This window comes from Pseudonaja textilis, chromosome 7 (genome assembly GCF_049901715.1).
Source record: "Pseudonaja textilis isolate UNSWEBS1 chromosome 7, rPseTex1.2, whole genome shotgun sequence".
Lineage (NCBI taxonomy): Eukaryota > Metazoa > Chordata > Lepidosauria > Squamata > Elapidae > Pseudonaja > Pseudonaja textilis.
In genome coordinates, this window is record NC_141996.1 from 35,707,728 (window position 1) to 35,851,906 (window position 144,179).

A 144,179-nucleotide genomic window follows, 5' to 3' on the forward strand; every position below is an offset into this window, starting at 1 on the left:
TGAGTTTCAAGAAAAGTTGAAAACTTTTAATTTCTTTGAGCTGTGATTTTGGATAAAAAGATGCCAGCAGCAAATCAGGACTGTCAAGCAGGCAAAATATAAACTTCACATATAATTTTTGAGCAATTAATCTGATTACTCTGATAAGAAAATGTTACGATTAAGCATAACATTCTATCTGAATGTTCTTGTTTCTTTTTTGCATCTAATTCTTTGTTTTCCTGTTTATAATAGTCATAGAAATGTCAGGTTTCTGCTGCCACAAAGATATTTATAGGAATAGTTTAATTGTTAAATTAGTATGGCCTTGTGCTGTCCCTGTGCAAAGATGTTTAGGAATATGTCTAACCAACTGATTTTATCTCTGGTTCATCAGCAGATTAGATATAAATGAAGTTGCTCTTATAGGGCAATCCCATTCTTCTATCCATAACATTAGTCATTAGATGGCACTAGCATGTTTAATGCCCTAACATTAACCAGGCTGGCAAGCCAGAATTGACAACAGGAAAAGATTTCTATTTTTTTCTAATTCTTCTAGATATTCTCTACCTCCATTTTCTTTCTGAATGATTTCCCCATCTATTTCAAGTTTTTATTGTATACATTGAAACACAGAGAGATACGTACATTTGTCATCTCAAATGATACTGATTTGGGTATGATGCAAATTTTGTGAATACAAACTTACATATTGAATGTTTCATGCTGACTATGCTAATCAGAAATACAGGGTAGTAATATCCCAGAGAAGTAAATGCACTTCAGGGGAAAAAATCAGATTGAACAATTTTTACACATTTTTTATCAGACATACTGATTCTTACATATGTATTGTTAACAACTGGGATAAAGACGGGGAAGTGTTTTTGATGGCGTTGGCTGAAACATTCTGAGTCTCATGGAAAATTCAGTTTATATATTTTTCTTACCACCTTCAATAAATTGTATGGCATTTAATCACTCTCCTCAGTTTATAGAAACCAACTGTATCACAGTGTGTGTGTGTGTGGGGGGGGTATTGAATTCAACATTCCATTTTGAAGCAGGCATCAATATCTTGAAAGAGAACTATAAAAGAGAACTACATATTCAGCAAAATATGATGCAAGGGATTTCTCTACAAAAGAAATCCCACTGGCTTCAGTTTGTACTACAAAATTTAGTTTGTTTTATTCTAACTTATAGATTTTAGCTGAAAATGTTCTTCAAAATACATAGAATGGAATGGCATTTCCAGGTACTTGAAAAAATAACAATAATAAAGTTAGTCTTGTGTGTGATTGCATTTAATGTAAGCTTTCAATTTTTAAAATATTACTGGTAGAAATAATTGACTGAGGACATAGTTTTGTAACTGTAATTTGTATAAAATAGTTACTTATCACGTCTTATTACAAATAATCTCAAAACAGTTTGCAAAAAATAACTAAGTTTAATCAGTCTATACTACCTGAAGTCTCTGTCAGCACACACACACACACACACACACACACACACACACACACACCAATGTTTATAAAGGGAAAACCTCAGAAATGAGTTATAGATGTCTGCTGCCTTAAAGAATAACACTTAGACCAAAGGTTCATCTTCACAACCTCTTTGGCATATAGTGAACATGACGTACTGCTTCTGAAATACACAACATAGTTCTGAATTCTCATTCCACCATGAAGGCAATGTCCACTTATCTATGTGAAGAATGCAGTTGTACATCTTCATGAATAGTGCTGTGTGATATGCACAGTCCTTGGACTCGTCTCTCTAGAGGCATTTCACTCTGGGAAGTTGAAGTGTCTGTCTTTCTGTATAGACCTTTCTATGGTGAACAGGGGGGAATTATTCTATTAATGCTCATATTAATATTTCCACATACCTGGGACAGCCCACCCAGGGTGCTCTGTAAGCACCCCTCACAGGTTCCTGCTTGCACATGCTAATAGTATGCCAATAATTAGGGCAATTATAAATGGTCAGAAGACAAGTGAACCACTTGACACAACTCTCCTTTTCCAGCCTTCCACTCAGAGATGGTATTCAGCAGGTTCTGACCAGTTCTGGAAAACTGGTAGTGGAAATTTTGAGTAATTTGGAGAACTGGCAAATAACACGTCTGACTGGCCCCACCCCCATCTATTCTCTGCCTCCCGAGTCACAGCTGATCAGCTGGGTCTTCTTTTGTTGCCCTGCACAGGAGAATGGAGCTGGAAAGGAGGTTAGTAGGGTGGGGAGGGAATGGGATTTTGCAGTATCCTTCCCCTGCAACACCACCAAGCCACGCCCACCAAGCAATGCCACTCCCGCCAAGCCATGCCCACAGAACCAATAGTAAAAAAATTTGAATCCCACCACTGTTCCATTGGTAGATCAGTGAAAGATCAGAGATTAGCTTTCTTTTACTAAATTCATTCTAGACTTTTTCCCCGTTTAATCTAGATGAAATTGACAAGAGTTCTACAAATTTCCGCTACTAATGAAAGTGATAGGAAGAAAGCTACATTTGTGGGATTTTTTTTAGGTAGAGAGAAGAATAGAAAACTGGAATCTAATGAAGGCCCATTGTAATTGTCATGCAGAAACTACATAGAAGCAGCATTGTTATCAACATGGGAGAGTATATTGAAAACTGAACAGTAGTCTCTTAAACTGGTTTCATTCCCAAACAGTTTAGTATGAGAATTAAGTACTAGAAGATTACCATGTGGAAAAACCCCAAGAAAACATTCAATTGGACTTATATTTTTAAATGCAAATACTTTATAGAAATAAAGTAGGAAGGAAATAAAGTAGGTAGAAAACAAAGTATAACAAAGTAATTGGATGACAGTTATTTCCCTCCCACTCCTTGAAAAATTCATAAGAAATAGAATCTATTCCATTGTATTGTGAACAATAGCAGTATTAGCACAATAAGCAACAATTATGCAGGTATATGAATTATTAAAATAGTGTCACAGAGATATAGTTGCTTCAAACAATGCTCTACTAATGAACTTAATGGTATGAATCCCAAAATGTTATAGAGAAATAAGTTTGTTGTTTTTCTCTTTTGCTTACAGATATGTACATTTTGAATTGTTCCCTTCCCAAAACTGCTCTGTAGTTCTTCCATTGCTGCTGATCCTGCCAACCATTATTTCCACCCTCCCACCAGCAAATACTTCCTTCCTTCCACAGATTCTGCCTCCTTTGTTTGCATTACCTAATCAGAATTCCTTAAGCCCTTGCATTCTTGGATTGCTGCTTCTATTATTATTATTTTTTCCTTTGAACAAATCATTATCAAGAGGATAGTCCTCTGTTCCATCCCTTTCTATTCTCACACGACATCTTTACTTTACCTTTTCTTTATAGAAGCACTGATGTACTGGAGAGCACTCAACTGTTAATATAAAATGGCTGCAATACTTCCTACAATCCATTGTTCTATATCATCTTGTATAAGCCAAAATTATTTTTGATAGCATTAAATCACCATTAAAATAATAGAAAATATAATGGCAGGATCAATATTGAGGTGTCATAGCTGTATAGTATGTCCAGTGTATCTATGGAGATTCTCAGTCATCCAGGTCATGGTAGTCTCTTTTTCAAGAGGCAACTGGACTTTCTTATTTTTCTTTGAAGACGTTTCCTTCTCATCCAAGAAGCTTCTTCAGCTTCCTGCTAGAAGGTCAAGAAGCTCCTCTGAAGAAGCTTCTAGGATGAGAAGTGAAACATCTTCAAAGAAAAATAAGAAAATCCTGTTGCCTCTTGAAAAAGCATCTTTGGGATATATCCAGTGTGGTTGTTGGTTGCATTGCTTCATCCCATGAGATTACCAGGGTTATCTTATAGATCTTTAAGGCAACTGGTGTTATCTGGGTACCTGGGAGCATGTTGTGAAATGCTAATTATATTTTATATAAATATAATTCAGCCCCATGGTTTTAATTAATAATTTGATGTTTCTTTGGGGCATTTTTAATGAAGGGATGATATTGGTTGGAGAACACATATTATGTTTATTAAAAATACATGTTGGGGTGAAATGGTCTTGTGGAATATACACAGGATACTAACCTTATTTGACCTTGATTGCTTATTTTTAATGCAATCAAAAATAACGTTTCCTGTACACATTAAGCAAATGGCAAAGAATTAGTGATACTGAATATGATTTATCTTCCCATTTGCAATGCTTAATGGTTTTATAAATTGTAATTGGTATGGGATAATTTGTTTCAACATCAATTCACATTAATTTTGAGAAAAGCCAGAGTACTGTCATTTAGCAAATTAATAATCTAAAATTCACAGACACACATATTAATCATGGACTTGTTATGAGGACAATGACTTACTAGCATACATGGAGGATAAAGTAAATACTAATTACTTCAGTACTACAGTTATAAAATGGTTATCTACACGGCAACAATAAGTGCAGCTTCTATGGAACCCTGTGTTTATTTAGCTGATAACATTCAGTGAAAGATCAGTCTTCATTAGAGTTTCCAGAGACCTCCCTCTGGTTAGTGAGAAGAAAAGAAAAGAAGCTTCACTACTTTTAAAATAAAGCACCCTCAAACATGTTTTTTTGCTTCTTTTGATGAAACTTTGACTCATCCATTTTGGGGGGGATTGAATTCATTTCATTTTTATCACATGTTGAATCATAGAATGCTATGGACTACAACAGTAAAAGCTTTCAAGCTACAGTTTTTCAAATGTGTTGATGCTGTTTCTTTTTACTTCTACTTTAACATGTTTATGAATGAAAACAAAGATAAGCATATGTCAAAAATATAAATAACAAAAACAAATAAATAAATAAATAAGCTCTTCGTCACTTACATCAGCTAATATTTGGGAAGATCATTTTGCTACCTTATGTGCTCAAGTAGAGAATTCTCAGGCAGATTTGGTACTGGATGTGACCTCTCTTCCTAATTAGGCCATGGTTCTGAAACAGAATTAAACAGTACAAACCAATGTGCAGTTCCTGGGTTTTTTTATTTTTTATTTTTTAAATAAATAACTATTTTAGTAGAAAAATGATTTTTTTCCAGCTGGAGTCATATAAACTGATCTTTAGTTTGACATAGAACAGTATTCATAGACCTACATTTGTAATTTCAAGCATTGTTTCATTAGTTGGGAAGTTTGTGCACAACCTTATCAAATAATCATTTGGGTGAATTACACAATTGGAAGGGAACTTGATGTCTTCTAATCCAAGCATCTTATCTCTGCTTAAAAACTTCCAGGGATGGAGCATCCACAACTTCTAAAGGCAAGCCTGTCTGTACTGGTTAAATAGTATATGGTTAGTTGGGAATTGGGAGCTGTCCCCTTAAGGAAATGCCTCATGGGAGATGTAGTTCATGTCATGTGGTCACATCTGTAATCCTGATTGGTCACTGAATTGACCTCTAGTTGGGTTGGGAGTAATTTTTGTTCATTCTTGCCTGGACCCAGCATAATGTTGGGGCTTATTTTGCTCTATTGTTATGAAATGAATATAACCATATTTTCATACTATGAAGACAACTATGCAATGATTGGACATTAGATGAATCTCAACATAACTGTGAGTTTTACCTTGAGGATGCCTATTACAATCCAATAAATGAACTTTGTATGGAAGCCTTTGTAGTGTTTAACTCCTTACCTCAAGTACTTTGAGAAGATAATTCTTGCTTGGGACAAGACAGTGAAAATATGGTTTAAATTGATATCCTATGGAAAGTGAAAATATGTTTAATCTGATATCCTAAAAAAGTGAAAAGATGAGTCCTATTTCCTCTTAAATTAGTGAAAAACAAGCTTAATTCTGACTTCCTCTTAACCAAGAATGAAGCTGAGTGAAATTCTTCTGTCAAACTAATGCAGCAAAGGATTTAGCCCCTGAATCCCCTCTCTCTCTGAGCAAGAAAGTTATTAAGCCCATTTGAATTACTGGGAGGGGCCAGAAATCCAGCCATTTGCAAGAGTCTTTTCTGTCTCTCCTTATGAGCCATCCAGTTATTGACTTCAGACTCTTTACAAAATGCAGTTGAAAGGACTGAGTAATCCTTTCTTGCATCTTAAAACAAAGAGAAGAGGAGTCAAAGTTTGGGGCCATAAAGATTCCTTTGCCAGAAACGGTTGAGTTTTATTGCAGTATATCTCCATGGAGATGAGCCCTGTCCAATGAAATGAGCCATAAATACCTTTGGTCACTCTGCATCTGTAAAGATGTGACTACTCTTCAAAGCATGAGTGTTTGCAATCAAGTTACCTGTTGCAGCACCATCCAGTGGCCAACCCGGGTACTGCACCAGTGTCTTCCAGACCTTGCAATGCAACCTAGTGGCCAACCCATGTCCTGCACCAGCATCTTCCAGAGCTTGTAATGCACCCTAATGGCCAACCTGTTTACTACACCAGCATCTTCCAGAGCTTGCAACGCACTCTAGCAGCCAACGCACTCTAGCACTCTAGTATTGTATCAGCATCTAACACAGCTTGCAACGCACTCTAGCAGCCAACCCATATAGTGTACCAGCATCTTTCAGAACTTGCAACACACTCTAATGACCAAACAGTGAATTTCAATGGAGTCTCCTAAATTCAACTACCCACTTGCAACGCAATCCAGTGGTCAAGTAGTGAATTTCATCAGCATCTCCTAAATTCAGCTAACCGCTTGCAGTGCACCCTAGTGGAAAAAAGGGGAATTGCACAGAAAACTGCTAAATTTTCCAAAAGTTACCTTTTGCCAATCTAAAGCACGGCAGCGTCTTCAGTCATGACAGATGTCTCTGATGTACCAGAGGACTTAAACTGTCCAACCACCCTTGATGTAAATGTGGAGCACCCTTGATGTAAATGTGGAGACAGCAAAGAAAGCCTACCAAGGCCATGGAATCACACTTGAGGGAGGATTGGGACAGGCAGTATCGATGCTATGCAGACTCATGGTTGGAGCTGCTAAATATCTGCAATACCCCCAAATGTAAGTTTTCTCTTGAGAGCATCTGCTCATTGGAGAAGGAAATAGATGAGCTTCTCACACGGTGGAGAGACAGCGAAAGTAACTTCAAATCCATCCAGTTGAGGCTCAGTGACTCAAAGCTCCAAGAGCACATATAATGCTTCAAGGAGTTAAACAAGGAATGTGAGGACTACATTCAGAGAGGAAAAGACTCCCTCCAGGCAGCACTCCATGCTACAGCCGGAGGAAATGTCAAGGGAGAGGGCCACATTTGACTTAGCCCCTTGATCACACATGGCTTCTTCCCACTAAATCCTCCTCCCTCTGTCCCAAGCCAACTAGATCTCAAGTAGGTTCCAGAATCTCATGGCAATTCTCTGCCACTAGCTCTTTCAGAGCATCCTCCCATCGCAATGATGCATCTAAGGCCTCAAAAGCAGTGAGTTATGCCGAATGAGGTGTAGAAGCTGAAATTGAAGCTGCAGTAGTGAAGACAAATCTACATGCAACGACGGAGCTGACATGGCAGAAGGAGCAGCAGCTCAAGCAGCAAAAATGGCCAGCCAACAGGCAGAAATGGCCAAAGTTCAGGCCCAATTGTAGTTGCTTGAATGACAAAGGGTGATGGCAGTAAAGACAGCACAGGCCCTGCATTGCAGAAGGCAGCCAATGACGCCTCCCTCAACTTCAACCTTGGAGAGTTGGAAAGAGAGAGCCCAGATAAACGTATCAAGGCCTATGTGGATGAGCAATACTTGCTATGGCATGAGCAGGTGGAACTGGCACAGTTAGTTAGCAGTCTCCCAAAACCAGGAGATTGAGGGGGAGAATCTCAACTATAGGATCTAAACACCAGTCAAAAAATTGACATCGTAAGACCTAAAACTCAAGATTCCATTCCCCAAAAAGCAAACCTACCTCAATGTCACATGACCTGCTGGGCAAGCAAATGAGCCCACCAGTAACAACAATGGTTTCTCAACAGGTAGGCATGCATACAGCCACAATCGGCACACTCAATCCAAAGGCAAAAGAGTTCCTGCCAGACCCTCAAGGCATCTCTAACGCAGATGTAGGGCAAGACGAATGTGGTGCCCATACCCGGAAGCAAGAGGGACAGCCCTCATTTGTGTCAAGGGATCATGACCTCTTCATGAAGTACTCTGAGAAGAACCATGAACTGTCTACGACACATGCCCTCAAGCCAGAGTGCCACGCCTACGAGAATGCTGCACCAAGGGATGATCCACCATCATAGAGAGAATGGTCACCACAATGGGGAAAGCTGGACTTAGCAGCTAATGGTGTGTATAAGTTCACAGACAAGCTGGGCAGAGAATACCTACTGTGAAAGTGTGTTTTCACAGGTACCATTCAAGTAGAAAGGCTGCATCCTGGTGAAGAACTCAGATTTATGTTGGCATGGCTGGGACCACAGTCTGTTGAAGTAGTGAAAAACTTTTACTCATCCCTGTTAAACAACCCAGGCACCACCCTGAAATGAGTATGGGATGCACTTGACCAGAAGTATGGTGATTTCACATTGATAGACTACTCACTCTTGGATTGACTTGACAGTTTCCTGCGTATCAGCCTTAATAAACCACAAAGGCTGGAGGAATTTTCTGCCATTCTTATGCAGCTGCGGACAGCCAAAACATGTTCTGACTTACCAGGACTTCCTTGCCTTGACCAGTTCATAATGTAAGAAGCAATTATTACCAAACTACCAAGAGAGGTACTGGAATAATGGATTGTTTCATCTGATGCTTTCCTGGCTGTGAACCAAGAGAGAGAACCACCCTTTGCCCTTCTCGAAGAATTTGTTGCCTGCTAAACAAAGTCCTGCAACAGCTATCAAAACCTCCGCCTCAGAAACAGCTATCTCCCAACTGATAAAGAACACAACCAAAACTCTACACCTTTCAAGAATATAGTGCAAATTGCAAAAGAAAAAACCCTCACAGCTATACATAAAATGAAGATCACCACCTCACCTGTTCAGAATATGGGAGAAGACCCATCGGAGACAACCCAAGATAGACTTCCGAGGACAAAATAATACCAGATTTGTCCACTCCACAAGTCCCCACACCCACTGAACAGGTGCCAGGCATTTTCAAAGAAACCCCTGCACCAAAGGGAGGCTTTGTTAAGGGAGTACAAACTCTGCTATAGGTGTTGCGAGTCTAAGCAAGACATGGCCAAAGACTGTACAGCTAAGGTGCAATGTTACTTATGCAACAGCAACAAGCACCCAGCCATTCTGCATCCAGACTCTGACCAACCACAGCAGACAACTCCTAACCCTCCCTCAGCCAAGGAGCCTAAGCGTGCTACAGAGGCACACCTAGAGCCAGTGGTGAGTGTCAAGTGCACAGCAATGTGCGATAACACACTATCCCCTCGCTCATGTCATCAGATCTGTTTAGCCAACGTCTACCCCAATGGATGCCCAGAAGAAGGCATGAAGATGTAATACTGGATCCTCAGAGTAATCACTCACTGGCCAGGTCAGAAGGAAGAAGTGCACTTCACAATATCAATGTGCACTATACCACAACACATGGCAGGGAGAGCCACTGGACTCTTTGGAAGTTTACGGTTCCCACTGCCACCTCTGTTAGAATGGAATGGGATACCACTTGACCACAGCCAAATTGCAACACTAGAGGTAGCAAGTTACATACCTCACCTGAAGCACATGGCTCATCATCTTCCCGCTCTAGATCCTGCAGCTGAGATTCTACTCTTGCTGGGAATAGATGCTCTGATGCTTTAGCTTGCATTGAAGTAGTCAGAGGCCCGAGAGTTTCCCCATTTGCCTTCAAAACAGAACTAGGATGGGGAAACTCAGGAATAGTCTGTGTCGATTGGCTGCAGGTCCCAACCCAGGCAAATGTCTTCACAACATCCATTCCAATGGATTTCCGACACCCTTCGGAACCATTGGAAGCAAGGATACCTGTCCACCCTACAAGACTGCCATAATGGAACACCAAAGAACTGAACCTCGAAGGAGGGGACCTTGTCTTGCTAAAAGACAGGGATGTGCATCGGAACTCACGGCCCATGGGATTTGTGCATCAAGTCCTAACCAGCTCTGATGGACTAGTCCGCCATGGTCCAGATAGTGAGGTCACAAGATTCTTCCTGTGACCCGCAGACTTTCACCAAGAAGCTATACACCAGACCGGTCACCAACCTAGTTTGCTGCGGAAAAAGGCTGAACTTGAAGATTGAACCTCAAGCTTTGCATGCTTTGTATCTACCTCATTGTTTTATTTTAGTTGATAGTTAGTTGCTAGTGGAATTTATAATTCCAGGCGGGGAGGTTGCTGGTTAAACAGTATATGGTTAGTTGGGAATTGGGAGCTGTCCCCTTAAGGGAATGCTTCATAGGAAATGTAATTAATGCCTCATAGGAGATGTAGTTCATGTCATGTGGTTACATCTATAATCCTGATTGGTCACTGAACTGACCTCTAGTTGGGTTGGGAGTAATTTTTGTTCACTCTTACCTGGACCCAGCATCGTGTTGGGGCTTATTTTGCTGTATCATTATGGGATGAAGATAACCATATTTTCACACTATGAAGATGATTATGCAAAGATTGGACATTAGATGAATCTCAACATAATTGTGAGTTTTACCTTGAGGATACCTATTACAATCCAATAAATGAACTTTGTATGGAAGCCTTTGTAGTGTTTAACTCCTTATCTCAAGTATTTTGAGAAGATAATTCTTGCTTGGGACAAGACACTGTCCATTGGTTAATTGTTCTCACTGTCAGGAAATTTGTCCTTAGTTCTAGGTTGGATCTGTCCTTGATTAGTTTCCATCTATTGCTTCTTGTATTGCCTTCTGCTGCTTTGGAAAATATGTTGACCCCTTCTTATTTGTGGCAGCCTTTCAAATATTGGAACATTGCTATCATATTACTTCTAGTCCTTCTTTTCAGTAGACTAAAGATACCCAATTCCTGCAATTGTTCTTCATATGTTTTAATCCCCAGTTCCTGATCAATTTTGTTGCTATTTTTTCCAGAGTCTCAACATCCTTTTTATATTGTGGTAATCAAAACTGAATGTAGTATTCTAAGCATGGTCTTATCAAGACATTATAAAGCTGTAATAACACTTCATGTGATCTTGATTCCATTCCTCTGTTAATACAGCCAAGGATTGCATTGGCTTTTTTGCTGGCTATGGCACATTGCTGGCTCATATAGGGTTGCACTTCATGGTACTGGTCAAGATATGATTGGCACAATTGAGATTAGTTTTTAAGGCTTTACTTATGCATATAGATTAAGAGCCTGTCATAATTATGAAAAACTTACATGTATGGACAAATTCAAATGATTTCATAGATACTGAACCTGATGCATGCTTTTTTTTTTTTTGCAGTATTGCTTTAAAAAATACATCAAAGCAGCCCACCTACGGATCTGGAACTGAGCAGACATATATAAATAGCATGTGCTCATATTGGCATCATTGAGCATCTGAGATCATGTAAATAATGCTCAAGTCTACTCAGTGCCATATTTTTCTTACTGTCAATCACTACTGTAAAAGGTGCCGTCAGGGGCCTTTTTGCTCCATGATGTGCTTTTGTAACATTGTATGTTCGAAGTGTTTAATTTACTCCCTGGGATGTAACCTTCTGAAACCTTCAATACAGAAATGTTTCCATCATTTTATTTGTACACTTTGCATTGCTTTGAAGGAATCCTGCAGTTTTGAGTTCAGCTCCAATTTGAATAAAAGCCATTATACTGCAGATGAATGCTTTTCAAATCCAGTGTCTATTCACTCTGTCAGCCTACTTCCCCCAATCTTAACTTCAACAGATGTTATTTTTTGTCCAATTGGGTGATAATCAAAAAAGTGTTAATTTTTTTCAAGAGCATTTTTACATTCTTTTTGGGGGGATGTGTGTGTATAGGATTTGGCCTAAATAGTGGATAATGAACTGTATTTTCCTGTGGTACAGAAGAAAACATGAAGCTATTTATAAGCATTCTGTTATATTTTTTCCATTGTTACTTGGCTTGCTTGTCACAGTATTTAGATGTATTATATTTCCTGCTTGTATTTGTGAATCTATTACGCCTTTCTGAATTAAGTTTATGAATGTGATTTTTCAGTGTTTTTATACTGTATTGTCTGATAAAAATTTCTTATCAAATTATTCTGCATGTTTCAATATTAATGTTAACTGATATATTACTATGCATTATACTTCCCTCTACTATTTTTCCAACTTCTATAAACTATTTGGGATGCAATGTTTTGTGAAAAAGAAAGAATGAATAAATTGATTAAAAGGTTGACTGACCTAGTAATGGATCTAGGGACTGAATCAAGTAAGTGCCTCAAGTTACTGCTAGACTGAATAAAAAACAGATTTTATAAAAAGTTACAATGTTAATCCAGTAATTTTAATAGAATTTATTAAAAAATTCTCTTCCCCAGGAGTCATTATACTGTTTCTTCAAAATGTTTCTCACTTTATATAATGCTTCTAAGACTGCAGTTAATGTGTAAAGTATTTAAAATTAATCTCTACTTGTTCTCTATCTTTAAAAAGAAAGCATAGTGTGTGGAGAGAGAGAGAAAGAGAGATGTGGTTAGATTAAAGGCTTTGGGGCTAGATTATGATGTGGCTAGATTAAAGGGTTTGGGGCATCTAACTGTTGATGATGCCTTATAGGAAAGGAAAAGCCAAAATTGTAAATATAGAACTATAGTATGAACATGGAATATAAGGAGCATGAACACAGGGTAACTGGGATTGTTTGTTCTGATTCCCAGGAAGAAAGGCAATCCAGAGGAATCAGAAACAGCTGAATTCAGTGAAAAGACAGGCCCTCCCTAACAGCTCTCCAAGTACAGGCTTCTATAGATAGCAGAGTGGTTTAGTTTGGCAAGATTTTGTCTATAGGCATGGAACAGTAAAGACCTCTACTTGGAAGAATAAAATCTTTCTTAGTTTTGGGATCTTGACAACATAGTGAAAAATGATGTTAAAAACCACAAATTGACATCTTAGGCATCATGTCAGCTGCTACTTCATACTTGCCTTATGTGATCACTCAGTGCCAGACTGCCATGAACTCTAGGAGAACTGGATGGGTGGTGATGGTGGAGGATTCAAGGAATATGAATATATTCATTATATCTCTCTGAGATATGGTTTCAAAGTCCACCAGAATGGAATGCATGCCACCCCACACTTGAAGCGACCATTCTGAAAACATATTCTATGAATTTGATTGGACATGGGAGAAGACCAGCATGGGAAGGTACATAAGGGAAGGAACATTAGATTTGGGAATTTTGGAGTGCAATTTTTAGTTCTGGCTTTGCATTACTGTATTTCATGTGAACCTCTAGTAAACTATACCTTTCTCAACAAATGGACTTAAAGATTTTCTTTCTTTGATGCTCAAGCTGAGGCAGGTCTGACATATCAGCAAATTGAGCTGAATTGGGATGGGACAGTCTCTGAAAAGATTGCATTGTTTATTACCCAGGTCATTAAAATCAAAGAAATAGTGTTATTTTTATAGTTTGAAAGGGTCTAAAAATATAAAAGTACACATTTGGAAACTGGAATGACAAAGTTGGAATGACAAAAGAAGAAAAGGTAGCTGGATGTATGGCTTAGCAAACTAAAATGCATTTATTATTTTTGAAAATAACTCTAGGCAGTGAATATATGTAATAATACTCTTGCCTTCTTTTATTTTTCCCACAACAACAACTCTGTGAGGTAAGTTGGGTTCAGACGGAATTATTAGCCCAGTATCTCCCAGATAGCTTACACACCTAAGAACTCACAGGCTCCTGGTTTCTAGTCTTGTGCCTTAATCATTAAACCAAACTAGCCTTTTTCTTCTGTATCATCAATCTTTGATCCAAAACAATATCAGGACTTTTTTATCAACTAAATCAGAAATATTTAGTCTTGTTTGGGTGTTCAGACCTGTTCATGTCATGAGATGAATTTCCAAAAGTGACTTGCCTGGATAAAGGAGAAGAAAAATATTATTAATTAATTGTATTTTAATTGTAATTGTATTTATATATAATGCATTTAATATTAGAGTTATACAAGACCATTAAGTTCAGAGCTCTAAATCAAAGTTCTAAATCCAATATGAACTCTTACATTCTCACATGAGAGAAATTCAAATAACTGTGATATGGGAGAGGCAAGGGAGTGGGCTCCAGCAGATTTTTAAGCAATGTTCTTATAATATAATTTTCTTCTTGCAGTTGTTTCCAACTTTATAATAACATTAGATTGAAAAAGACATTTGTGGAGTAAAGGGTAAAATTAATGATCTATTATGAGTCTTGTGATTGCTTATATGGCTGAAGTAATAGATGTTGACCTAATTCCAAGGATAAATCTGATGGTAGATATTTTGTTAATATATTAAGCTATTTCTTTCCATAACATTTTAAATATATGCATAAATATCTTTACATGCCAGCCATGTCACTGTCATTTCATTTATGATGCTCCTAAGAGGCAGGTTCATACTTTACTTTTGGTCTGCTGAAATGAAATTCTGTTTTAAATTAACTGATACCATATCAGTATATAGAATTTAACTGAATTTAATTCATAGAGGTTTGGAGTTCCTAAAAAGTACTTCTTTTGGATCTGTTGAAAATAATTTTCATAGTATTGAAAAATATGTATTGTAGCTTTTCAACAAAGCTAGACATTAATTAATATTTATTAATTTATATGAACTCTCTCAGATCTACAACTGCTAAAATCTTTTATTAAGCAATGCATAAGAATTGTATTACTAAACTAGAGCACAATCCAGGAATGAATTTTCCAGCACAAGTAATAGAAGTTGTATAATACCAGCTAGGTCCTGTCAGCATCATTGAAGTCAGCCTTTTGGAACATAAGGATGACTGCATTTCCCATGCTTCACTTGACAAAATACATTTTGCATTTAATTTGAAACTCTGTTCCAGTAATATAAAAGGCCCTTAATATTACATTAGTGAGCAAGTAGTGAGCATCAAGTTCAATAAAATGGATTTTTGTCTGCTTTATAAATAAAAGAAAGTAGATAATGTGCCATTTACAACTTTTGTTATGTGAATAGAAAATCTAATCTGGCAAGTATCTGGAATGAAATGGAAAATATCTAGGACTTTCTATTACTCTAATAGCTCTATTTGTATATTTTCACTCAGTTTGTATTTGATACAAATACTCTTAAATATTCTTTTATTTGTACAATGTTCTGGGAAGGAAAGACATGATATATACATGCATAATCCTTTTGATTAAATTACATGTATATTAGGTTTGCTGATTTTTTTATCAGCAAGTTTTTCTTTTGCTGCCTCATCCTATAGCTTGACAAAGAAGGGAAGGCTTTGGATCAGTCCCCCCCTTCTTTTGGTTCACTCCACTACTTACTTAAAATGATTATTGATTAAATTTTAAATAGCTTTTGTAGTTACATATACATATGAAGTATATCAAAAAAAGATTGTATTAGCTTTTTTGGCTGCTGCCACATACTGGTTTTTGGCTGCTGCCAAATCAGAGGCATATAATCAAAATCATGTGAAATATTAATACCACTTTAGAAATCCTTAGTAACACCACACTCCAGGTTTTTAAGAAAAGACTGGACAACCACCTATCTGAAATGGTATAGGGCAGTGATGGCTAACCTTTTCATCATCGCGTGCTGAAAGTGTGTGCATGCATATGTGCCTGCACCCATAATGCAATACGCGCACAACTCCCCGCCCCCTGCACAAGCACGCATGATCCCCGTAAACTGTGCACCTCTGCACATGCATGTGCAACCCCCCACATGTCACGCACCTCTGCTCATGTGTGCATGTCTCCCACGGCCCCCCGCTCCCCACATATGCACGACAGATACTCGACAATCAGCTGGATGGTGGGAAGCCATATGCATGTGCAGTGCATCTGTTCCAGGTGATGGCTTGCATGACGGCAGAAATGGCTCTGCATGCCACTTCTGGCACGCATGTCATAGGTTCACCATCACAGGTATAGGGTCTTCTGCTTGAGCAGGGGGTTGGACTAGAAGGCCTCCAAGGTCCCTTCCAGCTCTGTTCTAATTGATTGATTAAAATCTATCATAGTGTCCTGGGAGGATGAACTGCTTTCATATTACTATGTCCTTGTTTTGAGTCCTGACATCAAATTTAAATCTATTAATTATTTTATGCAGTTTGTCCTGTTTATTCTATATAGCATATAGAGCAGTGTTTGTCAACCATGGCAATTTTAAGATGTATTTCCATTCCCCATCCAGCATGAGAAGCACTGATCTAGGAGAACCCCATATATCACATTAGATAAAATGCATATTAATTTTTGTGTGTTTGTAATTGCTTGGATCTTTAAACATTCTGATAGTGTGGGTTTAGTGGCAAGCTAGACAGCTGGGTTTGTTACATGGGATTTGGTTCCCATGTTAGCAATTATTATCTTATTGTTTCTTGCTGCTTGTGAGACTGCTTCGGGATTTATGGTTGTCTATCATCTTTCAAGCAGCGGTGCTTAGTTGCTTTGTTTCTGTAGCTTGTCTTTTCTCAATTGAAGCAAATTTTATTTTATTTCAGCTATCTACTGAAAGAAGATTTTGAGCTGTTTCTAGGATAACTATGGTGTGGTTCAGAGGTGGTATTCAGCAGGTTCTGGCCAGTTCTGGGGAACTGGTAGCAGAAATTTTGAGTAGTTCAGAGAACCAGCAAATACCACCTTTGAATGGAGATTTTAGAGTATCCTTCCCCTGCTACGCCCACCAAGCCACGCCCACAGAACCAATAGTAAAAAATTTTGAATCCCACCACTGGTGTGGTTATATCATTGGCCAAAGAAATGACTATTTTCTGGAAGTGAGCCTTCATATTTCAGCCCATTATAAATATGCGCGCACACACACACATACACAAACACAGCTAAACTGTGTGTGTTGACCTATAATTTATAACAGTATTGTCAAGACACAAGCATTTTCAGCATAAAGTTTTCAACTGACAATAAACATGTGAAAGATTGTTGTTCTAACTTTGTCCACTTATAACCAATACTTTCCAAATAACCCATTAACTGATATTTTCATGATCAAAATGAATTATTGCTATACATTGAAAGTAGTGTTCCTAAGCAAACTAGCTAAGAAAAAGTTACTTTAGTGGTATAGATTGGATTCTGATGAAATTAATAATATGTTGACTAAGGAATAGTTTAAAACTGAATTAAAAACTCATTATAGATATTAATAAATACACGAAAGTCACTTCAAATTTATTATAAAGTAAGTTACAGTGATTGAATTGCAAGTTTGCCTGCCATGTTTCTGCTCAATGTAGAGTGACCTGTAGGAATTCTATATTTTTATTCAAAATTAGATGTTCAGTTCACAACAACCATGAAGCTTGGCTGAATCCAGAAAGAGAACGCTTGGCTGCTGGATATATGCCAAAGTAATTCTCTTTAACTTTGTTAAATTTAGAATCCCAATCTGTTGACTGAAAACCAGTCTAGCAATATTCATACTAGTGGAATCTTATTAAATTTATTGTTCTATTAGATCACAAGACATGATTTTTGCTTTTTGGAGTAATATGAATAGCAGTATTCCTTCCAATGTGGGCTACAAAGTAAAAACTGAAGGAAATTGAAATGATATTGAGTCACACATTTTACCACCAAGTAAGAGAAAACACATTGGACAAGCACTGCTGATGAGTATAATGGTGACCTGCCATGAAGCCACTTTTACTTGCCCTGAGTATTGGAAGAGTCAGGATATATTATAATGATAGATCAATTGTCCATGGGACAGAAATACCTTTTTCGTTCTCAAAAAATGGATGCATATTTAATATAGATTTTTAATAATTTAAACTTCATTGGCAAAGCTTTAAATATTAAATACTTATTTTGGGGAAGAGAGAGAGAAAGAAAGAAACAGACAGACAGACACAGAGAAAGAAAACTTTAGGTTCCTTATCTCATAAGTGTCTCTAGTTAAATAATGCTAGGAGTTGAAAGACAATTCAGAATGAAATGGCTGGCAGTATTTGGCATTTTAATTAAATAAATGAGTGCGCATAATGTGTATTAATAGGTAAGAGGTTTATTGAATAGTCATAAGACCTTATCAGTAACTAACATAAATATATAACAAGACAAAATACAGATAAGTTAGGTATATAAGAATACAGTAATAAAAACATATGTGAAAAAACAGGGAGTTAAAAATCGGATAATAGATCATCCTTGCAGGATACACCAACTTGTTCAATATATTGGGTTCTTAGGACCGCTGCCTTGATTATAAACTTAGCAGTCCTACGGATGATGTGTACATTAGAGGCCCGGAGGAAATATAACAATCTGTGGTTTGATTCCCAATGGGCTGTTCTTTCCAGCAGAAATGATAAACATTTAAGCCTAATGGGGGCATATATTTGGCAGTTGAACAAGATGTGGGAAATATCTTCAATGGCAGATGAACCACATAAGCAGGTTCTCTCGTGGTATGGTACATGGTGGAAGCGCCCATGTCTGGACATGGAATCCAGTAACTCAAATCTGGCTCTGGTATAGGCTCTTCTCTGTAATTGTGGCATACCCATTGAAAGGTATTTTTCAGGTTGGAAGATGTTTTTATTCTTAGCCAATCATCTTATAGATCTGTTTTTTGCTAATAATTCCATGTCAGTCTGGGCACTAATATCCAAGACTCTCTGTTTAAAAATTTCCCTTGCCTGGGGAACCCTTGTCAATAAATATTGGGTAGAAAACCCATGTCTTAAGATGGCTCTGTAGAGTTGACTGGCCCAGGAATTAAATTGGAACTTATTTAACTGTTCAGTTAGGCATAGTTTGGGAAGTCTATCTGAATCCATTGATTGTATCTTTAGCCAGTATGTAAATGTTTTAATTATTAAGTGGCTATGTAAGGAGTGGATACCCAATTTCGCTCTGCCTGCTGAAGCAGAAGTGTGTTCTTATCAGTCCCCAAATAAGTGTCTTAAAAAGCGGGTCTGTGTTTGTTCAAGTGGGTAGGCTTTATTTAAACCCCACAGTTCTGCACCATATGTCAGCATTGGAACTATTTTTGCCCTAAATACTTTCAACATAGGGGTCAAAGTGCCTGGGTAATTATGGTTAAATAATTTATATAATCTTTTGGTGCTTATCTCAACTCTTAATGTACTACTTTTAAAGTGATTAAACCAAGATCCTGTATTAATAGAGACCACTCCTAAGTAGGTGTAAGAATTTACTTGTTCAATTGACTCCCCATTAATCTGCCAATTATATTTCCTACTTTTTGTGCTGAAAGCTAACATTTTGGATTTGTTTTTATTAATATTTAAGAAATTCAAAGTACAATAGATATTCAGCTTATGCAACAGTCTCCTCAGGCCTATTTGTGAATGAGCCATTAATACCATGTCATTGCCATATAAAAGGGTAGTAATAAATTTATCAAGAATCTTTGGCATATGCAAATCTACTGCATGCAGGAATCCTGCTAAATCATTGACATAGAGATTGAAAAGCATTGGGACTAAAATGCAGCCCTGTCTTAGGCCAATATTGGTAGGTATGCTCTTAGACAGGGCTCCATTTATGCCAGTACGAATTTTCACATGGGTGTTTGAGTAAAAGGCCCTAACCAGAAAAAGGAGTCTGGGCTCCATGTTCAGGTCCGCCAGTTTCCTCCACAAGATATTTCTGTTTAACGAATCAAAAGCCACACTTAGATTAATAAATGCAGTGAATAATTTCTTACCCATTTTTAAATACCTTGTTACCAAATGATATAATGTGAAACAATTATCTATGGTAGATTGCTCTGGTAGCCTGCTTGTTCCTTCACCAAAAGATTATTTTCCATAACACAGATTTCAATTTTGCTCAACAAATGCTTTTCATACATTTTAGCAACAATTCCGATTAGGCTTATTGGTCTGTAATTATTTGGATTGCCTGTGTCTCCTTTTTTATGTAAGGGAACAATAATGGCCACTTCCCAACCCACAGGTATGCAGCCAGTATTGTTTATAAAGGTAAGTAGACCTGCTAACAAAGGCGCCCACCAGTCCATATAAGTCTTAAATAATTTAGGGGGCAAAAAATCTTCACCAGGTGCCTTATTAGCTTTTAATGATCGAATAATGGATTTAATTTCTGAAACAGAAATAGCGGGACGGATAGGGAGATTTTCTAAAGTTAATAAATCATTGTTTTGGGTATTCATAGAGTCCTGATTGGGTTTAAAAAGAAGATTAGAATAAAAATTCTCCCAGGTTGAAGCAGGAATGGGGATATCAAAATAAAATTTACATTCCTTCAATATACCCGAGACAGCATTCCAAAAGAAAGATGAATTTGATCCTTTTGCCCAAATTTCCAAGTCCGACCATAATTTAGTTCTAAAGGAAGCCTTCTTTGATGCTATCAATTTCTTATAATCACGCCTAATTTTCAACATGTTGCAATAGTTTTCTGAGGTGGGACATCGCTGAACTCTATGCATTGCAGCTCTCAAATATTTTCTACTGTACAAACAGTCAGAATCAAACCAGCTAACTCCAACTTGTTGGCGGTTTCTTATCGGAAGTTTGACAGTAAGAAATTTCTTCAATGAATGACATAGATCATCATAATGGGCCATAATATTATCTGAGCCTGAAGATGAATGAGAAATTAAGCTTCTCCAGAGGTTGTGCAGAATCTAAAAAAATAGATAATGCCGTAGTATCAACTTTGGCCCATTTGAGTTTTCTATCCTGTCTCACTTCCAGGTTTGCAAAAACCTTTTGTCACAAGATGAGTTTTTCTGTATATCTGAACTGCTTTGGAATAAAACTGAAATTGGTTGGTGATCACCACCTTCCCTCACGTGGACTTGTATATCTGCAAACCTCTCAAGCTTATCTCTTGAAACACATATATAATCTAGAATGCTACTGGAGTTACTTGAGTGATAAATAAAAGGATATATAAAACCATAGTCCTTACCTCCTATAATATAGAGATTACAGAAACCAATTGTGTACCTGCAATATTTCTTTTGTAATCATTGGAATGCCAGGGAGGAATAGATAGTAAATAATCCTCAGGAATAACACCAGAATAAACAAAATTATGTAAAGATGCCGCTACCCTGGCATTAAAATCACCTGCCAAAACTATAATAATGTTAGGATGTTGGACATTTAATTTTATAACTGTCTCTTCCAAATTTGCCCAGATATTAAGTGTATAATAAGGGGAGGAGCGAGGAGGGGTATATATATTCATCAATATCAATCTGAAAGAACCATAGAAGAATTTGACAATTAAATGAGAAGCAGAAGCATCACCAAAACTCAGCTTCTGGACTTGCCAGCCCAACTCTGCTTTGGCTAAAATTCAGAGGCCCTTCCAGAGGCCCTTCCTTTAGTCTTAGATTTAACTGCAGGAATAGACCATGAATCAAAGCCAGGCAGATGGATCTGTTCTTCATCCGTGGTCAGCCAGGTCTCCTGAAGGGCTATAAGATCAAAGTTTATCAGGAAATCCTCCAAGTCACCATCCATGGCTCTGGCTTTCCAGCCAGCAATATTCCAGGACAATAGGTGAAAATAATCTACTTGCTTGTCATTATAGGGAGAGAATTAATGTGAGCATTGGGAGGGACACTAACATTTTCCAATCATTCCACAGGAGTAATATTATCCAAAATTCCTCAGAGTCAAAAAAGATGTACTGGTTTTTAGGTGTTTGCCTTCACTACTGCCAAATTGGCAAACAGACTCCAAATGCTTCTAAGGGCCAACAACCTGTTGTATCATTGGTATCATTGTAGGTTGGCCCAGTGGGATAGTGTCCAAGACCAAAGGGAGTAGTAACGAGCTGGTGGGAACCTCCTTATGACGTAGTTCAACACCTACTCCAAGGTCATCTTCTATTTGTTGTTCTATTTGTTGTTCCACAGTAATTGAGCAACCACTTCTTTCTTCTCGCCTGTACACCTCTTTTACAGAGTTTTTATTTGCATCATCTATATGAAGATGCTATATGAATTTCATCAGAATTCTCAGAAAGAGCATTAATAACATCTGCAACCGGGATAGCAAATTCTATGGAAGGTTTTGCAGCTTTACGTGTGACTTCTAAAAGATCCTTCAGGTCATCTAATCTTTTAATGATGCCCACTTGTTCTAGCTCTGGCAAAGTACAAAAAGAGTTAATCAGGCTTGACTCCAGTATCTCAGTACGCTGCTGGATAGGAGGTTGATTTTTCAAGTTGCCACTTCTCAAGGGTGCGGGAGAGATAACATCCTTAGAGTTAACAGCTTTAAAATCATGGCAATTAGGCTTGCGGAAAGCAGTGCTCTTCTTGCCAATATGAGTTATTAAAGGACTAATACCCTCCCTAGTAAACACGCGAGTAGGAAAAATTCCAAATTCACCGAGGAAGAAATTCATTTTAAACAGCATATTGGCTATAGTGGGTGGTTTAAAAGTCAACAAAATACGTTTAAACGCCCCTCTGGTGGGAAGCCATTCCACCCTCTGCAAATCCACCAGCTGCCTTTCACAGCTGGCTAAGGGGAAGAATAACCCCTTTTCTAAATCCCCACTTCCCTTTATTCGTTTGGTTATTTAAAATTTGTAAGGTAATCTGATGCCGCTGTAGATAACAGTTAAAACTTGTGTGCTTTTTATCTGAGACTTCTTGGGAGAGAGAACCTTGCTTAGCATGCACCTCTAGGTGAGGGAGTAGATCACATGACAATTTTTTTATACTTTTAGTGAAACCCAAGTTAGCGTCCATCTTTGGATCAGAAAACTTAACAGTTGACTCTTTTAATGAGTCCACTTTATCATTGACCTCAGTTAAAAGCTCAAAAGTAGTCAGCACTGTCTGTGCTGTCAGCATGCATTGCTTAGATATAAAATCAAAAAAGTTTTTATTTTGTAATTCCCCATACTCTTGTTGCAACAAACCCTCAGTGGCAACACCGACAGCTGATGTTTGAAAGAGGGAAGATTCCCCTGATAAAGAAGCAGAAATGTCCGGAAGCTGTGATCTCTCTACCTCAGCTTATAAGTCCCATTCCAATGGATCGTATCTGTTAGAAAGGCTAATAAGTGAGGATGATAATTTATTACTTACGACCATTGACTGAATATCATTGAAAAAGTCATCCATTTTAAGCTGTTTGGTAGGGTTGCATATGGACTGTGTAGGTGAAAGAGGACGCTCCCTCTTCTTCCATTTCCTGTGGCTCATGGTGGGCCCTTTGGCTGAGGAGGGAGAAGCAGAGCAGAGCCAAATCCTCCTGGAAAGCTTTCATTCCTCGGAGTTGGAGGGAGAAGAGAGACGAAGTTGCACACTCAAGCTCAAGCCATAGTTGGAGCGCTCTTGCCCAGCCGTGTATTAATAGGTATCATTACGGCTTTTTATTGGTTTTGATGGAGGGCAGAAATAGGAAATCCTATCATTTTTAGAGATAGATCATGAATAAATGATTTCCATGATTTGATTAGTATTGTCTACTTAAATCAATTCTGTTGTTCTTGGCATCTCACAAAAAATAGTACTGACTGAAGTATATTGCAAACATCTAACAGGCTACTTTTGAATATTTGCTCACTTCTCAGTAAACATGTAGGCATATATTAGATCTTGCCACAACAAACCCAGAAAGATCTAATGTAGTCATAATGTTATTCCTATAAATATCAATCAGATAACTATCAAAATTCACAAGTAGAGCACAAGTTCATATTGTCTCCTGTCTGTGCTTTCTGGCAAAATCAAATGGTACTCCCTCCAATACAGAGTTAGAATATATAATTGCCATAACAAGGAAAAAATGACATTTAAATTCCATTGCTGTATGTAATGCTTCTTTTAAAATCCATTTAATTTGTCATCTACTGAAATATCTAGTGGAATTGAGTTTCACAATTTATGATAACTCAATCAATTCATTTATCGGTTTGGCCACCAGTCATAACTAATAAGATAAAAGCTACATAAAAGTGGCCAAACATTAATAAAATACATTTAAATGGGCAAAAATCAGTAAGAACATTAAAACATTCTCTCCACTTAGCAGCAGCCTGTGCAAGGCTTGCAAATCTCCATAATAGTGTCTCCTTGTCTAAATTTATTAAATGTTTAATTTTATGTGAATCAGGCCACAATGATTTTCTGCCAAGAAGGGCTCCAAAAAAATTCCATGTGCTCAAGAGAAATAGGAAAGTATGATAAATTACGTGAAAAATTTATTATAATTTCCATAGCATATATTCTGTGGGATATTCAAAAATTGAAGCTATCTAGCTGCTAATTCCATTTACTAGAATTGTAGTCTTGTAAGTGCCTGTGGGATGAAGACACTGTAACATAGGGGTGTCAAACTCGATTTTATTGAGAGCTGCATCAGGGTTGTGTTTGATCTCGAAGGGATGGGGGTGGGATTGGAGGAGTGGAAATGGTCATGGTGGGCATGGCCATGGAGGGCATGACACAGGAGTCATATCAGGGACACCTCTGGTGCCAAGTGCTAAGGAAGGACTTCCCTTAAATTGTCCCACTCTCATTATTATATCCTTCTTTCTGTGATGACCTGGGGCGTGGCACAAAGGCAATACAGTCAAATAATAAGTAGGAGTCCCCTTATTAGCTCCAACTTTGCCCCCAATGTCCTGGTTACCTTCTGGTCTGAAGAAAAACTCTCCCAGGAACAGCCTTTGGCTGCAGAGATTCAAGTTAAAAATGTTGTCAACAAAAACTTTACCTATAAGTTCAATCAAGGCAAGATGAGATAATTAATCCAGCAGGACAAGAGAAGGAATTCCAGACATGAAGGAATGGCAATAAATCAACCTAGTTGGGAAGATGTCAGGAACGCAGATAACCAAAGTCAACAAAGATAAACTCACGTTTGTTCCCAGAAGGCACTCAGCTTTCGTCTCTTTTAAACTCTCTTCCCAGGTGTGCCTAATGAAGGGAATTAGGGCCCTTTCCTCCCCCATAAACCACACAACCAATGTTGCTCTCTTTTCCATTCCTCCCTGTGTGCCCTAGGATGAAGAGGGATTGGCTCTGGGTTCTTCCTCTGAATTCTCTCTCTCTTGTTCTACCTCTCCCCTCCTCTGCTCAGCCAGGCTTTGCCCTTCCCCAGTTTCCTCCAAAGGCTTTGCCCTTCCCCAGCCAACAGAGCCAACACTCCCTGTCAGCTGTTTGTCTTCCTCCTCGGATTCAGACTCAGACAGGGGCATAACACCTTCCTTCCTTCCTTCCTTCCTTCCTTCCTTCCTTCCTTCCTTCCTTCCTTCCTTCCTTCCTTCCTTCCTTTTCTTCCTTTCCCTTCCCTCTTCATTCTCTTTTTTCATCTTTCCCCCCTTTCCTTATTTTCTCTTCCTTGCTCTCTACCCATCTTTCCTTCTTTTTTTTGCCTTTCCTCTTTCCCTTTTTCCTTTCCTATCCCTTCTTACATGCACAAATGAAAAAGAGGAAACATTTCTCTTTTTGTTTTATTTTTAGTTTGTTTTGATAGCCCTCTGCTAGCAAAAATGGAGCCCAGGAGCGTGCATGGCCATCCTGTGCCCTGTTTTTGGCCACACCTGCAACCCTCTACCAGTAAAAAGAAGTGTTTTCAGTGGCAGAGATACCGCAGGCTGGTCCTTTTCTATTTCCAGGCTGGCCCACCAAACTAGATCTAAGCACCCTGTGGACCTTGAGTTTGACACGCCTGCTGTAACACATCTCAGATAATGTTCACATCCCATTTTGGTCTTTTTAAGTGCATACCAAGAATAATTTGTATTTTGTGATAGTTAAAAAATTCTTTGGGCAAAGATATCCAACATCTTGTTTTTAAATTGTATTATCTGGATTATTATAACTTAAAAAGAAATATGAAGAAAAAAAGATATAAATAAGATTGGATAAAAATGTAGCCAACTGATGGGAAGATGAGTGGAGAAATTAACTTACTTTAGGAACCACCTCTTTATAACTCATGGAGCAGATGGTTGGAGGAGTTTAACCCAATAATTAAATGCACTAACAATTATTTTAGCTTTAATTGGGTACATACCAGCTTCTCCCTAGAGAAATGAAATAGAAACACAATTGGATGCATCTAAAATAATTCTGAGGAGCTTATTTTGAAATAATTCATACCATAAGGGGTAGAAATTTCCCAGAACTTTATTGTGTGAGAACAGTAAGGGACTAACTCGATTTTGGGAAGAATTAGAATTGGTGGAATTTGTTGGCCACCAGTTGTATGCCATAAATTTATTATTACTGCCAAATCTTTCCAGATATTTTTTAATTGTTCATGATAATGTGAATGGCAATTACTGGCATGAACAAAAGGACACTCAAGTATGTGTAAGAGAGCACACACTATATATTATAGTTCCAAACTCTCCATTTGTACCTTTTCCTTTTCTCCACCCCCTTTTCAAGCATTCATGATTTGAATATTCAAGGAACAATAGCTACACAATTTATGAGTTGAACAAAGTACTTCCTTTTGTTTCTCTTGATTCCTTTATTGTTCAGTTTCATTGACTGATTTCAAGATCTGTTATTATGAGAGAGAAAAGAAACTATGCTTTTATCACATTTGGCATCTTCCCTCCTAGTCACCAACTTCATTAGTATTGCAGGTTTATTTTAAAGGGAAATAGTTCTAACATCTTGATTATTTTCAAAAGTTATTCAATACTATTTTTGAAATATATACAATATTGCAAATATAATTTCACATATTTTAACTGTTATTCTGATAGAAATAATTTTAGCTTAATTTTCTTCCTAATGACTCCAATAGCACTTAGCAATAGCACTTAGAATTATATACTGCTTTATAATGCTTTACAGCCCTCTCTAAGTGGTTTACAGCATATTACTTCCAACAATTTAGGTCCTCATTTTGCCTACCTTGAAAGGATGGAAGGCTAAGTCAACCTTGAACCTGGTTAGATTTGATTTGCCAAATTTCAGGCAGCTGGCTGCAGAAGAAGTAGCTTGCAGTACTGTACTCTAACCACTGCACCACCAAGGCTCTTAACTTCCAACATGGACTTTGTCTTTTTATGCAGCAGCTTACTTTTATAAAACCAAGATCTGTTCCTTGGTCAGCTGCTATCATTATATTAAATTAGAATCTATTTATATTTAATCACTTTTATAACTTGTTAAAATGTCTTCTCAAAGAGAAAAGGCAAAGAGAGCACAAACAGTGCAAAGAAAGAAAAAGAATAAAAAAGAAAAACTTAGGTAATGAAAGAAATACACAAAGAAGTGAGTTTAATCTTCATTAAAACAAGTATAAATAAGTTTGGTAGTTTTTCATCCACTATCAGGTTACAAACAGATATCTCTTCTTCCCATAACCCACCCCTTATCTATAAGCAAATCCATAAGATATCAACTCTTCAATCTTAATGTCAGCAAAAATCCATAAAGGATTGCCAGAATTTCATAAAAACATGTCTTATTTAACTTTTATCAGATAAGCCAACTGAGGTTTCTGACATCTTAATGGGATTCACAGACTTGGACTGAAAGATCATGAAGAATGATCTTGACACCTGAGTATGTGGAATATGAAAATAATGACAAAGGAAACAAACTGTACTTCTGAAAATAAAACTATTATACTTTTTAAACTCCTTAGAAATCTCTCACTTATGTCCTTTTGTTATATATTTTCTGTAACCACAATTGTGCTGTCCCAGCTATTCTACAGGAATTGGATAGTTACTTAGGAATTGTGAGCTGTCCCCTTAAGGGAACGCATCATGGTAAATGTAGTTAAAGGTATCCTGGGAAATGTAGTGCATCTCATGTGGCTACATCTGTAATCCTGATTGGTCACTGAATTAACCCTTGGTGGGTTAAGGGAGTTTTCCTCATTCTTTGTCTGAACTCTCTACCTCATGGCATCTTCCTTCTATCACTATGAGATGGGTTAGGAGATAACCATCTTTCACGTGCAAGGCAGATATACAAAGGATTGGTCATTAAAGAAGAACTTTGTCATAAATGTGAGTTATGAAGATACCTGATGTACCAATAAATGAACTTTGTTATGGAAGCTTTGTTGAGTTATCTATCTGCATCTGCACAGCTATAAATCTAGCTCTGTGCAAGAGACAGAACAACCATCACTCCTCTAACTGGCGGGGGGAAAGGGACACAGGAAATTTATGTCAGGTGTGTTACAATGTCATATCAATAATGCAAATTGTATAGTTCACAGCGTCTATGTAATAGCAAGTATGACAATAACATAGCTTCTACGTGATGCCTTCCTTCAATGCCAAGGAAATAACCATTCATTATATTTCCACCTTTATTTTCTATACCAAAATAGGCAAGGTATGGTTCCCAGATATTTTTTTAATTGTAACTCTCATTATTTCTTAATATTTTGCTACTGGTAGGTGGAGTTCAAGGCCATCTGGAAGCTTCCATTGACAGTACCTACCATTTTAGTTATATATTTTGTAAAAATGTCTGAGCTGCAGTTCAACCATTCTTTATTCCAGGATAGCTTATGAGAACAAATTGTCTCATTATATGTCATTTTCCTAGTCCATAAATAGTGCTGAGAAAATTGAGCTAAACATAGTCTAATTGGAAGAGAGTTTCTTTCTTACCCCTTTAATCTTATGTATCTCCAAATTTATTACTTTAAATGAAGGATATTTATCTATTGCATATGAATAATGTAGTGTCATCCTTGTAGATGTTAGTAATAAACAAATCTCACATGAAGGCCAATGAAAGACTTTGTAATGGTAATGTTATTGTCTCAACAAATTTATGATTCCAGCCACAGCTTCCATTCCATTTTAGACTTTGATTTACGAGTGGGTTGACCTGGGCCTAACCCTGTCAGCTTTAGTTCTGAGACAGTCTTTAGGATTATGGGCCTCTGATCTGGTAAATTCCTGAGAGGAAAAATTTAACTGAGGAACGCTCTCTCTGACAAGTGATAAAGCCCTGTTCTTTTCAGGTTACACCAGAGACTGAGTTGCAGGAAGAATTAATTGAGAGAACCATGGGGACAAAGTATAGAAAAGAAAAAAGAAGGGACTTATGGAGACTTATTGCTCTGAAAAAGAGATAGGTTGGAGGAAAGCAATCAATTCCCATTTATAAGAAAAAGAGTCTAGGACAATAATTAGCATCAGGAAAGAATCAATTTTCTTAGGAAAAGCATTCTATTAGATTGTTACATGACAGGATGCTAATTAAAACTGATTGGCCTAATTAGAATGGCATTAATAACATGGCAGACACTGGCATTGTATTAGTTGTTCACATATTCTCAGAAGACACAAATGTCATTGTGTACGCTGTTTTTGTTACCAACAGACACAGTGGTAATTATCTGAATGTGCATATGATCTTGGCCTATTTTGGAATGGGATAGGAAAGCAAAAAAGAAAAATGTCAGATTAATAGGGACAAAAGGTTTGAAAAGAAATTTAAGCAGGGAAAAGTACTACTATATACAAACATAGTTAACAAGCACATGTGTCTCAGATTTCTTTTCTGTATGTTCCAATTCCAGTTCCAATTTCTGATAGGGTTGTTATATCAAATATATCTCGCAAAACATTTACTCACTTTACTCTATTGAAAGAAAAAGTAGGGAATCAACATAGATTGAAGAATCAAACTATTCATTTACATAATCTGTCCAGAAATGCCATAAAGAAGAAGCCTACATGATTAGGAGCATATACAAGCAGACAGGCAATCAAGAAAGAAGGAAGCTTCAAATATTTTTAAAAGTAATTTCAATCTTTCACTGTCCCTAAAGAAGCAGTGAATTTAGGTCTAATTTTTTTAAGCTGAAACTCCAGAACTATCATTAAGTAAAATAAATCACATTTTACACATCCTACATCTTATTCAGCATTGTCTACAACAATCTTCCCTTATCTAGTCCCTTCATTCCCCAGCCATTTGTATCTCAATGCATTTAGATTATATCTAAGGGAAGAGTGATCTCTTCAAGACAGGGTATTTTTCAGTCCGTTTGGAAGCTGTAATAGATGTGTAGGTTCACTTATGAAAACTTTTATAGTTACTACTAAGGCATGGTCTTTCTAAAACTTTCACTTGAAGTCCTAAAAAAAAAAAAAGGAACTTCCCGAGAAGTTCATAAATTTGTAGTGTAGGAATGAACTTATTAGAATCATCTGGGTTTTTTTCCTCTTCTTCCTTACCAAACAGGCAATTAAAGCTTCATTGTCAAGATAGTTGGCCTTATTTATTTATTTTATTTATTTAGGAGAATTATATTGCCACTTATTCTCACATGGTGACTCATGGCGGCTTACAAGAACATAAAAATTTCATATAAAAAGAATAAAGCTAATAAAAGAGAGAATAACAATATAACAAATTAATAAAATAATACAATAAATGAGTAAAATCATGAGCTCATTATTCTGGAGATGGTTTTTAATTGCTTGGCATCTTTCATGTAGAGATGAAAGAAGATTGTCTTCTATGTATAGGAACTCTCAAGTTTTCTTTTGGGTGTTATTATTGAGGTGGATAAAAATGTTACTACTAGTAATAGTTTATATTTTATTCTCATTCTATCAATCATATTAAGCTGGAATTCAAAATAATCTGAGTAAGAAAAATTGAAAGAAGTCAAATTATATAACTGGAACTCTTAAGATTAAACTTTTAACAGGATTCTAAGGAATTCAAATGGAAAATGGTTAACTATTTAAAATTTCTGGCTTGAAATTTTGTAAAATAAATAAATTGAAGATGAATGGGAGATCCTGGAGAGAAATTATCTATATGAGATGGAATGGAGAAAGATTTATAGTCTGTATAGATAAATGGAATGCAAGCAGAAATTGAGAACCAAAATGAATAAAGTGGAAACTTATAGTCCATTGAAGGAGAAAGTAGAGTTCTAACCATGGTGAACAGGAAAAAAAAAGCAGAATTGTTTAACCACTATACATTTTTTTAATCTAAAAAGAAAGAAAACAACTTTGAGAAAGGTATGGGAATGCTGCTGAAGATTGATTAAATTTCAGTAAGAATTACCTTTGCTACCTTAAGTGAATTCAACTCTCCAGGGTTAGACAAATTAATCTATGGTGTTGAAGAAACTGACAGAATTGATGTCAGAAGTGCTGGCTGCAATTGATGAAAGTTAGGAGAAGAGCAAACATAGCTCCCATATTCAAAAAGAAGATTTAGACCTTCCTATGAAATTATAAGTTGTTCTATTTAATGCCTATATTTACTAGAGATTATCAAGTTGTTGCTTTAGAGTATTTAGGGGGGGGGAAATCTACTTGTATCTTTTTCTATTCATAGCAGATGACAAAATAATAATAATTTGGTGGGAACATATAGTTGAAAATGTAGTAAAAAATTAACAAGTTAAAAGAAGCACCCCCATCCCCAACGGCCAGCCTGTGGCCCAGTGCAGGGCCTTTGGGAACCAGGCAATGCAAGTGGTGGGCCAGTGCACATGCACAAAGCTGCATTTGCAGAAGTGGCATGTGAGTGCATGTGGAATCAGCCCCTCCCCCTCTTCGCCACCACTAGCCCCTAGAACAGGAAATATTGGAGACTGCTAGGTTAAAATATTGTGGGATTTCTAAACAAAAACTGAAAAATTCAGAACATACTAGATTTAACTGTGGCTGAAAAGAAGAAAGTGTGAATAATTGATATGTCTGTACCAGCTGATAACAGAAGACAAATAATTGGAGAAGTATCAAGATCTGCCACTGAAAGATGGCAAACCTTTTCCACATTGCGTGCCAAAAGTGCACATGCATGCCTGTAGCCATGATGCAATGCACATGTGACTCCCCCACCTCCCTGTGTATGTGCACGTGACTCCCCCACACCGCACACCCCTGCACATGTGCATGCAACCCCCTGCACACCGCATGCTCCTGTAGTCCGCAATTTTACCTTTGAGAGAAATTAGAGATACTACAATGAACAAATTCCAGAAACTTATCAATTATTCATTGTTGCTCTGCTGAATACTTCTTTAGAAATGGGCTGTTATATCCAACATGATTTTTCACACTTTTTAAAACTGTAAGTGCGATATATATCTGAGAGTTAAGAAATTCAAAAGTGCCATTTGTATTTTTCAACAAAAATGGAAACATGGAAATCTGAATCTTTTTTTAAAAAAGAAAACTGCATATTAACAAACAAACAAAATAACTCCTGCCTTCTCATTCTTTGAGAATAGTTTACAATGAAACCCCGAAATCTAATTTTCTGCAGTGAAACTTGCAACAAATTTACAGTGGTCAGAGTTAACAAATCATATTATATGTATTGGAGAACAAGTAACATTAGATTAATTTTCAAATTATTTGGCAATGTTTCTGGGCTCAGTCATAGGCAAAAGCTACATTATGAAATCCATCACATTTGAATGTATTACATATAGTGCAGGACTTGTAGCACTTCAATTAAACCTATTCAGTTTAATAGAATTTATTTCTAGCATGTATATACATGAGTTGTTGAGTCTTGAAACATTGTACTGTAAATGTACAGGTACTTACAACAGTTCATTCAGTGACCATGCAAAGTTACAACGATACTAAAAAAAAATGAATTATGACTGTTTTTCACACTTACAACCATTGCAGCATCTCAATGGTTACATGATCAAAATTCAGACTCTTATTTGTGATGGTTACAGTGTCGAGGATTCCTGTGTTCAAATTTTTATGACTTTCTGACAAGCAAAGTCAATAGGAAAGTCAGATTCACTTAACAACCATGATAGTAATTTCTACTAATTAGTAATATATTGCAGTTGATTCACTTAACAAGTGACAAGAAATATTGTAAAATGGGCCAAAACTCACTTAACTGACTTATCTTGCTTAGCAGTAGAAATTTTGGGATGAAAGTTGTCATAAACTGAGGACAACCTGTAAAATATTGGTTTGGGTCTTAGTAATATATTTTTCTATATAGCAACAACAATATTCTTTACTGCCACCTTGAGATGAGAGGAAAGTCATAAATATACAGAATACTGCTTACCTTGCTATGATTAACCAGGAAGCTAGTCCTGCATACAGTTGACTTGTGTAATAATTAGTTACAGGACAGTAAATGGTAGGTTCCTTTCACCTCAATTTTTTTCTACTTCTCACTTGTTCCCTTGAAAGTAGGTAATCCCTGCCATATGAGTCTGATTTGATAATCTGCTTTGAAAAAAATGGTAACAATAGGAAGTTCTATAATTAGAAATATCATTCGATGACTTCAAGACTTCTTGTAGGCTCCTTGGTCCTATTGCAGAGGGCAGAAGATGAGAGTAGAGTGCCTCTGCTTTTCAATCTGAGGAAACTTGGTCCTTGTCCCATTCATCTCACTCCCTCTCACTTTGTTCATTTGAAAAAAGGGTGAGAGAAAGGGAGGTGAAATTGCTTAAGCAATAGCAATGAGGACTCATGGGAGTTGAAGTGATCAAAAACAAAATGATTCATCTTAACTTTTCTGCCTGTTTCCTAGCACTATGTAGTATTATATATACAAATATAGTATTTTTCTTTCTCTCCCAAGTTGCTGTTTAGCAATTTCAGTGTTCCTGGAGTGATATAGTGAATCTCCTCCGAGATTCCCCTGAATATAAACTTTGCTTCAGAAAACTACAAAACAATCAGCTTCAAAATAATCTAGGGGTATCCTACACATGAAGTACTCTCTTTATTTCCAGAATGTTCAATAGCATTTGGTGTGTAACCTCTCCAGCACATTTCTAATCTTTTCATCTAATAATTGCTTTGAAAATATACTTCAAGATGGGAAATTGCCCCATCTGAGTGATCTGCTATCATTAACAGTGCAATACTGCATTTCAGAGTGAGATTCAAGGGTAGAATACCAGGAAACCTAAGTTGTTTTTTTAATAGATTTTTTTCACCATGGAGTTTCATTTTGTTAGCTAGTGGCAGGGGTGGGATTCTACCAGTTCACACCTATTCGCTAGAACCAGTTGCTAACATTCTAAGCAGTTCGGAGAGCTGGTTGTTAGAAGAAATTACTGGCCTAATTGTGTAAGGAAGGCAGGAAGGCAACATTCTGGTGTTGCTTACAGAAACTGCCTCTCCATTAACCCTTATTATATTCTTGGCAGGACTAGACTTCCTGTCTCTGGACTCTTGCAGCATCCCCACAGTCATGAGAGGCCAGGCGAGGAGATGCATGCCTCGATGTGAGTGATATTAAGTTGGCCACGCCCAGCCAATAACATGACCACCAAGCCATGTCCACCCAGTCACATGACCAAGCCACACCCACCAACTAAGCCACGCCCACAGAACCGGTTGTTAAAAATTTTGAATCCCTCCCCTGGCTAGTGGCCAATGTTCAAGTCTGTCAAGATCCTTCTGTATCTTAAGCCTATCTTCTGGAGTGTTGGCTATTCCTGCTAGCTTGGTGTCATCTGCAAATTTGATGAGTTACCCATCTACACTCCCATTCAAACCATTGATGAAGATGTTGAAGAGTACTGGGCCTAAAACAGAGCCTTGGGCCACTCCACTGCATACTTCCCTCCATGTAAATGCAGTTCTATTGAGGACTACATGTTGAGTGTGGTTGGTCAGCCAGTACAAATCCATCTGCTGGCGATGCTGTCTAACCCACATTTCCTATCTTATCAAGTCTTAGGTAATGGTCTACTTTATCAAAAACCTTACTGATGTCCAAGTAAATTATGTTGACAGAATTCCTCTGGTCTACTAATTTGTCACTTTGTCAAAGAATGCAATAAGATTAGTCTGGCATGATCTGTTTTTGACAAAGCCATGTTGGCTTTTGTTTATTACTTTGTTTGCTTCTAGGTGTTTGCTGATTCATTGCTTGCAGTGTTGGTATGCTACAAGTTCAGCTCAGTTTGGCTGAACTGGTAGCAAAAATTACTACTGATTCAGTTGAACCGGTAGTAAAAAAAAGCCTCTAACGATCAGCTGAGATGAAAAAGAAGAGAAAAATGCAGAATCGGCCTTCTCACCTGCCCCTGCACTTTTCTTTTCTTTATCCTCTCAGCTGATTGGCGCTGCAGGCCTCAGCTGGTGTGTGGAAACCTGTGCACATGCGTTAGGTGTGCATGATTACCAAACCAATGGTGGAACAGGTAGGATCACACTGCTGGTTGCTTGATTATCTTTTCCAGAATCTTCCCTGGTAGTGAGATCAGGCTGATAGGTCTGTAGTTTCTGGATCTTCTCCAGTCCTCTGGCAGTTCTCCAGTGCTCCAGGATCTTTGAAAGGTATAATTCAGTGGTTCTGAGATCTTGTCTGCCAGTTTCTTCAAAACCTTGGGGTGTAATCCATCTGATACTGCCAATTTGAACTTGTCTAGGTTGGACAGATACTCACTTACCATTTTCTTCCCTATTTTGACTTGTACTCCTAATCTGTTTTTTGTGGTGCTGTTTTTGTTAGGTTTGACTATTTTTGTCCTTTGAGTTAAGTAGTTTTTCTTTCTCCCTGTTGCTTGTCATTATCTTGCCACTTTCTTCCACCAATGGACCAATTGTTTCCTTGACTTTTTTCTTGTTTTTAATATGTTGGAAGAAGCTTTGTTGTTATTTTTTTTTACTTTTGTCACAAGCCTTTGTTCTTTATCGGCCTCACTTCATCTTGCAGACTTGGGCTATTTGCTCATATTCTGCCTTAATTAAGTGCCCCTTTTCCCACTTTTTATATTTGTCATTTTTGTCTTTCAATTTATCGGAGAGTTCTTTATGCAGCCTTGCTGGTTTCTTTTGAGAGCTGTTATTTTTCTTCTTCATTAGTATTGTGCTAGACTGGGCTTTTATAATCTCATTTTTCAAAATTTCCCAAGCTTCTTGAGTTGTTTCCCCTTATATGTAGATATTTCTTGTTTACATGGAAATTTTAGTCTTATTCATTTGGATTTTTAGTCTACAGTAATCTCCTTTAAAGTTGACAGCTTTTAACAATAGCATCCGCAGGAAAGTCATGTTTCATCAAGTATGTATACACCAGGCATACATCACCAAGATCTGCTGGGGCCAAAAGGGAAGTCCCCTTTCACAGATATACCCCGATATGGGTCTTGGATGTAACATCAGCTGAAATTCTGGAACAGGGATGGAGGTGTTGCAGTTGTCATCTGCAAGTTGTTATCTAAAAAGTTTTTATGGTTTTCAAGGGTGCTGCACCACAGGTTACTGGATGTCAAACCTGTTCATTAAGTTGGGCTCTAGGGATCAGCTGAGATTGTTGCTGCTGCATCAGCTTCTTTACTGTATAGCAACTGTCCTGGTTATGCTTTCAATTCTATCCTAGACCTATGAACTTTGACTTAATCTGCCTTCTCTGGGAGTGGAGTCTGACACAGTCAGAAGTTCATGGCCACCATCATGGCCATGAGCCTATAATAAGACATCCAAAGCCTGACAGGTCACACACTGGATTTGGTTTCTTGTTGGAACAGTGGCTATGTGAACTGAAATTGTGGGAGCTTTAGGTGTCCTTCCTGTCATGGTCTGACCATGTTTTACTTATCATAGGATTCTCTTGCACCACAGTTTCCCAAAACACAGTGGTACCATGAGGCTTGAGGACATTAAGGAATTGGCAAGATATTGAGGTGGTTACATTGTTAACATCTTTTTTTTTTATAACCCAGCATTTCTTCTTTATTTGTTGTTAGTTGTGACCCATTGCGACCCCATGGACAATGTTTCTTTAGGCCTTCCTATCCTCTACCATCCCCCAGAGTCCATTTAAGCTCACACTGACTGCTTCAGTAACTTCATTCAGCCATCTTCTTTCTTAGCCAGTTTTATATTTATTTTTTTTAATGATAATTGTTTAGTATATAGTTTTTGTTTTTTATAATTGTTTGGTCTATAGTTATTGTTTTTTAGCCTTATTGTACACAGCCAGAATTACCTCTTTGTAAGTTGGGAGCCATATAAAATTAACAAATAAATAAATTGAAATACAACCAGCTAAAGGCTATACTAAGACTGTGATTTCTGAATTTTTAAATGGAAGTAACTTAAATAATAGACTGTAATAGGGTATCAACACAAAATATTAAAGGGAAATAATTAACAAATAGAACAGATATATAACATGGGATCACTTTGAGTTAAATGCTTTCAATCTGAAAATCCAAAATTTGCTTTTGTAATGAAGAAGGATCTGGAGGAAGTACACTGCTCAAAAAAATAAAGGGAACACTTAAACAATGCAATGTAACTCCAAGTCAATCACACTTCCGCGAAATCAAACTGTCCACTTAGGTAGCAACACTGATTGACAATCAATTTCACATGCTGTTGTGCAAATGGAATAGACAACAGGTGAAAAGCATAGGCAGTTAGCAAGACATCCCCAATACAGGAGTGGTTCTGCAGGTGGTGACCACAGACCACTTCTCAGGTCCTATGCTTTCTGGCTGATGGTTTGGTCACTTTTGAATGCTGGTGGTGCTTTCACTCTAGTGGTAGCATGAGACGGAGTCTACAACCCACACAAGTGGCTCAGGTAGTGCAGCTCATCCAGGATGACACATCAATGCGAGCTGTGGCAAGAAGGTTTGCTGTGTCTGTCAGCGTAGTGTCCAGAGTATGGAGGTGCTACCAGGAGACAGGCCAGCACACCAGGAGACATGGAGGAGGCCGTAGGAGGGCAACAACCCAGCATCAGGACTGTTACCTCCGCCTTTGTGCAAGGAGGGACAGGAGGAGTACTGCCAGAACCCTGCAAAATGACCTCCAGAGGGCCACAAATGTGCATGTGGCTCCTCAAATGGTCAGAAACAGGCTCCATGAGGGTGGTATGAGGGACCGACGTCCTCAGGTGGGGGTTGTGCTTACAGCCCAACACTGTGCAGGATGTTTGGCATTTGCCAGAGAACAGCAAGATTGGCACACTCGCCACTAGCGCCCTTTGCTCTTCACAGATGAAAGCAGGTTCACACTGAGCACATGTGACAGATGTGACAGGGTCTGGAGATGCCATGGAGAACATTCTGCTGCCTGCAACATCCTCCAGCATGACCGGTTTGGCAGTATGTCAGTAATGGTGTGGGGTGGCATTTCTTTGGGGGGCTGCACAGCCCTCCATGTGCTTGCCAGAGATAGCCTGACTGCCATTAGGTACCGAGGTGAGGTCCTCAGACCCCTTGTGAGACCATATGCTGGTGCGGTTGGCCCTGGGTTCCTCCTAATGCAAGACAATACTAGACCTCATGCGGCTGGAGTGTGTCAGCAGTTTCTGCAAGATGAAGGCATTGATGCTATGGACTGGCCTGCCCATTCCCCAGACCTGAATCCAATTGAGCACATCTGGGACATCATGTCTCACTCCATCCACCAACGCCACGTTGCACCACAGACTGTCCAGGAGTTGGGGGATGCTTTAGTCCAGGTGTGGGAGGAGATCCCTCAGGTGACCATCCGCCACCTCATCAGGAGCATGCCCAGGCCTTGTAGGGAGATCATACAGGCACGTGGAGGCCACACACACACTACTGAGCCTCATTTTGACTTGTTTTAAGGGCATTACATCAAAGTTGGATCAGCCTGTAGTGTTTTTTTCCACTTTAATTTTGAGTGTAACTCCAAATCCAGACCTCCATGGGTTGCTAAATTTGATTTCCATTGATAATTTTTGTGTGATTTTGTTGTCAGCACATTCAACTATGTAATGAACAAAGTATTTAATAAGAATATTGCATTCATTCAGATCTAGGATGTCTTACTTTTGTGTTCCCTTTATTTTTTGGAGCAGTGTTTGTCAATGACTAGCATTCTTCCTTTCACATATTTGTTTATTTAAATGAATTATTTTCCCCTACAGATGAATATTAATAAAAATACATCTTTACTTTCAATTTGCTGTCAGAATCTGGGAAAGAGATTAATATATGAAAAAAAATGTGTATTTCAAGCTGTAAAAGTTGTAAAAACATAATAATTTACATAGTATCACTTCGTTTTAATGCATTACAACTGTAACATTCTACTTAGGATTATATTTGGTTTTCATTTTGAGATAGTATTTTGGCAACACATTTCTTCTTGTATTAGAAGTTGTTAGGGAGGTGTAGGGATTTATTTTATTTTATTTCTTATATGTGTTTGGTTTCTTGTGAATAATGTTGGTGGTTCTGGTTGGTTCTCAAGAACCTAAGCTGGACTTTTTTTCCTGCTGTTGGAAGAAGAAAGGAGAACAGACATAAGGCCCACCACACAGACTACTGGAAGGTTGTGCTGCTGGTGGTGTTGGACAAAAGTCTGTCAATACTATATCTGATGCCAATAAATGAATGGCTACAATATTTAGTGACAACTTAGTTGTGACTAGAAACCCTCTTCTGTAAGAGTATGAATGTCTGTATGTGACAGTGGGTTGCAGGTTGGAGTTTTCTTGCTGTTAGTTTGGGACAATTTTCCTTAAGGACAAGTTCTAGCAATGTTCAGGCTTTTACTGTCTTGATAGGGACTGCAATCCTGTTCCCAGTAATCTCATACCTGGTCTTTCTTGGGCCTCATCTGTGTTTAGGAGCAGGTTCTGATCACTATGGATAAAGAGACATATGTGAATCCTTGTTATGATAAGAAAACTTCCACAAGATGCAAAGATTGATTAGTATGTCAGGGACTGGCCTATAACAATGGAATCTGAGAAAATTAAAATACTAAATGAAATTGGTCAAAATGGGATATTTATCTGCAGATCCCAAGGAATTTTAGGAGATGAAATGGTAAAAACAATGGCTGGAAGATAAATGGAAAAAGACTATAAATGAATTTGGACAAGCATGAACAATATGCTTATTTTTCTAACTTTATTGCAAAAGCTGATTATCATATAGAACCCCTATTAAAATTCTTCTATGTTTGTTAGGGAGATATTTTATTAACATAAATATAACATTGCTGAGAAAGGTTGCCCTTTGTTTCGTTTTTTATCATAACAATGTTAATGTTAATGTTGTGTTATTCCTCTGAATTCTCTAAATCAGAGGTTGAAAAAACAGACCATACAGAGTGAGCAGCCAGCAGGCAATCAGATACTTGAGACAGTTCTGAAAGACAATGTATCTGAACTGGTGGAGATTTAATCAGACAATGAAGGGGCAGATTCTAGCAGAGCATTTACATAGTTATGTAAGGTAAAGCAAAGATAAACAATCTCCTTGACAGAGATACAACATGTCTAATTAAACCATACCAGCACCTGGCAGCATGTAAAAATTGCTTTCTATCCCTTTTCTTTCCTTTGTATTTAGATTTTAGTCTTGATATTTGGACTAGGACATTTCTGAATCTTTGACCATAAAAACCTTAGATTATTTTGGACGTCTCTTCTATCTCTGCATTTCTGCTACTGGCATATCTCCAATTGCAAGCTACTCAAACTCCTTAGTAGTTGAGCAGCCTCTAATTTAAAAGTATGAATCTTTGTACTGTTGGAAGATATATCTTTCTGGGTTCAGTTCCAAGTGGGGAAAAAGACACTGGAAACATGGAGGCTGTTTGGAAATATGGTTTAATGGACAACATGGCTTGGAGCTCCAAAGTGAAAAGGATCACATGCTTCAAGTGTTGGGTGGAGGAAAAGAAGGGCCATGATGCTGAGAGACCCTTAACCCATATCCTCTGTTGGGCCCCACCTTAGTGTTTCCTCTTCCTGTGTAAGAAATGTATCCTATTGGCTGTCAGACTCCCAGAGGTGGGGGGTCTTAGTTAACTTTGTAGGCTTTGTTTGGGCCACATGGCTTCACCTGAGTGCTGGCTGATACAATCTTCCCAGGCCATGTGTTGAGATTGGTAGAGGGCTTTGTTTAGTAGAATACTCTGGCCCAGACCTTAATGGCCCACCTGTAGTGTACTTGTTTGCATACTCGTAATACTGCATTCCTATTGGACAGATACCATCGCTAGCGATTGGTAGATAACAACAGTTCCGATTGGCCGCCTAAGCGGCGGGAAGTTTAAATAAATGCCATTGGTTGCAAGCCGCGAGCAGCCGCTATAAAAAGGGCTACTGCGGCTCGACTTTAGTTGAAGTTACTGTCAGTTAATAAAGAGCTGAATTCAACTCTGGTCTGGAGTCTGCTTTTGTTCTGGTGATAGAACAGCACCCATTAACAAAGGTGGGGGTGAGTTTCTGCTTCTGAGGTGAGTTTCTGCTTCTGAGTTTCTACTTCTCTTTTTAGGGGAAATATTCTGCCTTTTTAGTATATCCTAAAATATTTCATTTTCCTAGGAGAGGGGTAGGTTTTAACTTCCAACAGTACATATGACTCAATCAATCATTAAGTGACAATGAGAGTGGGAAGTGCTGCCTGGCTAATTACCCAATTTCCAGATACTGGAAAGAAGTTAATTACATGGCAATAAATATTTCAACTATTTGGCTAATGTTCTATTGTTGACAACAACTATAACCCCAATTAGATAATTATTCTCTTTTTAAAGAGGTGCCCAGGGCCTGCTAGATACTTAATCCTCATTAATATCTAATGTTCCTTTGCTGATGCCTAAACTGATTAGCTCTGGAGTAGAGGAGGTAAGAGAATTTGCAGGGTGGTTTAAAAATGCCCTGTGAAAGTAAGGCCTTTGTGAGCCATCTTCTTGAAACCCCAAACTATTTGGGCTCATCTGGCTGTTTGCATCCCTCTGATGTTCTAAATATGTTCAGAGACAATTTCTTAATAAAATTTTTGAAGAGTTGTTATTATTCTGGAGTCTCCCTTAGTGTTCTTGTTTTTTGATAAATGTCCTGAAAATGGTAAATTAATAATTGACACAGATTATAGTTTCTGTTTCATTGGCTGGCAAGAGTCAGATACCCAGTTATATATTGCAACTTCATGCCAGGCTAGAAATTTAAATAGAAGTCTTGACTTAGTGATTAGAGGATATTGGAGCATGGATAGAAAGTACAGGTTGAAACTGAACTCTAGAAGGGATGAATTGCTGCTCAACAAGAGACTATCTGGTTCTCTATATGCTGCAGTTTTAGTTTTAGATTGAATACATTGCCCTGCAATGTAGGATCTATGACCGGTGTCTTCCTAGTTTAATAGCTATAGTTGGCTTCACAGGTGGAGACAATAACCAGGGTCTTTTTCTATAATCAGCTTTGGTACTATCGAGAACCAGCCCTGCTGGTGACAATGATTCATCACTAAGATGATGACGACTCTTAACTTTTCTGTGTTCAGAATGCTGCTGCTTTTGAACACTATTCAGAAACTGCAGGGGGTTTCAATTTTATTTTCCAATGTATCTTTGAATGCCTGCACCAATCTCATAGAAGAATTGGGATAAAAATAACTTCAGACCAAATCTCATCCTTATCTAGTGCTATGGATACACACATTAACTTCTGCATTCCCACTTACTTGGAAGGTAATTCAGTCATAGAAGCAGATATGAAAACTGCTCAGAAGCTGCAGTTGCTTTCAATTTTATTTTCCAATGTATCTTTGAATGCCTGCACTAGTCTCATAAAAGAATCAGGATAAAAATAACTTCAGACCCAATCTCATTTTTATCTAGTGCTATAGATACACATGTTAACTTCTGCATTCCCACTTTCTTGGAAGATAATTCAATCATAGAAGCAGATATAAAAACTGGGCAATAAATTGATTATTGAATCTCACTGTGAATAATATTAACCTGGAGAGGTGAGGATCTGCATACAGACCTAACATATCAAATCCCTCGTATTGCTTCCTAAATTCCAATGCTCAATTCTCCATATAAGGAAAGTGTTTGTATAGATTAAATGTAAATTAATAACGATTTGATGATAGGGAAAGTTTTAGAAGATTATATCCTGTAAACAAATCATATGTGAGGCTTAGCAGAAACTGATGGATTGTGTTTGATTCAGAGGGCATGTGGAGGATGAGCCAAAATCATTCAATGGACTTGACACTAATTGGGCACTTGGTACACTGGTGACTATAGTGAAAAATTGATAAAATTCATGACACCGCAGGATTTCCTCTCCAAGTTTAAATACTAATAGAGATTTTTTTGCACAGATGGTATGCATATCAATGACCTTTTACATTTTTCCCATAGGATCATATATTTTTCTCCCATGCCAGGTTAAAAATAAGTTACATTTATTTTGATTAATGCTTAATCACATTAATATTTGTCTGTCTGTCTATCTGTCTATCTATCTATCTATCTATCTATCTATCTATCTATCTATCTATCTATGGAAAATAAAACATTAATACAATTCTAATAAACACTATATATTTATTATAAAAGTATATTAAATTATAGGATTAAAAAGAGAATCAAAATGAAAAAAACATAGAATAATAGGGTTGGAAGAAACTTTGTGGGACTTTGAGTTTAGTCCCCTGCTTAATCAGGAAAACATATACTGTTAAAGAGAAATGGCTATCCAGTCTCTTCTTGAAAAACCTCCATTGATGAATCACCTACAACTTCTGATTAATTGTTCTCATTTTCAGGAAATTTCTCCTTACTTTTAGGTTGAATCTCTCTTATTATCTTCTACCTATTATTTCTTTCCAGCCCTCACATGCTTGGGACAACCCCTGCAACCCCTTCTTTGCTGTGACAGTCCTTCAAGTTTGGAATACTGCTATCATATTACCTCGGGTTACCCTCTTTGTTAGACTAGACACACCTAGTTTCCTTTATTGTTTATCATATGATTTATGCTCCAGACCTTCATTATCTTTGTTGCTCTTTTTTGTAGCGTATCAACATCTTTTTTGTACTGTAGTGACAAATTGTGAAAACAGTGTAGTACACATGGAACAGAGCTGAAAACAGATTTTTTTTTGTATTTTTTATAAGATTTTGTATTAATTTTTTGAAGCTTGTCTTAAACATTCCTTGCAATTTCTCTTATGGGCAAGCTATCTCTTTTCCTGAAGAATGTCCTCAAAATAATGGATCATTCCTATGAATATTGTGGTTTTAAAATATTTTTAGGTTATTCCGTGCAACTGATAAATTTAAGTTGTTTCTAAAAGGGGAAAACATAAGTTAAAGAAAAATGCTCAATTATTAATTATCAGTAATTAGCAACTGTCTGTTCATTCCATTTCTACATCTGGAAATTAATATGTAACTGCAATCTTGAGTATTTCATATTGGCCAAACAATCATTCCATCAGAATTATTGCAAAAGCACTCTGAACTTTTTCAACTTGGCAACACATGCAATGGCATATTTTTCTCTTCAAAATGGTTCTTCTGATATGGCTAGTAAAATGTTAATTAATAATAGATAAACATAAGTAACAGTAAAATATAAAGTAATTACTGTGAAGAAAGTGCTCAGTACAACTTATTGTACTGAGGGCATGCTGGAGCCATGACACCACGCGTTGTGCCATGTCAGACTATGCTATCGAGGGGGGAAGTGCTGTTAACCACCCAACCTGGGGCTTTGACTGTTCCACGGAGATAACGAGCCTTGCTGACATCATGCACTGAGCTGCTACAGCCTGCAGGTGGTTGTAGACAAAGTGATTTGGATGCTGCCTGTTGAACTAATGATCTTGAGAGGGATGGAGGATCATTTCATAGGCGTAAATACAATGTTGGAATATGATATTTGTACAAGTATAGTAAATAGGGGTAAATAATTAGTGGATAAAAGGTATGGTGTTTAGGGTGTTACATGGTGACCAGATGTGATCCAGTAGTGCTCACTGGATGGTGGATAAATTCATTAAGTTTTTTACTGGTGTATAAATACAACTTTGACTGCGAGGTGCGCCAGAGATGACTTTAATTCCTTTTGGTTACTCATTGTTACCTGAATCCGGAACATTGTATGGACGAATAAAGACTCATTTGATCATGAACTCGAGACCTTTGTTTCCCTTCCTGCTGAGAAGAAAGTCAGCTCTCTTCAAATTCTCTTGTGCGCCTGTCATCCACCCCACAATCCCTGTGAACTGTTTGGTGTGCTGCATTGGGGAGCGATGGGGGAAGGCATAAATGTGGATTCAGTTTTGCTGCTTGCATCGGAGGTGGATGAGGAAGAGATTTCTCTGTGGGATGATGGTGTGCGTGAGTCTACAGAGGGGTTTATAAGTGGAGACACACCATCTGCTGGTGATACTGGGGATATTCCTAAAGATGTACAAAGAGTTACTAGACCTAAACTACGTAAGACGAGGGCAGTTCGTAGGAGTGATTTGGAGTTCCAGGAGGAGTGTGGGGGATGAGGCATTCATGGAAAACCCCCTGCTTTTGCACCTCTCAATACTGGAGTGTTTGAGAAGTGGAGAGAAAGGAAAATAGTTGAGGAAGATGCCTGGAGAACCTCCACCTCCAGTTTGGGAGCCAGTACTATAGAGAATAAAGAACTATTAAGAATAAAGTATGGAAATCTGAGTATACAGAATTGCAGCCCAAAAGGAAGATGGGAGGGATCAGGAGCTCATACTGACGATACTTCGTATTTCAGTTCTATCCCTAGGGAGGGGAGGGAATGTAATAGTAAGAGGGCTGGAAGTGACTTGACATCTGATTTCGATGCATCATTAGCTGATGTTACTGGGCCATCAGAACCCAGGACAGAGGGGGACAAGGCCGATGTCCTCTAGTTTTGCTCAAAGGGAGTCACCACTTCGACGGAGGCAACAGGAGAGTTCTTGGGGTCATCAGGGAATGTCTGGACAGTGGCCACAACATATGGTGTGGGGACCACCACCCTTGCAAACTACATTTGAGGGTAACCCATACTGTATCACACTGTTCCTAAGCCAAGTGGTTAATCACCTGGAATTATATGCATCTTGCTATCTGTCCCAGTGGTCCATAGTGGTGGCTATTATGGGAGTTTTAACAGGGGATGCAGCGGACTGGGTTGCGGAGTTACATAGCGAACGGGTATGAGAGTTGGTAGATGTCAGTCTGTTTCTGGATTCACTCCATAATCATTTTGAAGATAGATTCCGCATTCACCAAACTGAGGAAGCTATAATGGCATTGAGGCAAGATGGGAGACCGGCAACTGAATGTGTATGGGATTTTCAATGTTTGGCTAGGAAGTTAAGGTCTTGGCTTGAGCATCTGTTGGTCCGAGAATTTTGTGCCAGAATAGAGCGTGGTTTAAGACAGGCTTGTCTATACAGAGGAGTCCCTCAACATTTGACAGAATGATACAGAACGGAGGTTGAACTAGATGTCGGACTAAAGGAGTTCAGAACCATGCCTTATTCCTTCCGAAAGGTACCTAAAGCAGATCTCAATGTCATGGGAGGTCAGAGCAGATCAGGAAACGGTCCACTGAGTGGCAGGGGTCGCCCAGTTATGCAGTGTTTCAGATGTAATCTAGTAGGGCATAGGGCATTGGAATGCCCCAAACTTGCCAGCGAAGGTATGAAACAAACAGCAAAGGCTCCTCTGGGAGCAGTGACAAAATTTGGTTTTAGGAAACAAGGAAGTAGTACCGAAAGATCACAAGGACTGGTTCAGAAAAAGAAGGGAGAAGCATCACCATCAAGACACCGTCAATAGGATGAACACAGTCAACCCAGAGCAGCATCGGGGTTGGATGATAGTGGTGAGGAAAGCCATGATGATACGATGCTGAGTGTCCCAATTCACCCTTTTATGATACCAGTGATATTGGATGGTGGGAATACAGGACTAAGGGGTAGATATGGGGCCCTGATAGACACGGGATGTACCAGGTGTCTTATTAGCCAACGAGTAGTGCATGAACTGAAGTTACAGGTGGAACAATTGCCCACACCAATGAGTTTTGAACTGGTAGATTGGTCTCTGATTGGGGAGTTCCCAGCTATGACAATGACTACTCCTATTAAACTTGAAATTGGAGCTCATTGGGAACAGCTACGATTTATTTTTGTCCCGCATATAGGCGAGGCACTAATACTAGGCCTTGTGTGGTTGGATAGGTGGGAGCCCGTTATATGGTGGGAGGTTGGTTGTCGTCATTTACAAGTGTTGGTAGGACCAGATCCCTCTCAGGCAAATCCAGGAGAGTTCACGCAGAATTCACGAAAGGAATTAGCAACCACCATAGGTGAACATCAAAAACTCCCCTACCTGGTTGAGTATCTGGATCTTGCAAAAGTGTTCAGTGAGGAGGAATGCGAACACCTAACTCCCCCACCGTAAAACTGACTTGCAATAGAATTGATCCCAGGGGTGCAGTTACCTAAACCTCGTATGTATGCAATGACTCCCAAGGAGATGGAAGAAATGAGGAAAAACTTGGCCTGTGGCTTCATACAGCCTGAAAGATCGCATATAGCTGTGCCAGTATTGTTTAGGGAGAAGGATGAAACCTTGCATTTGTGTGTGGATTTTAGAAGGCTGAACGCTGTATGTGTAGATAATGTATATCCTCTGCCTTTGATCAGTGACTTGTTGGCCACCGGAAAAATCTTCACGAAGTTGGATTTGCCTGAAGCATATTATAGGATATGTATTAAACAAGGAGAAGAGTGGAAAACTACCTTCAATTGTCCTCTTGGTAGTTTTCAACTGCATGAATACTGTGGGGGCACCTTGCAGACCTTTTGGGCTGCAAGGTGCCCCCGCAGTATTCATGCAGTTGATTAATGAGGTGATGCATGAACATTTATATCATGGAATACTAGTGTATTTAGATGACATCTTAATTTACACACAGACCTTGGATGAACATGTAAAATCAGTATGAATTGTATTGAGAAAATTGTTAGATGCTAAATTGTATGTGAAATTGTCAAAATCACTGAAGTAAATTGAACTATTTAGGATATAGAATTTCCCATGATGGTTTGGAAATGGATCCTAAAGTCACCGCTGTTTTGGAATGGAAAACCCCACAAACCCGTAAACAATTGCAGAGTTTCCTTGGTTTTGCAAACTTTTATAGGCAATTTGTACCACAGTTTGCTAGTATTGCATTACCATTAACTGAACTACTAAAAACAAAGAATCAGAAAACAAAGCCAATGCCTGGTCAAAAACTGGAGTGGTCCACTGTATGTCAACAGGCATTTGACAATTTGAAGACATTGTTTTCCCAGGCACAGATTCTAAAACATCCAGACCCCATGAAAAAAATATGTGGTTCAAGTTGATGCCAGCAATATGGCTGTTGGTGCTGTCCTTTTGCAAATAAATGAACAAGAACTGTTACAACCTTGTGCTTATATGTCCCAGAAATTCACCCCAATAGAGGATGGGCGATTTGGGAAAAGGAAGCATTTGTGGTGAAATGCACATTAAATACATGGAGACATTTATTAGAGGGCACCAAAGAAGTTTTTGAAGTCTGGACAGACCACAAGAATTTGGAGGCTTTACAAATGCCCCGCTGTTTATCTCCCAAACAGGTTAGGTAGGCTATGTACTTTAAGCGGTTTAATTTCCAACTGCGCTATGTACCAGGCAGTTGAAATTTTGTGGCAGATGCTCTGTCCCAATGACCTCAATACAACAAACCTCAAGATATAATTGTTCAGCCTCTGATCCCAGAAATCACACCCAGGAATACGGGACAGGCTACATGGTTAAAGGAAATAAAGGAGGATATGTTGTGAGAGGCAACTTGGACAGATACATGGCTTACCAGTAATGCTGACTCAGTTTCCTATGGAGATAATTTGGCTTGGAAAGGAAACAGATTTATGCACCGAATAAATGTAGGAATTACATTTTGGAAAAATGTCACGATGACAAACAAGCTGGGCATTTCGGGTTTTTAAAAACCTTACATTTAGTTTGACACCAATTTTGGTGGCCAAAAATGAGGTCCGAAATAAAACAATATATAAAAAATTGTCAAAAAACTGTGCAATGTCAAAACCAAGACTGGGAAAGCCACTAGGATTTTTACGAACAGTGTCTGAACCTCAATATCCATGGCATGATATTGCCATGGACTTTATAGTGGAACTACCAACCAGTAACGGATATAAAGTTATATGGACAATCATCGACCTATTCTCAAAACAGGCACATTTCGTGCCTTGTAAAGAGTTGCCACCAGCTAAATCTCTAGCCAATATGTTCATACAACATGTGTATAAATTACATGGACTCCCTCAACGAGTAATTTTTGATAGAGTACAGTTTACTGCTCAATTCTGGAAAGCATTCCTGTTTGTTGGAATCGTCTGAGGGATTCAGTTCAGCCTATCTTTCAAGCACTAATGGCACCGCAGAAAAAGCAAACACCATGGTAGAGAGATATTTAAGATCTTACTCATCCTATCAACAACAAGAATGGGCGGAGCTGTTACCATTTGCAGAAGTCACGTACAATAATGCAGTACACAGTAGTACAGGATATAGTCCATTCTACGTAGCTAATGGCATGGAGCTTAGTCCATTACCAGATTTGAATAGCTATCCCAATGACCCAATCAGTGTCCAACAGTGCTATCCCAATGACCCAATCAGTGTCCAACTACAAGCTAGTTGGATACATGTGAGAAAAGCCCTGGATTTAAAACAGCAATGGATTATAAAGTATATGTAGACAAGGAGCGGCAGGATCATAAACCTTTCCAGGTTGGAGATAGAGTATACCTGTCAACAAAATATATTAAGTTGAAATTAAATAGTAATAAACTAGGGCCCAAATATCTGGGTCCATTCCTGATAACAAAAATAATCAATCCTGTCACAGTAGAGTTAAAATTACCATCATTGTTGGGCCACATACACCCAGTGTTTCATATCAGTTTATTAAAACCCACTGACTCCCAGGTCGAAGTACCTGAAATAAAAAAGGGTTATCAGCATGATACGGATTACGTTGAGATAGCTGGGATCCTCGACTCTCAAAAAAGAAGGAATAGTATCCAATATTTAGTACGTTGGAAGGGCTACCCTTTATCAGAAGCATCCTGGGTGAAGGCATCAGATGTATGTGCAGATCGTTTAGTGCATTGTTTCCATAATACATACCCCAACAAACCTGGGCCCATGTTGCAATTAGAGTAACTACCATTAATAATACTGTTAATAATTAATAACACTGTTTTTCCTATATTGCAGGCAGAGGCCTGGTAAGAGGAGCCACTTGTCATGTCTCCAGGGCATGCTGGAGCCATGACACCATGCGTTGTGCCGTGTCAGACTATGCTATCGAGGGGGGAAGTGCTGTTAACCACCCAACCTGGGTATTCGATTGTTCCACGGAGATAATGAGCCTTGCTGACGTCACGCGCTGAGCTGCTACAGCCTATGGGCAGTTGTAGACGAAGTGATTTGGTTGCTGCCTGTTGAACTAATGATCTCGAGTGGGGTGGAGGGTCACTTCATAGGCATAAATACAATGTTGGAATATGATATTTGTACAAGTATAGTAAATAGGGGTAAATTATTAGTGGATTAAAAAGCATGGTGTTTAGGGTGTTACATTGTGACCAGGTGTGATCCAGTAGCGCTCATCGGATGGTGGATAAACACATTAAGTTGTTAACTGGTGTATAAATACAACTGCGAGGTGCGCCAGAGCTGACTTTAATCCCTTTTGGTTACTCATTGTTACCTGAATCTGGAACATTGTATGGATGAATAAAGACTCATTTGATCATTATCTTGAGACCTTTGTTTCCCTTCCTGCCTGGAATTTGGCGAAACAGCTGAGATTATTTATTTTTACTTTAAGCTGTTCTTTTATTATTTTTGTTGTTGCTTCCACAACTTTTGTCCTATTTCCATACTTATATTTTTTTAATCAGTTTGGCCTTTATTTCATCCAAGGAAATTTTTCTTTCCTTATCTAAATTACATGAGTCAGATTGCAATGAAAACTTTGTGGTTTTCTACATAAAGCTATTTTAAAAGCAGCTATAATTGGATAAATGCTTTAATCTTTTAATTCAAATTTAGACGTTACCTTTCTTAATTTAGAAAGAAAATGGAAGTCTATAGAAGAGTTAATGGAAAACATGTCTCTGTTTATAGTTCGCTTTAGGGAAGAATTAATTGTAGATTTTCATGTTGTGTTTTCCCCTATCATACTAGCCTGCAGTTATATTTAAATGTTAATGGTTTAGGCTTATAACTGCCAATTGCCTGTTAAATGACAAATGTCATTGGAAGCACAGGTGGCAATTATTAAGGATATCACATTTATGTGAACATATGCTTTGAATAGTATAATAGATTATGTCTTCATAATAATTATTGGAAAAAGAGATTGTGTTCTATTTTTATATAAAAACAACAGCTTTATCTTAATATTCACTAGACAATCTGGCCTTTTGTTCCTTAATAAGATAGAGCGCTGAACCCAGTTTTATTATCAAAGGCTGAGCATATTTACAATTTGACTGATGGTATAAAGAACATCAATTTGCAGAATCCAAAATGGTAAAACAAAAGTCAGAAAAAGTGATAAATTCACATAAATTCGGATGCATGCTTCTAAAATGTTTTTGGAGACAATAGTATAATTCTAATTATCTATACATGAATTCAGCTAGGCTTCTATCCTCATGCAACCTGAAAAACCAGGTTGGGGATAGATTGTCATGAAAAATCTATCAATGTGATTGCTAAGAATTAAAATTTGACTTAGTGGCACATAATCATCAATCAGTCACTCACTCACTCAATCAATCAATCAAATAGTGTTAATTTGTCTAGTCATTTTCCACTATTAACTTATCACACTCAAATGGTAATAATCGAATGCACCATTTGACTTGTAAGCAAGTTAAGAGGGTTATACAGATAGTACTTGACTTACAACAGTTCATTTAGTGACCATTCAAAGTTACGATAGCACTGAAAAAAGTGACATGATCATTTTTCACAATTATGCCTGTTGCAGCATCCCCATGATCATGTGATCAAATGTCAGACACTTGGCAACAGGCTCATATTTATAACCATTGCAGTGTCCAGGGGTCACATGATCCCCTTTTGGGACCTTCTGATGGGCAAAGTCAATGAGGAAGCCAGATTCACTTAACAACCACGTTATTAACTTAACTACTGCAGTGATTCACTTAACATTTGTGCAAGAAAAGCTGTAAAATAGGACAAAACTGACTTAACAACTGAGTCAGTTAGCTACAAAAATTTTGGGCTCAATTGGTAACCTGTTTTTGCACTTATGACCAGTTGTCAAGCATCCCATGGCCATGTGTTCACTTTTGCAACCCTCCCTTCCTGCTTCCCAGAAAGTCAATGGGGAAAGTTCATAAGTTTCTGGGGATGTCTAACCAACCTATACACTCTCCCCCAGCCCCTCCACAATTACATACTTGGCAAACCTGCACAGCCTCACTAACTCTCACCATGCCTCTCTTGCAACCTCACACACCCTGTCCATTTTACTCAACCTGTGTCATACCTCTGCACATCATCTATGGGTCATAAGAATCTCTGCTGAAGTCTTGCATGTCTTCTTACAACAGAGTTCTCTTGTATCCCCTAGCTTCCCCCTGGCTTTCTCACAACTGTCCCTGATCATTTTCCTTTGTGGGGCCTCTCATGTACCCTACCTTCCCCCCAATCCACGAGTTGACTCTCATGCACCACTCATACTCTTGCAAATCTACCCCAACTCTCTCTCATGTTCTTGGGAACTTTTGAACCTTTCCCATACTGTGCCTCTCACACTCTTGTGTGCCTCTTACCAACACATTTTGTGCTTCTTGCATGCCCTTGTGACATGCAATGTCCCTTTATCCCATCTGCTCACATTCTGATACACCCTCCCTAAGCCAATGTTGTACAGTGTTTCTTGTACATACCTTCCCTATCCTTCCCCACATTCTCACATACCTCACATAACTTTACATACCATGCATTTCACATACTTACCAACCCATTCATCATCTCTTGCACCCTCTCATGCACTTTCCCTGATCTGCGCTCACCCTCATGTACACTCCCTGCACCCTTGTCTTCCTCATGTATCCTCTCCTACATTCCTGCTCAACCCTGCAAACCTATAACTCCTTCCCTTGCTTGACAGTAGCCACTCATCTGCTTGAAGGCTTAGCACTTGGAACTTCCTGCTGGCTTCCCCTATAACTTTGTGGAAACTAATAGGAAGTTGCCTCTCCTAACAACGATGGTATTCAGTTAATATGGCACCTGGGAATCCAGAGAATGCTGTTACTGAGCAATGCACTTATGATTTACAAGCACATTGCTTAGCGATAGAAATTCTCGTCCCAATTGCAGCTTTAAATTGAAGACTACCTGTACTTTCTTGAGAGAGGACATATTGCAATGTGAATTTTTATACATATCTGATTAGTTTTATAAATTGAATTACTGATAATTTGTTGACTGTTAAAAAAATTGTGTATATATGACAGTGGAACTGATTTTTTTTTTACCTCTAATTTCTGTGGAACCCATTCAGTTTTATAGCTGAGCTCAATTTTTATTTTAATTCTTGAACTGTGTTTTTATTTCGGTAATATGCAGAGATCATCCTTGTATTGAGAATCTAAAGTTACTAGAAACCTATTTATGTGATTAAGATATATTAAAGATCCACATAATTATTTTATGGTTGATATCTATGTTTGCACTAATTTTCATTTTCATCACTTTTTAATTATAAAGGTATTATAGCTTTTTCAAAGATGAAAATGTCTTGGTGGCAATCTGGTGCATAATTAGGCTAGTAAAATCCCACTGAAGCTTATGATGTTAAGCAGTCTAGCTATATTCAATACTTCAGCCTTTGCATTTGGTCTCATAATAACTGCCACTCACAAGGAACTGCTGAGTTCAAATTCTCAGTTGATTACATACTTGCCATAATTATGTCAAACTGCAACTTTTTGAAGTTATTATGCTAATGTTCATGAGGCTCTGTCCCCAACCTGTTATTAAATTGCTTCCTTATGTGGATGTGGTTCCCTTCAGGATGACTATACCAGTACTTCTAATTGCACTGTATTTACTTTGTTCCAGAATTATCATTTTGCTTTCATCAGCACTTATGGGTAATCTAATTGTTCCTAAACAAATTACTTCACATCACAACACTAATTAGGTGGCCTTGTCAGACTGTAAGTATTTTCAGCCTTCCAATCTGTTTGTGTTAAACCAATTCTTCAGCTTTTCCCCTGAAATAAAAGAACATTCATCATAGGAATATGATAGATGGGAAAAGAATGTATTTTAATTTATTTGACCATTTCACAATTAAAACCAAAGGATAAGCGGCACCATATTGTACAGGGATATTATGGCTGAAAGTCATATATGTAGATTAAACCAGGTTTTTTTTACAACAAATATATAAAAATATAAGAAAATTGATAACTAGTTAGATAGAACATTGCAGTTTAATACTTCTGGCTTATATTTTATGGCAATTGCTATTTGGTAAAAAAATTATATTTTCTTACTGAAAATGATACACTACAATTTTAAGTGGTTATTTATTGCCATTTGTTTGTCTAACCTCATTCTAAAGCTGTCCATATTGGCAGTCATCTCATCTTTATTGCAGCTATTTCACAGATTAACTTTAGTCTAGTGTGGGGGTCAGCAACCTGCGGCTTAGGAGCCGCATGCGGCTACTTGGGCCCTCTGATGTGGTTCCCTGTCGCGGCAGTGGCATGGCCAGAACCTTAATATGGGAGTGAAGTGACCCTGCACGTGCCTTTGTGCAGCAACAATACTCTGCCTTCATCATGGTACATTTTCTGTTGCTGACAGCAAAGAGGGCTGGGAGAGAATAGTGGGGGAAGATCCTTCCTCCTCCCTTGTCGATGGGTCCAAGAGAAAGAAGGGGACAGCCTGGAGAAGTGTTACTCTCTCCCACCAAGCACCAAGCACAACAGCCCAGCAGGAGGGGGAGATGGCCTGGCAGAAGCACCCCCATTGGCAAGTTGGACATCCGAGATGTCGGACTTTGTTTTCTGACCCTCCAGCACTCACCCACAATTATCCGTGCTCCTCCAGGCCTGGCTTGCTGAGTGGGGGGAGCAGCCCTGACTCAACTGCTGCTTCCCCCATGGTCCCAGCCATCACTGCCCAGGAAGGCACAGGAAAATTAAGCAGAAACAGCTCTCACTGGGGTGAAAGAGCTGAGATCAAGAAAGGCACAGGCAACAGAAAGCTGTGCATTTCAAAGGAGATGCAAGCTGCTGCCTTTGAAAAGTGCCACTTTCTGTTGCCTGGGTTGCTCTGTCCCCTCAGCAAGCCAAGGATGGAGGAATGCGGAGAATTGTGGGCAAGCGCCAGAGAAATGCATGTTGGAAATACCAACATGCATTTCCAGCACGTGCTCCTCTGACCCGAAGTAGGATTGAGTGGGGTAAAGGGAGCAGGGGAAGAGTGGGAGGGAAGGAGAAGCCCAGCTGGCTTTTCTTTGGTGTGGAATGGGAGGGAAGACCCAATATCCCCTCTATGACTTGCCTGCTGCTTTTGCAGTGCCTTGCTCTATCTTTCTTTCTCTCCTTTGCTCTCTCTTTCTCTTGCATTGTGTTGCAATGGGCTCCAGTAGGAGGAGGGATTTAGTCTCCCCAATTGTGAAGCACATATCAAATTGGGGACTGGATCCTCTCATCCTCCTGGAGCCCATTACAGCAACTCTCTCCCCCAGATTTAGAGAGCAGGTCATGCGTCCAGCACCAACAAAGCTGAAAGTAGCTACTCATGATTTCCCACCAGTCAAGCAGCCAGAGAGAGAGACAGAGAGGGGGAGACAGATTTGGCTTGATTTGGCTCTGTCTGTACTCCTCTCTCTGCCTTGCCCGGTTTTGCAAGATTCAGCAGAAGCTGCTTTGGTAATGGTGGTGGGGAGTTTTGTCCCATACTTTTCCTGTCAAGCATCTTCGGGGGTGCCGAGGGACTATATTTTCCAGCCACTTTGTACCAAGTTGCAGGATGTGTGTATGTGTGCCTGTGTGAGTGTGCTGCTGCTTGGGATGATACTTCTCTGAAGTGTGTGTGGTGATTTACAGCCTGACAGTCACTCCTTTTGCAATGCAAGGTTTATTTTTGTATCTTTTCAGAGACAGACAGAACGTGGTCAAATTTCCTTACAGTTATTCCCTGGATTTGTGGGTTGGAAAGTAGAGGTGGTGAGTGGGAGGGAGGAAGGGAAGGAGAGACCGAGGGAAAAAAGAGAGAGAGATAGAGAGAAAGAGAGATAAGGGAGAAAGGGGGGTGAAAAGGAGAGGGAAACAGAGAAAAAAGGAAAAGAGATGAGAGAAAAAAAGAGATAGAGAAGAGACAGCTTCTTTTGGAGATAGCACTAGAAAATAACAATTGGAGCTTATTCATCAGTGGAGGAAAGTCAGATGAGAAAGTACAGTGATGATTACTCAAAAGGGCCCTCCACCCCCCGCATACTGGAAGAGTCCTCCCTTGACTGAACTTACCAGTGACAGCAGAACTTAGGGAAGTTGGACATTTGTTACTTGTCCAGGCATTTGCTCCTTCAAAGTGGGGCCTATTTTGGGTCCCTCTAACTTAGACCATATGACTACTGAGGGCCAGTAATAGGAGCACTAGGAATATTCCGAAAGATTGAAGTAGATGTAGGTTGGATGGCCTGATAGGATGGGAGTAAATTTTCTGTGGGAATCGAGGACTACTACTATTAAACTAATTTTGTCTGCTCACCATGTACAGTTGTACAGAATTAGCTTTCTTCCAGTTCAATTGCTTAAAGAATATCACCTACCAGAAAACAGGGGGCCAGAATTCTCTGTTGTAGTGTCTGTTCTCTGGGAAAGCATTCCATTATAGCAGTGGTGGGATTCAAATTTTTTTACTACTGGTTGTGTGGGCGTAGCTTGGTGGGCCTGGCAGGGGAAGGATACAGTAAAATCTCCAGTCAGAGGTGTTATTTGCCGGTTTGCCGAACTACTCAAAATTTCCACTACCGGTTCTCCAGAACTAGTCAGAACCTGCTGAATACCACCTCTGCCTTACAGATTCATTTGTCCTCCACAATACATTCTCTTAGACAAACTCTACAATATGTCTATTGACCTTGGTGTGGGATGTCTGGCAGACCTCATCTGTTCCAGACATTGTGGGTGCTCCACCACTGAAGAATTTTAAGAAGAGATTGGACAACTACTTGGCTGAAATGGTATAGGGTTTTCTGCCTATAGGGAGTTGGACATGTTCTTTCCAACTGTGTTATTCTGTTTCCTCATGACAGTTGTAGCTAATATTTGAAGATATCTAAAGTCATTTTATGTGTGTTTGTGGCCTATAAATTGTGTGTGTGTGTGTATATATATGTACGTATACATGCATATAAACACATACATATGCAAACTACTTCACTGTGCTCATGGCAGTGGGAGCAGGTAAATGATAAATCTACATCTACCACTGGAATCAGCATAAGCAGGTACCTGACAATGCAATTGTAAGGAGCCCAATGTTCAAGGCCTAGCTGAAATAATACTGGTTCAAGCTAGTCTGTGATTGTAATAAAGATTTGATTTGATAACTGATTCAAATCTAGTTATTCCCCTGTATGTATTAACCAGGAAAGATTAGAATTGAATCCACTATTAAATTCAATGTGCCATAAATTAACACAAGTTCAGTCTGATGTTTTTCTGATAGCAGTGTGATAATTGATAATTAAAGTTGGCCTTTTTGTTATACTTTGATCCATCATGAAGTAGCCTGGTAGAAGGCTTTTTACTTACCACAATGACATCAACCTTAACAATTTTCAGATTGTACTGTCCCCTTGGAGATGACCATAACAGTGAAACGAGTTGCTCAATTACCTGAAAGGAACATATAAATAACTGATTTATAAAATTTAATTTTAATTGTATGAGGTGAATGCACAGGTACTGTATTTGTCAGGCATACTATAGCAATTATTAAAAATGTAAATATTCACTTTGGACATAATAAAATTAATGGATGAATAAACAGTTGATTCTTCATAAATTGAGAATGAATAATAGCTCTTTGGAAAAAAGAATCAGTTTTGAATGCAAAGAACACAATAAGAGAGCTATATTGCCAGGAATGGGGTGGAGGATGGTAGAAGAAAATACAATAAAATAGAAAAGGGGAAACAGCATTTTGTATTCAGATAGCATAGCAGAAGAAAGAAAGAGATTTATAATTGTGTATAAAGAAAACAAAATTAACAAAAATGCAAGCTGCCAGATAAGGAAAACAGCTGCCAAGACAATCATGTAAGATACCCAAATGGCGGTCCACAGAGGCTTTCTTTCCATGAAGCCTGAAAAACATATTATAAGTGGCATGACATAGAAGTCCTTTCAGTGAACACATTAGCATGGTATTTATTGGAAAGGGCATCTGAATGCTATCCACACCTACCAGATGTGTGATGAAGGGAGACTTGCCATCCTTTATATAAGGCTAACCAATGCCTGCTTGCATTCATTTGTTAGCAAAACAGTGCTCTTGTATTATTAAATAAAAAAACCTCTCATCAGCTTGGAAGAAAAATGAATTTGCTTGCAAATGTGAGAATGTTTAACATTTATTTTCAAACTAGTGCACATTGCAGACCTTTCATTCTTTTTGTCTTTGTTGCCTTGCAGACTAATTCTGGGAACTGATATTTGGTAAAGGATAAAAATAAAACTTTCAAAATGCATCTATCTTACCAACTTTGAAAGAGCTTTTCCTGTTGCAAATAGTTTGGGACAAAATAGACACTATTCCTTATTCCAAAGAGAAAATATGCATCATGCATTGTGACACAGTTAAACATGACAGAGATCATTGATGACATAGTTGAAGTCAGCAGTAGAACGAATCAAAAATTCCCATACTGTATATTCTCACCAGCATTTTGATTTTTTTAAAAAAATGTTAGGAAGTACCATATATCTGATCTGAAAACCTAAGAAAATAATGTAGTAGAAAAAGCAGAGAATTTGGGTTTAACTCAATATGACTAAAAAGGACACAAATTGCTTCCAAACATTCTCTACCAAATGAACCAAATTTATGAATCTGAAAATGGAGCGGAAAATGTGTCTGAATTTTTCCAGGATGAAAAAGCTGCTCAGTTTCTAAAGGCAAGATGCCCCTTTAATTGTGATAGTAGCATTCCTATTGATAAAGCCAGTAAGTTTCCACCATAGGGCTTGAAGTATAAGAAATGAACGAGAATGAAGAATATTGGAGATGCTATTGTGCAACAAAACTATAGGATATTTCTCTTTGAGATTCATATCCACTAGCACTGTTTCTTCAGCATCCCATATTTTACTCACCAAAAGAGAGAAGAGAAAGTAAAATATTTGTCATGTACCTGTTTTCTGTTACTCTAATCTCTCTTTAAGAAATTGCTAATTTGATATCGTCTCCTTTTTTTCTTCCCAGAAAAAAGCACATTGAGTCTTCTTCTAGTAGGATACAGTTGGTTGGAAGCTAGAATTTACCAAAATTTATGTATTGGGATTCCTATTCTACAGGAATTCTTACTATTCTAGTAAGTCTAAATGCTTGTTATCCACCAAGGGGACTACATATTCTCCCCACAATAGGTTTACATGTTATTTCATGATTTGATTTTCTGGAGCTTTTAAATGTGAAATGATAGAATAGAAATTACGCAATTAAAATTCTACTGAATCGTGTTATGCCATTCCCTTTTTAAAAAGTCCTTTTCTGCTTCATTCTTGGTATGCTTTTAAATTGCCTTTGAACGTATTTTATTGTTGCAGCCATGAGCATTGCCATACTCATTTTCTGAAACACACATCTCTTTATTGCCTCATTTTCTTTATTTGTGCAGTTACCCATGCTTCTTGATTCCCTTATGATGTCTTCCCTTTGGATGCTATTGAAACTTGGGAAGCCAAGAAACCTGAAAATCATCAGAGACAATGGTGTAATAAAAGGCAGGAGCTCACATTGCCTGTTCATAATTAAACTCTGCATAAAATGTGTTTATTTCTTCTACGTTCCTCAAAATTTAAATTTAATAATAAATAATAAATACAAAAAACTATTGGGGCCAGTTACAATCCTAGTGCATACCCTGTTTTCACACCAGGCTTTGCATATCTTTTATTTTACAGGGTATTTTGGAACCAAACATTTCTCTAGTTTGCTTATCAAATGCAGAAGTGAAAGTTTCACAAAATTCCATCAGGATCCATAGAGAGGATGCAGTTTTGTTATCAGATGGTTGCTTCTGGCTACATATGGTGTACTATTAATGGGCTCCAACAAGATATTATGTTCATCCTTTTATGGCTTCAGGGATTCACACAGTGATGGCAAGGGTACACTCTGACTGATCACCATCTCCAAGAGATTGTCACACCTCCCACATGAAATCTAAAATATAATCAGAAGCAGATGGAGCTGACATTGATTGCAAGGACATATGAGGTGAGAACAAGAAGTCTGTATCCTATAACTCGGTCAGTATTCTTTATACCTGAATGAACAGATGCTAGAAATTAGGATTATTGATGGTAGGTGGAAGTGAGAATTATTGTGGAAGACCAAGACTAAGCAAAGTTAATTAGAATCCCTATCCGTTACAATTTTAAACTTCTTTTTGCAGAGTAGACACTTAACTTCCATTGTAGGTATTCTGCTGAAGGAGAAACTGCAGCCATAATTAATCTGGCAAATTTCACCAATATTATCCTGAAAGTATACACTGAATAGTTTCATTCATTATTTTTTGAAAAGGTAGGAAAAATAATCGCTTCAATCAGCTAAGTTGATGAGGGCTTCCTACATTAGTTTAAGATCCTTTGAAGAAAGATTAGTAAAACATTTTCAGAAAGTTGCACCTCTATGCATTTTTGTTTCTATTCCTTTCTGATACACCATTATTAACATGGACAACTGTCTATCCAACCACATAAGAAAAGTTAATATATGAAATGCTGTTGCATGTCCATTGTTTCCATAGCCAATTCCATAGTAAAAAATAAAAAATGCTGACTATTCCAAGATTGTAAAACAATGTTTATATACCATGCTTGTTGAAATCTTGATATTGGTTTGATTTTTTTTCAGTCAAATTAACATTCTTAAGAATTGCTGCAAATGAATAGTGAATTCCCACCTATCGAAAAAAAACAGCTTTGAAACAAACCTTTTTGACCATTTGTTCCATAAAAATGTACATTAAAAACAACCCCATCCATCCAAGAACAGTCCACTATCTGCAGAAGACTGTCTAATTGACTTCAGCTATGAAGATAATGGCCCCTGAGCTGTAAAGCAGATCCAGAAATATGCTCGACCAATGCCATTCAACCAATATCCCTACTTGGCTGTACACTGCATGGAAGATGCCTTTTTGGCAAAAGAAGAAGTAGGAAACAATCAAGAGTTTATAAATTATATATTATAGCCTTTACCACAGAGACTGTACTATACAACTATATATAGACTATCTATTAGTGCAACAATTAACATTATTTAAATTGCCCATTGAGTTTAATGTGCATTTATATTTTTGAGGGTACTAGTGGCAAATTGCTGTTCTATATTAGAAATAGAGTTGTATATTTAGGCTTACAATATTTGTAGCAATTAGTGTGAATTTCCTCCAAAGCAGAGAAAGTGATCTCAATTGCCCAGAATCCAAAAGATAAGCTGATAGAAAAGTAAAAAAATAAAAAAGCTAGCTATATCTTCAGCACTCCTTTTCCTACTCTCAATATATCCCTGGAATGAATTTCAGGTCAGTAACATTATAGTATGGAACTAAGGAGACTTTAAGAAAATCCATGAAAAGAAATCTGCCACCCAAAATTTCATTTTGTGTATTTTTTTTCCTTTAGTATATAATGTAGTACAAAATAAAGATATTCCCAAAAAAGTTAGTATCATGTTTTTCAAATATTATTTTTCTTATAGAGATCAATGAAATATTAATTATCTTAAATAAGAAAAATGCCCTGAAAATAAATAAAAAATCATTGCATAATTTAAGAGCCTCTGTACACATAGAGAGATTAAAAAGTCCAATAGAGGAGAATGTCTGTAGCTCACGACTGAACTTTGGGGTTCTTGCTTCTTCCTGACATTGCTTGTTTCTTTAAGATGTTTCATTACCCAACTAGGTACCATCAATTCAACATCCATATTTAATATTTTCATCCAGAAGGATATTTGCATAGATAAACATAATATGTTAGGAGTACCTTTTGTAAATACCTTAAAAAGTATTTCTATGAAAACAGTACTTCAATAAATAATTCTTTAGTAGATAAATCTACTAAAGCAGATAAATCTGATTTTTTTTTCTTTTGCTTCTTTCTTTTAAATGCCATTGATCCATAGAATGAGATTCTTTTGATTTCTTTACTGAGTGAATGAGCAAGTAGAGGAAACAGGCATCTGGCAGGGGAGTTCAGTGGAGGAAAGAGACGAAGAAGAGAGAAATGGAAGAACCAAGTAAGAGGACAGGTTGCTAGCTGTTTCTGGATTGCTGTTGATAATCAGTGATGTTGCTTACTGCTGACCTACCTGATCCAGTTTCAGGGAACAAATAAAGAACTTTGGAAGGTATGGCAGTGACCATATCAATTTAGAGTTTGAGATATTACAATAAAAAAATCTGTAGTTTTATATGCAAGCTGGATTATAGAACAACCATTGACATGCATTTTCAGGTTAAATCAAGCATAGAAGATTTGGGAACTTTTTAAAGTAAAAGACTGTGGATTTATAGGGAGTATTCTACACACCTGGGACATCAATGAGAGATATACTATACAGGAAATGAAAAGAAGTATTAGCAGTATCTGCAGAAATAAATTTAAAAGGTTAAAAGCAATACAGGCATGTCAGTACCAGAAGGAGAAAAAAAATGAAAACAGAGAAATGGTGTAAGAGTGAAAGGGTCATGCTGCTCAGCTCTTACTTTGCTACAATCCTACCCTTAAATGGACAAAAGCCTAATAATTTGCAATTAAGATAGCAACAACTCAAGGTAAACAGGGGGAGATTGAATTTACTTAAAGCAAAAAAGGAGCTAATGAAATAGGCTGGATAACAGAAAATACTACTACAAATCAAAGAAAACTAATTAGCTTTGTTGAAAGATTTTAGTGCAACCTTTTAACTCTTTCCTTCTTAAAAATTATAACTAATGTCATTTCCCCAGGGTCTCATTTGGTTTGGTATAGCAGCAGCAGCACAAGAGATTGCAGCCATGAAAAATTGGCATTGTGGAAAAGAAAAATCTTCCTGTGAACCAAAAGGGGTAACGTAAAGTGAAGAGATAGACTTGTAGGTTGAAGATAGTTCATGTGTCTGTTCTTAGTTTTTTTAAGAGGAGATAGTCACCAAGCAACAGAAATTGCTTTGGTTTATTCCTTATCAATAACAATGTCAAGAGCTGCCATTGCTACCAGTTACCATTACTTCAGTTGCTTTTCAGCTGCTGCAGTTGATCAACACCATACATGGTCAGATAACAGCTGATCAGCACTAAACATCCTTATAGCAGTCATCACTGGGCTGTAATATAGTAGATTATTCAGGGGACAATTAATAGTTGACCAGATCACAATGGATGAAACCTGAAGCCTGTGAGTTCAAGTTAAATATAGGAATGGATATGTGATTAGGACTAGTAATGGGGATAAGCATGAGGCCTTGAATTGTGAGACCTCACAAAGTGAAACAATTCCATTCCAGCCCTATAGATTTGTCACCTCAAAGGCCTTTTAGAGTGACCACTGAGAGAGGATGATGAGCTGTAGTAGATTATTCTTATATGCTGATGCTTGTTATATCAGATAATAATCTAGAATATTTATAAAATATAAATATATCTATATACTGTGAATTTAGAAAAGCACAAGGCAAAAAGTTATAAAATTATAGATGACTAAATAATGTATGTTAATATTTGCTTCTAGAAGGGGAATTTTGCATTTACACAAAGGCTTAAATTTATGAGAAAACCATTTTCAAGCCTGGTTGAAGACAAATATTTCTGCAGTATTCAGTGGGAAAAAGATTTCGTTAGAAGATGTTCAGATTTGTGAAGGAAGAAACATATATCTGTTCCTGAAAGTTTATACCTGTATATTGAGCTTCTTGGAATAAGTGTGAATTAAATGTATCAAACATTGTCGCCTTTCAGATTTATATGAGGATTTGTTTCAGAATAACAATAAGGATAATCATTAAAGGGCACTTTTCTTCTTTCGAGATGTATTTAGTAAGTATGAATAATAAACCCTTCAGGTTGGCTGAGAGTAACAGCATGCAGTGGTGGTATTCAAATTTTTTTACTACCAGTTCTGTGGGTGTGTCTTGGTGGGTTTGGTATGGTTTGGTGGGTGTGGCAGGGGAAGGATACTTTAAAATCACCATTTCCACCCACTCCATGGGAAGAATACTGTAAAATCTCCATTTCTACCCCCACTCCAGGGGAAGGATATACTGTAAAATGTCCATTTCCATCCCACTCCACGGGAAGGATACTGTAAAATCTTAATTTCCACCCCACTCCAAGGGAAGGATACTGTAAAATCCCCATTCCCTCCCCACACCACTAACCTGTTTTACAGCTCCATTCTCCTGTGCAGGGCAACAAAAGAAGACCCAGCCAATCAGCTGGGATCCGGGAGGCAGCAAATAGATGGGGGTGGGGCCAACCACAGGTGGTATTTACTGGTTCTCCAAACTATTCAAAAACTACTCTGGCATTAGGTGAAAAGTGTAAACAACATAGAAGGCGATTGAGAAGACTTATGTCACCTTTTGAAAAAGAAGAGGCAAAAATAGGTAATTATTGGACTGTTAAAAATAATGTCATCATATCCTTGATTTAAATATTAGTAAGGATTTATGAGTATTGAGATCTGAGCTGAGATGTTTTGTTCCCTGAATTGATATAGAAAATTGCGTCCTGAAACTGCTTGAAGTATTTGTCATTATTTTTGAAAAAAAATCTTTAAATTCCACTTAGACATCAATTAGAGCTTGCTATGTGCCAATTACTCAAGCTCTAATTTTATTTGGTTAGCAAAAGCATATATATTTTCTTTGGTTATAAAAATTATCTGTTAATCCAGGACTGAAGAATATTCCTCAGTGGTTTTATTTGATTGATTCTGAAAAAAAAGTGTTGATTTATATATAAGCTGAAAATGAAAAAGAATTCATTCCAGGGGGAGAGAAATAAAATAATAATCCTTTCACTGCAAATGGTAGAGAAGGGATGGGGGTTAATTCCCATTTCATCCATAGTGAACTGTCATTATTATGAATAAAGGGATCTTTATAGAAAAGTATGATATTTCAGAGTGAAGCTATTGGAAAAAAACACTTTATTTAAGAAATACATTATACAGTACTTTCAGCACAGATTTTTAAAGCATGAAATCTCACCAATCATTTTTTAAAATTGTACCTTTAAAAAAAAAGCTTAGGGATTTTTATACCACACTATGAGTGAAAACCCTAAGCTTGTAAATTGTTATTGTTTTAAATTTTGTTATTCTTCTTGTCAGTTCCCCCCAAAAACCCATCCCAGCTAATAAAAATAAGCAATTAACCCCCCATTTTATTTTTTCATCCTATACATAAGATTTTTTTAAAATGGGAAAGGAAGTTTACATTAAAAATATTTCAGATTAATTTTAGATAAAAGAAGGATAATTTATTTTATTCATGAAAGTCTTGCTCTAATTTTAATCCTCCCTGGAACCAAGATTGCAAAAGTTGAATGTACAAGCCTGAATTCTTCAAAGGAATGATTTACGAGTTGACAGGTGTCTTCCTTGCTCCCTACTTTCTTTCTGTCTATTTTTCCTCCCTAAAATTTTCGTTGTTTTAGCTGTCATTCCCATTGTTGAAATCTTCAAAGTGAATATTTTGTGACTATTAAACATATCTTAATCTTGCAAGTTTATATACATGGGGCTCAACCACCACCATTTGTGTAGTGACCGTTTGAAATTACAAAGGCAATGACAAAAAGCGAATTGTCATTTTTTCACACAACTGTTTCAGCATCCCCATCAGAGGTGGTATTCAGCAGGTTCTGCCCAGTTCTGGAGAACCAGTAGCGGAAATTTTGAGTAGTTTGGCGAACCGGCAAATACCACCTCTGACTGGAGATTTTACAGTATCCTTCCCCTGCCATGCCCACCAAGCCACAACCACAGAACCGGAAGTATAAAAAAATTGAATCCCACCATGGATCCCCATGATCACATGATCAAAATTCAGACACTTGGCAACAGGCTCATATTTATAATAGTTGCAGTGTCCTGAGGTCACATGTTATCTTCTGCCAAGCAACATCAATAGGGAAGCCAGATTCACTTCACAACCATGTTACTAACTTAACAACTGCAGTGATTCACTTAACATCTGTGCAAAAAAGATAATAAAACAAGGCAAAACTTACTTGTTTATCAGTGGAAATGTTGAGCTTAATTGTCATCCTATGTCAAGGACTACCTTTACAGATACAGCACTCCAAAAACACAGAACTTATGGAGTCAATGTTCTTAATATTTGGTCAGAGTAGACATGGAGAGGGACAGATTTATACAGAGATATTTCAGTAAATGTTATGACTCAGAAGAAAATAAATTTTATTATGGGGGCCATGGAGGCTCATGTGGTAAGATGCTGGGCCTCCGCACTGCTGAGATTGGTGGCTCGATTCCTGTGAGTGAATAAACCATATAGGGATAAGAAAGGACCCTCCCCTGACTGCCTACTGGCATTCAGGCATCCTGTGGGTAAAGATAACAGCACCCCAAAAAATTCCTTTCACAGAGACAGCCAGCCACCTCGGTGATCCCTGGCTAACACCTTTTTTTAAAAAAAAGACCTTTTATTATGAACTGGGAAAGTGTAATGACAAGGCTTAATAAATCCTTCTTTGCTGGCTTGGTCATTGTTTAAAATGGAGCTGACTTCACATCCTCATTTTCTTGCCCCTGCAAGCTAGATAGAAGCTGAAAGGTCACTTGATACTTGCTGAATGTCAAGAAAACATAAGGGAACGTTTAATCCTTGAAAAGCATTAGAGAGAGTAACAAAGGTCACTCAAAATTATTTTAGTTCTGTATTTTGTGAAGGGTCTTTTTAAAAAAGAATAATTACCAAAATGAAAGGTCTTAGTACCTACCCTACATTTGGCCAATTCCCAGTACTGTTGCTTACTATGAAGTCAGTAAACAGATGCCAAAGCCATCAGCATCTGTTGTAATAGTTCACTAAAAAAGAAATAGATCATCATTCTATTCTGACTTATTAGTTCATTGATGGTTTGAAATTCGATTTGTACAGCAGTATTTCTCATTTTGTTAAGATAAAGCTTCTTTAACTTTTAAACAGAGAAATGTATGAATTTTCAAAGCACTGCCATTTAAAAATAAAGTCATACACTGATATATATTAGAGCCTAGATCAATGGAAGAGCTCCAACCGCCAAACTTCCAATGGCTGAAGAGCGGATCCCGGAGTGCTGACTTTCCAACTGCTGCCTAAATTACTACCTACACCATGGATCGGAGGTCTTGTTCACAGAGCGCAGCCCTACTTATTCAAGCAGCAGCCTAATTCTAAAGATTGCTGACCAAGACAAGGGAATCTGTGAAAAGACCTGATCCCTAAGTTCGCTAGGTGATGATCTGAAGTGACAACAGAAGAGTAACCTTCTGCCAAAAGATGTTCTCCTACATTTTTCAGCTTAATACATCCTCTCTTTATAAACCCCCCAGTAGCCACCCAATTATTATCTCCTCTTTCTGCCCTATACCCCAATTATTCTCTTCCTGCCCTAATACTTTTTCCCTCAATATAACTCTGTTTAATTGATAAACTGATCTTAACTAATTAATTAATTCTTCAATTATTTATCTTTAGGAATTAATAGATTATTACAGATTATTAGTGACTAATGGTTATCACTTAGGCTAATTGCTTTGAATGTTACTACGATCAGAATGGTTAATGTAAATTAGTGATTAGTGCAACTAATTGACTAGTGTATTTAGTGATTAGTATAATTAATTATTAGAGTGATTATTGATTAGTTAAATTAATTGACTAGTGTGTTTAGTATAATTGACTGTTTGGTGTGATATTACTTTACTGATTATCTTGTTTGATTGACAACCCAATCAACAAACCATCTCAACATACCCACCATGCCAGGAAAACAATCCAATGTCAAACCACAACCTAAAAAGAAAGAAATTCCTACTAAAGAACCACAAGACTCTTGCCCTTGCCTTATATGCAAGGAATCTATAAAGGAGAATGAAGATTACATCAAATGTTCTCTTTGCGATAACTACACTCGCCATAATTGCTTAAGATTATCCAAGCAAATGACTCTATTCCTAAAATCATCCACCAATGCTTTTCCATATTTCTGCCCACCATGCAGACCTAAACTAGAAAAATACATTGCCCTGTTTGAAAGAGTTGATACCATAGAAACACGTATAACTTCCCTTGACACCATTGTAGCATCCCTGGACACTATACAAACTAGATTGACAAACGTTGAAATAAAAGAGAGAACACAAAAAAAACGAACACAAAACATCTACAAACCATACTTCTGCCCAACAACTGCAACCAAAACCCAATCCACAAAAAAACCCCAAATCCTTCAAATATCTATATCCTCATCCTTATTAAAGGAGCTGTTGAGCGTGAACGGAAATGACCAAATGCCATCTTATTTGGTCTAGAGATCAATGACAATGATGACATCACTAACGTTCAAAACATCATCAGGGAATATCAAGCATCAACTATCTACCCTGATGAAATACTTGATATATCCCGTGTCGGTCCCAAGCTCAAAAATAAAGATGGCTTGAGGTCCCCACACCTCTGCAGTGTTGTTTGCAAAAATGAATCAAGCAAATGCAAATTTATCTTCTCAATAAATTCACTCCCAAAGAGCAACAACCACCACAAGAACCTTTGTTCTTGTCCTGATCTAACCCTACAGCATGTATACGATCCCAGGAAATACATTCAAAAGACTACACGATTTAGGTAATACTAATCTATACATTGACTACTGTGCTGATTGTTTCAAAAGTAAGAGCCACAACCCAGTCACAATAATCATCAACCAAACATCCAACGTTAGGAACGCACACCCCTTACTTCTTCCAGACCCACTCCTTCATATCTTAAATTCAAACAACTCAAAGCAAGAAGCCTAGCTAATAAAAGGCATGAATCCTTCACCTTACTAAGCACTGCCACATTCAACATTATATTTGTCTGTGAGATATGGTTGAATGCATCTTTCCCAGACTCCATTACTACTGTAAGTGAATATAAAGTTTATTAGTCTGATTGTGAAATCTGTAGAGGAGGTGGAGTTCCTATCTTCTATAAAAAGTCCCTACATCTAAAAAACATCCAAATTACCCAGGAGCTTGCTCTTCTTGAGACTATCGTCTGTGAACTGTCCTTAAATATCACATTTTGGTTCTTGCTTGAACCCCTGATTATGACATCGAACATGTAAACAAGTTAAATTCATGACTAAGATAGGCAGCCTCCTGCCCACATGCTTTTATCTTTCTTCGTGACTTCAATCTACCTCATATTAATTGGACCCTAAACAAATGTACAACTGAACCCATACATGCAACCTTCTACAATGCTGTAACCAACAACACTACACTTAACAACTGCCTCGATCTCATCTTCTGCAACAGTTTGAATTCAATTTAGGGAATACAAATTAAAGAAACCTTTTCCAACAGTGACCACAGCATGATTGACTTTTGTCTCAATATATGCCCTCACAAAAATCACTAGGATCCCCAATTATAACTTCAAAAAAGGCAACTATGATCTTATAGACAATGATCTATCATTCCTTGATTGGCAAATTCTGTTCACTAGATGCAATACTGTTGAAGACTATTACAACATATTTTTATTTGAAGTCGAAAGAGTCATCAAACTATATGTACCAATAACAACTCCCCAAACCAGAAAAAAACAGATTACCCATAACAATAAGGAATCTCCAATCCAAAAAGAAATCCCTTTGGTGGAAAAACAAATCTGGTCATATTGCCAACTTTAAAAGCCAATACAAAAATTTATGCCACCAAATAAAGACTGAATGCACCAATTATCACATTAAACAAGAGAAAAACCTTCTATACACCAATTCCACCCGCGCCTTCTACAATTTTGTAAACAACAAACTAAAAGAGTCAAGGTCCATCCCACCCCTGAAAGAACCAAATGGTAAAAACTGCAACGATGACCCCATTAAAGCCAACCTCTTTAACACATTCTTTGGCTCAGTATTTGTAAACAGTAATGGATCATGCCCAGTATTTCCTAATCGAACCACAGACAACTGATCTAATACATATTGATTTTACAGAAGACAATGTTGAAAAGGCATTAAGCAATTTAAAACCATCTCTATCTATTGGACTGGATGGAATATGTGCCTACTTCTTAAAAAACTATCCACTGCCATAGCCGAACCTCTAAGCATAATCTTTGAAAAATCTTTCAGGACCAGCTCCTTGCCAAACCTGTGATCACTAGCCACGGTCATCCCCATTTTCAATAAGGGAGACCCTAGCCTAGTTAAAAATTACAGACCAATCTCTTTATGCTGTGTCATCTGTAAAGTCATGGAATCAATTATTAACCAATCCATTATCCTCCACTTAGAGACAAACAACCTACTCTCTAACAAACAGTTTGGTTTCAGAAGGAAACTGTCCTGTAACCTGCAACTCTTGCACTGTAAAAACATATGGACTACACAACTTGATCAGGGCAAAGCAATTGACACAATTTACATAGACTTCTGTAAAGCCTTTGATTCAGTGGTACACAACAAACTACTCCTAAAACTAAGGTCTTATGGTATCTCTGGATACCTGCATAACTGGATAGAAGCATTCCTGTCAAACTGGCAACAAATGGTAAAAATTGGGAGCGTCCTATCAAATCCTCTACCTGTCAACAGTGGTGTCTCCCAAGGCAGCGTTCTAGGACCAACTCTTTTTATGCTCTACATAAATGACCTTTATGATCATATTATGAGTAACTGCATTCTTTTTGCTGATGATATAAAGCAATTCAACACCACAGACAATACTACTACCCTTCAAAAAGACCTCGACTATGTGTCAGAATGGTCAAACAAATGGCAACTTCAAATCTCAACAAATAAATGCTCTGTCTTACATATTGGCAAAAAAAATAGAAAACAAAATACAAGCTGAATAGTCAAGACCTTGTTGTTGACAGAAACTTTGCCAAGGAACTTGGAGTACTCATCTCTAATGACCTAAGTGCTAGAGCCCACTGTAACTACATAGCCAAAAAGGCATTAAGAGTTGTTAACCTAATTCTGCGTAGCTTTTTCTCCAGTAATACCACTCTACTAACTAGAGCATATAAAACATTTCCTAGACCAATACTTGAATACAGCTCATCAGTCTAGAACCTGCATTACATATCTGATACAATACAATTGTATATAATGTATATATAATCAATTAATACAATTTAGAAAGTCCAAAATATTTTATGAGAAGAGTCCTTGACTCCTCTACTCGTTTCAGTATACCTTATGCCACCAGACTCTAAATTCTAGACCTAGACAATCTAGAACTATGCCACCTTCAGTTTGATCTAAATATAGTACATAAAATTATATATTGCAATGTCATACCTGTCAATGAATACCTCAGCTTCAACCAAAACAATACAAGAGCACACAATAGATACAAACTCAAGATAAACTGCACCAAATTTGATTGCAGGAAATACGACTTCAGCAACAGAGTAGTCAATGTCTGAATACTCTACCTGACTCTGTGGTTTCTTCCCCACGCCCCAAAATCTTTAACCTTAGACTGTCTACTATTGACCTCACCCCTTTCCTAAAAGGTCTGTAAGAGACGTGCATAAGTGCACAAATGTGCCTACCATCTCCTATTGTTTCTTTTTTTTTTATTCGTATCCATTTCATGTATTTATAACTATGTTTATACTTATACCTGTTATCTAATAATCATTTGACAAAATAAATAAATGAATAAATAAATAATATATGAATGCATCAGTGTGATTGTCATTCTAAGGAGAACTTCATATATTACTGCAGATACTATCCATTTAACTAGGAAATTAAAACCATGCTGCACATTATGCAATGTGATTTACCAACATACTCAGAAGTACAATTATTGAAAGATAGTATGATACAGTGATTTAAATTGATTTAAATCCCCACTTTGGGCCAGTTCTTCTTTGTGCCCAAACAAACTAACAGGATTTTTGCTATAAAATATTCTGTGTATCGGTGATTATATTTATCATCTGACCATTTTAGTTTCATCATTCAGAACTATTTTTTAATCATAATGTAAGAAATAGAGAAATCACTACTAGATGAAATTTCTTTTCCTTAATGTTCATGTGAAATTATAAAAATACCAAAATACCAATACTGAAAAATCCAAATCCAGTATTAATGATGCTTAAGACCATTATATGATATCTTCACTATTTCCTTCTGTCTCACTGGTAAAGCAAAAGTAAGGATTAGTATTTTTGCTTCAAATAATTATGAACATAAATAAGTAATTCTCCTGCATTTTTCTCTGTTCGTTCTTTACAATTTTACAAATATTTTCTGTTAAAATTCTTTCCCCAAATTTTTAATTAAATGGCCATGGATACAGTGTTGTTCATGGATACAGTGATTCTTATTTAGTGATAAAGTGAACAGAAGTGTTTGCGGATGTCTTATTTTAAGAGCACAATCATCTCTCTAGCACCTGCAGCTTTGCTGGCACTTAAATTCTGAGAAAAAAAACACTAGGAGGGAATTTCTCCCATTGGGTTTTTAAAGCTTATTTTTAGATTTAAAGGCTTTGCAGTGATAGAAATATGAGCATCAAGGATCAACATCATTTCTAACAGTAAACTCAAAAACAGTCCCCCGCCCCCCCAAAAATGAACAGTATACTCAAGCACCTGTAAATAATTTAGAAAAATGACAGCCACTTTGTAGAAGGAAACTTCTGCAAAGTTAGATTTTAGCAAAATGATTATTTGAATACATTAGGGTGATATAGTGATAGTTCTCTCGAACAGAAACAACAATTATTTGGCAGTAGAACATGTTGAATTGCTCAATTTTAAAATGTAATTTTTTTTTCCATCAGGAATTCTTCAGCCTTGTAGTAATTCCATCTGGAAAATGCCACAGGTATAAACCCAAACTAAGAGACTAGCAAGGCAGGAGACTCAAATGATGCCATCCATTCATATCTGAACTGCAACAGCTGTCCAAGGATGTTTATTTGTTCCAGCTTTGCCTTACGTTAGCAACAGTCAGCAGGTGAACATTTCATTTAGTTGAACAGGTTCACAAATTTTAATTTATTTCAATTTCCCAGACACAAAATTTCTTTGCCTGATTCTTAATATTCTGAAGCTTAGTCAAGCAAAAATTCCATTTGTACTTCCAAAATTATAATTGTCCAGGTTATTTTACTATAATGAGCCAGTTGTCTTAAATGCATGATATACCTGTAATGAAGTAACAGTTCTTTCCAAAGGACATTTTTTTTCTCTAAGCCTATCACAATATATTATTAATACATAAGAAATTGAATATATTCTCCATTATCTAAAAGCACTGAATTGCAAGAAAAGGACAATAATGCAAATTACTCCATGAACCTTATAAATAGCTTCACATCTAAACATTTCTGTAGCTTAAAAACAAAAATGAAAATGTCTAAAGAGAAAAATGTCTATGGAAATTGGTGGAAATTGGATATGTGGATGTGTTCAAATTACAAAAACTAATTTACCAAGAATCATAGGGGGAAATGACTACAGTCACTATTATATGACACCAAAGAGACACATTGCGCTGAAACACTGTAGCAAAAGTACTGAAGTGATGAACATAAATTGAACATAAACTGCTTCCAGGCAAATAAAATTACTAAAGTAACATTAAAATATTGTGTGCGCGTGTATACACATATAGAGTATATATATGTGTTGTGGCCCCGATTCCCGAGCCTATGCTGTCAGAGAAAGACGACCTGGAAGATGAGGAGGAGGAACTGGGAATGCCTTCCTCCCCAGGACCTTCCTCCCTGGAAATGCCTCAGGTTCTATCAGACAACCAAGAGGAACAGCCTAAAATTAATCAGGAGGAAGGCATATCGGAACAGCGCCTGACAGGGAGTAAAGAGGAACAGTGTTGGCTCAGTCCTAAGCAGCGTTGTAGGGAGAAACGTGAGCAGCAACGTAGGAGGAGTGGGAGGGTCAGAGAGTGAGCTGAGTCATTCAGCCACACCCCACAGGGGATAAAAAACTTTGTATGGGACAAAGTTTAATCTTACTTCAGATTTTCTTTGTGGACTGCCTTGTGATTTTCTGTGAGTAAAATTTTATTTGCTATCAGTTCGGACTTGGCAGGCAGGACGTGTTGGAATGCCAAGAATATTATCAGCCAAAGAATGAACTCTGTGAAGTCCAAGCCAGCTTGCCTGCCTGTGTTTGTGTGAGTTTGTACTCTTTCATCTTTTGGGAAAGAGGAAAGGTGAGACAGAACATTTTTATCCCGTACCTGACTTAAACCATCTTTTACCTAAGATGGACCAGCAGCAGCAGTTTCAACAACAGCTGCAAGATGAAAATCAAACTCTACAACAGCAAGTGGCTCAATTAACAGACCAACTTGCTTTGCTGCAGGCTCAAATGCGCTGGTGGACTCACAGGCCATGACTAACTTTATGGACCAGGCCTTTGCAGCCCATTTTGATGTACCCTTAGTTCTGGTGGAACCTCCGATGAGGGTCGAGACTATTGATGGGTGGGAACTTATTGCAGGACTCATTAAATTTGCCACCCAGCCTTTGCTCCTAGTCATTGGAGCACATGAGGAGGCGATCCACTTTTTTGTCACTGCGGACCTCCATTTCCCATTAGTCCTCGGCATGGCTTGGCTTAGGATTCATGATCATCAGGTGGCATGGTCGCAGAACGCCATTTCTTTTCTGAGTCTGCAATGTGTGGACCACTTCCGCCACACGTGTGCTGGCCAGGACATCACCACCTCTGCCGTCTCCATACCTCCTGAACTGACGGACTTCACAGATGTGTTCAGTGAGAAGGAGGTGGACCGGTTACCCCCGCATCGGCCCTATAATTGCCCAGTGGACCTGCCCAATGTACCACTGCCAAAGGGACATTTGTACTCCATGTCCAAGCCTGAGCTGGCTGCATTACAGGACTTTTTGGACAAAAATTTCGCCTGACAGTTCATCCGGCCTTCGTCGTCCCCTCTCTCAGCCCCAGACCTCTTTGTCAAGAAGATGGGAGACTTACTTTTGTGCTGTGATTACCATCGGCTAAACGCTGTCATGGTGTGGAATAGCCACCCCTTGCCGCTCATTCCGGAGTTGTTGGAGAGGTTGAGGGAGGCCACTATCTTAACCAAGCTCAATCTTCGAGGGGCCTACAACCTGGTGCAGATGCGAGAGGGGGACGAATGGAAGATGGCATTTGGCACCCAATATGGCCATTTTGAGTCCACTGTGATGCCGTTTGAGTTGACCAACACCCCCGCAGTCTTCCAGCATCTGATGAAGGATGTGTTTCGGGATATGTTAGATCAGTTCGTGGTGGTGTACCTGAGTGATATTCTGATCTATTCCGGGTCCAGGGACAGCCACCTTCAACATGTTCATCTGGTCTTGCAACGCCTTCGGGAGCACCAACTTTATGCGAAGCTGGAGAAATGTCTCTTCTTTCAGACTTCCATAGAGTTCCTTGGGCACATCATCTCTCCCAAAGGCATCTCCATGGACCCGCGCAAGGTGGAGGCCTTGTGTAGTTGGGAGAAATGTGAGCGGCAACGTAGGAGGTGTGGGAGGGTCAGAGAGTGAGCTGAGTCATTCAGCCACACCCCACAGGGGATAAAAGTGGGTGTGTGTTCTCCTGAAACTTTGTACAGGTCAAAGTTTAACCTTACTTCAGATTTCCTTTGTGGACTGCCTTGTGATTTTCTGTGAGTAAAATTTTATTTACTATCAGTTCAGACTTGGCAGGCAGGACGTGATGGAATGCCAAGAATATTATCAGTTCCACAGAATGAACTCTGTGAAGTCCGAGCCAGCTTGCCTGCTTGTGTTTGTGTGAGTTTGTACTCTTTCATCTTTTGGGAAAGAGGAAAGGCGAGACAGAACATATATATGTGTGTGTGTGTGTGTGTGTGTGTGTGTGTGTGTGTGTATGTATATATATATATATATATATATATATATATATATATATATATATATATATATATATATATATATGTTGTGACTCGGAGTTGGAATCTGTTCCGTTGGCAGATGTGAGCTCAAGCGAAGAGGATATGGTAGTGAATTATGAGCCGGCACTGCTGAGCGATTTGGTTTGTAGTCAGGATGAGGAAATGGATTTAACTAGGAGAGTCGAACCTGATTTAATAGAGATGTCAGGACCTTCGACCTCCTCTGATTCTTCTCCTCTGGCTGAGCAACAGCCGGGAATAGCTAACCAGGAACACATGCGAGAGTTTTCCAGTGAGGAGGAGACTTTGGAAAGATCCTGGTTAGATGTGAGAAACAGACGGAGGATGAGGCGTCAATCTCAATTAGGGAGGAGGCGTCGAGCCAGTGACTAATTAAGGAGATTAACACGCCCCCATAGAGGATAAAAGGAAACAGCTTGGCTGGCGAGCTTTGCCAGAAGCAAAGTGATTTATGGGAGTGAACACACGAAGAGAACTCTTTGAGGCTTTGGGATTTATAGCCACGTCAGGTTTGCCGGACAGAGTTTGGATTTATTGCTGAGGACTGAAAATACTTCAGCAGTCCTCTTGTGAGAGTTTGCTTTTTGGTTTGTGATATTCTGGAACTGCTTGTTTCGTTTTGCCTTCCTGCATTTAAAGGGGAGACATTATATATATATATATATATATATATATATATATATACATACATACATATACATACATACACATACATACACGCGCACACACACACACACACACATATCCCCCTTCCCACCACCCTGTGGATTTCGTGTTATTCCCTGCACTGACATAACTCCTAACCAATTGAGCAGTTCGTTTAAAAAAAAAAGAGGGAAGCAACAAAGCAGATCAGGAAGCAGGGGTGGTGGTGAGGATGAAGAATGGAGAAGCAGTGTTGGAGTCCGTGAAATCCACAAGTAGATTTTTTTTCCGACTGGGAGAAGAATGATTCACAAGAATTGATTTGATTCAGTTTTGGAGTGTTTTGCTCTCAGCCTGCATTTTAGCTCCATATATATTAATGGAAATATAACAAAACATTGACTATAAGCTTATTATCTCTATGACTTGTTTGTGAAATTAAACAAACTTTTTAACTAACAGAACATTCAGACCTGTATGTTTTTATATAGATATAAAGATATATTTTATCCTGATTTTATTTTAGCTTAATTTTGCACCTTTAGCAATTAATATAATTCATACCTTCTGTCTCAGTTGTTTTCCAAAATCCACTACGGTTTAACTTTTCCTCTTTGATATTCCTCATTTATTTAAACAGATGGTAGAGAAGAATAATAGGTCAGTGAGTGAAATAAATATAATTGATAAGTCTAATTTCACCAATGTAGAATAATAATGAATTTGGATAATAGACAAATCTTTTTCCTGCAAAAAAGATGACTTCTTCATTTCAGTTCAAATATCAATGTTCTTTAGTCATAAAACTCTGTCGGTTTAACCTGAACTAAGTCTTGAGTCCAGAAGCTTTTAAATAGCCAATTCAGTTATTACAAATGTGAAATATTTCTTATAAATCAATAATTTCTTTGAACATCTAAGCATGCTTTTTCTTTGTCTCTTCTCTTAGCAGTGATTAGACCTTTCCTTCTAGAATTCTGTTACCAAAAATGATCATGGGGTCACTGGAAGTTGCCAACATAAGATCTTACTATGACAATAATTACTACTGAACCAAAATGATACAAATTGCACTGTACAGTTACCTAGAAACCATGCTATAAATGTGACATTTAAGAGGATGGCTGAAGTTTATTAAACTTGAACTGTATTGTGGGTAATTGCCCAGTAATAACCCTCCCTAAATTACACGAAGCCTTTTACTTTATTTAACTGGGAACACAGGCTCCCCAACCACTAATATTATCATCATTCAAGATAATGAGCAACACAAACCATTCTATTACCAATCTAAAAGCAATAAATGTCAAAGTAAAGAACAATGCAATATTCCATCCTGAAAGTACAAAGAAGAAAAGTAATGATAATGCTTTTTATATTTGCAGTCTACCGTGTCATGCATAACAAATGATTTTGTAATTGTAGGCAGTGTTATTTTAACCGATTATAGAAGTTGGGACATACAGAAAATACATATATTAATGCTTCATATGTGTTTTCATATCATTTAAATAAGAAAACAACATTGAGTGAATTGATAATTTCCCCACTATTATTGTTAAAATTAGAATTCTAGTCCACATAATTTTGCACTTGCCTTAAGTGATTTTTCATTTATATTGTTTCTAATATTCCTATTTATGAATAGAATAAGTTTGTATAGATCTTTGTAAAATGTTGATCCTTCTTTGCATTTGAACAAATGTTGAGATAAGGATGTTGAGATAAAGAAGAGGCATTTTTCAATTCCTTTTTCTCCAACTGGTTCCAAAACTGGGACAGTTGACAACAGGAGAAACTACTAATCAACCCAAATATCTTGATATTAATGTTAATGTGATGTGAACTTTGTGAGCACTCCCAGATCCTAAAATGAATTAGTTAATTAAGTCAAAAATCAATAAGTACTTGATACAGAAGAAAGAATAAACGACAAGCTTGTGATTCACCTACACTAATGCTTGACCAAACTTTTCATCTAGCAGGCCAAAATATCTGGATTGAATTGCACTTTGATTTAGCATACATCACATTCAAACACAAATCATATCAGAAATCCTTTAAGAGGTTTGGTATTCCTCAAGCTCTAAAATACTCCCTAAAGAGCAACAGCTGGCACTAATTTCATCCAAGAATACATAAGATCCTCTTTATGACTTCTGGGCCAATGTAAATCACAAATGTTAATTCCCCATAAATCTTAAAAGGTTTTTCGTCTTTCTTTATGTCAGTGCGCTTTAGTTGCATTTAAGCTTCTGGAAATGGCAGGTGGGAATTGATAATGTCCATTTCTCAAAGATAATGACTAAATCAGCTCTTTATATTATAATTAATTGCAATTAGACAATATAGCTTCAGGCTGGTTAGTAAATACCAAATGAACCATCTGTATTATGCAACTTTTACAACTGTATGGGTTTCAGTTCCACTCTATTTGCATTGCTAGTTGAATGCCATCATGTTAAACAGATGCAACATTTGTAAGATAATATTTTATATATTCTGTTGGTTGAAAGAATGTGTGTATTTTATGTACTTTTGAAGCAGATGGAAAAAAGTTAAGTGGAAAATATATATCAATTAATACATTATTTTGTGTAGCTTTTAGCCAGCAAAAAAAGCTAAAATTGGCTGATAATGAAGTTTTTACAAGTAACTTAATAACCTGAAGTGGTCTCTAGTAATGCTTAGTCATATGTTCCCAATTGAAAATCTTATCTTCAGAATTACCATCTTCCAAAATCATTTCTAGGATTCAGCCTTATATTAGATACTTAAGTAATATACCATGCCATTCTAAATCTTATTTCTGGCTTTTAAGAACTTATTAGAGTACTTGATAGAAGAGAACTTTTAGGATTGAAAGAATCATGATAGTTTATCTGCTTTTAAATGTCACACATGATGCAAAATAAAATGTAAGTATAAGTAAGTATAAGTTTAAGTATAAGAAGCTTTGGTTAAGTGTCTCTTATTTTCATTTCAATGCTACCTGTTTCAGGTTGTAATAAGCAATCAGCATGTTCCAATGTAAATTAAATGGAAGAAAAATCAATGCCTGGTAAATAAAAAAGGAAGAAATAGGAAAATATTTTATTGCAAGTTTTTTTTTTCACAGTCACTGCTGTAAAAAATCACCTTTTCTAATTATACTTATTGCAGTTAGTAATTTGGTATTCTTAGTTGTGTGATTTGTGAACTGATTTATAAAACAAATTTTTTTTTAGTATAAAGTCTTTGAATATTTATGTTTGAACTGTAAGCTCTTTCATTTGGAATTCCAATACTTGCAAACCACCTTTGATTGGTGTATTCTTTCAGTATTACTCATTTAATGTTTCTGAAAAGAACTTTAAACATTTGTTATAAGTCTATTAACCTTCTGACTTGGATGATTAATGTGTGAATTTGAATGTCATGCTGTGGAAGATCAGAATTTTGATTTCTCTTTTTAAAAATATCCACATTTATCCAGACTTTCACACACAACTAATCCATATTCTGAATATTCTTTAGTTTAGCATCCTACCTGGAATAAATTGTATATATGTGCAAACTCATAAAATTAGGAGTGGCAACGGCCCTTTAATTCCACTTTTTTTTTGGTAGGAATATACTTTTGTTAATCCAGCCAGTGTTCAAATTATAAAGTTAGACAATCCTTGATTAAATTAGAATCTTAATTTTCCTGCTATGCACTTTGAGAATTACAATACCGTAATAAATTCAGGACTCACACCAGAAGCCTTTTTTTCCCCAATCAGGAGCAACAACGTAGAAAGTTATTTATACTAGGAGTTCACAAATTGCATAAGGGTTGAAGTCCATACCACCATTAGCTATTTGTGCCATGTTCCTGAAAGAGCATTATCTATACATACATGACATTTTTCAAAGCAGTTTCCCAAGTGAAATAAACATGGCAAGTTTCATACTTTAAAAGGAGATGTATATAATTTGTAATTTGTAATTTCATAAAATTTATTCTTAACATCTAGTTCATTCAAATTATAATAGTATGGAAGAGGTATGAAGAAAGTAGGGGGATATGGAAGATGCAGGTGACAAAATCTGGATTACAATTATCATTTTGTATAAAGATGCTCAGTTATATTTAATTTTATTTGTATTCTAAAAATCAATATAGAACTCAAAATAGCACAATGAAGTGAAATTCCACCTAACTACTAGCTAAACACACAACTTTTTTGCTTCATCACTATATTCCATTATAATCCAGACTAAAAACATTTGCCCCCCCCTCCCCCCAAAATACTCTCCAAACCCTGTGCCAATTAGAAAACATCTTTGGGCTGCTGTGTTATTAAGACTTCCCACAGAATTGAAGAGCAGTGCTGATTTGTTTTCAGTTCTGATGTGATGTCATTTAAACTGGTGTAGAAATACATTTTTGTAGTTTTCCGAAAAATCTGTGGCTCTCTTTCTGTTTTTTCTATCTATCTATCTATCTATCTATCTATCTATCTATCTATCTATCTATCTATCTATCTATCTATCATATTTATATCATCACTAAGAGACTCTAAACATCATACAATTGGATAAAACAGCAAATAGATAAAAACAAAGATTGTAAAATAATAAAATTAATTAAGTATATTATCAAAATTTTAAAATAAGATGGAACTTTTGTCTCACTTCTGAGCATCAGGTTTTGTAAAGGCAGCTCCTACTCAAAGGTGTATAATTTCACCACAGGATGGTGAAACTGACAAGTATTTTATGTTTTCTTCTTTCTAACAAATGTTGAGCTGCATGAAAACCAGCAGTTTGTCCCACTGCTAAACTTTTCTTTTTTTCATTAGTCTAGAGAGGAGGATAGGAATTGGGTTGTTGTGTAGTCTGCATGTAATAGGTAAGCAATTTTATTTTTATTTATTAAATTTCTATACGTACTGCCCATCTTATCCGTGACTCTGAGTGGGCTTTTTGCCTCTTATTCTCAATATTTCAAGTTAGTTAATCATATAATCATAATCATATAGACAATTATAGAAGACCTTAAAATTATTTCTGAAGATTTAAGGAATGACAACAGTGGAAGTATAGAAATATTGTAATGTTTAATTTTTACAGATCACACTAGGGTTTAAGACACTGAGAACTTACATGTTGATTTCAGTGTAAATTCATTGTAGTTTGTCTACCATGGTTAAACTAAATGAAAGCAACACATAATAGTAACATACAATTTATGTCTATCAGGATGTCTGTCATCCTATTTTTTTTTTAGTTTATCTCTTCAATTTATGAACAGATAAAATAGGGGTGAGATATTACACTTTCCGTTTATTTCCAAAATTGTAATTCTTGTTATTATTTTTTTAAAAAAGTCAAATATCAGCAGTAACTGCTCTGATATATCTATAACAGGTAGTTAGATGAATAATACATAGAAATAGAGGAAATATATTCACACACACAAAAGAAAATATAACAGGTAGCTTGAAACCTATGAAAGAAAAAAGTGTGTATTTTCAACCCATTTATTTCCGTCATATTGGATTACATTGACAAGCAATAATAAAACTTTGCTATATCCTCATTCCTTTTTGGAACAAAGATAACTTAGAACATTCTGAGAGAGAATGTCAATGCTCCTACTTTGGAGGAAATCCTTTACTTGTTAATTTTAATAATGCAAACTATTAATTTTAATAACTGCTATAATCTGACCAAATCTCAAAATAGTCTGGACAGTATATTAATATAAAAATCAAATTATAAAATAAAAATATAAAGATTGAAGTAATTTTGTTTTGTACACAGCACTCAATCACTGAAGTGTATGCTGAAATAAGAGATTTTTTAACAGCGTTAACAGTGCAGTGGCTGTATTAATTTAGAGTCATGAATATTTCCAGAAATGAAATACTCTCTTTGGAGAAGGCCTGTCTCATAATAATTCCATATTTGTCTATAGAAATAATTTTTATTTTTATTGTTTGGAATGATGGAAGAGATTCTAGCTATATCTCTGTAGATGATTGAACCAGTTAGGCATATTCAGTTCTGGCAATATGTTGCCTTATGCATCCTAGTGTGCTTTCAAGGTAAAACAAACCTAGAAGTTTACTGTCAATCAATGCAATGCTTTTAAAATTGGTGCTATTCAGGACCATGAGAACTGAGCAGCTAATAGCCCAGCTACTTCATTTTATACCACTTGCAGATTCTGGATTGCATTTCCCATTTTGCTGCACTACTAGATGACAAAAAAGAGGAAATAATAGATTATAATGGGAGATTTTATAGCTCCTCTACTGCCAGACCTTGTAGAACAGTAAGTATATTGTAGGAGTAGAAGCATGGTCACTGCTTTCATCCAGATGTTTCCCTCTTAAGCTTGGCTGACATTCATTTGCTAGAAATTGTTCACTAGGAGCAAATCATACATTTTTGGTAGGACAAGTAGTCTGAGAGCAGTTCTAACTTTATGGAACAATGAGCCATTCTATAGACTATAAAATTCTCATCTGTAAAATTTATAGTGGGAAGAAAAATGTGAAAGTAGAAAAAAATGAGACATGCTTACTTTGGCTTGAAAGGAAAAGAAATGAAATAATTTTGATTAAATCCATTTTAGGAAATACTGAAGCCATACATTCAGAAGTAAATCCCTTTATATTTGGAGGGCTTTGCTCTCCAATAAGCAGTAACATACTGTATGGATTGCAGCATAAACTGAAGATATTATGAAAGGAACACCTAAGAAAATTAGGATTAAGTGAGTATTCCTGCACTTTGGCTATCTTTGTCCCCTGGAAAAAAATCCAAACAATGATATAAGAATTTAGAAAAATGTTTTATTCACTTGGTGTAAAGGAACTTTATTCTCATGATTTTGGCAATAATTCCAGCAGCAGTGATGGTGACACTAATTTACTCATTTTGAAAACTAATTCTCTAATTACGCAGTATTTTTGTACCTTGCTTTTATGGTTTATGGTTCCATTTTTCTTTAATATGCACATTTTTATTACCAAAACAAGAATTCCAAAGCTTTACACAAGTAGACTATCTCAGGGTGGAAAATGATGATGATTGATAGACTACCTTATCATTACCCAAATGCTGGTTTAAGGAAATTAGGTGTACTTCTCATGATTCTAAGAAATGTTAGAATTATTCATAATTCACCTTCATGAATTGATATTAAATTTAGTCCTGAATGAGAGCTACTGTATTTCAATTCACTGGATCATAAACATTCTTTTAGAGCTGCTGACTAAAACAGGGATTTGAAAAACTCTTCAGAAATGTCACCTAGTGATCTCCAAAATATAGGAAATGATAGAGAATAGGCACTGTTTCTCAGTGGCAACTGCAAGGCTAGGAATGAAATAGAGATCTAAGGCAGTGAACTTTTGCTGTGATTCTGACTTGCACCAGGCCTCTATTTCAGTCTCAGTCCTTATAAGTGGTGATATTCTACCGGTTCGGCCAGGTTCGGCAGAACTGGTTGCTCTGACAATCATCTGTGAGTGAACCGGTTCACTCCTACAATCAGCTGCTGGGCCTGCCCACTCTGGTTCTATACTGACTTTTATTTCCTGGTTTTGAAGCTCAGCTGCTTTGCACAGCACAGCTGATTGCTGTGCATCAGCTGTTGAACACACAGGTAGAATGCAAGATTGCAGGAAAAGGTCAGTAGGAAACCCTCTGCATGCATGCAAAGCCCATGTGTGTGTGGAAAACCACCCATCAAGCCACACCCACTGAACTGGTGGTAAAAAAAGTTGAATCCCACCACTGGTCCTTATGGTGCCACTGATGGATAATGCTGTGCAGTGTGGCCCAAAGATAATACATTGGGGAGACATAGGTGGATGAGAGAGGGAAGTTGTACTGCCCCTGCAGTCTATAACCTCTGCTGGCTGGAGTGGACAGCTGAGGCTTCTTCAGTCACAGTAGGTTTGTGATCTGCTTCTGGGTGGTGCTGGCCAGCTAAACTAAGAGTGGCTGTGACTTTGTGCTACACTGAAACACTCTCCCATTCCTTTATGGCCTGTGCCTCCCTTCCATGTTCTCCCCACCCATGGCTCCTTTCCTGAGACACCCTTTATTTAACAAATTGTGAATTTCAGTTAAGATGGAAACTGGGAGTGCTGGGATTGCAAGTTGTTAAGTGATGTGTTCAGGTGACAGCCTGATTTATAGCTCTTTTGCTTAGTAATAGAAATTCCTATCCAAATTGTGATCATATCTTGAAGACTACCTGTATATTTTCAGGTCTTTACTACCAAATGAGAATAAGGTGTTGCAGACTGTGATCACTGGATATTATTGCTATCAATTAAAGCATGGTATCATAGGGTGTTTTTCTCAATACATGAGAGGAAAGACAGAGAGGGGGGAGGGAGGGAGGAAGAGAGAGAGAGGAAGGGAAGGAAACTGAAATGAAATAAACATATGATTCCTTTACTGGTGTCTTCTTACTGTCCAAAAAACATCTTTTCTCTGTGACAAGGGGTAAAAAAATCTGGCAAAGCAAGAATTTGGATGTGTCTTTATTCTTTTTCCATAGGTTAGAAACAACGATAAGATAAGGTAGCAATCAGAACAGAGGTAGTATTTAGCAGGTTCTGACCAGTTCTGGAGAACCAGTAGTGGAAATTTTGAGTAGTTCAGAGAACCGGCAAATACCACCTCTAACTGGAGATTTTACAGTACCCTTCCCCTGCCACACCCAGCAAGCCACACACACAGAACCTGTAGTAAAAAAATTTGAATCCCACCACTGAATCAAAAGTACCAAAAATACATATATAAAGAATAGACAGAAATTGGACTAATTGGCTTTCTGCTTTAACATCCAAATTTGTCCAAAGGACACTCAGCTAGGAATGTATAGTTCAGTCAAAATCATTCTGAATTAGTGTAGAATGCAGTTTTGTATTAAACTTTTCAATAAAATATTTTATAAATTACTTTTAGAAAACAGCAACTAAATTAATAAAAACAAAATTACTGTATGCACAACTTTTGACTTTCCATTATTTGGGGAAAATACATTTGATATTCCTCCCAATTCTACTTCCTAATTCTAAGTAATAAGATCTTGCAGCATATCTTTGGAACATTTTTGAAAGCTTCTGGAATTTTTGAATATTTGAATGCATTTCTAATTAACATGGTTAGCATAGTAGGAGACAGTACAGTAAATGCCATACCCCCACTGGAAATTTTCAATGAAGCCAGTCTCATAAGTATTTTCTGGAGTTCAAAGTAAATTATCTAACATTTGCTTTATGCTATTAAATTGCTCAAATTCACACTTAACTTTCTCTCCTTCTCTCTTCTATTGTTATTATTAAAATTCCCAATAATGCTTCTAACTACTTCAATCTTTTTTTCTCCAGTAAATACTTCTTATCTTATGAAAACAATCTTTAAAATTGCAAACTAAAACAATTCTACACTGTTAGAAGTCAATGAATTATCGCTTCACCTTAGGAAATAATGTTTTCCTCCTGTGCACTAATACAAAAGTCATAGAAATAACTTTCTTATGCTATTGATGGTTAATCTTACAAATTAAGAAATATGTAACATTTCATTTTCAGCTATTGGCTCTCTGAAATAAAGTGGTTCATATTTTCTCATCTACATACCTTGTAGCGTTACCTGTTCTTATGTTCAGCAATAATAATCTAAAGATTTCCTGTAGGAAGTCATTTAAAAACTGAAAACTCTGTTCACACTTTTTAAAAAGACTGGATGATTGCTAAAGTTACAACCATATACCTGTAATTTTGTCTGATACCATGCTATATATATTCGTGTTTGATTCTGAACTTTTTCTTCCTCTGCTTTTCCCTGCCTTATGTGTTCTTCAAAGAAGATAAAATGTAGAAAGGTATCCTGGACAGAGCACAAAAGATTGCTCTATACTTATTATCATTTATTTTAAGTGGAATGAGGAATATTTGGTAATGAAGGGAGGGAAGGAGAAAAAGAGAAAGGGAAGTAGAAAAGGAAGGAGGGAGAAATGTGTATCATGTAAAAAGTGGATGTAAGGAAATATTTTTGTTGTATGGGCTTCTGGGGAACTTTGGATTCTATGATCAATGTTTTCTTTCAAAAGCTGTGGTTGCCCTTTAAAGTTAATACTGCATCTTTGTTTATTAATAGTTAAGTCCAGAGAACCAAAATGAGATGAAGAAAAGTATTCCGAGGTTATTACTTTGATAGATGGTATGAATTCCTCCTCAATCATACTAGGAAGACAGAAACAATGTAATAACTGTACATATAAATGGATAAATGTACTCATTTGTTTATAAGATTTATACAGACATCCACCTGTATATGCAAAAGCCATGAGTGGCTAACAACAAAACATGAAAAGAAACAATAATATCAACAACAAATCTATACCATAGGTGCCCCCCAAATAACATTCTCTCAAACATCTATTGGGCTCTAGACTTATCTCAGCCCAACACTTGGAGAAAGAACCAGTTCTAAATGACTTTCCAGAAGACCAAGAGGATGGGAATCTGTTGTTAAAGCTGGAGCCTGAAGGCTGATCTACAGATCAGGGCAGCTACATAGAAAGAAGCAGCAATTGTGAAATGTATTAGGAGGAATATTAATTTGTTTCAAAACACATTTCTTGTACCAATAATGGTTGTGGGTTTTTTTTACCACAAAAGTATTGGCAAGTCAAAAATATATCCTAGCTATCTGAGTATTTGCTTTTATTTAGATATTTTGTTACTTGCATTCTCCTGATGTCTGTGACTATAATTCCTATTTTTGTCTTTCTGTTGCCCCAATCTTCTGAAAACCAAGTCTGATATATACCTGGTATGACATGATTATGGAATGCCAAAACAGCCCAGAGCATCCATCTTGAACACATGTCAATCTCATACTTTCTCAGATTCTGCAAAAAGAAAATGCCACGACCTTTCGGGGGGGAGGGGGGGGGAGGAAGGTTGAAGAGTCTTTTCAAATAATTATCTCTGTGATAAAAAAAAAGTGGAGGAACATAATACATGAATTTCAGAACAAAAAGAATAAAAGAAGCTTGTGCATTGTCAGATCATTCTCATTACAAAAAGAAGGGATTTCAGGATAACAAAAAAGAGGTGGAAAATCAGAGTCACAAAGATTTTTCTCTCTAAGTACTTTGCCAGAACATCTCTAGTTACTATGGAATCCAGGAAGGGCAGATTCCAAAGCTCTCTTTCTTATTCCAGTCTTCAATTATTGTAATTGTCCAAATGTTCATTTCGGCAGATCATTAAACCTGGATTCTAAATTTATTTCCTCATCCATAATATTCATGCTTTGGCTAATCTCTATGGTGATTTACTATGCAATATTTTGCTTGTGAAAAAAAGATGCTAACATCGGTATTCTGCAGAGTGCGCATATAAAATTTGATGCATATGATTAGCCTGATACATTGATCCAGAAGGTGTTTGTCTGAGAATGTTGAAGTGTTTGAATGAGTATGTTGACAAAAGTTCATCTGGAAATGAATATATCCAGCAGTTCTGTTTTACCATAAAATATTATATATAAAATATTTAAAACAAAACTGTTTAATGTATGCTAGTCCAGAAGTTTTTCATGGCTTTCTAAGATATGCAGAACACAAATGAACCAGTAGTGAACTATGTTGCAATTAAGCATTTGTTGTTCATAGAATTTAATTCTGCAAGATACTTGCCAGTCAAATCATATTGCAGATGACTATAATTACTAGAATTCCCATTGCAAAAATTAATTAAAAATAAATCCAAACAGCATATAAATACAAAGCTTAGAAAAGTCAAGAATATAATTTATTGGCAGTTAAAAGTGCTCTTCAGAATTATTTTTCAGGTCTGTGCCGTGAGGATTAAAAGTGAAATGAATATGCTTTTGCTGTATTGTTGGTACATTCAGATGGGAGAGTGCTTTGTGTGCATTGTCTAATTTTAATATAAAAACATTGTAAAATATTATTTTATATTTTGATGCTAGAAAAAATTTAATGCTTGCATAATGCTTAAATTACCTTGCATATTGCTTAAATTACCATTAGTTTTTTATCTATATAGCACATTGAAAGCTTCTTAGTGAAGGAGTGATCCAAAAGTATCTTAAAAATAATAATGTTACTTGCTTTTTAGATTTCTTATAGTCAAAATAGTGTTAGTGGAAAACAATTGTGAAAAACCAGCTTATTTTGATTTTACTCTGTGTCTCACTTTATTGAACTCAAGATGTTAAATTCCTAGATCAGTTTATGAATTTCTTTCAAACCAAGCAGTATAAAAAAATCCTTGGCATTTTTCATACAATTTCTCATAATATATACATATTCATATTATAGAAATAGAGTTCAGTTTTATAAGCACATTTTGCAAGTAAGTTGCCCTTGGTTCTAATATGTTTATTTTCTATATATCCCATAAATAAATGTATATTTGGTAGTTTTAAAAATTGAGATTTTGGATTTGAGTTTACCCACAATCAGGAAGTGCCAGTATTCAAGCATTCATATACAAACATTTGAATGGAATATTTTATACCACTGTATAGTATAACATGAAAAAGTTCAGCTTGAATATAATACATGAGTAGTCTAACAGAGTATATACACTTGTTTAAACCAGCCAATTATGTTTTTGAAAAAGGAATTGAAAAAGTAAATTGAAGATCATTTGTTTCTGTGAAAACTATTCAGCTCACCCAATCTCTTTATATTTCAAGTTTGCAGATGAATACATATCTCTATAAATCAGCATTCCAAAGACACTAGTAAAAACAAGGAACTTCATTTTTTGCATGGCTGGAGAGCACAATTTTATTTCCTTTTTTTTTTCTTCCTTTGTTCCATATTCAGGATACTTAAGACTTTCCTATAATTAAATTTCCTCTTGAAAAAGGATGCATCAAGAGCATTCAACAAGAAGGAAATCTGTTGATTTTTTTTTTTTGCAATATTGTAGACAACCATAAGCTTCAGAATTAAGCACTGCCCTTAGTTTTTGCATTGATACCTTGTGCTAGAACTTCCTAAATCCAAGGACTTATGAATGATGAATGAATGTACTCTACATGAATTCTGATGTGAATTGACACCCCATATTCTCCATACTAACACATAGATTAAAATATGTCTGTTTAATTAGAATGTCTTTAAATACTACAACTAGGTCATTCTTTAAAATGTAAGTTACAAATTGCATTTTATGATACAATTATTATCAAATGCATATTGAGCTTGATTTACTTTGTACGTTCAGCATTTGCAAACACTTCAAAATGTAGAAGACTCTTTCAAGTGATCATATCTAGAAGTCTTATTGCTTTTATTTTCGTATTTTCATTCTCCTTTTCTCTTGCTGAAGCATTACAAGGACTCAGCATTAACAGAATGAAATAAGATGTTGACCTACATTCTGCATTGTGCATAAACAGATACTACTGAAAAATCAAAACAAAAACTGAAGGGTTACCATTCCATATATAAAAAGGAGGTAAAAAATAATAAGAGCTACCATGTTTCTCCAACAATACGCCACCCCCCCCAGGAAGATCCAGCATGTTTTCTAAGCATAAAATGAAATTAAGCCCCTCCCCCCAAATTAAGGCCTATTTTAAAACATGCGAAGTGGGGGGAAGGGTGGGGGGACTTGCCATTAGGAGCGCCCCATGGGCAGCCATGCCTCACCACCAGCTGCTCCTAACAGGCGATCATGGCAGAGCACAGAAAGCTCCCTACTTCTGCCAAGCACCTTTGTTGCAGACCCAAGACCTTCAGTACCTGCCGCTGTTGATTTCCCTTCTGCCCATGCCACTACCACGTTTGGAGCTGCCGCTTCTGCGTTTAGAGCACCGCCACTGTTTGGAGTGCCACTGCCATTTGGAGCACTGCCACTGCTCCAAATGCACTCCAAATGGTGGCAACACTCCAAACGTGGTGGCAGTGCTCCAAACGCGGTGGCAGTTCCAAATGCAGAAGCGGCAGCTCCAAACATGGTGGCGGTGCTTCAAACGGTGGCGGCAGCTCCAAATGCAGTGGCAGCATGGACAGAAGGGAAAGCAACAGCGGTGGGCGCCAAAGGTCTTGGGTCTGCAGCAAAGGTGTTTGGCGAGAGTAGGGAGCTCTCTGCACTCCACCATGATCACCCATTAGGAGCGGCTGGTGGCGAGGCTGCCCACGGGGTGCTCTAGATGAGGATGCAAGGAGGGGAATTAAGTCACCCCTGGAAAGACAGCCTAGCCGTTTTTTTTGGAGCTCAAAAAAATATAAGATCCGGCCTTATTTAATGAGAAACACGGTATATAAAACTGCCAAACCTATATTGAAATGATTCCTTTATTAGGGCAGCTGAAGACTTACAAAATAGCTCTGTGCTTTTCAGTTATCATATTTAGTCATCATCGAAAATTGTAAAAGGCTTTGGAAAAAGTAAAGGATTCCCAATTGGTGAAGAATCTTCATAAATAATAATGACAACAATAACATTTCATTTCCAAATACTTCTCTGTATCTAAAGTAGAACAAGAGGAAAATGTGACTGGCACTTTGAATGAAAAAGACTAGAATAATTTTGTTGGAGTTGGGACCATTGAACTCAGTAATGGGCAATACTACAGAGTAAGCTTGCACTTGTTGTGCTTGTAGCCAACCGATTGCAAGATTTTAAAAAATAAAATTAACCTTCTTTTCCATTTACTAAAATACTAAAAACATTCCATATTTCAGCTTTTATTGTACTTTCTATAAATCAATAAAAATAATTAGCAATAGCATTTAGACTTATATAATGCTTCATAGATCTTTACAGCACTCTCTGGGAAGTTTACTATGTAATCATTATTTTCAAATTGCCCCCAACAATCTAAGTCCTCCTTTTACTGACCTTGGAAGGCTGGAAGACTGTGTCAACCTTAAGACCCATCAGGATCAAACTCCAGGTTGTAGGCAGAGTTTGCCTGCAATACTGCATTCTAACCACTATATCACCAGAGCTGTTTAGTCAACTTTGGTTGAAGCAGTAGATGTTCAATCATCTTTCTTTCTCACACTTACTCATTTCTGTGTAACCTGTGGAAAAATAAAATTCACCCCATGTCTTGAATAAAGGGATACTGTTTTTCCCAAACATTGCAGATTGTATCCTTTCCATAAAAATTTTATCAAAGAGCTTCGCAGGTAGCCTTAACAAATTAATTCTCCTATAGGTTTTGTAGTAACTCTTGTTACCTTTCCTTTTATTTAGAGAAACAGTAATAACAGTCTTCCAATATTTAGGTGTAAGTCAGTTCTCATTAATAAGTTGTATCCACACTCCATAAGGAAGCACATCCATTTTTAACATTTTTGTTTTAGTACACCACCTGCAATCTTATCATTTTCATGATTCTTAGAAAGTATAACTTCTTTTTCATTAACACTTCTGGAGACTAACATTTACAGATGCTTTTTAAAATTTACTTTTCCAGATATTACTAACACTGCTATAGCAATCTCCATAAAATTTATTTCAGCTTTCCTGACTTCAGATTCACTCCAAATTATTTCAAAACTTTTATTTCAATTCAGACTTCTTAAGGATCCTTGTCAGGTTTCTTCACTCATTTCCCAAACTCTTTTTTTTTACTTTTGTCAAAATTCATTTTGTCTCACTCTTGTAACAATAATTCTTAGCTTTTCCTGCTTATATTCTTTGCAATTCTATTTTTATCTAAATACTACCTACATATTATTTTATTTTCATTATTTGCAGCAAACATCTTTTTATGTACATTTTTCTTATTCACAATTGATTATTGTAGTGTATAGCTCATTAGGAGATGATTCTTACTAAAAACTGCAATAAAAGAATGGAGATAGTATACCAGTTCTGTGTAATTGGAGTAAGGTAATGTTAAGATGTGTTGCTTCTTGGTGGTATCCCTTCCTCCAAATAGTCTTATATAAAACACTTGTCTCATCTCAACCTTGGTAGATTTCTGTAAGATGATCAGAACAAAGCCAATGAGGTAGGAGAAGATTTCTCTCAAATGTTGGCTGAAGAGCTTCCAGGCTGCAAGTTTTGGTGTATTCTCTAGGATTTTCTGTGATACTCATCTGAAAGACAATCCATTTCTAGGTAATGTTTTTGCAGGATGTGAGTAACATAAGGAAGGATCACTTCATGGTTTTCACTCACCAAAACCATTACTATTCCAATTTGAAGTGGCCTCAGTTTCAATCTGATGCTTTGATCCATAATGATGTCTTGATTCAACCCACTGCTTCAAAGCTCAACATAGTCCTATTTATCTCCACCTCAATGATTTCTTAAAATAAACTTAAACCATTAAGAACATGTAATTATCTGTGGGATAAGAAACATTAAATTTGTGAGCTATGAAAAATTGCCTTGCTTCAAAATTGGAGACAGACCACAGGTTTTATTTTAGTGGAGTCCTTGTGGACAGTTTTGATCACTTTTTCAAAACACTGAACAAATTGCATCTGGTGTTCATTGGAACATTTACAACAATAAATATATTCCACTCAGTCTGAAATAATTAGCATGTGTTAATACTTAACTTTTATACTATGAATAACCTACATAGCAGAGTGAAGTAAATTTCAGTTCTATTAATTTAACTGGCATGACAATCTCAACTAAATTTACTAGTTACTGATATCAATTTAACCAAATTACTTGAGAATCTTTCCTATTCTATTCCTCCTGCTTTTTATTTTGATAACTTTCCTTTTGTCAATTAACTGAAAAGAAACTGGAGAGCATTTCAGGCATGATTGTTCACAATTTCTGTATAATACAAAGGTTTATTTATAGTTTTCTTTTAAAAAAAGATCATTTCAGTTATAAGAAAAAAACAGTAATAACTGTCTAGAAAGCATGATCAAAGTCTATTCCTGGATTACTAGATAGACAAAAGATGTATGTATGTATGTATGTATGTATGCATGCATGCATGTGTATATCTCAGCTGTTTCACGGAATTCCAGGCAGGAAGGGAAACAAAGGTCTCAAGGTAATGATCAAATGAGTCTTTATTCGTCCATACAATGTTCCGGATTCAGGTAACAACAAGTAACCAAAAGGAATTAAAGTCAGCTCTGGGGCACCTTGCAGCCAGAGCTGTATTTATGCACCAGTTAACAACTTAATGAGTTTATCCACCATCCGGTAAGTGCTACTGGATCACATCCAGTCACCATGTAACACCCTAATCACCATGCTTTTTATCCATTAATTATTCACCCCATTTATGATACTTATACAAATATAATATTCTAACATTGTATTTACACCAATGAAGTGACCCTCCACCCTTCCTGAGATCATTAGTTCAACAGGCAGCAACCAAATCACTTTGTCTACAAAGTGCGTGATGTCAGCAAGGCTCATTATCTCTGTGGAACAGTCGAAATTCCAGGTTGGGTGGTTAACAGGACTTCCCCCCTCGACAGCATAGTCTGACATGGCACAATGCGTGGTGTCAGGGCTCCAGCATGACCTGGAGACATGACAGGTGGCCCCTCTTACCAGGACTCTGCCTGCAACATAGGAAAAACATGATTATTACTTACAGTCATGGCAGTTACTCTAATTGCAATGTGGGCCCAGGTTTGTCGGGGTATGTATTATGGAAATGACGCACTAAACGATCTGCACATATATGTGATGTCTTTGTTAGGTATAACATAGGTCACCTAACGTAGTTTGGGTAAAATAATATATATAAGCTAGGATTGTTAGTTTAAGTGTGTGTCACTTTAACTGCAAAGCATGTAATTTTGGGTGTGGTGTGAAACCACCATAAGAGGGAGCAAGACAACCTGATTGATTGCTGACGATTCCCTGACGGTCTGCTGGCAATTACCCACAATTACTGGATTGGATTACGTTGATGGTTTGTTAGCTGCGTTCCTTCCCCTACTGAAGAGTTACTGATAAGAAGAGAGGAGTTTTTGAGTTCTTCATATCTCTCTACTGCGAGGAGATATATCACCGGACTGATATTTGTAAGTGTACTGACCTCTCTTTTTCGACACTGGAATTTGCAACTGAATAATCCCTGGACGGACTGAACTAAGTGAATGATATATGGACTGTTTTGACTATGCTTTAACTCTTGCTGGAATAAAACTATTTAATTAGCACTGTGCCTCTGTTTTACTGTGTGTAAGCTACAAAACACTTATCTCACATATTTTGCCTGCCTGCCTGACTGCCCTGCAGATCTTGCTAGGGGTATATCCCTAACAGTCTTCACCCAGGATGCTTCTGATAAAGGGTAACCCTTCCAATGTACTAAATATTGGATACTATTCCTTCTTTTTCGAGAGTCGAGGATCCCAGCTATCTCAATGGAATCCTTATTGTGTTGATAACCCTTTTTTATTACAGGTACTTCAACCTGGGCGTCAGTGGGTTTTAATAAACTGACATGAAACACTGGGTATATACGGCCCAACAATGATGGTAATTTTAACTCTACTGTGACAGGATTGATGATTTTTGTTATCAGGAATGGACCCAGATATTTGGGCCCTACTTTCTTACTGTTTAATTTCAACTTAATATATTTTGTTGACAGGTATACTCTATCTCCAACCTGGAAAGGTTTATGATCCTGCCACTTCTTGTCTACATATACTTTATAATCCATTGCCGTTTTATCCAGGGCTTTTCTCATATATATCCAACTAGCTTGTACTCATTGTGCCCACTGTTGGACACTGATTGGGTCATTGGGATAGCTATTCAAATCTGGTAATGGACTATATCCATGCCATTAGCTATGTAGAATGGACTATATCCTGTACTACTGTGTACTGCATTATTGTACGTGACTTCTGCAAATGGTAACAGTTCCGCCCATTCTTGTCGTTGATAGGATACGTAAGATCTTAAATATCTCTCCACCGTGGTGTTTGCTTTTTCTGTGGTGCCATTAGTGCTTGGATGATAGGCTGAACTTAATCCCTGAGACGATCCCAACAAACGGAGGAATTCTCTCCAGAATTGAGCAGTAAACTGTACTCCTCTATCAGAAATTACTTGTCGGGGGATTCCATGTAACCTATACACATGTTGTATGAACATATTGGCTAGAGATTTAGCTGGTGGCAACTCTTTACAAGGTACAAAATGTGCCTGTTTCGAGAATAGGTCGACGATTGTCCATATAACTGTATATCCGTTACTGGTTGGTAGTTCCACTATAAAATCCATGGCAACATCCTGCCATGGATGTTGAGGTTTGGACACTGTTCGTAACAATCCTAGTGGCTTTCCAATTTACTGCAGTGAAATTCACATTTTGACAATTTCACATACAATTTAGCGTCTAACAATTTTCTCAATACACTTTGTACTAAATTTATATGTTCATCCAAGGTCTGTGTGTAATTTAGGATGTCATCTAAATACACTAGTATTCCACAATATATATGTTCATGCAGCACCTCATTAATCAATTGCATGAATACTGCGGGGGCACCTTGCAGCCCAAAAGGCATCACCTTAAATTGAAAACTATCAAAGGGACAATTAAAGGTAGTTTTCCATTCGTCTCCTTGTTTAATATGTATCCTATAATATGCTTCACACAAATCCAACTTCATGAAGATTTTTTTGGTGGCCAACGTGGCCAATAAGTCACTGATCAAAGGCAGAGGAGATACATTATCTACGCATACAGAGTTCAACCCTCTAAAATCCACACACAAATGCAAGGTTTCATCCTTCTCCCTAAACAATACTGGGGCAGCTATATACGATCGTCCTTTGTGTTATGTAGTTTAGGTCTCGTAACTCTTTGTATATCTTTGGGAATATCCCCAGTATCACCAGCAGATGGCGTGTCTCCACTTATAAACCCCTCTGTAGACTCACACACTCCATCATCCCGCAGAGAAATCTCTTCATCATCCCTCTCCGATGCAAGCGGCAAAATTGAATCCAAGTTTATGCCTTCCGCCATTGCTCCCCAATGCAGCAGACCAAACAGTTCACGGGGATTTGGGGGGGATGACAGGAGCACAAGAGGATTTGAAGAAAGCTGACTTTCTTCTCAGCTGTTTTGCCAAATCCCAGGCAGGAAGGGAAACAAAGATCTCAAAGTAATGATCAAATGAGTCTTTATTCGTCCATACAATGTTAGTCCAACAGGCAGCAACCAAATCACTTTGTCTACAACCACCCGCAGGCCGTAACAACTCAGCGTGTGACATAGCCGTCCATTTACCTGGAGCCAAGCTGCACTAAAGGCCTCCAATAAAGTAACACAATGTTACCACCAATCAAGATACAAAAAGAGCCAAAAAACAGACAGAAGATATTAGAAACACCAATCAAGCAGAACACAGCAAACTCTAAGACCAATAAACACAGACTAAGACTCCCAACCAATCAGGATGAAGAAAAAAACCATTCTGGCACAGCAGTAGGCCGCCCCAAATTTAAATCTGAAACCACTGTAAAAGCCTGACTCACAGATGAACACTATACAGAAGCCTGATGATGGCAGATGAGATTCTGCCAAAACATTGCTACAACTTTAAAAGCACAACTACAATGACGTGGGAAAATACCCGAACAAAGCTGAATGCCATACATGTAAGTACCCATGAAAACTTAAGAAAACAAATATATCCTGTATGTATGTGTATATATATATATATATATATATATATATATATATATATATATATATATATATATATATATATATATATATATACAGAGAACCTCAGAAAAACAAATATATATATATATGGATCTTTGGTTGTTTGGGTTTCTCTTGAGAAGCAAGAGCCGAAGACAGAAGCCTGAAGATGATGAATGAGACTTCATCGAAACGTTGCCTAGATACTTCGAATCTTACGTGGGAGAAAACCTGAACAACCAAAGATATATATATATATATATATATATATATATATATATATATATATATATATATATATATATATATATATATATATATATCTCCTGTATAAGGGAAAAATTAATTATGGAGATTATATGTGTCTTTAAGAAAGTATGATATTTAATTGAAAAGAAGTGTTAAAGATGTTAAGATTTTAATGATTATTAATGATAGAACTGAATTGGAATGGAATGAGGGTTTATAATTACATATATTTATAATCTTTATTTTTTAAAGAATATACTGTGTATTATAATAATGTACCAAGCAGAATTCGATTGGAAGTTATATATTATGTATTATATTGAAGGTCATAACCTTAAGGTATATATTGAAGTTTAAATAAGAGTTGAATGGATGTAATTAAAAGATATAAAGGTGTCATACTCCAATTAGTAACTACAAGAGAAAATTTGTTTAATGACAAAAGATAATATGAAATTGAAACAGAACAGACAAAAGTATAAATATAATGATTTGAATTGAGATGAGATAATCAAAATAAAATTGAGAAAATTAAAAGAGGGGAAAAACTATATAGAAAATGTAGAATGGTATAAGATATGGAATAGAACACAAAAAGGAGCATGAAATTGAGTTTTGTGTCTGTATAAAGAAGTTCAACCCGGGACCATGCTATTTTCAAAAAAGATGTTTTACTTGTATTTTGTATGTGTGAAAACCCAAATAAAACTTTATGCCTTCATTCTATATAGTGGATTAATTTGAGCTGATTTTACACACACAAACACATACATACACATACATTGCACACATAACCACAACATCCAAATATTCTGCTTTAATTGTAATTTCTTCAATAATTTCTTTTCATTATTAACTTTTTAACTTTTGAAAAGTTATTAACTTTTAAGTTATTTTTATTTTTGGCAAGTGAACAACAGTTTTATTTATTTGGCTTTTATATTTTTCAGATATGCTGACAGATCTTTTGGGGGATAATAAAACAATTAAATATTCACTGTTACTTCTGTTGTTACTGCCAATAGCTGTTTAAAATAGATCTTGTTACAGTATATGCATTGTAGTCTTCTAAATATAATTATTAAAATATTCAGTTACATCTAATCATATTCATAAGTCAAGGACTACCTGTAATATACTTTCAACAATCTCTAAGGACACCAACAGTGCAAGCAGTTTAAATACTTTCCAGTGCAACCTGCAGTGAGGCTGTGCAGAACAAAGTGAAATAAATTTTTGCATGCTTGCTTACAATTAAAAAAGAATCTTGTTACACTTTTACAAATCAAAGCATAGTTTGAGGGAACAAAAAGCTTACAGATCACTAGTTTATATTAATGGTATTACAGATATTTATTACATGGTATAGTACAGTAAAACCTTCTGTTTATTGTTCTTTCAGATATGCCAATAAACAGCAGTACCCATATTTGTACTGTTGTCTTGATTCTTTCTCATTTTGATTTTATAACTTTTGCATTAATATACCACCCTCCTTTTGCAATTTTGGCCTGTCTACCTAAGTTCCTTCAGGCTGTGTCGGACTTGGAGATGGAGTTTCCCAAACTATTGTACTGGGGAAAACTGGCATTTTAGTCTATTTTCTCTGGACACAAACTGAGAGGGAACTCAGGTGTTCATGATCACCATGGTAAATACAGGCTTCTTTCAGAATAATTACTGGGCCATGTCACAGTTGTCACACTGGTTTACATTTTAGGGCATTTGGAAGATATCACCATCAATTCTTTGCCATGGTTGCATCTTTAACCATTAATCCAAACTTTTCAGCACAGTCTCAACACAAGCAGAAAAGTCCTGTCTACCTGAGAAACCTTATTCATTTACCTTTATGGTCCCTTCCATGCTTCTGTGGTTTTGAAGCAGGACCAGGAAAAGGATATATTTAATATAATTTAGCTAAATGCTTGGCATATTATAACTATCTGGCATATAGGTCATAAGGACAGAAAGCAGTTCTGCCTGTATTAAGTTGAGTCTTAGGAAACCTATTTTAGGGGAAGTAGCAATGTAACTATCGCTGTAAACAAGGAAGGTCATGGAAAACATCTGTAGGTGTAAGATAACGGTATAAGACAAAATACGCTTGCACACATCCTGTCTTCTTAACCACATCCTCTTTGTTATGTTCTGTTCTCATAAAAAGATGTTTTTGTAAGTTTTCTATATTATCAAGTAAGCATAAAATCCATATTTGGTAAATAGGTCATAGATGAACGCCCAGGCTTGGGCTGGAGTTATCATAAGGTATAAAAGAACCAACCCCAAGAATGTAAAGGGGGTTCAGAATTTGTCATGTTAATGCTCTGAACGCTTTGCGCAAATAAACCTGTATTCTCCCACCTCTCGTGGTCTCGTGTTCTGCTTTGGAAACGTGATTTGCTGCTACAGTTTCACAATTTGCACAAAAAAATTTATATTACAACTCATTGTATTTATTCATGTATTGACTGAGTCAGTGGTGGGATTCAAAATTTTGTACTACTAGTTCTGTGGGCATGGCTTGGTGGGCATGGCAGGGGAAGGATACTGTAAAATATTCATTCCCTCCCACTCTTGGGGGAAGGTTACTGCAAAATCCACATTACCACCCCATTTCTAGGGGAAGGCTACTGCAAAATCCCATTCCCTACCCACCCCACTAACCTGCTTTCCAGCTCCATTCTCTTGTGTAGGGCAACAAAAGGAGACCCAGCCAATAGCTGGGACTTGGTAGGCAGAGAATCATGGCCAATCAGAGGAATTATTTGCCGGTTCTCTGAACTACTCAAAATTTCCACTACCAGTTCTCCAAAACTGGTCAGAACCTGCTGAATGCTACCTTTGTACTGAGTATGTATGATTTTTACATGTATTGCAGATGATATTCATCACATTTTAGGTGGGAAAAAAGAAAAATTGCTAGACTATTTTAAATATATATTTGCTAAATCATAAGTAAACAGAAAGAAAGGAAGAAAGAAAGAAAGGAAGGAAGTTAGATGAAAAACTATTTCTCTCTTCCTAACATACTATTGCAGAAGGGAATAATCCATTTTGCCTTTGACTAATGTAATTATGTGATCCCATGAGAAATTATTAACATCCTGTAATTTATGTTTCTGAAATGCATTTTGATAATGTGTTGCTATTGCACTGTATTTAGTATAATTAGTTTATCTCTGAAGATGGTACATATTCTGCTTGCCATGAAGTTAATAGATTAGAAACTGGAAAGGAATCAGACAAATGATATACAAAATATAATTATTTTAACAGGATGTTCTTCAAAGGAAAAGCTAAATTAGTCTTATATGCTCCCAGAACATAACCTTTACATATGGAATATATAGAATTATGCAATATATAGAGATTATGCAAGACAGGGACTGGAACAACTAGTAACCAACAATACTAGACTTAACAACTGCCTCGATCTCATCTTCTGCAATACTTTGAATTCAATTTACAGAATACAAATTAAAGAACCCTTTTCCAACAGTGACCACAACATGATTGATTTTTGTCTCAACATATGTCCACACAAAAATCACCACAACAACGTAATCCCCAATTATAACTTCAAAAAAGGCAACTACGATCTTATAAACAATGATCTCTCATCCCTTGATTGGCAACTTCTATTCACTGGATGCAATACTGTAGAAGACCATTACAACATATTTTTACTTGAAGTCAAAAGAGTCATCAAACTATATGTACCAATAACAACTCCCCAAACCAGAAAAAACAAATTACCCATAACAATAAGGAAGCTTCAATCCAAAAAGAGATCACTTTGGCAGAAAAACAAATCTGGTCATGTTGCCAACTTCAAAAGCTGATACAAAAATTTATGCCACCAGATAAAGACTGAATGCACCAATTATCACATTAAACAAGAAGAAAAACTTCTATGCACCAATTCCACCCGTGCTTTTTATAATTTTGTAAACAACAAACTAAAAGACTCAAGGTCCATCCCACCCCTGATAAGACCTAATGGTAAGGACTGCAACAACGACACCATTAAAGCCTACATCTTTAACACATTCTTCGGTTTAGTATTCGTAAAAAGCAATGGATCATGCCCAGTATTTCCTAGTTGAACCACAGACAACTACAATGATCTAATACATATCGATTTTAAAGAAGACAATGTTGAAAAAGCACTACACAATCTAAAACCATCCCTATCTATTGGACTGGATGGAATATGTGCCTACTTCTTAAAAAAGCTATCCACTGCCATAGCCGAACCTCTAAGCATAATCTTTGAAAAATCTTTCAGGACCAGCTACTTGCCATACCTATGATCACTAGCCACAGTCATCCCCATTTTCAAAAAGGGAGACCCTAGCCTAGTTGAAAATTTCAGACCAATCTCCTTATGCTGTGTCACCTGTAAAGTCATGGAATCAATTATTAACCAATCCACTTAGAGACAAACAACCTACTCTCTAATAAACAATTTGGTTTCAGAAAAAACCTATCCTGTAATCTGCAACTCTTACACTGCAAAAACATATGGACTACACAACTCGATCAGGGTAAAACAATAGACACAATCTACACAGACTTCTGTAAAGTCTTTGATGCAGTGGTACACAACAAACTACTCCTAAAACTAAAATCTTATGGTATCTCTGGACACCTGCATAACTGGATAGAAGCATTCCTGTCAAACAGACAACAAATGGTCAAAATTGGAAACGTCTTATCAAATTCTGTACCTATCAACAATGGTCCCTCAAGGCAGTGTTCTAGGATCAACTTTCTTCATACTCTACATAAATGACCTTTATGATCATATTAAGAGCAACTGTGTTCTCTTCGCTGATGATGTATAGCTATTCAACATCACAGATAATTCTGCTACCCTTCAAAAAGACTTTGACTATGTATCAGAATGGTCAAACAAATGGCAACTTCAAATCTCAACAAATAAATGCTCTGTCTTACATATTGGCAAAAAAAATCAGAAAATAAAATACAAGCTGAATAGTCAAGACCTTGTTGATGATCCAAATTCTGTCAAGGACCTTGGAGTACTCATCTCTAATGATCTAAGTGCTAGAGCCCACTGTAAGTACATAGCCAAAAAGGCATTAAGAGTTGTTAACCTAATCCTGCATAGCTTTTTCTCCAGTAATACCACTCTACTAACTAGAGCATATAAAACATTTGCTAGACCAATACAGCTCATCAGTCTGGAACCTCATTACATATCTGATATTAATACAATTGACAAAGTCCAGAATATTTTATGAGAACAGTCCTTCACTCCTCTATTCATAGCAGAATACTTTATGCCACCAGACTTGAAATTCTAGACCTAGAAAACCTAGAACTATGCTGCCTTCCATCCGATCTAAGTATAGTATATAAAATCATACATTGCAATGTCCCACCTGTCAATGAATACTTCACCTTCAATCATAACAATACAAGAGCACACAATAGATACAAACTTCATGGTTAACCATAACAAACTTGATTGCAGGAAATATGATTTCAGCAACAGAGTGGTCAATGTCTGGAATTCTCTACCTGACTCTGTGGTTTCCCCAAACCCCAAAAACTTTAACCTTAGACTGACCTCATCCCTTTCCTAAGAGGTCTGTAGAGGGCATGCATAAGCGCACAAACGTGCCTACTGTCCCTGTCCTATTGTTTCTTTCTTTTTCTTACATGTATCCATGTATTCATAACTGTGTTTATACTTTTAGCTATTTTCTTGTAAGCAATTGACAAATCAATAAATAAATAATATCTTACTGGTTTTCTGCTCTACCCCCGTTGAATGGTTCACATTATGCTTAATTAAATTTAATCATGGTTAAATAAATAAAAAATTGGGTAGGTCTGCACAGCACATTAAAGCACAAATACTGTGGTTTTCAAATACCAGTGGCTGTGTTCACAGAAAACACAAATCATCTCTGCAAAGTAAATGAACCTTTTTCTTCTAATCAACAAAACAGTGTTTTTCCCCCATTGGCTAACAACTACTCTACTTCTGCAATGAGCACCATCAGTGAAGCTGATCAATTCATCAAGAGGAATTGGCCAACCTCTTGATGCTTCCATTGGTATCCAAAATGTAAAGATGATAGCTACAGCTTAGATTCTGGTAGCCCACAACATACCTTAGCAAAGACATCTTATTTATAAATTACACATTCTCAATAGCTCAGTAATAAATCAATGGGGTGAATAGGAGCAACAGGCTATAGGACACAACTCACAATATACTGAGTAATGATGTACAATGAAAGAGTGAATTATTTTAATGCAGCATAAGTTTTTGTTGCTGCGTATGTTTATGCATATAGTAGTTGTCCATAACCAGTTGAATAGCTACTTTGAAAAGGTTCTAAAAGTAGAATTGATTGAATCTCTTTCATTGGTGTTATCTATTAGGTGCAGAAATCATTAAGAATTACTCAATTACACAAAATATCTCAACTGATATTTGCCACATCCAGCAGGTTGGAAATATTTGTAATCAGCATATTAAACGGAGCATAAAATAATGTTGCAACTAAAATTCAGTATCTGGCTGGCTGGTTGGTTATTTATGTCCATTTGTGAAGTGCTGAACACAGAATGATTTTGTTGGAGTCACCTTTCCTTTTTCAGCTATGCTAGTTAAGTGAGGAACATTTCAGTATTCTGCCAGGCTGATTGCCCTCATTTTCAATGCCCGTCACACTTTGCCTTAAATATCATATGTTCTCCAAGGTCATCATTTCTTCACTTCATGATTAGAAACAAGGGTAGTTTATACAGTCAGCAAGCAAGTGCTTTTTCTGAATGAACCATTTCAGGTTAGAGGTTGACACTGATGTTTAATGGTACTTCAAGAAAAGAACATTTAATATGTTGCTTGCAATTTTCCCTTAAGGTAGCAAATTCAGCATAAACTGTACCGTAAATAAACTCATACCTGGATAATTTGGGCAAGCTGTTGATTACACATCAGACATCAACATGAGGTGACCTATGTTGACTTTGTAGTTTTATAAGATAGTCTACAAAAAATATTGTTTTCTGCAATCATACAACTGAAGATCTAATAAGGAAATTATAATAAAATAAACAAATAGACAAAACCCACAGGACTTTCATTCTAAATTTGGGGCACACATCTAATATTGCTAATGTTTCACTACTTATTAAAATGGAATAATGAAACAATGGTCATTTCTATCACTGCTATTCTTTGGGAAAAGCATGGTTTTCCTTAAGAACAAAAGTGGCTCTAATTACATAACTAAGTCAATCTGATTTTCCTGCTATAGTACCCAATACCTGTCAGTTAATCAGTGCTCTAGGATTTCTTTCTCCACAATTCATAATTTGTATAGAAATATTTATGGAGATTCTCAATCATCCAGGTCATGATTATCCCAAAGCTTTTCAAAAGACAACTGGATTTCTTTGTTTTTTTCCTTGAAAAAAATCAATCAATCAGAACAGAACTGGAAGGAACCTTGGAGGTCTTCTAGTCCAACTCTCTGCTCAAGCAGGAGATCCTATACCATTTCAGACAACTATCCAGTCTGTTCTTAAAAATGCTCCACCAATGAAGCACCCACAGCTACTGAAGGCAAGCTGTTCCCCTGGTTAACTGTTCTCACTTAATTCTGTTAACTGTTCTCACTTAATTCTAGGCTGCTTCTCTCCTTGATTAGTTTTGATCCATTTGTTTTTTGTCTTGCCTTCTGATGCTTTGGAAAATAAGTTGACGTCCTCTTCTTTCTGGCAGCCCCTCAGATACTAGAATACTGCTATCATGTAAATAAACTTTTGGTTTTTTTTCCCCTTTAAAACATTTCACTTCCCATCCAAAATCTTCAGTTCAGTTCAATTCATTCAATTTTTGGATGAGAAGTGAAACCTTTTCAAGGAAAAAAACAAAAAAGTCCATTGTAATGGGTACAGCTATGACTATCTAGAAGTCTGCTTGCCACATTTTATCCTACTTGTATTCTTAAAATGTTTTTCCTGAAGCTTTGCTCACATATATCTGAAAAGATAACATGAACAATCTTTTTTTTGTGCATTGTGGATGAAACTAGAAAAGAAATATATTAATATCAGTACCACATTGTAAACTATGAACACTGCTATGGAATGAAGTAGGAACCTGAATTTTCAGTTCTGTTTTGTAGATCACAGGATTGCAAAACTGCACTTTTTAGAACCAAATACTGGTTTAATAATGGCTTATTCTTTTTTTAAAAAAAATGAAATAAATTCTAATATTGATATATTAAATACTTACCTCATTCTCATTCTAAAGTGTTAAATACTTGGGTTCTGTTTCTGGTAATTGCTGTACTGCATCACTATCATTCAAATATTCGCTATAGTGTTATTCTTTAGTTTCCCTAAGTTTCAAGTTTTCCAAGATTTGATTAAATTCCAGTCAAGTCAAAGGTTTGTACCTTTTCTGAATTTACAGGTACGGACACAAATGTATAACTTTGATATGTAATATAGCAGCACAAATCTTTCCAAAGAGGTACTTTACAATACAAGGAACATGTACAAAGCAATTTTATTCAGATCATTAAAACCGTTGCTATATAAAACTGATATACTGTTTCTACCCATCAGGCTAAGGAATGAATAAACAGTAGCAGATGAATATTTTTTTGTCTCTTGTAAAAAATAAACTCAGATCTATTTGCCATAAAAAAATAATGTTACCACAAATTTTGAAATTCTGTAGCTTACTACATCTGGGATATCAAAAAGACAACTCAAATTTCTGGGATATCAAAAAGACAACTCAACCATACAGATACAAAGGTGACATGTGTTGTATCTCACCTTTCCCTTTCAAATTAAACTCAAGCTAGCTAATAATGTAAAGTTAACAATATCAGTCAGGACCTTTTAAATTGCTGAGTGGCCTGTTCAATGCCACTGTCTTCTCACTACATTCTTTTGTTACTTTTTGCCTCTTTCCCTTTTGTCCACTCAAATCAATGGGCAAGAGAGTTGGATTATAGATAAAGTCAAAATATTGAAATAATTCTTGGTATTATATTAAATTATTTTTCAATCCGATCATGACCAAGTCATAGTTTGAATGGGATATTCTCTATGTAGAAATTCTGAATTTTTGCCAGCCCTTATCTTGGGATCAGTGCATTAAAATGTCAAATTAGTTAATAAAACCATATAAATAAAATGCAGTAAATAATAATAATAGTAATTATTATTATTATTATTATTATTATTATTATTATTATTATTATTTTATGTAACAGCCCCAGTAACAAGAATAATATCAACAAATAAAGTAGTACAAACAACAAACAGGGGAAGAATAAATTGTAGTTTGATTTTATAACTTCTATTCAGAATTCAAAACAATATCAATGAAAGAGACTTTAGGTCCCATAGTTCTGTGGAACTATTGATCATTCTCCTACAAGTTTCCTTGCTTTCTTTTTTAACTTGGTATGCATGGAAACTGAAGAAAGTATACACCTGGAAAAAAACCTAGGATAAAAATCTAAGTAAGAACTTGATATAATTGTGCCAAAGAATTCTCAGTTAGTGCATTAAAATGGTGTTATGAATTCTGAAATTATGAGACTCTTCAGAAATCTGAAAACTCTCCTGCATACTTATTTTTTAATTGTTGGAATTATGTGCAGCTTTCATACTCAACTACATTCTCTTTCCCAATTGATATTTCCTGGCTTTCTCCAACTTCAGATCACCACCTATCTTCACAGATTTACAACACTTCAATTTCTTACAAGATTTACAATGATTTATTTTCTATGTCAGTAACTGTGTCATCATTACTTAGGCAGCTGACTCTGCTTCATGTTACATGAATAAATGATCAAACTCCCAAATCAATACCTCAATGAATTGCATTGAATTAAATGCACTCCTATTTTATGCTTCTACCTGTATTGCTGAAGCTTTTGCTGTCTGAGTTCATAAAATTTCCTCTAGGTAGTTAGAACACAGCCATTCTAAGCAGTTCCAAAGAATCAATATTACACATATCTTGTCAGTTGATTTTCCCCCTCTAACATTAAACTATCAACAATGTCTCCAGTAGATTATTGCAATACAGTATTCACTTCCTCTGGGGTATCTTTAGTTAAAATTTACTACAGAGCTTTACAAGGTCCATGAAATAACATTTGCTTGCTCTGTAGCTATTGAATGATGTTCTGGCTTTCTTTATTTTTTCTTTCAACTTAAGATACACAAGTTATAAAACCAATCTGTAAATACGCCTTCTGATTAAAACAATGGAACATTTAATTTAGTAACAATTTATTAGTATTATGTGTAGGTAAAATTTAACAAATGTCAAGGTATACTAACATTAAATTTATCTGTGTAATACAGTTTCAGTTCAGTATTTGGTGGTCTGAATGACCAAACTTTGTATGAAATACATATTTATCTAATATGTAACTCAAAAAACATACATATAATTACAAACAGAAGTATAAGGAGAAAATAAATATTGAGACAGATCTACTTATTATTTTTTTATCCAGAGAAAAACACTAAGTTTAATATTTAAAAATTGCCCCCAAAATAACAATACAAATCTTTCTGAAGTTATGATAAGAGACCAATACTTAAATACAGTTCATCAGTCTAGAACCCACATTACATCTGATATTAACACAGTTGAGAAAGTCCAGAAATATTTCACAAGAAGAGTTCTCCACTCCATTACTCGTTGCAGAATACCTTATCTTCACCTTAATCTTTAATAGATTACTAGAGATGTGCTATGTTCCTTCCTGCTTTAAAAGTTTTACCAATATCCCAGCTCCAAAGAACCCCTCCATCAAGGAACTGAGTAACTACAGACCAGTTGCTCTAACATCTGTAGTTATGAAAATCTTTGAAAGGCTTGTGCTGTCCCACCTGAAAACCATCACGGATCTGCTGTTAGATCCCATGCAGTTTGCATACCAAGCAAATAGATCAACAGATGATGCTGTTAACATGGCTCTGCATTACATCTTACAACACCTTGAATCTCCAAATACCTACGCAAGGGTCCTCTTTGTAGACTTCAATTCAGCATTCAATACCATCATTCCAGACACTCTTCTAAGTAAATTAAACCAACTAGCGGTACCTGAACACACTTGTAAGTGTATCATAAGCTTCCTAACAGACAGGAAGCAGCAAGTGAAGCTAGGCGGAATCACATCTGATACCTGTACAATCAGCACAGGGCCCCGCCAAGGCTGTGTGCTATCTCCACTTCTCTTCTCCCTATATACCAATGACTGCATCTCAAATGATCCATCTGTTAAAATACTGAAGTTTGCTGATGACACAACAATGATTGGTCTCATTCAAGACAATGATGAATCTGCATACAGACAGGAGGTTATACAACTTGCCTTGTGGTGTAACCGGAACAATATGGAACTGAACACACTCAAAACCATAGAAATAGTGGTAGACTTTAGAAGAAACCCTCCCATACTACCACCTCTTACAATACTAGACAACACAGAATCAACAGTGGAGACCTTCAAATTTCTAGGTTCTACTATATCAAATGACCTAAAATGGACACTTAACATCAAAAACATCATCAAAAAAGCACAACAAAGAATGTTCTTTCTGCACCAACTCAGAAAGCTCAAACTGCCCAAGGAGTGCTGATACAGTTCTATTGAGTCTATCATCTGCACCTCTATAACTGTCTGGTTTAGTTCTGCAACCCAACAGGACAGACACAGACTTCAGAGGATAATTAGGACTGCAGAAAAAACAATTACTACCTACGTGCCTTCAGTTGAGGACCTGTATGCTGCATGAGTCAAAAAGAGGGCTATGAAAATATTTACAGACCCCTCACATCCTGGACATAAAACTGTTTCAACTCCTTCCCTCAAAACGACGCTATAGAGCACTGCACACCAGAACAACTAGACACAAGAGCAGTTTTTCCCTGAAAGCCATCACTCTGATAAACAAATAATTCCCTCAACACTGTTCAACTATTTACAAAGTGTACACTACTATTACTGTTAATCTTCTCATTACTCCTTATCCCCATCCCCTCCCACTTGTGATTTTAGGACTGTAACTTTGTTGCTTGTATTCTTATGATTTATATTGACAGTTTCCTAGTATGATTTGATTGTTGATTGAACTCTATGACTATCATTAAGTATGGTAGATTATGATTCTTGACTCTTAATGAATTTACTTTTTCTTTATGTATACTGAGAGTATTCCTTGTGTGTCCAATCACACTTGGCCAATAAAGTATTCTATTCTATTCTATTCTATTCTATTCTATTCTATTCTATTCTATTCTATTCTATTCTATTCTATTCTATTCTTATGCCACCAGACTCTAAATTCTAGACCTAGAAAACCTAGAACTATGCCCCCTTCGGTCTGATATAAGTATAGTATATAAATATCATACATTGCAATGACCCACCTGTCATTGAATATTTCAGCTTCAACCATAACAACACAAGAGAGAACAATAGATACAAACTCAAGGTTAATTGCACCAAACTTGATTGCAGGAACAGAGTGGTCAATGTCTGGAATACTCTACCTGACTCTGTGATTTCTTCCCCAAACCCTAAAAACTTTAAACTTAGACTGTCTACTATTGATCTCACCCCTTTCCTAAGAGGTCTGTAGGGGGCCTGCATAAGCGCACCAACGTGCCTACCGTCCCTGTCCTATTGTTTCTTTTATTTCTTTTATTTTTTCTTATAGGTATCCATGTATTCATAACTATGTTTTTACTTATACTTATTATCTTGTAAGCAATTGACAAAATAATTAATTAATTAAATAAATAAATAAAATGAACATTTTCCCTTGTTATTCTAAAATAAGAAGCAATCTTCTTTGAAAATATATCATTACATATATATTATACTGTATCCTTTCTCGTTCCACCAGTCATAAAATTTGCTGATTGTCTTAAGAAGCCTGACTGGTCTATAATTGGCAGGATCATCTTTTTCTCCTTTTTAAATTGCTGGATTAGAGAAAGCCAACTATGTTTATTAGTGACTGAAACTTTTAATAAACTTACTGTTTCAAAAAGGGAAAATATAAATAGTGGTTTATAAATCTGATAATTAGAAAGTATAGACATGGAAAGAAGGAAATTATGAAGTAAATTAACATATTCACATGGAAAATAAATATAATAATTTAGAATAAAATAAAAATTATATCTATTTGGTTTACAAACTTATAAGATTGCTCTTTTTGTTTCTTCCTACATTATGTAATCTGTACTCATATAAAGAATCATACATATATTGATGGAAATAACATAGAATTAGCATAAAGTATATCTATTTTATTTGCAATATTTTATCAGAACTCTTAAATTATTTTTAAAATTTTCAACAGAATCGCAAGGAAAAAATATTCTCAACCAGCCTGAATATTTTACACATACATTTTCTGAAAATCTTGATAAGTCAGATTATATTCATCCAATTTCAGTTCATCCAATTTCAGTGGAAAGAGGTAATAAAAAGTTAAAGTAGGGTAGACAATTCATTTTCTTTTCCATATTCTCGTAAATTTCAAAAAGGTTTAGGCAAAGGAACTAAATCTCTATTATTCTGTTTTATGCCCTTCTGTTCTATTGACTAACCTCTTTCCTCTTTTCCAATTAGCCTGAGTTGGATGTGGGAGAAATGGTCTAAATTATAAATCACAAAAATATAAGGGAGATCACTTTCTAGCTTCTCTTATCCATTCATCATTTTTATACTAAAGTTAGATTCCTTCCCTCTTTCTTTATGTTTATGAATAGAGCTGATATATAATTAAATGCAGCATAATTTTCTTGTTAAGTTAGGTATTGAGGTAACTCTGCCAAAGGAAGTAGAAACTTGAGTGAAAACAATATGGATTTTTAGTCTAAATCAGAGGTGGGCTGCTGTTGCTTCAGACCAGTTTGACCATCCATGTATTTCCAACCACCAGCTGGGCCTACCCACCCGCCCCAGTGCTACCTTGTCCTATAAATCTTCTTCTCTGGCATGCTCACCCTGCCCATGCAGCCCAGCTGATTTCCGTGCCTTGCCCGGTCCACTGGCTGCATGCATGAAATCGCCATGTGTTTGAAGCCACGTGCACGCATGGAAGGCATGCGTATGCATGTGTGCTCCCATTTGGAGTTCTGTACTAGATGAACCAGTTGTTAAATGGTGTGTAGCCCACCTCTGGTCTAAATTTGATATCCACAATCAAGCCTTAGAACGCTTTATTTTCATAAATGCCGGTCAGTTACATGACACATTATTTATACTGCATCAAAGATAGCTTACAGCTGAACAAAACAGCCACAGATTTTTTTCTGATTTCTCTGATGTCCTGAATATTGCTATCCTTCTGGGCTGTCATTTTTTATTAAATAATATTGCATTGTTGCTTTGATAATCCCTGTTTTATCAGCTCTAAGAGAAAGAAAGGATCATTCACTACATCTGAAATAAAAAAGTATCTCAGTTCAAATACTGTTCAATTCCTGTACAAGTGAAGAAATATCACACACTTGATTAAAAAGAGGTGATCGTATTATTTATTTCTCACTGAGCTATATTTTACTAGTTATATCAAATGAAGAACATTGTTGAACATTATATTTGCCATAGAGTCATGGCATTTATCAGTCCTTACATTTTATACTTAGTAAAGTTATCTTCTTGAAAATAATCTGCCAATAAGGACACTTCAGCAATGTGACAACAGAAATCATGAATCACTTATCAAGTCTTAAGTCCAAAACATAAAAATCAAAATATTATAAAGTAAAAATCCAGCAGAGATATGATTTCATATGTACAATTATAACACTTCGCTTCTGCACAGAAGTTCACAGAAGCACAGAAATTCAGCTTATGGAACAGTAAAATCTCAAGCAAGAAATTACTATTATTTAAATCATACTAATATTGAAGAAGTTGAAAGGCAAGTGATTAGTCTGATGCTGTATCAACAACATTTGATTCCCATGGTAATAGCTCATGTAGTACCATGAAGAATGAGTGACTTAGTTTAAGATTTTAACATCTCATACTTAAGTTAAACTTTAATTTTGAGTAGCAGGCTGAATGATTTCATGCACTGAAAAATACATATATTAAGGGCATTAATGATATGTTTATGATCGGTAGAGTAAGTATATTACCTAGTAAATGGTTTGGTACTACAGTAGTACTTGCTTAATGACTCTTTGTCCAGTGACTATTCAAAGTTACAATAGTCCTGAAAGAAGCGACTTACTGGACATTGCAGAGCTCCTATAGTCATATCAACACAATTTGGGCAAAAAGGGGTCAGATTAGAAGATCTCCAAGGTCCCTTCCCACTGTTTTTCTGTTTTATATTCTATGATTAAGAATCTCCATAGACATGGATATGGAAAATTGAAGTGGAATCAGTCCCTTTCCTTCTTCCAAGAATGGCTCAGATCTATAAAAATGAAGATAAGCTTGGAAAAGAAACTAAAGGTAAAAAGTAAGAAATGAAAAGGAAAGACAAGGACTGTTGATGTTGAATGCCAATTCAGTGATTGGGAGGGGGAAAAAAACTTTAGTTCCTACTTTCTATAGCCTTGTACAAAAAGAGGAACTATCTTCAAATGGATCTAAGTAGAACAACCTTTTCCCCCCGAAATCATGGAGAATAGACATGCATACCAGAAGTACTGAAGAAGCTACTTCTTATCTTCAAAAAGTAACTAGATTAACTACAGACTTGACAGCTTGATTGTAATACTAGGCAAACTTCAAAAGTTTGTTTTATAGCTGTAAGATACATACAGACACCAATTATTCTCAATGAATGTATTTTTGATTCCATAAAGAGCATTTTAAACTTTACTATGTAGTCCCTGATAAGTATTTTTGTGAACTTATTTTCTTTCACTCTTTTCTATTTTGAAATTGTGCTAAACAAACTTCAAATGTATGTATTGATTTCTCTTTCTTCAGCTTAATAAAATAATTTAGTAGCTATGTCTGAACACATTCTTGTACTGAAATACTTTGCAAAATATCACTATTAATATTATAATATTTATGCTAATTTTGTTAAATGGAAGGAAGTGAATACAAATAAATATATTAATACATCTGTCCCACAGTTATTCATGTGAGTAGAATCAAGGAACAAATATTGAGATAGATGCATGAATGATACAGAAATATGCCTAATCTGCTACCAATCTCAAATGTTTAATTACCAATGCATTTGTCTGCCATTACATAATTTTGTGTTGTGTCTTTGGCACCTGCAATCCACCCTACTCTCAACAAATTGATGAAAACAGTAGCAGTGTTCATATAATTTGGGCAAATAAAGCCAGCCATATCCTCATTAGCAAAATTTTGTATTACCTCATGTGTAATGATTTTCAGAAACCCCCTGCTTTAGTTACTGATGCTTTTTAGGATCTGAAGTTCTGCCACCCATTTTTTCCAATAATAGTTATTTTTAAACTTTGAGAAAGATTGATTAATTAGACACGGTTTGTAGTAAATCTCTTCCAAAATTGAAGAGATGAAATAGAGATGGATCTTCTTAATTAGGACTATCACATTGTGTTGGGGTCTTCAGGGTTAATTCCAGGCCTTTTGAAGACTAAGTCTTGGCAGATTTTGCTGGCTTTGTGAACAGCACTTGCTGCTGGCTAGAATTATGAAGATCAAGGCAAAGACAGAAAGGGAGTATGACAAAGAGTCTGGAAATGAAACACTGTACCATAGGGGAATTGAAAGTGGGAAGGAGGGTGGACAATCTTTGAAGGATTCTGGCTGGTTTGCAAGACTTGCTGATATGGCTCTTCTAAAGAATCTTCCTGCAGAAAGCTGCTGTACATTGCATGTATTTTGTTTTAAATGAAAGCTGTCCGAAAGTGGTCTTATAATCTAAAGATCAATGGAAGTAATAATAATAAGAATCAAGAACTGTTTCCCTAAATTATGAATGCTAATTGCTTGCTTTTTAAAAATGCTTTGGCACACATTTTGGTTCTGGAAAAGAAATAATAAACTGATTAGTTTTAAAAAGTGTTTTTGTTGTTTCAGCCATTATTAGATTGTAGGAGCTCAGGATATTCAATTCAGTTAAGATGGGCAGATTTTAAAAATAAATACCAACAGATGCTGAACTGCCTAAGAATTACTTTGTATGAATTTTTAACTTTAACACTGAAACCAAACCAGAAGAAGATCTTGACTACTGAAGCAAATCAGAGGAGAAATAAAGGAATTTAATAGTGATATCTGATATCTCATACTGAAATCAGCAACTTTAAGAAGTGTGGACAGCATACTGTCTGAGGAATTCTGGTACTGAAGTCCACATATTTCAAACTAGGAGAGATTGAGAAATGTTGGTATAGTGGCTAAAGGGATAAGATTAGAAGTAGAGAAACACAAGTCCCTAAGATCAGTGACTACCTTTCAGCTCTAATTAGCATCAAGCTCTGTGACTACCAAAGTATAAAGTCAAACTTTCCATTGCATCATGTATTGATTGCTTTGTTATTAAAACTTCAAAGTGTAATATAACAGCAGGCCCTAAATCTAGACAGCAAGAGTACAAAGAGCCATAGCAACATTACACATTTATATAAATATGGTACAAACCATCAAAATACATGTACTTACCTTTCATAAAAGGATTCCATATAGCAGCGTTGGCAAACCTTTTCAGCACCAAGTGCCAAACCAGGAGCGCATGGATGTGCAGGGGAGCACCATGTTAGGAATATAAGTCATCTAACAGGTATTTAGATTAGAAATATATAAACCAGGATAAACATTTTAAAACTGTATCTTTAAGAAAATGCAAAACTGTAATTAGGTGTGGTTTCTCAAATGGCCATAAGATGGAGCCAGGGTTGTTTAGCCTTAGTCTCAGAAGAGAGTGTGAGTAAGTCTTTGTTTCCTTCTGTTGGAAAGTATTGCTCTTCCTCCATTTTTCCTAATTGACTGATATTCCTGGATTTGATGTAAGTCTGATACTGAACTGTTTTTGACACTGGAATTTGTTATTGGATTATCCCTGGATTGAAAACTGACTGATTTAACCTGTGAATGACTTTGGACTGCTTGTTTTGAACTTTGCTTAAACCTTTATTGAAAGTAAAACCCTACATTTACTGTACAGTGTATCTGTGTGCTGTGTGTGTATTATTCAAACATGTCTCCCTGTATGCATTCATTCTCTTAATGGGAAATTACCTCAACATGCTGGAAACAGGAAGAGTAGCTCCCTGGCGTGCATGTGCATGCCAGGAAACTGAGCTTTCGGTTTCTGGAATGTGCATGCATGCCGGCCAGCTGGTATCACACATGTATGCACACCAGAAACTGGAAGCGCAGCATGTGTGCCAGGGGCTGTTCTTCCAGTTTCCAGAACTCTCACATGCATGAAGACCAGCTGGCCAGCATGCATACACATGGCCAGAACAGGCAATGGCTGGCGTGCCGGGAGAGATGGCTCTGCGTGCCACTTCCAGCATGCATGCCATAGTTCACCATCACAGCCATAGAGCATCAAATCTGACTTTACTTGCATATGAAGAACAATCCTACTCTTTAGATAAATCTTATAACAGAGTAGCACACCTGGGGTCTTGAAAACTTTGTCACCCTAAAGTCTTGCAGTTCTAAAAACATCTTGAAAACTTGCTGCCAATTGTTTACAATATGTCAAAATTAACACTAGCAATTTAATAACAATTTAATGGTTATCTGTAGATTTTTTTTTAACCTAACTACTCTTTTTCAAAATTTATTGTTGGACAGTAGCTCGCAATATACCACTCCAAAACAAAACATGACCCTTAATTGAAAAAGGAACTTCATGTTTTATGGACAGGGATGAGGGTGGGTATCACATGATGTAAAGAGAGTTGTTTCAGCTACAATATATTCATGAAGCCTGTTTTACTGTACTGTTATGGCTGTTCTGACCTAGGCTTCCCCAACTTCACAAAACTGACATCTTGTCCCGATAATGCCTTTTATCGAATTTACAGTGAATTCCTCTCTAGCAAAGTGCAAGCCTGGAGTCTTGAAAACTTTGGTCTTGCAGTTCTAAAAACATCTTGCAAACATTTTTCAAGATATTTCACAATTATAGACCTTTATCACTTGCCAGGCTGTTATCTTTCAGATGCCACACTGTAGCAGAGAATACTTGGCAAGAATGCAGGAAGAGATCTTCACCCAAATGAACTAATTGTCTCCTGCAAAACACACTCTCCTTTCGCTCCTCTTTTATTCCCTCTGGGAGGGGCCATTCACTGTCCACCTGTGGCTTTACTCCCAAGTTTATCCTTGTTCCTTAGCTGCTCCCTTCTTCTACAGCTCTGCACATGTGCACACTGGGAACAGGATCCAGCTGTTCTTCTGCCTCACTGATGTCCGACTCTGAAGGCAACTGATAACTGTCAGATGGCTCTGGCCACATCTCTGTCTCCAATGCAGAGCACTCATCAGAGCTTTCCCCAGACTCCAGGATTGCCCCATGTTCCTTCCCAACCTCCTCACTATCCGAATCTGCTGCCAGCTCTGCAGGCTGTTGGTGGGCCACACAATGGCCTGTCAGCTGCTGGCCCCTCCAGCAGCCAAATCAGAGGAGGAGGAGGTGTGGAAGTCAGGGTCAGCATCAGGCCAACCTGGGAGCTCCGAAGGAGAATAGAGCTGGCATACAGCGACAGAGAGAGAGGCGGAGCCTAGGCCATCTGTCAGTCCTCAGATGGAGACTCAACAGTCCCTAATCTGGAGGTGGTTGATGAAGAAAAGGAGGAACAGCTGGGTCCAGTGCCTGACACGAGGCTGCAGAAAAGGCAGAGAAGAGGAGAGCAGTGGAAAGGCATAGGCCAATCCTGGGGAAGGAGGAGCCACTGCTGCTAGTGAGGTCTGGGGATAAAAGGCAGGGGACAGAGATCAATAGATATGGCAGACAACTATTCATCTTCTGGCTGGACAGATTTATTAGCCTGAGAGAAAAACATTTTGTCAGGGCTGCCGGCATTCCTAATAAAGGAATCTTTGGAGTTTACATCAGAAAATCTGTCAGAACACATATATACTACTTGCCATACACTATCTTTTCGGTCCATCTTGGTTTTAGCTGTACTTGCTCAATCTTATCTAAGTAGCTATGCAGTAGACATTTCTATTCAAAAGATTACTCAGGCCAGTAAATCCAAGTCTGTTTTAATAACATTTAATTATGTGATAATTATGTATTATTAAATTATTATCATATTCATTTAAAATCTCAGGTGACATGGAAGGAAAGCTGTAGAGTTTTTGATAGGGTTAATCAATTGTATTAATTATATTTAGTGAAAGTATACTGGAAACATCTTAAAATTCAGCCACAAGATTGCCTTAATATTTATAAAAAAAACAAATAGTATAGATATTTTATATTTATTAATATAAATAATATATTGTTTGTATAATATTATTTATACAAAAGGGAATAGCTTGTTGAATACATACACACACACACACACACACACACACATACAGAGAGACATTCTTTAAAACAGATGGAATATATATAATATTCCCTTCATAAATTTGTCCATCATATGGACAAGACAGTGGGCCTTCTCTGTAGCAGCTCCCTCCCACCAACTTACACATGTTTTTTAGAAATTATTTAAAGGCTTTAAGCCTTGGATTGAGTTTGGCAATTATATGGAGGGAAAGTTGATTTATTGTCACTATTGTTTTTATATTTTTGATTAATTTTATTTTTATGTTTACAATTTTTATGTTTAATTTGTTTTCATCACCTAGAGTCTTTTGAGAAGGTTAAACTATAAAACTGGAAATAAATAAAACAAATTTAAGGGATAACACACTATAAACAATTATATTTTTATATATTTGCTGAAGATTACCATTCAGCAAAATATCTTACAATCAAGAATTGATAGCAGGAAAAGAGGATATGGTGAAGTATCAGGAAAATAGGATTAAGATAATAAAAAGTTGAAAACAAACTCAGAGATTCTTGTTTCTAAATAATATACATGTACTGTTTGTCTGCAGCACATAAAATACATAACAATATCATGACAATATCATTTTATTAATTTAATAAAAAGCCATAAATTATTTTAAAACTCAGTTATATTAATGGCTCATTAAGTTTAAAAGTGCAATTAGAACAGTAGAGCACTAATTAAGATGTAGCATTTTTGTCAGTTACAATAGGACCACAAGATTGTTTCAGTTTTAAAGATCTTAGGTATTAATGTGTTTCTAATTCCCTCTGGACCTAGTTTCTCATTTTCTCTAGCTTAAGTGCAGGATAAAATGCCTGTGGGTATAGTGCTATTAATGCCTGAAATGTATTTTTATAGTACCCTAACTTGCTGAGAATTGCTTTTACATCATCAACAACCAAATCGTGCCATTTAACTAAAGATTTTTTTTTATCAAAGTCTCATTGAAGTATATCCAAAAAAAGCAAGCATTAGTGAATTAAATTTTACCAAAGTACCATTAAAATAAGAATCCATACAGTACCTTCTCTTCCTCACAAATCAACAGATAACAGTGCATTCTACATTCTGCTGACATCAATAAAAGCTAGTTAATTTTATAGTGCATCAAAATGTCTCTTTTCAAAAAGGATAACCAGCTTTAGAAAATTATATGAGTAACTAGAATTGTCACCTTGTTCACTGATTAGCAATTGTGAGCCAATTTGTCTTTGTTTGAAAATGTAGTTCATCTCTTGTGATACAGGGACATCATTTTATAGTTGTTTTATAAATCTCCTCCATTAAGTCTTATGATTGAATAGTATTTTATATTTATTTATTTTTAAATAAGTTTAAAATAGTTTAAAATGTCTGGGAAAATAAGTAGAAAAAAATCTAAAATCTTTCTTTGACCTTGTCTCATTTATTGCAGGAATTTGGAGATGGCCTCAGATAAAGATTGTATGATCTTGCTAAATACTTGATAAATAAATATAACTAAGTTAGACAACATGTTCTTCTGTGAGTATAGAATACATTCTGTGAAAATACTATGTTTTTCTCACTTTCTCAAACTCTTAGAAATGCCAAGTGTGCATCAAAGAAAAAGTCTATGTAGAAAAAGAAAATGAAACTTTTATGTAAGATGTTTCTATCACAGCTACGGTAGCCCTTTCATGGCAGGATTGTTATGCTCACTTCAGTCCATGGTTCAGGACATAGCAGAGGTGAATTTTCTTGAAATTGTGCAACAAAGGAGTTGGGCTCTTATATTACTTTTGCATGCCTGAAAAAAAAGTGTCACTTGTTTCTCCTTCTCTTGTTGTAACATCACCTGTATTGATCGTTGTCCTCCAGATGGTGAGGAAGAAGAAGTTGGGATTGAAGAAGCTGAGGCTGGTATTTTTCTGCTCATCTTAAAGTACAATAGAAAAATTGGAAGAAAAAAAAAGCAAGACCAGCCAATTACAACTCCAGTTTTTTCAAAAAAGAAAAATAATTAAAAATAAAAGAGGGAAGGGAAATCTTCAGGCACTTGAATACCTTAATCCAATTGACTCCAATTATGTAGGAAAAAAAGGAAAAAAAAAATAAAATGGAAAAAGGATGAAAAAATAAAAAAATTAAGAAAAGATTTAAAAAGACAGAGATCTGTATATTCCCCTTGCTGAAGAGGTAAAACAAAGGGAGGAGGGGAAAAAAAGTAGTCTTGTTCTTGCATAAGTCCAAATATAAAAATCCAATTGGGGGGGGATAGAGAAAAAAAGGAAAGAGAAAATGCAATTCTGTCAACAAGCAAAGCACTGCCACTATATGTTCGAGGCTCTTTACTAAATCAAAAAACAAAATTTCCAGTTCTCTTTTCAAGGTCACTTCAATTTTCTTTCTTCAATTTCAAATCCAGACTCCAGCTATCAGTAGTTCCACAGAAGAGCACCTGCAAACGATCTACATGCTCTTCCCACTGTCTTTTCAATGAAAAGCACAGAGTCCTTGAATGTAACAGCAGATGTATCAACAAGAAAGAAAGGAAAACAATATATCCAAGCCTCCAGGTGGCAGCGCTACTTATTTCCCTTTCCTTCCCCTTCCTCTTTAATATTAAAATCAGGAATAATAAAAAATATAAAGAATCTAAAATTATTAAAAAGAAAAAGCAAGAGAATAAAAAACTTTTCCAAAGAGTTATTTTGAAAGGAAAAAATAAAAATAAAAAGGAAAGACCAGTCCAGTTTAAAAGTTAAAAAGTTTTAACAAAATCCAATAAAAAGAAGAAAAAAACCCTTCAGGTTTAATTTTTGCTTAATCTCGCCTCTTGAGCACTTTTATCTTCACTTTTAAATTTAATTTTTAGTCTTTTAGGGTGTTCTCTCCAGAAAAAAATAAATAGAAAATTATCTCACCAAACTGACACACTTTCTTTCCAGCGTTCTTCCATTCCGGAGCTGTCCCAGCTTCAGCAGCTTTAATGGCTGCCTCTTCCTCATGGGAAAAAAGGGCTTCTCCTAAATCTACCAGGGACTTTGTGATGTCCCTGGGATGGACAGGATGTGCCCTCCTCTCTCACTGTCTCTAGGGGGACGGTTTAGGTCTGTTGGGACCGTCCTGCAATGGAGATATCAGCAACAATCTTAGAGCTTAAAGATCTCATGCTGTACCACTGTGATGCAAGCTCCACCCTCCCATGATATCTTATACTTTTTGTTCTCTAACCCATGTACAGGTCTTTCTATCTTGTATCAGTCTCAAGCAGAAAAATTGCAAAGCCAAAGTAATAAGGCTGTGAGTTATGCAACCAGAGCTTCTGTTTCCAAAAAAATAATCACATCTATAGGCTATAGATCTGTAGTTAAAGTTATGAAAACTCTTAAACTAGAAGAAGGAGTGGCACCAATGAACGAAAGATCCAGTGGTTAACAAAAAAGAAAGAAAGGGGGAAGAAAGGAGGAGGAGGAGGAGGAGGAGGAGGAGGAGGAGGAGGAGGAGGAGGAGGAGGAGAAGGAGAACTGAGTTTTCCCATTTCTGCCTTTTGCAATTGACTGATTGCAATTTTATCAATACTGGTTGTGTTGAAGTAGTGTTCCAGATGTTTTGGAATTGCATTCAATGTGCCTATTAGCTTTTGCCACAGACATTCTATTGCTATTTGTGGGTCTTTGTATTTTATTATTATTTCTATTTCCTCTCTTCTAGTCTACTGTCTCCAAAGACATACTTATTTCTTATAATTATATTTCTTATCAACAATTATTACTCAATCATTACTATATTTTTATAATATAGTTATAAACATGAAGCTTAGCAAAATGTTATAAAAGAAAACTAGTTTTAGAAGTAACAGTGGTCCTTTATAGTTTCTATTTGCAAAATCAATCTCTTTTATTTTTTAGGAAACTTTTGTTAAGTACACATTTTCAAAATTCTGCTTTAAAAGCTGCAGCAACTTCTATAATCAATTAAACTTTTTAATTAATTGATTTATTAATAAGTAAATTAAACAATATCTATAGAAATCCAAAAACATTTAACATAAACAATTAAAACATAAACTATTGGAATGCAGCTATGCCACCAGTTTCTGTCTTCCAGGTATATTTATTTTTTTTAAAAAAGAAAGAGGCATTCTTTGTTTTTAATCAATCTTTGTAGACCATTACAACTGTATATAAAAATGCATACATAAATTGTAAAGCAACTCAAGCTACTTGGAAAGTAATTAGAAATATTATATCAGAAAATTCTGCTAATGTGACAATAAAATTTGAAAGATTTGAAATCCAGTTTAATGTGAATTATTATTATGTAACTATATCTGAGCTAATGCATTTTTAAAATGTAAGAATGGGGGAGTTCCGGTTTGCAGCCCTTCGGGGCAGGTAGGAATCCACGATTGTGCATGGTTTCTGCCTGCACTCGCCGCTGGAGTGCCCTGAGCCAGTCGGCTTTGGGGCTAAGCCACCCTTTAGAGGTGGTGAAGATAGAGGAGATCCGGCAGGGTTCGAGGGGAGCCACACCTCTCCTCCTCAGCTGGCTAAACTCCCTTTTCCGAAGGCGGTAAGAGCGGCAGTCAGAAATGGCCGCCTCAAAGAAACACTCAGCCAGAAAAGAAAGTGCAGGAGGAAGCTAAGAAGTGAAAGTTTTGGCTGACTGGGATAAGAAGGAACAACTAAGATATCCTGGAATTTATTTTTTTTTTAAAAAGATACATCGTTCCCAAAGAAGAATCAGAAGCAGCGAATGAAAGTGAAAAGGGAAAAAAAAATTTTTTCACCCTCCTTCCTTACGTTGACAGCAGATGAATGAGAAATCAGAAAAAAATACTTTGGCATTAACAGGTAATTAAAATTAAATGCTAAGAGGACAATAAAGATTTCTGAACACATAAAAAACTTTTTTTTTGCTGTAAGTGGGAAGGGAGAGGAAAAGAATAAGAGTAAGATTTGGCTGGAGGAGGCTGCTTGGAATTTAAAAGAATCTAAAGTTAAATTGTAATAAAACTTCTAAAAGATACATTTTAACTGGAACTTTGTAACTAAATTTTAATCCCAGGAAGAGAAAGTGAAAAAAAGAAGAAAGTGTTAAATGAAACAGCTTGTGTGTATTTGGATTGTTTGGTGACTTTTGGAAATTATATTTGAATGACTAAAAACACTTGGATGGTTGTTTAAAATTTTTTTTACAATGGCATCACTTGTGGATGAACTGAAAATGGAATTTAAAAAATATAAAAAAGAGGAACAAGAAGGGAAGGGCTCTTTTGGCTCCGTTTTTCATTTCTTAGAAATAGTGATCTGTACCTATGAGAAATTACAAGAAAAGACTGAACAACAAGAAGATTGGGACAAAGAAGAAGCCATCTTTAATGAACAAGTAACTTTATCTGGGGAAGAAAGAGGAAAGGCGGGGGGAAGAGAATGGAGAATTTAAGACCTAAAAAAACAACCAAAAAAGGGAAAAATAAGGTGAAAAGTGGATATAATGTCAGAAAGCAACAGAAAAGGGGAACACATAAGAGGGAAATAGAGGTGGAGAGACAAGGAGGTAAAAAGGCCAGAGTGAAGAAGCAATGGAGGAAGGACGGGAAGAGAAGCTATGAAGGTTTGGAAAAAGATGTAAAGAAACAGGACTTATTCAGAGATAATGGGTAAAAATATAACTGAAAAAGAGATTCTGCAAAGGTACATAAGATTGTATTGTTATACTTGTATTAGAAATAATGTTAGAAAATTAGAACAACATATGATTATAAAATGGGATAAAACACTCAGTGTAATTCAGTGAAACTTTTTTTGAACAAAATAAATGAAATGAAATAAATGAGACAATTGAACTATAAGTGAAATGAGGGGGAAGTAACTACGCAAAATTTATAAGTGTTCCCACAGAAACATGATACCTATTTGAAAAGTAATGTGTAAAATGTTTAAGATTTAAATGAATATTAATTTTAACGATAGAGTTGAATTGGTATGGATTGTTGTTTTAATTATATTATATATTTATAATTTTTTCTTTTCTTAAAATATAGTGTGTAGCTTTAGAATGTACTAAGCAGAATCCGAATAAAAGTTATGTACTATATTAAGTGTTACAAAATGAGGGGAAAGATATAAAGGCACCATACTCCAATCAGTGATTACAGGAGAAATTTTGTTTTAATGAGAAAAGATAATAGACAGCTGAAACAGGACAGACAAAGGATATAAATATATTGATTTAAATTGAGAAGAAATAAATAAAATAGAATTAAGAGAGTTAAAAGAGGGGAGAAGCTATATAGAAAATCTAGAATGGTAATAAGATATGGAATGGTATATAAAAGTGAGCACGAACTGAATCTATGTCTGTACAAAGAGATGTAATCCGGGATCAAGCTGCTTTCAAAAAAGATGTTTTATGTTTTCATGTTTTGTGTTTTGTTTGTTTATGTTTGTTTTTTAAAAATCAATAAAATTTTTGGAAAAAAAATGTAAGAATGGGGAAGGTAGAGTATATCATTATAAGTCAGGAAGACTTGTAGTCCTGATTTATAAATGACAGCTATGAATGACAAGCACTTAACTGGTCCTGTACACATTAACTGGTCCTGCAAATATCCCTGTCCATGGCACTATTTCCCTTGAAAGATTTACTTACTCTCTTCATGCCCAATTAAGGTAATAATTGCAAGAAAATCAAAATCCTCCTAACTGTTTCCATATGAAACCCATTGACCAATAAATTGTATCCTGGCATAAAATTTGAAGTTCATTCTAAAGAACTTGGTTACAGGTTTGGTATCTGAACTAAATAGATTCCAACAAAATCACTTATCAAAACATTGTTAGAAGAAAGCTTTGAATACTAGAAGATATATGGGCAAAAATACCTCTGTTGATATTTTGAAGCAATGTGAAATCGACAGCAGTGAAGAAAAGCCCTTTAGATGAGAATTAATAAAATAATTATAACCTGTTTGTTCCGTTAACCAAACTTTGATTTTAATAACAACTAGGAAAGTTTTCCTGATGCTTTGGACTTTTCTCCCAAACAATCCTGTTAATAATTGACCCAATAACAAAAGTTCATAAGAGTATTAATAAAACACTTCCAAACAGCACCAGAATGTGTATCTGACAATATAAATTCTACTTGAAGAATTGAAGAATCCACCCTTCACCCTTTGCTTAAAGTGTTATCTTAAAGTGAAAAATCAGTGCAATGTTATTGTGCTACTTAAAAAAAGAGATTTTTTTTTTGCTTTAAGAATGTCATGTCTCCAGGTCATGCTGGAGCTGTGACACCACGCATTGTGCCATTTCAGACTATGCTATCAAGGGGCGAAGTGCTGTTAACCACCCAACATGGGGCTTCGACTGTTCCACGGAGATAACGAGCCTTGCTGATGTCACACGCTGAGCTGTTACAGCCTGTGGGCAGTTGTAGACAAAGTGATTTGGTTGCTGCCTGTTGAACTAATGATCTCAGGAACGGTGGAGGGTCACTTCATAGGCGTATATGCAATGTTAGAATATGATATTTGTACAAGTATCGTAAATGGGGTGAATAATTAACGGATAAAAAGCACGGTGATTAGGGTGTTACATGGTGACTGGATGTGATCCAGTAGCACTCACCGGATGGTGGATAAACTCATTAAGTTGTTAACTGGTGTATAAATACAGCTCTGGCTGCCTTTAATTCCTTTTGGTTACTCATTGTTACTTGAATCCGGAACATTGTATGGATGAATAAAGACTCATTTGATCATTACCTTGAGTCCTTTGTTTCCCTTCCTTCCTGGAATTTGGCAAAACAGTTGAGAAGAAAGGCAGCTCTCTTCAAATCCTCTTGTGCGCCTGTCATGCCCCCCATTCCCTGTGAACTGTTTGGTGTGCTGCATTGGGGAACAATGGCGGAAGGCATAAACATGGATTCAGTTTTGCCGCTTGCATCGGAGGTGGATGATGAAGAGATTTCTCTGTGGGATGACGGAGTGCGTGAGTCTACAGAGGGGTTTATAAGTGGAGACATGCCATCTGCTGGTGATACTGGGGATATCCCCAAATATGTACAACGAGTTACTAGACTAAAACTACGTAACATGAGGAAAGTTCGTAGGAGTGATTTGGAGTTCCAGGAGGAGTGTTGAAAAGGCGCACGTGGCGTTCGTGGAAAAAACCCTGCTTTTGCACCTCTCAATACTGGAGTGTTTGAGAAGTAGAGAGAAAGGAAAATAGTTGAGGAAGATGCCTGGAGAACCTCCACCTCCAGTTTGGGAGCCAGTACTATAGAGAATAAAGAACTATTAAGAATAAAGTATGGAGATCTGAGTATACAGGATTGCAGCCCAAAAGGAAGATGGGAGGGATCAGGAGCTCATACTGATGATACTTCGTATTTCAGTTCTATCCCTAGGGAGGGGAGAGAATGTAATAGTAAGAGGACTGGAAATGACTTGACACCTGGATTCGATGCATCATTGGCTGATGTTGCTGGGCCATCAGAACCCAGGACAGAGGGGACAAGGCTGATGTCCTCTAGTTTTGCTCGAAGGGAGTCACCACCTCAACAGAGGCAACAGGAGAGTTCTTGGGGTCATCAGGGAATGTTTGGACAGTGGCCACAACATATGGTGTGGGGACCACCACCCTTGCAAACTACGTTTGAGGGTAACCCAGACCGTATCGCACTGTTTCTAAGCCAAGTGATTAATCACCTGGAATTATCTGCATCTTGCTATCCGTCCCAGTGGTCCATAGTGGTGGCTATTATAGAGTTTTAACAGGGGATGCAGCAAACTGGATTGCGGAGTTACATAGCAAACAGGCATGAGAGTTGGTAGATGTCAGTCTGTTTTTGGATTCACTCCGTAATCATTTTGAAGATAGATCCTGCATCCACCAAACTGAGGAAACTATAATGGCGTTGAGGCAAGATAGGAGACCGGCAACTGAATATGTATGGGATTTCCGATGTTTGGCTGGGAAGTTAAGGTCTTGGCCTGAGCGACTGTTGGTCCGAGAATTCTGTGATGGCTTAGATTGTGGTATAAGACAGGCTTGTCTATATAGAGGAGTCCCTCAACGTTTGACCAAATGGTACAGAATGGAAGTTGAACTAGATGTCGGGCTAAAGGAGTTCAGAACCAAGCCTGATTCCTTCCAAAAGGTACCTAAAGTGGATCTCAATGTCATGGGAGGTCAGAGCAGACCAGGAGATAGTCCACTGAGTGGCAGGGGTCACCCAGCTATGCGGTGTTTCAGATGTGGTGAAGAAAGTGCCCCAGTTCACCCTTTTGTGATATTGGATGGTGGGAATACGGGACTAAGGGGTAGATATGGAGCCCTGATAGACACGTACCAGGTGTACCAGGTGTCTTATTAGCCAATGAGTAGTGGATGAACTAAAGTTACAGGTGGAACAATTGCCCACACCAATGAGTTTCAAACAGGTAGATGGGTCCCTGCTTGGGGGGGTCCCCAGCTACAATGATAACTACTCCTATTAAACTTGAAATTGGAGCTCATTGGGGACAGCTATGATTTATTTTAGTCCCGCATATATGCGAGGCACTAATACTAGGCCTTGTGTGGTTGGATAGGTGGGAGCCTGTTATATGGTGGGAAGGTGGTTGTCTTCATTTATGACTGTTGGTAGGATCAGATCCCCCTCAGGCTATTAAAAGCAAGGAGACGCATTGGTAACTTTTTTATTATCATTATCATTATTATTATTAGGCAAACACATATTGTGTCTTTGATTTTAAAATAAATATTAAGTGATTATGTTTGAAATAATTGAAATGAAACAAAAAGATGTTTTGATTGAGATTAATGAAAGAGGCTAGAATTAATGTGTTTGTTTCTCTCCTTAGTGAAAATTTGGAATGGAAAAGGTAATAATAGAATTAAGTATGCATATATGAATGTATAATTGCTGTCATATTTGTATGTAAAGGTGATCACCCAGAAATATGTTGTCCATTAAAAAGAGATTTTTGTTTTTAATGTGAAAAACTGAATAAAATTTGTTAAAAAAAAAAAAAGAATGGGCGGAGCTGTTACCGTTTGCAGAAGTCGCGTTCAATAACACAGTACACAGTAGTACAGGATATAGTCCATTCTACGTAGCTAATGGCATGGATATAGTCCATTACCAGATTTGAACAGCTATCCCAATGACCCAATCAGTGTCCAACAGTGGGTACAATGAGTACAAGCTAGTTGGATACATGTGAGAAAGGCCCTGGATAAAACGGCAATGGATTATAAAGTATATGCACACAAGAAGTGGCAGGATCATAAACCTTTCCAGATTGGAGATAGAGTATACCTGTCAACAAAATATATTAAGTTGAAATTAAACAGTAAGAAATTAGGACCCAAATATCTGGGTCCATTCCCAATAACAAAAATCATCAATCCTGTCATAGTAGAGTTAAAATTACCATCATTGTTGGGCTGTATACACCCAGTGTTTCATGTCAGTTTATTAAAACCCACTGACTCCCAGGTCGAAGTACCTGAAAAATAAAAGGGTTATCAAAATGATACGGATTCCATTGAGATAGCTGGGATCCAATATTTAGTATGTTGGAAGGGTTACCTTTATCAGAAGCATCCTGGGTGAAGGCATCATATATATGTGCAGATCGTTTAGTGCGTCATTTCCATAATACATACCCCGACAAACCTGGGCCCACATTGCAATTAGAGTAACTGCCATGACTGTAAGTAATAATCATGTTTTTCCTATATTGCAGGCAGAGTCCTGGTAAGAGGGGCCGCCTGTCATGTCTCCAGGTCATGCTGGAGCCCTGACACCACGCATTGTGCCATGTCAGACTATGCTATCAAGGGGGGAAGAGCTGTTACCACCCAACCTGGGGCTTCAACTGTTCCACGGAAATAACAAGCCTTGCTGATGTCACACGCTGAGCTGTTACAGCCTACGGGCGGTTGTAGACAAAGTGATTTGGTTGCTGCCTGTTGAACTAACGATCTCGGAAAGGGTGAAGGGTCACTTCATAGATGTAAATACAATGTTGGAATATCATATTTGTACAAGTATCGTAAATGGGGTGAATAATTAATGAAAAAAAGCATGATGCTTTGGGTGTTACATGGTGACTGGATGTGATCCAGTAGCGCTGACAGGATAGTGGGTAAAACTCATTAAGTTGTTAACTGGTGTATAAATACAGCTCTGGCTGCAAGGTGCACCAGAGCTGTCTTTAATTCCTTTTAGTTACTCATTGTTACCTGAATCTGGAACATTGTATGGATAAATAAAGACTCATTTGATCATTACCTTGAGATCTTTGTTTCCCTTCCTGCCTGGAATTCAGCGAAACAGCTGAGAAAGAGGTTTTAATTGTTCAATAAGTCTAACATATATTTATCCCAAACAAATCTCTTGTTCTGTTAATATTACATGAAAAGATAATTATCTGAGAGTGTACGAAACCACTTTTGTAAATTAAAGTATATAATTTTAAAACTGAATTTTATAATCAGTATCTTCTCATCTTAGTTGAATTAAAGGCATTTGCTGTTCAAAGTTTTTTTTTTTAAAAAACTTGGTAATTGTAGATAAAATAAAAATCTTCCCCATTGCAAATTGACATATTAGTAAAAGAATCTGTTAAAATGCCCTTAAATTCTCAAGTCAAAACTCTTTAGTATGAAATAAATTTAAATTTAAAGCAACAGTTTTAAATCAGCATCTGCATCTTTCTCTGATTCTTTGTGATTTCTATTTAATTGATTTTTGAAGAATGGATGATTTTTACAATGATTAATCTGATGATCCATAAACAAATTCTTTGGAAATAAAAATGATGAATAGCTAATATTCAGAGTCATGTTTGCTATCAATGCCACCTTCCCTAAAACAAAAGGTAGCTGGGAATCATAAAAATTATCCTGTGAAATAACATAATCCGTTGGCCTTCTGTTAAAGAGGTATTTTGTGACTGTTCTGTTTACCTTTTTTTGGGCAGGGGGTGGGGGTGGGAGAACAGGTTCCCAAAATTTTCCAAAAGGTTGATTAGTACATTGAGAGACATATTTAACCAAGCCACAACTTAAATGAAAAGTCAAAATTAATTAAAAATTAACACTAGCTCATTATTAAAATTAAACCAAGGGATCAATACAAACAGAAGAAAATCTAGAATTTGTTCCACTGGTAAGACCACACTTGGAATACTGCATCCAATTTTTATTGCCACAATGTAAAAAAATATATTGAGACTCTAGAAAGAATATAGACAAGAGCAAAAAAAATAATTAAGGAATTGGAGGCTAAAACATATTAATTGTGCTACATGAAATGCCCTATTTTTATTAGGCAGTTATAGCATTGATCTGAGTCAATAAGTGTTCATTTCATCTACGTAAGGGTTTAGCATGACAAAAACATAGTTGATCTCTTAAATGAGAAGAATTTATTGCTTTGTGGTAAATCCTATTAGAATTCAACTGAATTATTTGAAAGTACAAAGATATTTTAGTTATTTCTTCTGGCTCAAAATTGTACACCTAAATGTGTAATACAGTCCAACAGTGAACAAATAGTTGGTTAGAGACATTTTTCTTGTAGACCCACATATCATGCTTTCATTCATCCAATGGAAATCAATACATCTTACATAAAATGAACAAAAACATCATGCTAACTTCATTTTTCTCAAAGCTCCTAAGGAGACAATAAAGCTACACTTAATACCTGTGAATCTAAGAACCTGCATAATAAGAGGTATTGAGACTGAAACCTGAGCATGCAGAATGATCAATTGTTTCTTTTTCTGAATTGAAGCTCTACAAAAGCTCAGCAGTGCTGGTCTTCCGTCTTTATCATTCTGCTCTACTTTTAACAGAAGCCTTTTTTACAATAAATGAAGATAAATTGAAAAGGTTACCTCAGTGAGAGCATCACCCTTGATGTTTGCCAGCCAAGTGGCCTACTAGGGTGATAGATAGAGTACATGTTTTTCCTAAATGTTCAAAAAGTAAATTAATGCCTTCACCTTTTTTTTTGTACCTGCAGATACTTTAAGTATGCTTTAAAAAAATCTGAAATTGGAAGGGATATGCTAATGTGCACTTCTGGAATTTTTTGCTTGCATTGGCTTGTATTAGTTGTGCTTGTTTATGTCTGCTATTAGTTTGTGTCTGCTATTTATGCCTGGTATTTAAATGTAGGCTATGAAATGTTTATCCAAGATATGCTTTTTGTTCAGAATTCAAAATTGTGTAGTTGATCTCTTACTGTTCAGATAATATGACAAAGGGCAAAAAAAACCCCAAGAATATTGAACAGTCAGTGTACCATAAGTATAAACAATATTTTCCAAATTCTACAAAGGCAAAACTAACAGTGTTATTAAATTCTGAGTACATTAGATTTGGCTGAAGCCTTAGTGAGGTTAAGTAGGGAAATTCAAAATAGATGTTTATTTCTTATGACAGAGCAGGCAAATCTGAACCCTGATTCTGGCCTGCATAAATCTTAAGCTTTCTTTTTTTTGTCAGAAAGGAAATCGAAATATAATAATTATTGTAAATGAAAGCGAAACCAAAATTGCATATTTTATCTAGCTTTAAAAACCAGGTGCACAGGTATAGTATAGGTGGTACACCAGTGGTGGAATTCAATTTTTTTTACTACCGGTTCTGTGGGCATGGCTTATTTGGTGGGTGTGGCTTGATGGTCATGTGACTGTGGGCATGGCTTGGTGGTCATGTGATTGGGTAGATTTGGCTTGGTGGCCATGTGACTGGGTAGGCATGGCTTGGTGGTCATGTGACTGAGTAGGTGTGGCCAACTTAATGTCACCCACATCAAGGACTGCCTAGCCTGGCCCCTCCCTTCCCAGTCATTCCTTATCACACCCAGCCTCAACTTATCGAAAGTTCTATAAAAATGTTGTTCACCTTTTTTGACTTTATTATTTATATACTATAGATGTATTTTCATGGACCATTGAAAGGAGGAAATGGCTCACATGCTTTGCCCAAGAGTGTGATAGACAACAGGCTTTTAAGGGGCTGCCAGAAAGAAAGGGCAGGGACTTTGAGCCTCTTTGCAGACAGACCGAAACCATGATCATGCATGGTTTCGATCCATGCTCGCCTCTGGAGCTCCCCAAGCTGACTGGCTTCAGGGCTAAGCCACCCTGTAGAGGTGGTGAAGAGAGGGGAGACTGCCAGCAGGGTTGAGGAGAGCCACACTTCTCCTCAGCTGGCCATTATTCCCTTTCCCGAAGGCGGTTGCATGGTGGTCAGAAATAGCCACCTCAAAGAAGATCTCAACCGGAAAAGAATGTGCAGGAGGAAGATAAGAAGAGAAAGTTTTGGTTGACTGGGTTAAACTGCAAAAGCAACAATTAAGGTACCCTGGAATTTAAACTAAAAAAAAGTAACGTTGTTCCCAAAGAAGAGTTTGAATCAGCGAAGGAGAGAGAAAAGGGAAAGGATTTGGTTCTTTTTTTCTCTTCCTTTCCCTATACTGACAGCTAAGAGATTTAAATAAGAAATTGAAAAAAAAATCCATTTTGACATTAATAGGCATTTAAGCTGAAAATAAAATGTCAAAGGGATAATAAAGATTTCTGGATACTTAAAAGCTTTTAAAAGCAGGAAAGGAGAGAAAAAGAATAAAAGGGCAGGATCTGGAAAAAAAGGGAGGAGACTGCCTGGAATGAAAAGGAATTTATAGTAAAACCTCAACAAGACTTCTAAAAGATACATTTTAACTGAAACTTGGCAACAAAATAGTAGAACCCCAAGGAAGAGAAAGTGGCAAAAAGAAGCATGAAGAAACAGCTTGGGAGTATTTGGATTATTTGTTGATCTCTGGATTTTTGGTTATTGCATTTGAATGACTAAAATCAATCAGGTGGTTGTTTAAAAGTGTTTAAAATGGCACTACTTTTAGATGAACTGAAAATGGAACTTAAAAAGTACAAAGATGCACAAGAAAAGAGAGGGTTTTTTTGGCTTAGTATTTCAACTCTTAGAAATTGAGATCTGGAACTATGAGAAACAACAAGAAATGCCTGCAGAACAAGAAGACTGGGACAAAGAAGAAGCCATCTTTAATGAAAAAGTAATTTTATGTGGGGGGAAAAAAGGAAAGGGGGGAAAGAGAATAAAAAGTTTAAGATTTGAAAAAACAACCAAGAAAAGGAAGAATAGTTTGAAAAATAAGTATAATATTAGAAAGCAACAGAAGAGGGGAATACAGAAGAGAGAATTAGAAGTAGAGAGACAAGGGGGTAAAAAGGGGAGGGAGAAGAAGAGAGGGAAGAAGGAAAGGAAAAGAATTTATAAACGATAGAAACAAGATATGGAGAAACAGGGCCTATTTAGAGATAATGGGTGAAAATTTAATTGAAAAAGGGATTCTGCAAAGGTACATAAGATTGTATTGTTATATTAGAAATGGAAATAATTTCCGAAAATATGAAACAATGTATGATTAAAATGATGGATAAAATAGTTATTGTAATTTAGTGAAATGTTTGTTAATAAATAAATGAAATAAAATGAATGAGAGAATTGAATTAGGAAAAGATGAGAACATTTTAATTATTTAATGCTTTATAAAATATAAGGGAAGAAAAATAGGGGGAAAAATTAATTACGGAAAACTTACAAGTGTTCCAGGGATGTATGATATTTAATTGAAAAGAAATGTTAAAGATGTTAAGACTTTAATAAATATTAATGATAGAACTGAATTGGAATGGAATGAGTGTTTTAATTACATATATTTATAATCACTTTTTAAAAACATAGTGTGTATTTTAAGAATGTATCAAGCAGTGAAGGTGACTGTTGGAGGAGCGAGACCGCGTGGTAGACCTAAGCAACGCTGGATGGACACGATCAAGGCCGATCTAGAGATCGCGAAGGCAGACCCGACATACGTGGTAGACAGAGAGGTGTGGAAGCAGTACTTAAGGACATTAGCGGACCTTGCCCAAGCGCGAGACAAACGCTGAAGAAAAAGAAGAAGAAGAAGAAGAAGAAGAAGAAGAAGTATCAAGCAGAATTCAATTGGAAGTTATGTATTATATTGAATGTTATAACCTCAAGGTATATATTGAAGCTTAAATAGGAGTTGAATGTATAAAATTAAAAGATATAAAGGTGTCATACTCCAATTAGTAACTACAGGAGAAAATTTGTTTAATGAGAAAAGAAAATATGAAATTGAAACAGGACAGACAAAAGTATAAATATAATGATTTGAATTGAGATGAGATAATTAAAATAAAATTGAGAAAATTAAGAGAGGAGAAAAACTATGTAGAAAATGTAAAACAGTAATAAGATATGGAATAGAACATAAAAGTGAGCATGAAATTGAGTTGTGTCTGTATGAAGAAGTGTAACCTGGGACCATGTTATTTTTTTAAAAAAGATGTTTTATTTGTATTATGTTTTTTTTGTGAAAACCCAAATGAAATTTTCAAAAAAGAAAGAAAGAAAGAAAGAAAGAAAGAAAGAAAGAAAGAAAGAAAGAAAGAAAGAAAGAAAGAAAGAAAGAAAGAGCGGGGAATATATTTTCTAAAGCACCAGAAGGCAAACAAGAAGCAATGGATGGAAACTGAACAAAGAAAGAAGCAACCTAGAACTAAGGAGAAATTTCCTGACAGTGAGAACAATCAACCAGTGGACCTGCTTGTCCCCAGAAGTTCTGGATACTCAATCACTGGAAATTTTTAAAAGACTGGACAGCCATTTCTCTGAAATGGTATAGGGTTTCCCCTAAAGTCCCTTCTAGGTGTTATTCTGTTATTCTGACACCTTTCCCAGGACCTCTACCCAGAGTTTGGCATCCTCAGTTTTCCTGCCTGAGCAGAAGCTCGGACTAGAAGACCTCCAAGTCTCTTTAAACACACATGTATTTAGGCTCTGGACTATAGACATTAATAAATATTGTTAGGAATGTAAGTCACTTAACAGCTATTTGGGTTGGAAATACATAAACCAGGATAGACATTTTAAAACTGTATCTTTAAGAAAATGCAAAACTGTAATTGGGTGTGGTTTCTCAAATGGCCATAGGATGGAGCCAAAAACCTGGGTTGTTTAGTCTTAGTCTCAGAAGAGAGTGTGTCTCAGTAAGTCTCTATTTCCTTCTGTTGGAGAGTATTGCCATTCCTCCTAATTGACTGCTATTCTTGGATTTGATGTAAGTCTGATACTGAACTGTTTTTGATGCTGGACTTTGTTATTGGATTATCCCTGGACTGAAAACTGATTGATTTTACCTGTGAATGACTTTGGACTATGTCTGAACTTTGCTTAAACATTTCTGGAAGTAAAAACCTACATTTGCTGTACAGTGTGCTGTGTGTGTATTATTCAAACGCTACTCTCACTACGTCTCCCTGTATGCACTCATTCTCCTAATAGGGAATTACCTCAACACATGTAAGCCCTGAAAAATATGTGGTAGCCATGGGCAAAAAAAAAAGGCAGTAGAATCACTTTAGGTGTAGGGACAGTGCAAAATATTAACATATGATAAATAGTGAAACAATTAAAAATAATAGCACAGAGTTTTCTCTGTCTATCTCTCTCTCTCTCTCCCTTCCTTCCTATTTCTTTTTCATTCTTTCTCTTTCTTTGTCTCTTTCTGTTTTTCTCTCCCTTCCTTTCTCTCTCTCTCCCTATTTCTTTTTCTTTCTTTCTCTCCCTTTCTCTTTCTTTCTTGTTCTTTCTTTCTTTCTTTCTTTCTTTCTTCTCTCTCTCTCTCTCTCACACACACACACACAGACATATCCCCATAAGCCTTCATTCCCTCTTACTCCAGACACTTTACTCACAAGGGGAAACAAATCCAGCACTGGGGAAGTTTTGCAAGTTAATGAACATGCATTTGTACAGCTCATTCAAACTTCTCTGTGGCGGGATTTCCTCCCCCCTCCCCAGCCTTCATTCCCTCTCACTCCAGACACTTTACTCACAAGGGGAAGCGATACTTCTAGTGTCCATGAAGAATCCAGCCTTGGAGCAGTTTTGCAGGTTAATGGACCACTGCTCTGCCCACAGTCATGTGTTTTTAAGTGGCTGCTTGAAAATGCATGGCTAGGGTGGAGGAGCAGTCCTGCTTTAAACTGGGGTAAGTGAGCATCGGGCAGGTGGGACAAGCGAGTGAGCAGAAACCAGGCGATCAGGTTGGGGGCATGGCCAGCCAGATGTTGCCACCGTTTCCCAACCCATGCCAAATTCTTGCTACCGGTTCACCCAAATAGGTGTCAACTGGCTGAATACCACCTCTGTGGTACATGGATCAATATTAGTAATTGTGAAATGGATTATGGAGTCCTAATGTACAATCAATGGACAGTGTAATGCAGCTGCCGAAAAAGCCAACACAGCCCTCGGCTGCATTAACAGAGGGACAGAATCAAGATCATGTGAAGTGCTAATACCATGCCATAATGCCTTGATAAGACCACACTTGGAATACTGCATCCAATTTTGGTTGCCACGATGTAAGAAAGATGTTGAGACTCTATAAAGAATATAGACGAGAGCAACAAAAATATTTAAGGAACTGGAGGCTAAAACATATAAAGAACGGTTGCTGGAATTGGGTATGTCTAGATTAATGAAAAGAATGAGTAGGAGTGACATGATAGAAGTGTTCCAATAACTAAGGGATTGTCATAAAGAAGAGGAAGTAAACCTATTCTCCAAAGCACTGAAGGCAGAACAAGAAGCAATTAATGAAAGCTAATCAAGGAAAGAATTAAGGAGAAATTTCCTGACAGTTAGAACAATTAAATTATAACAAATTAAATTATAACAAATTAATATACAAAAAATTAAAGTAATAGGATTTTAAGGAAGAATCTGAAAAATAGAAGGAGCAATGTAATTCTATACACATCAATCCAGAATAAGGATTTCTCAGTTAAATAAGATTCATTTTCAGATAAATAAATAAAAATGTTGACAGATTAAAGTTTAAATGCAAATGTTTTCAACATAAACAAAAATAACAATACAGTAAACATTTTTTGTTATCCACATAGAAATGCAAACACTGAAATAAAGTGATTAGAAAAATAAGTATCAAGATATATATGTAACAGGACTGTGAATTTATTTTAAGTATTGTTTGGCTGATAAAGCAGCCTTTAGAAATCAGGATTTCATGACCTTCCACTTCTAACTAGTAGAACGGAAGAGTTCCTTTTTTTATTTCATTATTTGGCAAAAGAGGTACTACTGAAATGAAGCTGTTGATTGAAAACAATCTCTGCATTTTGTGGTTGAAATCAATAGACAATTGAGAGGCACAGCACCTTGGTGTGACTGATTAACTCTGATCTGTGCTGGTCTATAATCTAACACCACAGTGAACAAACTATCAATCGGTAGTGTCTGCGGGAACCACTGCTTTCAACAAAATAATGAAAATATCATTGTGCTATTGCATTGCATCTTCTACACATTGGACAAAGCTCATTTTACTTTGGCCCAATTCTATTTTTATTATCCCCCATGACCATGATTCTGCTGGTATATTTTTATTTATTTTCAGATATATCATGCATCATATTTTATGTACTTCCTGCCTATTATAATTTTTTTAGGTAAGCAAATTTTATGCAGATATTAAAAATTAATGCAGGGAGTTTTAATCAATGCTTGTTTCAAACAGTTTTAATCAATAAGAAAATCTGTGAAATGTTCATATTTAATCAGAGTTTAAAATCAACAATATGATGATAGAAATTATGATATAAACCACTGTTGTGTTTTTCTGAATTAATTCATTCCTGCAGAGATACTTTAAATGTGCTTTTATTCCCTATATTATGATTTAGATATTATATTATTCCTCAAATTTTGTTTTCTTTTAAACAATTGTAGTGCCAACTGAAATAGTACTTGAAATAAAATGCAGTTTTATCTGTCTGTGTGACAACTATTCATTCTTTTGAAATCTTTGGTTGATTTCTAATCTTAAAATGAATCATTGCCTATATTACAGCATAACACTCGTCTGGAGAACATATTGTATCATTGACTAGATAAACTTTTTCAAAATATGGGACTGGCTTCATAGACTGGTAATGAGAAAATGAGTCCTACTTCTCAGTAAGATAGACTATGTCTGGGACATTGTACAGTCCATGTTTCTCTATTAAAATAAAATAATTCTTCATGTTTATATTTGTCATGATTAAGTTGGGCTAAGATGTATTCTATCTGGTATTTTTTTTATGGACAGATAAAGTAGTTGGTAGAATTGTTTATTGGACATGAAGTTCAATATAGGATCAGACTGCCCTAATAAAATCTACCTCATCCATCTATCTATCGTCCATCTATCCTTATTAAGATGTAATTAAGTAATTAGTGTTCATTTTCCCCCTTTGGTTCTTATATTGATCTTCATTTCCGGAGATTTAACTTTCCTTTCTTGAAGGCATTTTTTTATCTGGTTCAATTATGTCCCAATAATTTTGTGAGTCAGATTAGGATAAAAGGATGTGAATAACCCAAGTTTACATGCAGAATTTCATGTATCAATGAGCTTCTGAACCTGGTTATTTCACATCTTTGAAACCAAAGAGACTTTTCACTGAACCATGATACACTCTTCTGTGTTGTATTTTTGTTTGAAGGAAAAGTTTTCAAAATAAAATAATACATGAAGTGATTGAAATGTCTTTCCAATCCTTACAGTTACAAAATTGGAATGATGAGATGGTAATTCATAATTTGTAGTCAATACACAGTTATAAACAATATTTGTTTGTTTGTTTATCTTCACAGAGTAAAAAGTTTTTAAGCTTAAAAGTTTAAGAATAAAACGCTCAAATGTGTCTACACAAAATTCAAGACAAAAGTTTAAATAAAAGACTATTTAATCTAACACAATGTCCAGCAGGGACATAGTAAACTTTCAAAAGAAGTACTATTTTCTGTTCTGCAAATAAATAACCTGTCTTAAAGCATACATGTCCTTCTCTGAAAAAAGCCCTTGAAGATGCCTTGTTTCACTTTTGTTCATCACATGCATAAGGGTAACTATTAACAGACAACCAAATGTTCTTGTTGAATCTGTCTTACATAGCTTACATAGGTAAATTCAATGTATTTTCTTATTCCTTTTATTGGCATTTAGTTTAGCATTACTGCTTGAGGCATTACATTGTGGATTTTTTTTGGTCTGAATTATCCTTGACATTCTGCTGTTGTGAATTTTCTTTTAATATACAGCTTCTTCATTTCATTTGCCTTCTGTGGCTGAAGATAAAAGTGTTATCATGAATATATTGGTGAACATATTTTGTCATCAGTTATCTTAGTTATAATTTAAATTATAATATTATGTATACTTACATGGGAAGAAAGCCCAATAAATATTGGAATTTCTTCCTAAATAAGTATAGATATGCATTCAATTGTACTATTTGTAATTTAAGTTGCAGATACAATGTTAAATAGAGCAATGTACATACACTTTATATATATTTAGGTTTATAATTAAGGTGGGCTATAATGTTAATTTCTGAATGCAGAAGAAGGTTCCAATCATGAAGTGATAAAGAATACCAATGAATAGATAGCAATTGATTCAAATAAAAATACAAAGATGAAACTGTATTTCATCTGTATTTTTTTACCATGTTTCTCCAACAATACAACCTCCCCCAATAGGAAGACCCAGCATGTTTTCTAGGCATAAAATGAAATTAAGCCCCAAATTTAGGCCTATTTTAAAACACGCAAAATGAGTGTAAGGGCAGGGGGGCTTGCCGTTAGGAGCAACCCACAGGCAGCAATTCCTCGCACTCCAAACACGGAAGTGGCAGCTCCAAACATGGCAGTGGTGCTCCAAATGGCGGCGGCACTCCAAATGGCAGCGGCACTCCAAACACGGAAGTGGCAGCTTCAAACGTGCCAGTGTAATGGGCAGAAGGGAAAGTAACAGCGGTGGGTGCCAAAGGTCTTGGTCTGCAGCAAAGATGTTTGGTGGGAGTAGGGAGCTCTCTGTGTTTCACCATGATCACCCGTTAGGAGTGGCTGGTAGTGAGGCTGCCTGTGGTGCGCTCTAGATGAGGATGCAAGGGAGGAATTAAGTCACCCCCGAAAAGACGGCCTAGCTATTTTTGGGGGGCTCAAAAAAAATAGGACCCGGCCTTATTTTATGAGAAACACGGTATAATAAGAATAAAATATTTAAAATACCTAGAACATATTTCCAACTTAAATAACTTTTAATGTTATAAGAAGTTAGATCAGCACTATAGTCATTATCAAGTCAGAAGGTCACAGAAATAATGGAATTTCTACAGAATTTTTGTCTAGACATATCAAAACATTTTTTTCTTCATATCTTTTGGCTCAAAAGTTATTTACTTTGTAATGACAAATAAATAATTGTCCTGTAAAAGTTGGAATGGAAAAAGAACTGGTAAAGGTTCAAAGTAACCTATTGCCACTAAATTTGCCCTTTTAGTCTTCCAGAAGGTTGTGAAGACACAACTGTTCTGTAAAATACTTGGCAAAAATGGGTTTGAGTTAGGAATTTAACAGTTTGATTGGTCTGGTCTGGTGGAAAGGAATCTTCTGTTTTTATTGATTGTTGGCAGCTACCTAATATGACTGTGTTAGATTTTGTAGACACCATTATAAATTCATTCAATCAATCAATAATATGATACAGTAGCCAACAGATGAGAATAGAGCAAACCATATATCAGAACTAAAGAAATGAGTGTTAACAGGATGTACTAACTAGTGTACATACAGTATTCTTATTTTCACATTATAGAAAAATAATGCTTAGGATTGTCCAACACAGAAAAAAGCCCTATATGGAAAGGGAGATGCCAGATGTTTAAACTGGTTTTAGAAAAATCTGAGAAACATGAAACATTATTGTTGATTTATACTGGATTGAAAAAAAGCCACAGAATACCAAAAAGACACTGTATGGTTCATGATTATATAAAGACCTTTGATTGTGTACAATTGTGTACAATTACATCTCATTCTCCTTATTGAAAATTCATATAGGAGCTCCAGATACTGAAACAACCTGGCTCTAAGTTAGGAGAGGCATGATACAAGCTGTATGTTGTCTCTTTACCTTTTATAAGTTATATGCTGAATACAGAATATGTTGAAGGAAGATCAATTGAAAATATTAGTGTGTTTTTAAAGTAGGAAGAGAAAACCTCAATAATCTGTTCTGTACAGATGATCTTCAAGCTCTAGTAATGAATGTCACAGAGCACAGTGAAAAAATGGGTTCACTATTAAATAAAAATTGCAGCAAACTAGCAACAACAGTTATGGCCATACTAGACAGTACACAAAATATAAAAAGCCTTTAAGGCATGCAGCAGTTAGTGGGATGTAACATATAAAAACATATGCCAAGACAGATAAAGAAAAATTATTGCATAAAGATCACTCAAATCCTGCTGACCATGCCAAATTATCCTCAGACTATAAAGCAACTGATCTTTCACCAGAGGCAGTAAACAAACACAAATTGTGACAATCTCATTCCTCCTGTTACAGCTATCATAAGTCAGTGAACTGTAACAGTAACTTTCCACTTCTGATATTTTAACAGCATGAAATCTTGATTTAGGGCCATGGAAATATGGTTCAATTTATAAGCAAGAAACAGAGTGGTCCTTAATAAGAATTGTCTATTGTGTGCCCAATAACACAAACAGAATCTCAGATCTACCTGTCAGTAATGGGTGTCTTTGGGAAAGAACCAGTGGCAGAGGGAGCAAATATACATGCACTACAGATGGGACGAGAGCAGAATGACTCAGAAAGTGTAATGAAGGATTGGCTTGAAAAGAAATTTAGTTAGCTGACAATCAGGGAAATGCCAAGATATTTTTGGTTTAGTAGTGTACTGTTGGGTTGCCTACCAAGTGAAAAGATTATGAACAGGTTCACTGTATTACATCTGCCAAGAGAGAATGCAGGACAAAAGCAAGGAATGAAAAAAGAAAATAAAAAGTATGAATGATAAGGAAGAGTTGAATTTCTTTTCTGTTAGCCAGCAAGCAGGATCAGAGCATTACCATGAGCCCTGGTTTTTATAAACTATACATTGGAAATTATTCTGGCTTTATAAGGTTTGGAGTGTGGCTTCTCTGATGTTACAGGGCTGTTTACTTAGCATCTTCTCTCTTGGGAAAGTATCCAATTCATGGAAATTAATGGTTTTAGATGTACATATTTTCTAAAAAGCACAGGATCTAAAAATCTAAGGAGTTGGGACCACGTATTATCTAAACTCAAAGCTTTCAGTCTTGCTGATTTAAAACTTCTATTACCCCTAGATGGCATAAATTGAAATTTGGAATACACATCTGGAATATACATTTGAAATCACAGTCTTAGAGGTACTTTTCTATAAATTAGTCTAGCAAAAATATCATTTATTTATTTATTTATTTATTTATTTATTTATTTATATGGCATTCAGCTTTGTTCGGGTATTTTCCCACGTCATAGTAGTTGTGCTTTTAAAGTTGTAGCAACGTTTCGGCAGAATCTTATCTGCCATCATCAGGCTTCTGTATTGTGTTCGTCTGTGAGTCAAACTTTCATAGCTGTTTCAGTTTTAAATTTGGGGCTAGCCTACTGCTGTGCCACAATGGTGTTTTTTTTTCTTTTCTTCATCCTGATTGGTTGGGAGTCTTGGTCTGTGTATATTGGTCTTGGAGTTTGTTGTGTTCTGCTTGATTGCTGTTTCTAATATCTCCTGTATGTTTTGTGGCTTTTTTTGTCTTGATTGGCTGGCAACATTGTGTTCCTGTGTTGGAAGCTTTTAGTGCAGCTTGACTCTGAGTAAATGGACGGCTATCATTTATTAGGAAGCTAGGTTTCATCTGGGTGCCTGGTTGGGGTGTGTTTGAGCTGGAGGTATCAGGGGGGATCTGTTTGTGCCCAGGTGTTTGCCTGGCTAGTGGTGTGGAGATTTTTTTGTTTGTGAGTGCAGACTTCCAAATAATTGACAATCTGGTGGAATCATCTCTTCTATTCATGCTATTCAGACCGGAAACAGCTGTGAAAGCCTGACTCACAGACGAACACAATACAGAAGCCTGATAATGGCAGATGAGATTCTGCCAAAACGTTACTACAACTTTAAAAGCACAACTATAATGACGTGGGAAAATACCTGAACAAAGCTGAATACCATACACACACACACACACACACACACACAAATATAGATAGATAGATAGATAGATAGATAGATAGATAGAGAGAGAAGGAGGGAGGGAGGGAGGGATCTTTGGACAAAAAACATGTACATTTACTTTATCCCAATTTGCATAAAGAGTTGTGCCAGAAACATTATTTTATGTCTGTTTAAACATTCTGTTCATAACCATATTCATATATTCATTCATTTAAGTTTATATATTAAATTTCATGACAAACAAAAATTAACCTAATGGTAGAAAGAGACAGAAAATTCTGTTTTAAAAAAACCCAAACAGATATAAAAATTTATTATCAATAATTTAAAGTATAATCATAAATAAATAAGTAAGTAAGTAATAAGTAAGTTCAGGAAGATTTTCAGCAAAAAGGCAGTTTAGACTAAGAGTATATTTAATTCAGTATCTAGTAATTGAAATAGATATAAAGACTGATATTAATTACTAAATTAATTACTAAGTTGTAAGGCTTCATTTTTGGCAAATACATTTTTGAAT